The sequence below is a fragment of the Ailuropoda melanoleuca genome, chromosome 4, assembly GCF_002007445.2.
Source record: "Ailuropoda melanoleuca isolate Jingjing chromosome 4, ASM200744v2, whole genome shotgun sequence".
Classification (NCBI taxonomy): Eukaryota; Metazoa; Chordata; class Mammalia; order Carnivora; family Ursidae; genus Ailuropoda; species Ailuropoda melanoleuca.
In genome coordinates this window covers 49,671,044-49,808,303 of record NC_048221.1, presented here as the reverse complement: position 1 = coordinate 49,808,303, position 137,260 = coordinate 49,671,044, and the positions used below count along the sequence as shown (strand labels likewise).

General features: G+C 47.7%; 10 protein-coding genes, 1 long non-coding RNA gene and 1 pseudogene across 44 annotated transcripts in view; 5 read left to right on the top strand and 7 right to left on the bottom strand.

Moving 5' to 3' along the window:
• Window positions 1-1,668, top strand: part of PRRT3 (proline rich transmembrane protein 3) — a 7,233-nt gene extending 5,565 nt beyond the window's left edge. For both annotated transcript variants that reach the window (XM_034658737.1, XM_002925026.4), the window contains exon 4: window positions 1-1,668. This exon is cut by the window's left edge and continues 158 nt beyond it. In XM_034658737.1, the coding sequence (XP_034514628.1) occupies window positions 1-1,602 (1,602 nt within the window). In that variant the 3' untranslated portion in view covers window positions 1,603-1,668.
• On the bottom strand, window positions 1,557-10,762 carry CRELD1 (cysteine rich with EGF like domains 1). Its single transcript, XM_019805750.2, has 11 exons — window positions 10,639-10,762; window positions 9,923-10,115; window positions 9,603-9,685; window positions 7,016-7,126; window positions 6,600-6,691; window positions 5,715-5,891; window positions 5,535-5,630; window positions 4,531-4,614; window positions 4,245-4,340; window positions 3,886-4,020; window positions 1,557-3,109 (listed from the first exon to the last, which is right to left on the bottom strand). Exons 2-11 carry the CDS (start codon window positions 10,094-10,096, stop codon window positions 2,895-2,897), a joined length of 1,263 nt encoding a protein of 420 aa, XP_019661309.1. The 5' UTR covers window positions 10,097-10,115; window positions 10,639-10,762; the 3' UTR covers window positions 1,557-2,894.
• Window positions 10,763-10,897: 135 nt separating this feature from the next.
• Window positions 10,898-22,215, bottom strand: IL17RC (interleukin 17 receptor C). Of its 19 annotated transcripts, none has more exons than XM_019805713.2 (20): window positions 22,080-22,215; window positions 21,769-21,790; window positions 21,419-21,571; window positions 21,071-21,145; window positions 20,870-20,979; window positions 19,809-19,920; window positions 19,429-19,473; window positions 17,659-17,798; window positions 17,385-17,444; window positions 17,077-17,172; window positions 15,536-15,590; window positions 15,268-15,449; window positions 15,122-15,172; window positions 14,252-14,300; window positions 13,967-14,088; window positions 13,652-13,711; window positions 13,087-13,135; window positions 11,799-11,894; window positions 11,656-11,694; window positions 10,898-11,560 (listed from the first exon to the last, which is right to left on the bottom strand). In XM_019805713.2, exons 1-20 carry the CDS (start codon window positions 22,182-22,184, stop codon window positions 10,941-10,943), a joined length of 2,241 nt encoding a protein of 746 aa, XP_019661272.1. In that variant the 5' UTR covers window positions 22,185-22,215; the 3' UTR covers window positions 10,898-10,940. The 19 variants fall into 19 exon arrangements, with proteins under 19 accessions (XP_019661272.1, XP_019661274.1, XP_019661273.1 ...); XM_019805715.2 differs by having other exon boundaries at window positions 10,898-11,557; XM_019805714.2 differs by having other exon boundaries at window positions 14,252-14,297.
• A 1,430-nt stretch (window positions 22,216-23,645) lies between these two features.
• On the bottom strand, window positions 23,646-34,177 carry IL17RE (interleukin 17 receptor E). Of its 11 annotated transcripts, XM_034658754.1 has the most exons (15): window positions 33,625-34,149; window positions 33,263-33,274; window positions 32,557-32,676; window positions 31,432-31,591; window positions 31,197-31,336; window positions 30,490-30,558; window positions 29,542-29,608; window positions 28,438-28,613; window positions 28,305-28,352; window positions 28,177-28,222; window positions 27,857-28,005; window positions 25,504-25,572; window positions 24,951-25,002; window positions 24,768-24,866; window positions 23,646-24,272 (listed from the first exon to the last, which is right to left on the bottom strand). In XM_034658754.1, exons 1-15 carry the CDS (start codon window positions 33,754-33,756, stop codon window positions 23,677-23,679), a joined length of 1,935 nt encoding a protein of 644 aa, XP_034514645.1. In that variant the 5' UTR covers window positions 33,757-34,149; the 3' UTR covers window positions 23,646-23,676. The 11 variants fall into 11 exon arrangements, with proteins under 11 accessions (XP_034514645.1, XP_034514646.1, XP_034514640.1 ...); XM_034658755.1 differs by lacking the exon at window positions 24,951-25,002 and having other exon boundaries at window positions 27,857-27,934; window positions 33,625-34,161; XM_034658749.1 differs by having other exon boundaries at window positions 27,857-28,222; window positions 33,625-34,158.
• A 5,094-nt stretch (window positions 34,178-39,271) lies between these two features.
• Window positions 39,272-42,192, bottom strand: JAGN1 (jagunal homolog 1). Its single transcript, XM_011232048.3, has 2 exons — window positions 41,965-42,192; window positions 39,272-40,221 (listed from the first exon to the last, which is right to left on the bottom strand). Exons 1-2 carry the CDS (start codon window positions 42,051-42,053, stop codon window positions 39,759-39,761), a joined length of 552 nt encoding a protein of 183 aa, XP_011230350.1. The 5' UTR covers window positions 42,054-42,192; the 3' UTR covers window positions 39,272-39,758.
• A 3,046-nt stretch (window positions 42,193-45,238) lies between these two features.
• LOC100470885 lies at window positions 45,239-45,649 on the top strand (annotated as a pseudogene).
• A 6,899-nt stretch (window positions 45,650-52,548) lies between these two features.
• CIDEC (cell death inducing DFFA like effector c) lies at window positions 52,549-67,090 on the top strand. 3 transcript variants are annotated; one of them, XM_011232049.2, is made up of 6 exons: window positions 52,549-52,608; window positions 54,498-54,575; window positions 55,521-55,674; window positions 62,563-62,721; window positions 62,811-62,998; window positions 66,559-67,090. In XM_011232049.2, exons 2-6 carry the CDS (start codon window positions 54,523-54,525, stop codon window positions 66,719-66,721), a joined length of 717 nt encoding a protein of 238 aa, XP_011230351.2. In that variant the 5' UTR covers window positions 52,549-52,608; window positions 54,498-54,522; the 3' UTR covers window positions 66,722-67,090. The 3 variants fall into 3 exon arrangements, with proteins under 3 accessions (XP_011230351.2, XP_019661261.1, XP_019661263.1); XM_019805702.2 differs by lacking the exon at window positions 52,549-52,608 and adding an exon at window positions 54,179-54,244; XM_019805704.1 differs by lacking the exon at window positions 52,549-52,608 and having other exon boundaries at window positions 54,559-54,621.
• LOC117801925 lies at window positions 59,359-71,604 on the bottom strand. The gene is made up of 3 exons (XR_004624760.1): window positions 71,480-71,604; window positions 69,636-69,720; window positions 59,359-59,411 (listed from the first exon to the last, which is right to left on the bottom strand). It is a non-coding gene; the product is annotated as an uncharacterized LOC117801925 (long non-coding RNA).
• A 109-nt stretch (window positions 71,605-71,713) lies between these two features.
• On the top strand, window positions 71,714-78,408 carry RPUSD3 (RNA pseudouridine synthase D3). 2 transcript variants are annotated; one of them, XM_002925042.3, is made up of 9 exons: window positions 71,714-71,840; window positions 72,158-72,297; window positions 73,154-73,198; window positions 73,336-73,435; window positions 74,149-74,256; window positions 74,338-74,422; window positions 74,645-74,768; window positions 76,967-77,106; window positions 77,902-78,408. In XM_002925042.3, the coding sequence occupies exons 1-9, from the start codon at window positions 71,716-71,718 to the stop codon at window positions 78,091-78,093; spliced, it is 1,059 nt and encodes a 352-aa protein (XP_002925088.2). In that variant the 5' UTR covers window positions 71,714-71,715; the 3' UTR covers window positions 78,094-78,408. The 2 variants fall into 2 exon arrangements, with proteins under 2 accessions (XP_002925088.2, XP_034514627.1); XM_034658736.1 differs by lacking the exons at window positions 76,967-77,106; window positions 77,902-78,408 and adding an exon at window positions 75,321-75,448.
• Window positions 78,409-79,417: 1,009 nt separating this feature from the next.
• Window positions 79,418-104,899, bottom strand: TTLL3 (tubulin tyrosine ligase like 3). The gene is given in 14 exon segments (XM_034658734.1): window positions 79,418-80,730; window positions 80,733-80,844; window positions 81,042-81,282; window positions 82,243-82,387; window positions 89,089-89,524; window positions 90,722-90,965; window positions 92,684-92,832; window positions 96,261-96,456; window positions 97,727-97,825; window positions 98,566-98,680; window positions 100,674-100,771; window positions 100,913-101,081; window positions 103,320-103,411; window positions 103,547-104,899. Coding segments are annotated over 14 exon segments (2,898 nt in total). The 5' UTR covers window positions 104,130-104,899; the 3' UTR covers window positions 79,418-80,511.
• A 2,043-nt stretch (window positions 104,900-106,942) lies between these two features.
• On the bottom strand, window positions 106,943-117,178 carry ARPC4 (actin related protein 2/3 complex subunit 4). Its single transcript, XM_011232051.3, has 6 exons — window positions 117,024-117,178; window positions 113,802-113,920; window positions 112,499-112,610; window positions 111,238-111,333; window positions 110,136-110,306; window positions 106,943-107,892 (listed from the first exon to the last, which is right to left on the bottom strand). Exons 1-6 carry the CDS (start codon window positions 117,024-117,026, stop codon window positions 107,887-107,889), a joined length of 507 nt encoding a protein of 168 aa, XP_011230353.1. The 5' UTR covers window positions 117,027-117,178; the 3' UTR covers window positions 106,943-107,886.
• Window positions 117,179-117,407: 229 nt separating this feature from the next.
• TADA3 (transcriptional adaptor 3) lies at window positions 117,408-128,740 on the top strand. 2 transcript variants are annotated; one of them, XM_002925031.4, is made up of 9 exons: window positions 117,408-117,948; window positions 118,666-118,898; window positions 120,254-120,504; window positions 120,623-120,728; window positions 122,197-122,338; window positions 122,429-122,532; window positions 123,748-123,857; window positions 125,917-126,102; window positions 128,204-128,396. In XM_002925031.4, exons 2-9 carry the CDS (start codon window positions 118,692-118,694, stop codon window positions 128,394-128,396), a joined length of 1,299 nt encoding a protein of 432 aa, XP_002925077.1. In that variant the 5' UTR covers window positions 117,408-117,948; window positions 118,666-118,691. The 2 variants fall into 2 exon arrangements, with proteins under 2 accessions (XP_002925077.1, XP_034514624.1); XM_034658733.1 differs by lacking the exon at window positions 117,408-117,948 and having other exon boundaries at window positions 118,692-118,898; window positions 128,204-128,740.
• The last annotated feature ends 8,520 nt before the right edge of the window (window positions 128,741-137,260 follow it).

Sequence of the window (137,260 nt, the reverse complement as noted above, 5' to 3'; positions counted from 1 at the left end):
ACCCCAGCCACCAGCCCCCCGGCCAATGCCACCGCACCCCCTCTGCGCTGGGGTCCCCTGCGGAGGGTGCTGAGCTTTTCCTGGGAGCTGCACGTCTATGGGGTCGGGGTGCTCTTCCTGTTGCCCGCATTGTTGGCACTGGCCTCCCTGGCAGCTGCGCCTTCCGGGCCCCGGCTGGCTCTGGTGGCGGCCGTGCTGGTACTCGTAGCATCTGGGCTTAGATCTGCCTACATGCTCGCGGACCCGTATGGCTCCCAGGCACGGCTGGGCTTACGCGCCGGCCTGGTACTCTACAACCTGCCCTTCCCCTTGCTGCTCACTGCGCTGGCGGCCCTCACCCTGCTCGGGCTGGGCGCAGGGCTGCCCCAGCAACTGCAGAACCCACTCCTGCTGGGAGCGTTGGCATTGGTGCACGGCGTGGGGTTGCTGACTACTGACCTGCTGTCGGTGAGGCCTGCGCTCAACCTCCTGGCTCAGGGCTTGTCGTGCGCCTGGGGCGCGGCCGTGTCTCTGGGCACGCTCTGCCTTTGCCGTCGCCGCCTGCTGGACGGGCCTAGGGGCTGGGACGCCAGCCCCGGCCCGCGGCTGCTGGCCGTGGCGGGCGCGCTGGGGCTGCTGGCCAGTGGCTTGCAGCTGGCGGCCGCGCTCTGGCTATACCCGGGCCCAGGTCGCGTGGGTCGCTTTTCGTGGGCCTGGTGGGGCGTCCACTTCTGGCTGCGCCTGCTGGAGCTGACATGGGCCCTCGCCCTGGCGCTGGCCGCTGTGGCCGCCGCGCAGCCCCGGCCGCCCACGGAGCATGCTTGCTGGGCTAAGTTGCTACGCCTGGCGTGCCCCACGCCCTCGGGCAAGAGCGAGGTGCCTGAGCGACCCAACAACTGCTATGCGGGGCCCAGTGGCGTCGGCGCAGGCGGCTTGGACATCAACAAGAGCCTCATCCGCAACCCGGCGGAGGGGGTGCCGCCTGCTACGTCCAGTTCAGGCGCCTGGGGCTCGGCTGCGTCTTTGAGCCGCGGCCCCCAGGGTGGCCCGGGACTGTCTCGCAGCAGCGTGGGGCCGGCGCCGTCGATGAGCGAGCTGGACCTAAGGCCGCCATCACCCATCAACCTGAGCCGCAGCATCGACGCCGCGCTCTTCCGAGAGCACTTGGTGCGAGACAGCGTATTCCGGCGCTGTGGCCTGCGCGGCCTGGCCTCCCCGCCGCCTGGGAGCGCGCTGCGACCACGGCGGGGCAGCCACCCCGATGCCGAGCTCGACGGCGTGGGCTCTTCCCTCCTGCGAGGCCGATGCCGGTCTCTCAGCGACGTGCGCTTGCGCGGCCCGGTCCCACCACACGTCGCGGATGACCCTGAGGGGGTGGCTTCTCGCAGCTCCATGGACAGCTTTTCCCGGGGCTCGCTCAAGATCAGCTGGAACCCGTGGCGTCACGGGCTGTCATCGGTGGACAGTCTGCCCCTGGATGAGCTGCCCAGCACGGTGCAGCTACTGCCTGCCCCAGCCCCTGCCCCGCCCCCCGCCCGGCCCGGGGAACCTCAGAGCGAGGCCCAGCCTCGCTGCAAGCCCGGGGACTCCCGCAGCGCCTCCAGTGACACCATTGAGCTCTGAGGGGTCCAGGAATGCAGGACCAGGGCCCCACCCTCTATGGCCATATGGCCTGGCCCATTGGGACAGCTGAACATTTGAAAAACTGGCCACCCCTGGAAACAGCCGGGCATGAACCTACCCTGTTTGTTTTTTTAAAATACCTGTTTTTTCTCCCAGCAGGTATTTTGCACAGAGGCTGTGACTTACGCGGAATACAGGGTGGACATGCATGGATTTGGGTGTGGGATATGGGGTCCATGTACCCCCAGACACCCCTCCAGACTCCCCAGTGTGGAGAGATGAGGCTTGCTTGTCCAGACTGACTGTCCTCTATGTGCCAAAGAAATAAACCCTTAGCAGTTGGCTCATGCCTCCCTCTGGCCATGCCAGGATCCTGATCAGAGAAGTGTTAGCAGTCCCTGCCCCCCAGCAATTCCAAGTCCTGTGTATGGTGGGGAGGGGAGGACTTAAAAAGAAGAGGGCACTTGACCCTAGGAGGCTTTAGGACTAATGGCTACCAATATTTTATAGCACATCTGTCTGTCGTGCACTGTCCAGCTCTTCACGCCTATCATCTCATATTAAGCCTGAGTGGAAAGCATTATCATGCCCATTTTATAGAGAGGAAGTTCAGAGAAAAAGTCATTTGTCCAGGGTCCTTTGGCAAATGGTAGCTGGCACTGAACCCAGGAAGTTCCACCCCAAAGCCTGGTTCCTCCATCCCTCTTCTCCTAACACTGCTTTAGGACCAAGCCTCTCTGTCCTCCCTCTACTGCTCCTCCGTCAGGGTAACCCTTGATTTCCCAGGGTTTTAGAAAATGTCCCGAAGGGTGGCGCTCTCAGTAGCTCAGGCCAACCCATGGGGAGTAGGAGGCAGGTAGTAAGACTGAAGCTTCTCTATTTTCCAAGACCTTTATTTCCTGAGATGAATAAATAATCAGTGGCTGAGGGGCAGGGGCGAGAGTACGGAACAGGAGCTGGCAGCATGCAGCTGGCAAGAGGGGGCTGTGATGGGCCCACCCCTGGAAGGAACCCCCCTCGTCCTGGGCAGGGGCCAAAGCCCTTTAGCAGCCACCACAAGGAAAAATTCACACACGTGAAGCCTGCCCAGTTCCCCCAGGGCCAAGATCTCATGGCATCCCTATTTAGAGTTTCTTTTTCACCCCAAGGGCCTCACCTGCCCAGGCCTGGTGGGTAGGACGTGCTTACCCCACTCAAAAATAAAGCAAGCTGCCTCAAGTGTCCAGGCAGGAGAGAGGCCTGACCTCTGGGGACAGCCTGGATGGGAGGAGATCCTGCAGGTGTGGCAGAGATTATCTGCCCTTGATGAAGCCCTCCAGCACACGGTCACTGCGCTCTGACAACCAGTAGCCGGTCATGGCTGCCACAGCCCCAATGAAGATGGCGGTGAAGACCAAGTCACCCTTGGCGGCCAGCGTGGCCAGCGCACAGATGATGACCCCAAAGAACATCTGCTGCAGCACCACCAGCTCGTCCTCTGTCACCTCGGAGAAGAAGCCTGCTGACTCTGAAGAACAGGAGAAGCGCCTGTTACTCGTCCCCTATGCCTGGAGCCGCCCACATACCTGCGTGCCTGGCCCACGATGTCATATACTGCTGAGAACAACTCCGACGGGGGCACTCACTGGCCCTGTCTCACTAAGTGGGAAAGGGAGGCTCAGAGAGGTGAAGAGGTGTGCCCAAGGCCATGGGGCGGGCAAGTCGGACAGAGCATGTGTTCTAGCCCAGCTCCAGAGCCAGACTGCCTGGCTTTGACTCCCAGCTCTGTGACCTGCTTGTCACGTGGCCCTGGGCAAGTTATTTCATCTCTCTGCAACCTAGTTTCCACTATGTAAAATGGGGATGAGAATAATACCAACAGCACTGGATTTGTTTTAGAAGTGAAAGAAGTTAATCCATGCAACATGCTTGGAACAGCATCTGACACACAGGGAGAGCCGTGCAGGTGGTCCCTATTGTCATCACTGTGATTATCCTTCATCTCATCACACCTACGGCCTGCAACCTGCAACCGCTCTCAGCAGCCCAGGGCAAAGACTGGCCCCACTGGATAGATAAGAATGGAGGTAGGGTGATTTGACACCAAGAATGATTTTCTTTCTACCTTGGGAGGTGTGAGGTGGCTAAAAGTCAGCCTGGAGATAGGATGAAGGGTTTGGGTCTCAGTGCAGCCTCACGGGGGTGGGGGCGGGGTGGCCGTGGGGATGGGGCTGGGCCTGTGGTTGCCTGGAGTAGGGGCTTGTCTGCCCTCCTCAGGCTTCTGGGGACCGCTAGGGGGCTCACCTGGGATCTGCTCCTTCACACAGATGCCCTCAATCTGTTTGTAGCCCTCGGCACAGACACAGCGATAGCTGCCCTCCGTGTTCTCGCACTGCTGGTTCTCTCCTGGACACACCTCTGTCTCACACTCGTCTACATCTTGAGAGAGGGTAAGGCGGGGTCAGGCTGCCACTGCCAGGGTCCCACATATAGTGGCCCTGACTCCCATCTCGGTCACATCCAGACACTCCCCTCTGCCCTTGCCCAGACAACCTTCCACCCCCCCTTCCTTCCCCTGCCCTGTCCATATCCTCCCAACGGTTTTCAATTCATGGTGGGCAAGGCACTGCACGCTGTCTGTGCCCCGCTGGCAGGACACTCACCGAGACACTTGGAGCCCACCTGCTGGTAGCCAGGGCTACACTTCTTACAGCGGCCTGGCCCTGCCCCCATGCAGCCCAGGCAGGCCTTGGCACAGTCTGGAGAAGGGAGAGGAGAGACAAGGGTGAGAGCTGCCCTTAGCCCCAGGGCGGATTATGGAGGGGGAAGCCCGGCTCCAGAAGAGGTGGGGGGGTTCTGGTGCCAGAGAAGGCAGAAATTTGAGGCAAAAGGCATGGAGCAGCACTTCCTACCCTCCCCACCCCCCTCCCCTACAGGACTGGCACTTACCTCGGCACTCATAGGAGCCCTCTGTGTTCACACAGAACTGGTCGGCTCCACAGCTGGCTTGCTCTGTGCCACACTCGTCGATGTCTGCAGAGAGGCCGGCAGGGCGGGAATTTCAATTCCTATTGCACTAGCCGGGAAGCCGAGGCAGGGTTGTTGGGGAATGGACCTGCCCACACTCCGACATGGGCCAGAGACCACAGGCTGTGTGCCCACACGGACGAAGAGGTGCAGCTGGACTTTGGGCTGCCCGGCTAGAGACTACGCTTTCCAATCTGCCTTGCAGCTAAGTGTGGCCTGGAACTGAGTTCTGGCCAACAGGATGTAAACAGAAGTGATGTGCTCACTTTTAGCTTGGCCTTAAAACAACGGAATTGGACTCCTCCGTGCACGTTCTTCCCTTTCTAACTTCCTGAGTGTCAGGTCTTGGAACGTGGAGGTAGCTGTACCCCAACCTCAAACAACAGAAACATCCCAAGGGGACGGCCACATGGTGACAGGCAGTACTGGGTCCCTGAATGATTGTGACAAGCAGAAGTTCCTTGCCAGCCCGGACCACTTGTTTTGAGACTGTGATAGGAGGTAAAAATAAAGCTCTATATTCTTTAAGCCACAGTCTTTGGTGATCTTTTTGTTATGGCAGCTTAGCCTTTACCCTCGTGTATATAAATCGCAGGACAGAGACCAAACCAAGTCTTGAACCCAGGCTTCCTGACTCCAAGGTAAGTATTTTCATTTCCCTGGCTACCCTTCCTCAATTTTCAAGACTCGGCCTAAGTGATACCTCCTCCAAGAAGCCTTTCCTGATTCCCCACCACCGCAGAGCTGGCTCAGGAACATCCCTAACTGCACAACGATCAGTCTGTACTCTAACTGCCTGGTTACCCTTCCGCCTGTCCAACCTGGCTGAGCTCTCCATGAAGATGGGGACTGTGCTGGTCTCGGCCAGAGATGTGCGTGTGTTGATGGGGACCACCTCCCCACACCTATGGCAGGGCCTCACTCACCTACACACTTGAGGTGATGCAGGGCCCAGCCCTTCTTGCACTGTAAACAGTTCGATTCCTCAGGTCCCGAGCAGCGGGCACAGGGGCCAAAACAAGCTGGGTGGAACGGGGAAAGTGTGAGGATGGGCAGGCAGGCACCCCATCTGCTCCTGCCCAGCCCCACGCCTCTTGGCTACCTACCCGAACATACCAGATGGCTTGCGTTGCGCTCTGCCTCAAAGTAGCCGAGGCCACACTGGCCACAGGCCTCGCCCCTGTAGCCGGCTTGGCAGTCACAGTGCCCGCTGCCCCCTCGAGTCCCTTCCCCTTCACACTGCCCGTAGCCACCGCAAGGCTTCTCTGTGCCCCCAGGACAGGCTGTGGGCAGACACCAAACCAGGTAACATCACAAATACAATCGTGAATACAGAGAATATTCCCCCATATTATTAAACACTTTTGGAGACGAAACTTAATTTTAATGGCAACATTAACAGTTTGTGTGACATGTATTTAACCAATACCTCCTGTGCAACAGATTATTTACAAATCTTTCCTTTTATAAACACTGAATTAATCATCTTTGTCACTAACTCCCTTTTTCGTTTGTTTCAATTTGTTTATTTTTTATTCTTTGTGTCACTAAGTCTATATCTGAAGTTTCCAGAGAGATTTTCCTAAAAGGGGCTGGTAGTTGGTTCAGCTCCTCCCTCAGGACTATGTGTAGAAAAAGGTGACAATGGGGGCTTCAGGGCAGCACCTGCCTGTCCCTAGGAAGGTCACCTTAGTCCAGGGGATGGGCCTGATCTGATCCAGGCATGGGAAATGGGGGTGAGGCTGGGGGCATTTCTCACATGCATGATAAAAACCACAGTCCCAACTGACTGCCTAGCCCTGTTATGTTTTTCTCACAGCCACTTCCCACTGATCTGCTCATCTCAACAGCCCTGTGAGGCAGATAACTAAGGTCCAGAGAAATTATCTGAGCAACCTGAGCTCATGCCACCAGCTACAGGACAGAGCCAGGACTGGATCTCTGGCCTCGCCAGTCCCCTCTCATCCCCTGAGAGGAGCTTGAAAACTCACGAAGGCAGGAGGGCCCGAAGGTGCCTGCGGGGCAGCAGAGCTTCAGGGAATCTGAGCAGAGCCACTGGAAGAGATCTGGGGCTTCCTGCTGCCTGAAGGGGTTGGGGGGGTGACAGTAAGGGGGGCTGAGATAGTGCCAGAGGTGCTGCCCACCTCCCCAACCTCCCAAAGAATCTGTGACACAACCCACCTTGGGTATAAGACCCATAAGGCTACCTGACCAGCACCCTCTCCCCACTTGGCAGAGGAGTAAACTGAAGCTCCGAGTGAGAACGTGGGTCCCCCCACAAGTCCTTGGCAGATTTAGGTTTGGAAGAAGAAGCCAAACCAGGACACAGACCCAAGCATACAACCCCCTCCTTTACCACCAGGCCCTGCCTGTGGTGCCCTCCCTGGGAAGGCGCCCAGCAACTCACTTGTGAAACCACCAGCTCTCCACCAGTTCCTCGCTCAGCTCCAGCAGGCGGTGGCACTCGAAGTCCGACTTGCTGCACACGCTCTCGAGCACCTCTACCAGGCGGGTCTCACTGACCAGACAGGGCGGGGGGGGGTGGTAGGACTATATTCTACCCCATCCACCACCCTCCTTTAAGGTCTCCTCTCCCACCCCTCTCATGCCATGACATCAAAGGAAAGGCCACAGGGCATAACGGAAGGGGTACTGATTTGGGGAGCTTTCTGACTCCCAGTACCTGGGTTTGAATCTAGTTGAGTGACTCAGGCAAGTCACTTAACCTCTCCTGAACCTCTGTTTTGTCATCTGTAAAATGGAGACAGTATCTGCCCTGCAGATTTGTTGTAGGATACCTCAGTTCCTGCATTTGCATGATGGAATATAATATCCTTGCGGGGTATATGGGATTAAAAATACATCACATAACAAGTGTTGGCAAGGATGTGGAGAAATTAGAACCCTCCTATGTTGAAGATGGGAAAGAAAAATGGTGCAGCCACTGTGGAAAACGGTTTGGCAGTTCCTCAATGGGTTAAACACGGAATTACCATATGAATCAGTAATTCCACTCCTGGTTATATACCCCAAAGAATGGAAAACAGGTGTTCAAACAAAAACTTGTACACAAACGTTTGTAGCAATACTATATACAACAGCCAAAAGGTAGAAACAACCCAAATGTTCAACTGAAGAATGGATAAGCAAAATGTCGTAAATCCATACAATGAAATATTATTAAGTTTTAAAAAGGAACAAACTACTGATATATGTTGTATTATGGACGAACCTCGAAAACAATACACTAAATGAAAGAAACCAGACACATATAGGTTTCTATGGAATCAGCAAATCCACAGACACAGACAGCAGAATAATGGTTGCCAGGGGCTGGGGGAAGGGGAGAATGGGAGTCACTGCTTAATAGGTATGGAGTTCCTTTGTGGGGTGATAAAAATGGTCTGGAATGAGACAGTGGTAAAGGTTGCAAAACACTGTAAATGTACTAAATGTCTCTAGTGGTAAATTTTACGTTATATATATTTTACCATGATAAATTTTTTCTAAATACGTATACACACACACACATATTTTATGATTTTAAAGGGTCTAACACGTGCCTGGCATATGGGATGAGAGGACTTAAAAAACAAAAACCAAACAAACAAAAAACAGGAGCCATTATACAGCTAGAAGTGCCCTTCAGGTTATCTTGACCAATCTCTTCATTCTTAAATGAGGAAACTGAGGCCCATTAAGGGAAAGGAAAATGACCAATGTTACATAATAACAAAACCTTTCGTTTCTAGTGGGCATCATAGTTTAATCCTTACCACAATCCTATGAAATAGGCAAAGCAAGTATTAATATCTCCATTTCACTGATGAGGAAACTGAGGCTCAGAGAGGTTAGGTGACCTTCACAAGGGTACAGAGGGTCAGAACTGACAACCAGGTCTGTCTAACTCCAAGTCTTCCTGATTCGTTCTCCTTTACTTAACTTTGAAGAGTGGGAGGGCCTAGGACTCAGGCCCTTCGTCTCATGGTCTCATTTCATCCCACGGCTTTATAATACTGACTATATGCTGATGACTCCCAAATTCAGGTTTCCAGCTCCCACTCTTCCCCGAACCACAGCCGCCTAAATCTAACTCTACTTAGCTGTTTAATGGACATCCCAGCCCAGTATGTTCAAGGAGAACACCTAATCCCACCCCTCCCCTAAATCCTCTCCTGCCTCAGCTTTACCCATACCAGAAAACAGCTCCACTATTCACCCAGTTGCCCAGGCCCAAAACCGAATACTTTTTATTCTTTTTCTCTCCCACCCCCCTAATGATTCCTTCATCAAGCCCCATCAGTCCATGTGCAAAACATACCCACAATTTGACCCATTCTCACCATATTCACCACTAGAGACCACACTAGCTCATGCTGCTGTCATACTTGGACTAGCCTCCCAAATGGTCTCCCTCCTTCCTCCTTCCTGGCCCCTACAGTCCTTTTGCTACATTGCAGTGAGTGATCTTTAAAAGGTATAAATAAGACCACATCACTTCTCGCTCCAAGCCTTCCAATGGCTTCCCATTACACCCAGAAAGAAATCTAAACACCATTCTGTGACCTTCAAAGCACTCTGGCTTCATGTTCTACCACTATCGTCTGCTTACTCCCATCCAGCCTCTTCTCAAATACACCAAGCTCAGTCCCACTCTGTCCAAATCCGTTCCCTGTCACATAGCTTGCTTCTTCACTTCAAGTTTGTGTTCAAATGTCACACCTTGAACTCCACGCCTCCCACCATTCTGTAGTCTACCCTGCTTTCCTGTTCCTTGCTTGATATGACATTATTTATTTACTTATTCACGGTCTGTCTCCTCAACTAGAATGTAAGCTCCTTGAAGATGGGGTTTGGCTTGCCTTCTTTACTGCCGTACTATAGATGTTCAGTGATATTTGTTGAATAAGTACTCCCCAAGACTCTCTAGGCCCCCACCAGTTGAGCAGAGATTGGGAGGTGAGGTATGCAAACCCACCTCTCCAGCCCCTTACCTGTCTTTGTATTTGGACAATTTCTCTTCCTCCCAGGCAGTATTTCCACCTCCAAAGTTGTCCCGAATTGTTCTCTCCAGGCCCTGGAAATGGAGAACATTAGTAAGAGCTAAGTACAGTGCCTGGCACATTCCAGCACTTCGGTATTTCACTGACCAGGAGACTGGGGCACAGAGAGGCAACCTGCCCAAGGTCATACAACTAGTAAGCAACCAAGTTGGTACTTGACTCATGCAGACTTGCATCCCAGAACTCCTCTCAACCTCTGTGCTGTCATGGTTGGGCCATCTCCCATCCCACAAGGCTGCTGGCGCACCCACCTTGTTGAAGCTGTCGACCAGTCCCCGGCAGGTATGACATGGATGGAGCTCAGTGGGGGGAGAAGCCTGGGGAGGCGGGGAGGGCTGGAGCCAGACGGGGCCTGGGAGGCTAAGGAAGAGACTCAGGCCCCAGAGAAGAGGTGGGACCAGGCCCCTCCGGGGCAGTGAGGCCATCTTTTCCCAAGCTGGGAACCTGTAGATAGAGGAAATGGGAATGACTCACTGGAGGAGCCAGGTGAGAAAGAAAAGAGTTGGTCCTGAGATGCCGCGGGTCTGGGAGCCCAGATCTGTGCTATTGTAAGGAGGCTAGACTGCGGGGGACGGCCGGGGCGGGGGAAGTGGTGAGGAAGGAGCCTGTTCTGAAATTCCAAGACGGGAATAAGTTATCCTCGTCACCGTGGAAGAGATGGCCTGAATCCTTAACAAGGGAGAGGTCAACTCATTGTTTTAAGGTCTGAGTATGGGTTATTAGGGCCAGGATCAGCGGAATTAGGGAGAATGGGTCAGAGTCCAAGTATTAGGGGAGTAGAGGCCGGATGGGCGGTCTCGGGGGGAGGAGTCCGGAACGGAACCCAGGTCTGGGGGGAGGAGCCCGGATCCGGATATGAAGAGAAGGGGGTCAGGTTCGCCGCCGGCAGGCTGCAAAGGCGCAGCCACTTGCAGGCAGGGGAGGATCCAGACCCGCGTAAGCTGCGTGGGAGGAAGAGAGGACCCACCCAGCCCGCGGGCGCCGACCGCTCCGTGTCCCCAACGCCGCAGCAGCCGCTGCCTGCGTGAGACGTGCAGCCTCCGCCGGCTCCGCAGCCTGGGGGGCGGGGCCCACACCCAGCCAATGGCGGCACTCCATGTGCCATTGCGTCACCCTACGTCAGCCACCCGCAGGCGGTGCCGGGCTGCACCTGTCCGGGTGTTAAAGGGCCGCGGGCGTCCTGCTAGGCGAGCGACGCGGTCACGGACACGTGCGGGGAACACGGGTAGAAAAATAGCGTCTGCCTTTATTCGAGTCGTTTCCCCTGCCTCACGTGCCATCCCGCGTGCCGTCCCCGGGACCCCCGGGATCCCTGGGAGCCTTAAGCACCTGGTCCAGGGCGGGCTGCAGGGCCCGGGACACTTGCTTCGCCCTCTCCCCGAGCCGCCCCGGACGGGGGGCGGCAGGCCCCTGCAGGGTCCCCAGGAAGTCGGGCAACTGGGAGGGCAGGGAGAAGACCGGTACGCTGCGGAAAAGGGTGGGCACGGCCTCCGAGTGGAGCAGTCCGTCGAAGTAGGCCCCCACGTAGCGGCCGGGCGCCCGGCCCTGCAGAAAGTCGGGCAGCACGCAGCTGAGCGAGGCGGCAAAGGCGTCGTGCGGGCCGTGCGGGGCGGACGCTGACGCCCCGTCTTGCAGCCACTCATGGCACAGCGCCACGGCCCCCGGCGAGAAGAGCAGAACCACCACACCGCCCTCCTGGAGGGTCTGGCGCCGCTGCGCGTGGAACCAGGCCAGGGGTCCCTGCGCACTCAGTTCACGTCGGCTCCAAAGGTCCACGGCCACCCGCAGCGGCAGCTGACACAGCGCTGACGCCAAGGCGCCCACCAAGCGCTCGAAGCCAGAGTCCTCCGCTGAGTAGAGGAGCAGAGCCGCGCGGGCCCTGGCGGCTGCTGCCAGAGAGAATAGAGGGGGAAGGAAGACGTGAGAAGGGCCGAGGCCCGCCCGCTGGGGGCGGCCCCCCCGCCCGTCACTTGCTCACACTCACCCCCCGCGCGGAGGTCTTCCTTCAAGAGCCTCAGCCACCCTGTTGGGGGAGAGGGGCCGGGGCAGCCCATGAGCTCAGCTGCCACCTTCTCCAGGGGAACTCCCAGCCCTGCCCCTGGGCGTGGGGGGTCGGGAAATGCTCACCTTTCACGTGGTCCTTTTTGAAAAGGAAGAGAAGGAAAAGCACAGATGCCAAGAGTAGACAGGCCAGCCACACCAGGGCCCAGCGCTGGTGAACGTCTAGGAGACCCGGGGGAGAGGACAGGCTAATTAGATACCTTACACTTTCACCCCACTTCACGAAGGAGAAAAACTCATTTAAGACATCTCTGGGGCTGCCATGTGGTGACTGAACTGGCTCAGAGAAATGGAAAGATTTGCCCCAAATCCACGGCATATAGGGCCAGAGTCAATATATGGACATAGACCTACTTGGGTGACCTTGGGTACCTCCGTTCACCTTCTGCCTCAGTTTTCACCTCTGTAAAACTGGGTTCACAACAGTACCTACTGCATAGGGCTGTTGTGAGGACTACACATATTAATACACACAAAGAACTTACGCTGGGCATAGTGAGTGCTCGAATGTCAGCTAATATTGTCTCCTAAGCCTAGGGTTGCTGGGCCCTTGACCTCACTCTCTTGATGACTCCAACAGCCTTCAAACTGGTGTCCCTAACCTCTTTTTTGCCTCCAAGTCCTTCACTACATGGCAGCCCCAGAGATCTTTTTAACATACAAATTTGATTATAGCCTTTCAGGAAGCTCCTACTGCTTTTAACATAAAATCCAATTTCCTAGGGGGCTCAGTTAAGGGTCCAACTCTTGATTTTGGCTCAGGTCATGATCTCAGGGTTGTGAGATCATGGGTGTGGAGTTTGCTTAAGATTTTCTCTCTGCCCCCCCTCTCTTTCTCTTTAAAAAAAAAAAAATCCAATTTCTTATATCAGCTCCCAAGGTCCTAGATGGCCCTTGCATCCTTGTGATAGAGGTCCACCTTCCAAGACCCTCCAGCCACACTGGCCATCTTGGAGTTCCTCAAAAAAGCATCTCTCCCTCCTTCACCTAGCTTAGCCTTCAGAACAGCCGGAATCTTTTCCTGGCCTCACCCCATCTAAGTCAGGTCCCCAATATATGCATTTATGGATGTGGACACTTCATAGTGAATGCTTCAATAGCTCGCATTTATTAGATGTAAGTGATTGTTTAGCTAATGTCTTTCTAGCCTTCTATGGCTGCGATGGGAGCAGGGATTGTGTCTTTGGTGATGTCTGAATCCCTGTAAGCTCTCTTTTTGGTTTTTAAATGAAGGAAGAAATGTCCTCTGATCAATCCAAGCCAGGGAAGGACAGGGCCATTGCATGTGCCCCCTAGGAATGTCTAGATTCCAGCCCTTGGTACAGAAGGGAAGGGCCTTTCTTACAATACTCACACTTGTCCATGGGGCAGGCCCATAGTGCTCTCAGGTCATCTTCCCACAGCTGTAAGACACAAGCAAAACCAAGGCCACAGCCCCAGAACACCAAGTTCTGGCCAGCCTGATCTCCAAATTCCCAGCCTCAACTATGCATACTTCACACACACAGACACACACTTTAGGTCCCCGCAGACTGCTCTGCCTTTGATCACGCTGTGCCTGCTCCATGCCAGATCTGGCCCACATGAAATCACCCTTCCTTGAAGCTCTCCCTGGAACCAAATGCTTAGCACATACGAATCTGGTTATCTGTTTACTGTTTTCTAGCCAGTAGTGAGCAACTTGGGAACAGGAACTATGCTTCTTCAATTCTTGGCTTCCCCAGGGCTGGACACAAAATAAGCAGAAATAGATGGTGAGTGGGTACTAGAGGGACAGTGAGGAGGCCCCTGCCTAGGAAGAGTGAGAGTTTCCCTGGTATCCTCTGCTAGGCACAGGAAGAGATGGAAGAAGTTAAATACAGAGTTTTAGGCCTAGTGGCCTTGGGCATTGGGGCAGGGCCCTCCCGCCACCTACTCACCTGCAGACACTGGCCTGACTGCAGGTCTTGTAGTAAGCCCTCTCCAAGGCGAGCTGCCCTCTGCCAAGCCAAAGGGAGGCTGTTACCTAGGGCCGCCACACTTAGCTGCAGCTGAGCAGACTAGTGGGGGGTGGGGGGGCTGGAGACTTGTAAGAGGTCACTAAGAACAGGGCCTAGGTCTGAGTCACCCCCACATTCCCAAAGACCAGCACAAGGTCTGGCACAGACGAGGGGAAATTGAACGCAGTGAAAACTTGAGGCCAGGCTTGAGATGGAACTGGAAAGGTATATGGAGGAGGGTCCCCTCGTCCTCACCGTGGAGGCCCTGCTGAATAGTGGGGTGCAGCCACTAGGTTCCAAGGCACAGAGTGACCTGTTGTCCTGGGGGCCTCGTGTCTCCACCAGCAGCATATCATCCTTGAGGGCCCCAAGGGAGTCTGGAAGGGGTGAGAGCCCACTCTGAGTGAGACCCAGCTATGCTGGAGGCTGCTACTTGCTCCCACCCCTTCCCGTGCCTGACCTCACCCCCATGAGGTGGGACTTCCAGGGTTCACCTCTCGTGGGACAGCCCTGCCCCAGCCTTCCGCAGGCTTCACTCACCAGCCCACAAGCACTGCTGTAGCTGCAGCTTCTCCCAGCTGCTCACCTGCTTAGAAGGGGCCGTGGTTAGGCGCACAGGGAAAAGCAAGAGCAGGGCCACAAAGAACAGAAGAGAAGGACAGTAAGGGGGTCCCGTCTGGCTGGGGAAGGGGTTCTGCCTCCTGGCCCTAATGTTAGGCAGATCAGGCTTTGAGGCTGAGTGATTAAGAGATAATTTATTTTTCTCAGCCTCAGCCTTGTGAGGGCATCTGTGCTAAAGAGACTCATGGCCCTAAATTAGCTCTTTTCATGTCTGACAAAGCACTTTATACATTCCCTTCTCGTCTAACCACCCTCACCAAAAGGCCTCATCTGACCACTTCACTTGTATACTGTCTTAGTCACTCAGTCTGAGTCTTCCTCCATTATTTTTTTTTAAGATTTTATTTATTTGTCAGAGAGAGAGCACAAGCAGGAGGACTGGCAGGCAGAGGGAGAAGCAGGCTCCCCGCTGAGCAAGGAGCCCGATGTGGGACTCGATTCCAGAACCCTGGGATCATGACCTGAGCCGAAGACAGATGCTAAACCGACCGAGCCACCCAGGCGTCCCTTTCTCCATTAGCACATCAGCTCTATAGGGTGGGAGCATTTGCTGGTTTTATTCACTACTGCGAAGTAGTTACTATCATCCCCATTAAACAGATGAGGAGACTGATTTTCAGCGTAGTGAAGTGACTTGCTCAGAGTCCCACAATAAATAGTACAACTCCCAGAGGTAGCCCATAACAACTTTGCTCCAGCGACCCAGATAAATCGGGTCCAGAAGACAATTATCTGGGGGGTCCATGTGGGGTCCTGCCCCTAGCCCAGAGCTCTTGTACCCCTTCTTACCTGGACACAGAGGTTGGGGTGGGCATTGAGCAATGGCAACTCAAGGGTCTTCTGTGGAAAAAGGGTAATGGGCGAAGTCAGGAAATGTGCCCTCCTGAGCTCCCCTTCCTTTCCTGATCCCAGGATCCTCCCACCGCTTCACTTACATTTACAGTGACATTTGCCCAGGACAGCGGCGGGACCAGCGACTGGCAGGGGCCCCCGCCTGGTGCCTGCCAACACAGAGTGGCCTCAGCAAGCAGCGAGCAGGGTGCATTTAGCTGCCAGCCCTGGGGGGGCAGTAGCCGCAGCCGGGCTGCACGCCAGAGGTTCCGATGTGCCCGGGGGTCTGCAAGGAGAGGGCTGGGTCACTGGGCGCCCAGCATGCGTCTACTTGCACCATTCCCACCCTGGCCCCAGCCCTGGTCTTCTCACCCTCCCTAAAGGGGCAGATGCTCGTCCTGACAGAGTCGGGCTCTAGAGGCCACACCTGGAAAAGAAACAGGGTTCTATTAGTCCATTCAGCCAGCTGACCCTCCAAGAGCATGTGCCAGGCCCACTGCTAGGCACTGGGGATACATTCATTTAACTATTTCATCAACACTTGCCCAGTCTTTTTGCCCTTTGTAAAGCCCTAGAGTTGCACACATTTATTCTTCCGGCAAACCCTATACCAATATCTGACATCACCTTCATTCAACAGACTTTTAATGAGTACCTACTATGTGTCTTAGCACCATGGTAGGCACTGGGGACATTGATAATTAAATCCACAGTCACTTAGTGTGAGCCTACTATATGCCAGGTATTGTGCTAAGTGTTACTATGTATATATTATATATTTTAATATACATTAATATATATGTGTGTGTGTGTATATATATATATATATTTTGTTTGTTTGTTTGTTTGTTTTAAGTAAACTCTACCCACTGTGTGGGGCCTGAACTCGTGACCCTGAGATCAAGTCACATGCTCTATAAACTGAACCAGCCAGGCACTCCATTTCTTTCAATAAATTTCTAAAGCACATCTATTCCGTGCTTAGCCCTGTGGTAAGCAGTAGAGATAATACATTAATTTATTCAGCAAACTTTTAATTAAGACCACCTACTATGTAGCAGGCGCTGTGCTTGGCAGTAAGGATGTTTAGATCACAGCAAACATTTCATGAACATCTGTTGTGTGTTCTACCACAGTGCAAGTTAGTAGAGTTTCATTCATTCATTCATTCATTCATTCCTTTAACAAACTTAATTAGCACCCACTACATGCCAGGCATTGTGCAAGGCTCTGGGCGAGTTACTAAGTTTGAATTAGGTATTATTTCCTTGTCTTCAAGGAAATTACAAAGTCATAGTTTTAGTAAGGATAAAACATGTGTATAAATTAATAAATTGATCACTCATTTATTGAGCATCTGTTGTGTGAAAGAAGAAATGAGACAGGCGCCCAAATAAGAAAGGAAGTGATAAATGAACAAGAAAAGACAGAAGTGCAAGAAGACTGGAAGATAGAAGAGGCCAGACAGTTGAGGAAAAGCTTTGGGAAAGAGGTAACATTTGAGCTGGAAGGATGTGGTTGTATAGAAAAGAAGTGAGGGCATTTCAGGTAGTGGAAATAACAGGCATTAGTATCAGAGATAAAATAGATGGGACCTGTCACCATTTAAATGTGCAATCAGAAGAGAAAAGAGGGGTGCCTGGCTGGCTCAGTCGGTAGAACATGCGACTCTTGACATCAAGGTTGTTAAGTTCGAGCCCCACATTGGGTATAGAGATTATTTAAAAATAAAATCTTGAAAAAAATAGGAAAGAGCCAACATACAGAAGCTTGGATACTTCCTTTTGTAACAGTCCTATGAGGCTGGTATTGTTATTCCCATTTCACAGATAAGAAACAGGCTCAGAGAGGTGAAGTGACTTGCACAAGGTCACACAGCTAGCAAACAGCAAGAGTCAGGATTCAAACCTCACTTTCCAGAGGAGTATAAAGAGGCAATTGGAGGAGTAGGGGAGGGCTTCAAGGAGGAGGTGACATTTGAATGGGGCCATGAAGAATGAGTAGGAGTCCTGTGGATAGAGGATTAGGAAGAACATTCAGAGCCTGCAACAGGCAGAAGTCAGGACAGCAAAGGTCAAGAATGGGTTAGTCACCTTAGGGAGCAACAGTTCCCACCTCAAAGAGGAATATGGAGGATGGCAAGACAAGGAAGGAAAGGGCCACCCCCCTCATCAATTCCCCAATCCCCTTCCCCTGGCACCTAGCCAGACTCTTCTCTTACCTGAATACAAAGGCAGGGAAACAGGTCTGTGTGGTTCAAGGTAATGTTCTGTGGCCCGGTCTGTGGGAAAGGCAGAAGGCAAAAAGTTGGAAAAGATGAGGAGGAGGAAGGCTGGAAGCCAAAGTTAAGGAAACCAGGAAGGCAGCAGCTCCCCTGATGTTCCTTGCTTGGGGAGTGGGTGGCTGTATCCTCCTCAAGGGTCCCCTTTGATAATGCGCCCACACCCTTAGCGTGGACATCAGCCTAGAGTGGGAATGGACTTGGGAGGCCTCACCAGGTTTTTGTGCCACCAGGGTTTTGTAGGGCCCTGGATCTGGTTCCAGTACAGGGAGAGGCCAAAGTGCTGCTCCTCAGAGACGTCCAGCACGAGGTGCACATCATCGCCATCGGCAGACACACCGAGCCAGGGCAGGGCTGTGGGGCAGGCAGAGAGAGAGAGACTTCCTTCACCTCTTCTGCGTACCCTTACCCCTGGCCATACCCCTCTGGCTGACCTTTAGAGTTTCCTTCACATCCCTGAGATTGGAAGGCCCCTGGAGGGCAGAGTCTACGTCCTCACCCCTGATCAGACTTTGTCCCTAGCCGCCAGCCCAGTATCTTGACACAACTCTTCTCCCTCTGCAGCCAGAAGGATCCTGTAATCACTGTAAGATAAATCCTCCTTCTCTGCTCAGATGACCCCCCAGATTACCCCCAGAGTAAAAGCTAGAGTCCTTAGAATGGCTTGCAAGACCCTACCCACTCTAACCTCATTTCCTAGCACTCTTGTCCTTAATTAATCTGCTGCAGACATGCTGCCCTCTTCGCTAATACTTAAACACACCAGATACACTCCTGCTTCAGGCCCTTTGCACTGGCTGTTCCCTCTGCATATGGGACGCTTTTCCCTCAGATACCCATATGGCTCCTCCCGTACCTCCTTCCGGTATTTGCTCACCACAGTGAAGCCATCCCTGACTGCTGCAACTCCCAACTCCCTTATCCTCCCTCCCCAAATTTTCTCCATAGCACTAATCACGTCTTATTGCATAGTTCACATCTCCATGTGTTTACTGTGTCCTCCATCACCCCTATTCTGACCCTGACTCCCACCTACAATGTCAGCTATGTAAGGCAAGGATTTTTGTCAGTTTTGTTTTTTGACTTATCTCCAGTGCCTAGGACTATTTCTTGGGCAGAGTAATTACTCAGTAAATATCTATTGAATAAGTGGGTCAGTGTCTACTGAGTGAATAAAGACACGAAATGCATGACGTGTTTCTGTGTCTTTAAAGCTCTGGTGCTGGGTAGTCTCTAATGAATTACCAAAGAGGCAGGCCAAACTTAAGGAACCAAAAAGGAAATAAAATTGAAAAAATTTAAGAGTTCAGGGCGCCTGGGTGGCTCAGTTGGTTGGGTGTCTGCCTTCAGCTCAGGTCATGATCCCAGGGTCATGGGATCGAGTTAGGCTCCCTGCTCAGCGGGACAAATAAATAAAATCTTTTAAAAAAAGAAAAGAAAAAAATTTAAGAGTTCAAAAACATCACCACTTATATCTTGATCTGGGTGGTAGTTATGCAAGTGTATACATATGTAAAAATTAACTGAGCTGGACTTTAAAATTAGTGCACTTTACACACTTTTCTGTATGTGTGTTATACCACAGTAAAAAAGAAAATACAATATGAAAAATGAACAAAGCGAAAATAAAATTCAAATAGTGCCTGGGAAAAATCATCAGAGCCTTGACTTTCCTAGCCCTTATTTTATGGTTTAATATTATTTTTATTTTGCTATATGGTGGTAGTGGGGTGTACCATAATCTTGACAATGCTTTGGGCCTCTAGATGTCCCTGGTACTAATAAATAAATTTGTTATAAAGAGTGAGAGATTCACCTTCATATCCCTAATGCGTGGCACAGGGTAGGAGCCACGGCAGTTCCTGCGTGATGCTCAGTGAGCATCTGATTGTGGCAAGCCCAGACCTGAAGCCACCTCCAAGGTTCCCTCACACTCCAGACCCTGCCCCTCCCTCCTTCCAGCCCCGCTGGCCATTGCCCCTACCCCAGCAGCTCTGGATGCTGTCCCGGACTTCAAGCCCCTTGCAGTCTGGGGAGAGATCACAGAAAAGCCTCCAGTGGGGCTGGGGACCAAAGAAAGAAGTGGGGCAATCCAACCCATGGAGAGCACTGGGAAAGGCTCCTCATTCCTTAAATACCACCCCATCAATCCAGTGCCCAAAGCACCTTCCTCAGGCACTGGGAAGCAATATTTCCTGGGGAGAGGAGACAAGGGGGACAGACCTGGGGAGGATGGGAACTCAGACCCCTGCCTATGAGTGGATGGGACTAGGAAGGGGGTGAAAGCAGAATGGCAGTGGCCAGAGGGAAAAGAGACTTGAGGGGGGCAGGAGTTGGGACCCCTGAGGCTCTGGGGCCACTTACCAGGCAACTGCTGTGTGAGGTTGAGTTCCTTCTGGTACCTGGGCTGAGTGTAGGACCAGAGTCGCACCTCAGCCCCCAGAGCAGCCTCGAAGCAGTCAAATACTACCGAGCCCTGTGAGGAGAGGGGTGGCGGAAGGCTGGTGGTATAGGGCTCAGAATACAGGCCAAGGGCTCTGAGCTTCTCCATGGACCACTCCACTCACCCCCTCCTCCAACCAGTGACTCTATACTGTATGGCCCGAAATTCCCCCATTAATGTTTCCTTTAAAGGCCCCCAGGTCTAAAGCACACAGCCTCAGTAGGGGGTGTCAGCAGGGCAGGGATAAGGGCCCTAGCTATTTGAGTCCGTGCCCCGACCCTTGCTGTCCCACATCACGCGGCCAAAGCTAAGGTGACCAGATACCCCAACACAAACGTGGGATACCCCTTCCCACACCCAATGCCTCAGTGGTCCTCACAACTGTCCATTGAGGTAAGCCAGCAGATTTTCTCCCATTCTACAATTTTCCAGGCAAGAGGATATTGGCTGGGAGCTGGGGGCAGGAGCAGAAGTCAAAGGGTTTGGTGGTTTGGCCCAAGTGGCACAACATCTTCCAAACACACATGGCCTCCTGAAGTAGGGAGAAGCCCCAACACCCCGCACCACGGGCTACACACAGGGCAGACATGATGTAGCAGAAAGTCCAGAGAAGTGGATCCAGTCCACAGACTTCCCCTCTCCAACCTCAGTTTCTTTCTCTGGAAAATGAGAGTAATAATGCCTAGTTCATGTGAGCTTCTGAGAGTCACAAAAGAAAGGGAGAATTACATCTGAGACCCTTCAGTGCTGGGCATTACCCGAGGTGTTTTATACATATCAACTCATCTTTTTCTCACAACAGCCATAAGAGGCAGGCCTATTCTTATTCCCATTGTACAGACAGGAAAACAGAGGCATAAAGGGCTGAAAGGGCTTGCCCACAGCCCTGCTGTCATCAGCACACAGACATAACACACACAGGAGCACTTCAGAGACGTCACGTTCAGAAGATGGCTATTGCTACGATGATGATTTCGCATACCACAGACTGACCAGGCTGCACGAGGGCAGCGGGCACTTGCACCTCCAGCAGAACGCAGCGGGCAGTGGGGTAGGCCTGGAAGGAGAGCACCACTTGGGCCTGGAGAAAGGCTGTGAGCAACAGGGCAGGGCACTGGTCAGGCTCCGGGGCCTCGGGCAAGGCCCTGGCTAGGGGCAGCTGGGCCAGCTGGGTTCTCCTCACCGTTCGCAGGCTCCTCAAGCTCTGGATCAGCTGCTCTTCCAAACTCGTCCTCATCTTTAGGCTCTTTCCAGTGCCCTAGAAGGACCCGAGAACAAGGCCCAGGTCAGGCCTCAGCTCTGGGCTGGCTTTGCGCTTGGCTTCCTTCCTGAAAGCCAGTGCTGAGAAGCAGGGGCTGGGCCAGGGGCCTGGGGCGTGGGAGACAGGGAGACCAGGCTGACCTGGGGGTCCTTTGGCCGGTGCTCCCCAGGAGAACACTGAGGATGCACAGGACTGCCCGACAGACGCCGCAGTCCTTGTGCCCATCCCAGACGTGCTGACGTGTGCACACACAGGGGATGAAATGCTCACCGTGCACAGCCAAGTGGATGGCCACACGCACACAGAGGTCACAGTCGGTCTCCTGGTGGCACCTAAGCACCAGCTCTGTCTGCAGGCGTGTGGGCACCAGCACAGGGCCTGGGGCAGACACGATGCTCCCAGGCAGGCACAGCACGTCGCCATCTGCACATGAAGGGTGGGGTGGGAACTAAAGCTGTTCATAATCCAGAGGTTAGTTGCACCTGACAACCCCAGAGGGCCAAGGAGCTTTGGGCTCTTCCTGGGCTGAGGGTGGGTGGTAAGGGCATACAACTGGAACATCTCCCCTCCCTTCCACCAACCTGGGCAGTTCTTTTCTTTCTAAAAGTAGGGCTACTCACCCCAGAGGTGGCAGGAAAGGCCCTGGGAAGGAGGTAAAGACGAGTCAGAGTTTATGCCACCGAATCTAGCCATTTTTCCCTGCCTGCTATCCCTGCCTACCCTTCTGGGGCTCCCCATTCAAGCCCCTCCCAGGAGAAGACAAACCCAGCTCTTGCCCCCTCCCCATTCTTCTCTTATCCCATCAGCACCAGACAGACCAGCCAGGGCAGTTCTGGTGGTAGTGACAGTGACAGGAGCCAGGGTAGGGCCTCTGATAGGCGGCAGACTGAACCCTGAGCTTTCCCCAACTCTCCCAGGACCCCAGACTTACCGGAGAGCAGCGAGCTGTGTCCTGAGGCCCCATAAGCTTCTCCAAAGAGAGGACCATGGGGCTTCGGCCCAGTGCCAAGGACAACAGGAACCAAGGCACAGGCATCTTCCAGGTACCAGGAGGCACCAAGGCCCAAGGCCCTGTCCTGCCCCCCCCAAAGGGGGGGGCAGACACTGTACCTCTGCTCCCACTCAGCCCCAAGCCTGTGGGCACGAGGGGCCGGAATCCCTCTTCAGCCTGACGTCCCAGTGCTAGCTGGAGCACTCCCTCTCCTGGGAGTCCTGAATCCTGTCCCAGTCCAGCCCGAGTGCTTTCGTTTTGGCTCCCGGCAGGCAGCTGGCTGTTCCCGCCCCGCCCTGTCCCTCCCACCAACACCAGGCCTGGGAGTCAGCAGGCTTGGAGTGGGGTGGTGGCCTCATCTCCTTTCCCTCTCCTCCTCCTCTGCTGACACCTGGCTGGGAGGGGCCCCTGAAGAGGGTGGCAGCATCACAGCTGAGCGAGGGAGCTCTTACTCACCCTGGGAGTCCCTAGGGAAGAGGGCCTGGGCAATACTGGGGCATTTCCACTTCTCATATAAATCTGGGATTTTGGTGCCCATTAGGTCCCCTCGTACAGAGCACCCCCAGTCCCTTCACACATCTGCCCTGGAACTCAGTGACCCTTTGTGGGACAGGAGCTCTAAAGGCAGGGACAAAGGGCATCAGAAAGTGGGCTTTTCACCACTTCCTGGCCTCTGCTCAAGTGTGGTATGGAGGGAAGGAACTCAGGACTCAGAGCCAGGCAGACAGGGGCCCCATTTGTGCTGTTGCCATGGGCTGGCTGCATGACAAATGGACCTTTTCTGAATCTTTTCACAATGAGGATGGCAATTTCCAGGTCCTTCTTTGCCTTTTCAGAGACATTGCATGTGAGAAGTGAAGGATGTGGTTGTGGGTGTGGACATGGAAGATTTGGGCCCACAAATGGATGCATAACAGCCCCCAGGCAGGGCTGTGCTGACCCTTCCTCCAACTCAGGATTCTGGGCACACTAGAGAAGCACATTGTGTCTCTTAGCTTATCTATTATGTTCGTCTTTATTCATTTTTCTTGATCTTGTCCCGCCTTTGCCCTGTACACCCAAGGCCAAAACCTCTTTCCCTGGGTCAGGCTCCCTCCCTCCCTCCATCCTCTGGGCAGAGCTCCAGTCAGGGAAAAGCAGTATCCCTGTCTCAGAAAGGGGTTCCCCCGCTCCCCCACTGGAGTTACCCCTCACTCAGAATTGCCATCGCTCCAGCCTCCCCTACCTCTGTCCCACATCTCTCCAGCCTGGACTGGAGCATGTGCAGACTGCTCTTTCTGGAATTTTGAAGAAAAGAAGTGGGAAGATCCCCCTCCCCCGCAACAGGACTGGGGTCAGTGGAACCCTCAGTAAACAGCGACTCTCCCCGCTAGTTCTAGTTCGGAAAGGGTAAACATGAGGAAGAAGCCAGAAACATAAGGAAGGGGCTGGGACAGCGAGGGAGGTGCTCTACTCCCTCGCTAGCAGACAGAGCATAAGGATTTTTGGCCCATAGTCCTGGGGCGGCACCCCAAGGATTCTAGGGTAGAAGGCTCATTCAGGGGTTCCAGCCAGTACCCCTACGCCTGTCTCTGCTCAGACTCGGTGGGCAAAATTTGGCGGCCTCCCGTTCCAGCCGGTGGCACAGCTCCAGGCGACCCCGCAGGCACGGCCGATCCCCGAGGCGGCCTCGATTGGTGGCTTCGGTGGAAGGCTGTGCGTCTAGCGCCCGTAGCAGGCGTGGCAGGTCGCGCAGCAGGCGGTAGCGCGGCAGGGCACGCAGAGGCGGGGGAATGTCGCCCTTGGCACACAGGCGACTGAAGTAAGCGAGCAGCAGCAGTGGACGCGGGGCGGCACCGAGCAGGGCGCGCAGGGGCGCCGAGTGGGGATCCCGGCCGCGGACTGGACTGGGGCCCCCAATGCTCCACAGAAGCAGCACGGTGCCCCGCTCCTGCGCCACGCGCGTCCGCGCCGCCCACAGCCAGGGCAGCGGGCCCACGCGCGCCACGCGCGTCCCCTCCCACAGGTCCACGATCACGTCACGCCCTCCGCCCAGCGCTGCCCGCAGCAGTTCAGCCAGCGCTCCCACCAGGCGCCGCTGCGCCTCTGAGTCCGCCACGTGAAGGAGCAACACCGGCCGCTCTCGGCCCGGGCCTAGGGGCGGGAGCAGCAGATAAACAGGGTACGGGGCTAAGGGAGAGCCGCTATTCCACCCCCACTCTACCCCTCCCCGCCTTGGGGCTAACTCATCAGGTGTTCCACCTGGTTCCTTATCTCCACTGGGTGTGGGTACCCAAGGCAACTTTAGCTCATAGGGTGTCTTTGGGCTAATTAGATAAAAGCGCCCGGAAGGGGCCAGGTCTAGGGCGCGGGGTTTGGCAGGTGCAGCGCAGGCTGGATTTCCGCCCCACTGGTCTCTTCCCAGAGACCACTAACAGTGAACCATCTGCACAGAGGGACCTTTGCTCTGCCTTAACCATTCCTGACCACTAGGGGGTCTGAGGCTCATCGCCTTGGGTAGCAGAGAGCTTGGGGCAGCAGCAGGGGCCTGGCTCTTCGGAAGGGAGCCTAAGCAGGGGAAGGGTGGGGGGCCACTAGCTTAGGCACTGTGCAGATCTGAATCCTCAGGTTCCCCCAGAGTGAGCTTACCTGACAGCGGGCGTCTGCGGGTGAGGACCAGAACAATGCCCAATAGGGTGGTGAGGGCCAGCAGTGCCAGGATCCAGAGCCCCAGGTGTCTATGAGAGACTGAGTCAAGCAGGGTGAGGCCAAGTCAGGCTCCTCAGTGCCCAACCTCCTTTTTACCCCACCCCTCGTCTCCCAAGAACTTACCATCTGGACACAAGAGGTGCTTCCAGGAAAACTGAACATCTGATCTCCACACCTGAGGACACAGAGCCCCCCACCCCTCTGAGCCAGGGTAGCCCCTCCTCCCAGGGGCAGTTGAGTGGCGACAGAGAAGGGGAGTCCCCCCAGAGAGGGAATTTCTCCAGCACAGTGTTTGGTCTGGTCCAGCTCTGGCTGGGTACACAACAGGTTAAGAGTGGCAACCCAAAAAATAAACTTGAAGTTGCCCAGGGCATCCATGAGGCACAGTCAGGCACAGTCCCTGAATGAAGTAATCGGATGCCACTGAGCTCAAGCCCATCGTCACCATGCCTGAATGTGGACACAGAGTACCAGGTTTTCTGATTTTTTCCAGGAGAAGCCAGAAATCAGCTTTTTAAAATATGACCGCTCCAATATTTAAATGGTAGCAACTCATTCCAATTTCAAACACCATGCTGGCCAAACCAAACATTTTTGCAGACTGGATTTGTCTCATGTGCCACCTATAGGGTAGATGCTAGGGGAGTGTGTACAGAGTGACAGCAGGATTCCTTACCAGGAGACAGCTCCCTGGCTGCAGGAAGGGAATGATGAGATCTAGTGTCACTGGGCTTGAGCCCTGAGCCTGTGGGAACAAAGAGCAGAATGACTGTCCCCACAGAGTCAAATCTGGCTCTGTCTAGTCTGAGTCTTTGCCCACACTCTTTTCCTTTCTACCCTCCTGCTCCCACCCAAATCCTACCCAGGCTTAAGGTCAAGTACCACTATTGACAAGAAAGAAGTCTTCCGGGATGCCTGGGTGGCTCAGTTGGTTAAGTGTCTGCCTTCTGCTCAGGTCATGATCCTGGGGTCCTGGGATCGAGTCCTGCATCGGGCTCCTTGCTTAGAGGGGAACCTGTTTCTCCCTCTGCCTGCTGCTCCCCCTGCTTGTTCTCTCTCTCTCTCTGACAAAGACATTTTAAAAATCTTTAAAAAGAAAGAGAGAGAGAGAGAGAGAGAAAGGAAGGAAGGAAGGAAGGAAGGAAGGAAGGAAGGAAGGAAGGAAGGAAGGAAGGAAGGGAGGGGAAAAAAAGAAGTCTTCCCCCTGCTTCATTCTCAAGCCATCCCACTGATCATTCCCAGATGGGAACTGCGGAAGATAACACATGAATCAGGAGATCAGGCACTCATCAGCAAACATGCTCTGCGTGTGTACTTTGTGTCAAGCCCTGAGGAAAGAAGACACAGGTGTTGCCTCTGTCCTCCAGCAGCTCATAAACCAAGGAGCCTAACTATATAACCTGCCTCCCTTCTCTGTGCCGCATATCTGAAGGGATGGCTTGTCCACTGGAAAGAACCTAAGTCGTGAAGTCAGAGCACAGTCAAAAAAGTCAGGCTTAATGATTGCCCTTGTGGTTCCTAGCTGTGTGGTCTTTGCTTGGAGATAGGTTTCCTCCCTTCCTGACCCTCGGTTTCTTCATTTGTATATGAGGACTAACAATCTTTATTTTACTGGGTTCTTGAGAGCATCCCATGGGAATATGCAGGTTAACGCCCTCTATCATACACAGCGCAGGGTGTAGTCCTTCAGTTACAGTAGTTATTATTACACTGTGGACTCCTTAGGGGCAGAGACTGTGTGACATACTTTTCTTGTATTTCCCAGGGCCTAATGCAAGGTAGGCACAGAGTAGGGATTCAATAAATGCATGCTAAATTGGACAGAAGTGATCACCATCTGTATACAGGCAGGATATGGCTCCACCCTATGTTCTGGGTGTTGGTTAAGGAGTTGACCAGAATTTCCACCCTTCCGGAACTCCCTCCATTTCCAACCCCCATACCACCCCTGTCCCAGACCCCATTCTTCAGCCAGCTGTCAGCAGATGCTGACACAGTGACTCTCAAATCATGGCTAAACTCAGTGAAGGTGGTCTTCTCCCAGCTCACAAAAACAAGTGAGTCCATGGATTTAGCTCTCAATTTTAGGTTATCCCATGGGACTTTGTCTTAAACCTTAAGCATGGCTTGGTGTTAAATCTTAAACATTCTTAAACATTTGCTACCACTTATCTGCTTGGGAGCCCTCATAGAGTACAAGACAAATAAGCAAGCTACAAGTGAGCGTTTAAGAAAGAATTGGAAAGAGCTAGTCATGCTTAGTCAGATTGGTGCTGTGGTTTGATGGATATATTTGATTGTGCTTTTTATTTTTATTTATTTTTTTAAAGACTTTTTATTTATTTATTTGACAGAGATAGACACAGCCAGCAAGAGAGGGAACACAAGCAGGGGGAGTGGGAGAGGAAGAAGCAGGCTCATAGCAGAGGAGCCCGATGTGGGACTTGATCCTAGAACGGCAGGATCACACCCTGAGCTGAAGGCAGACGCCTAACGACTGCGCTACCCAGACGCCCCTGATTGTGCTTTTTATATCAGATACACAGAAGAGAGTCTGCTAGTCAAACTGTTCTTAGTTCACATAATAAAGTTAAATCTGTCAGTAGTTCACAGTATTCTGCAAAGAGCACCTCAGCTTCCAGGGGCTCTGCCTCCCAAGATAGGCAGGGAACGTCTGCCAGGGGCCTCGTGGAGACAGACAGGAACACAGGGGTAGAGGACAGCTGGGTTCAAGAGAGGGCATTGGTATAAAATATGGCAGCAGACTGAATGGGTCAGAGGACAGCTGGCGGTGGGATGGCCAGTCTCTTGCTTCTGTTTACCTCCCGTAAGCTCAGAAACTAAAAGGATTAGAAACTGCTCCATTGAAGACCCCACTGACAGGCAGAGGAACCAGCTGAACAAAGATTGATCAAGTAAATAAATAACCAGATGATATAAGTTAGAGATTTGCATGTCTCCACTTGCTGTGCTCTGAGCAACAGACTGGGGTGAGGGGGGGTAGGGGGGGATCCCTGGCTAGGCCATACCTGGCTGATGCTGTACACCGGAGGCACCAAGCTGTCCTGCCCCAAGCTTGGGTGGCTCCAGGCAGCACTGAAGGTGGCCTGCATCATTGAGGAGAAGTGAAGGACCAGCTGCTGGGCCTGGGTATCCACGCTCACATTCCAGGATGGGGCTGCCAGGGTGGGAAAGGGCATCATGGGAGACATTTTGTTTGTGGGCAGTGATAGGAGCTGGGCTGTGGTTGCCAGAGAAGTCAGAACAGGGATCGCATCTGGCTTGGTCACAGTTGGGTAAGGGTGAAGTGGTGGAAGGGGGTCCCAGCCAGGGTCACTTATCGGCTCACCAGTCCGGTGGGGGCATTCCACATGGCTGCTATTTCCAAACGAGAACTGAGAAATCCAAAAATGGCAAGTCAGCAAGCTCCAGGCACCACCCACACACCTCCCCATCCACTGTCACCCGTGCTTGTACCTTGAAGCAGAGCTGAGGGTGCAGGTCTACTCCCTCCAAAACATACCACTGTGGTAGGAGAAGGGAGTTAGTCAGGGAGCTGGGACTTGGGCCCCAGCCCTGCCCACTCAAGTCCTGGGGGGGCCTGTCTCACCCCCTCTGACTCCTGAGCCGTGGCATTGGGGACGTCTTCACAGTGGGTGTGCCAGCCCTGCCTCTGGCAGAGGGAGGCCTCCAGCTTCAGCGGGCAGCGAAGGGTCAGGGCCATGACCATCTGACTGTGCTGGCTGTAGTCAGTGAAGTGCACTGACTTCCAGAAGTCGGAGCCATCTGGGCAGGCGGCAGGCAAGGGCAGAGAGTGAGGCCTGGGAGGCCTGGGCCCTGCTTTGGCCTCAGCCTCGCTTTGCATCCCCATTCCCAGGGAAACTAGGGGATGACTTCGCTGGCATGTCTAGGTATCCAATAATTGAGCATGCCTTGTCCAGACCTTTTATGGCCTTTTCTACTTGGCTGTCTCATCTCCTTCCTGTGCCTCCATTCTGGCCAGTTCTCTGCTGCTCCCCAAACTCAAAATCTGCAGATCTTTGCTTAAGTTCCTCCCAGAACCAGGAGTGTGCCCCTCGCTACTCTCCTTTTGAAATACTGCCCCTTTTCTGAGCCCACCCCAGGTGTCGCCTCCTGTAAGAGACCTCTGATCAGACAGCCTTCACGGGCTTCTCCCTTTCCTGAGTTCATGGCCTACAGCCTAGTCCTCAACTCTAATGGTTCCCTGGACTGTAGGCTGCTTTGCACTATGCATTTGCTGTGTTTCAGGGTCCTGTCTCTTTAATTTGGGGATGACAACATGCGTCCAGCACTTTAGACATCACCAGCCACTTTCACATATAATATTGAACGCCAGCCTCATCAACAGTTGGAAAGTAAGGCAGGGCAAGTATCACTACTTTACTGATGAAGAAACTGAGGTTCAGAGAAGAATAAGTGGGATGTGACCCCAGGACTTGGGGCCCATCCTGTTAGGACACTACCTCCTGGGGCTCATATTTCTGAACCTCTCACAGCACCTAGTACAATGTTCAATACTCTGATTTACTGGCACATGATTGGTAGATACTGTAGCCCTTTCTCCTCAGCAACTGCAGGGAAAATGCCTGCATGCCTTCTGGGGGCTTCTTCCACAACACAGGTGTGAAATGCGTGCGTGTGCGTGTGTAAGAGAGACTGAGAGAGGCTGCGAATGCCCATGTCCAGCACTTACAGGCTTCAGGCCAGTTCTGGAAGGGACATTTTTTGCGCCTCACTGTGTCCTCTTGCAGGTAGGATGCCTGGGGGGACAGGGAAACAGTCAGGGAGGGTCGCAGGAACGGCTTCTCTCCTCTATCACTCAGACCTGAAACTCCTCTGGCTTGACCTTGCCCTGATGCAAGCTGCCGGAGCCAGCGGGGCGTGGAGCAGGGGAAGCAGTGCAGGGTTATGGGCCAGGGCAGGGGGGCGTGACCAGAGTCTGGAAGCAAGATCAGTAAACGGGAGGCTCAGTCCTCTTCTCCCTGGAGAGGAGAACCTATCCTCCCCCAGAAAGAGGGGAGGTCCACATTCCTCCGCTTTTAGCTTTCCCAAGGAATGCCCTGTAAGGAGCCACCCTCTGGACCGCCCAAACACCTGGGGTTGTCCACCCCGGCAGCTGCTCCCTGCCCCACGTGTCTGCTTGTACTTCCCTTTTGCCTCCTCCTGGTTGACAAGGTCCCCTGCCTTTTCTGTCTAGTCCAAAGAAGTCTTACCACTAGACACCTCAGCTTCGTAAGGAGCGGAAGACTGCCAGGGAGGGCTCACGGGGACAAGACTTTTGGAGCCAATATGGAACCTGGCAGTGGCCACACGTGCGCCCACCGTGACTCCTCGGAACACACGGTGAAGGCAACTGTGTATTCTGTCTCTGGGGGCTGAGGCCAGTCTGAACCCAGGAAAGCTGGTTTTGGGTGGGACTGAGGTTGGAATCAGCCCCCCCAAATATCTCATATTCAGCAGGACACTTCCATTTCTGACCCAGTGTGTGACTCACAGTCCAGCTGGCAGCCATCTTCCCAAGCATTGACTCAACACCCAGTCTTTTTAAGACCTGACTTACTGGAGATAGGCTTGACCAACTGTGCCTCTGCGAGACCTAGGAGTGGAGCCATGGACAACCCAGACCTTTTCCTCTGCTCACCTCTATGCACAGACAGGGCAGAAGGAATTCATAAGGCAGGTCTACAGCATGGCCCCCAGACACAATTTTCTGTTGACGAAGCAGCAAAAGGAGAAAAGAAGTGCCTGAGAAAGAGCTTAGGCACCCTGGACAAGGGCAGTAGGAAGTTGGGACCTTGGCCAACACACCCTGTTTTTTTAAGAAATGAAGAGAGCTGAGGGCCAAAGAGGTACAGCTCCACTCCCTGCAAGTGGTACCAACTGCATACCAGGGCATCCACAGCAACTGGAGCTTGAAGGGGGCTATGAGGCCTGCGCTGAGTGGATGGGGAACATCCCATTCTTTGAGGGGCAGCAGCAAAAGGAGGGAGATGGAAGGGAACCAAGAAAGATGTGACTGCTTCTTGGGGGAACTGAAAAGCCTTCTTAATGCAACCTGAATCTAGCTCAGGGTCTTCTCCCTGGGGATATATGCCATACTCATTTCTCTGCTAGGCATTCATGGTTGCTCCAAGTCTCTGTTTGCCCTTTCCCTTCCTCTCCTCCTAGATGACAAGGACACCTGCATTTTCTGTCTAATCCAAAGAAGTCTTAATGCTAGGCGCGTCAGACACGTAGGGAGGTCTTAGACAATGACTGTCACTCTCTGGGCCTCAGTATACAACGGGGAGGTCCTTTTGCTCCAGAGCTGTGTGACCTGGCTTTTTAAAGGGAGACGACACTCCATACCTGGGCGTCGAAGGGACTGCTCAGCTCCTCACATTCTAGTACCCACTGGTGACAGAGACGCACGGTGACCTCAGGTCCCGGAGGAACGGTCACTTGAATAGCCCGTGCCTCAGGCAGCAAATCAAAGGAGAACTCGGGCCCTGGGAACAAGGGGGACCTGGTAGCCTTGTGTCTTGGCCTGGACACAGGCACCACTACTTGGCTGTACCCATCTCTGGTCACACCCCATGCCTACCTTCATGCCTTTGTGAGCTGGATCTGGGGAGACCTTCCAATGCCTTTGGGTCTGAAGGTTGGGTCCTTTTAGAGCGCAACCCCTTGTGAGAGATGTGTGGGGAGGGGACAGCGATGTGATGACCCTTCTCAGACAGGCAACAGCTACTCAGCAGCTTCCTCTGTAGGCAGAGAACGTGGTTGGCCTTAGGCCAGGAATCAGGCTTTTATTCCTGCTTCTGGAACCTGGGGCACCACAGACAAGTCGCTCAGTCTTTAAGCCTTGGTTTCCCTAACTGTGTAATGGACAGAATAGTCTACTTCATTGCCACGCTTTCTATCTTTCGCATGGCTAGACAGCAAAACGAGAGGCCAGAAACAAAAGGTCTGTGGGGCGTAGGGCAGGGCTGGAACTGGTGGACAGAGTACCTGAGCAGATGCTGGCATCTTGTGTCTCCTACAGAACCGGAACTTATGTGACTTTTTGTATTTCTGCACCAGGAGGTGGAACCAGCCCCCCTGGAGGCCTGTGCAGGAAAGGACATATTGACTATCCAGCCCTTCTCTGCCCCTCTCCTACCTGGAAATGTGGCCTGATGTTAGATAGTAAGTCATTTCAGATCATGGAGTGTAATGGTATCAAGCTTCTTTAGTCCTGAAAGTTATGATACAGTCAAAAAAGAATTAATTCCTTAAGTAGAGAAAAAGCTGTACATATATGCAAAAGTGTCCATTGTAGCATTATTTACAACAGTGAAAAATTAGAAACTGTGAATTCTTAAGCAGTGTTTGGGCATTTAGTATGTGCCAGGCACTGAAGTAGGCCATGAAAATAGAGAGTTGAATAAGAAAGATCTTACTTTGCAAATAGAAGGTAATACTAGTAAACTCACAGAACTAAAACAGTTTAATCTCAAGCATTGGTGCCAGTGGAAAGGAGAAACACCTTCACAAAATGATACAACTGAACCCATGAATATCAGTCATGGCATGCTATTTTAGGATGACCTGTCTCTGTTGAGGTTGACAGCAGGAGAGACATCTGTTCTGGTATGATAAGTCCCACTTTCCTCAGCCTGGGCCACCCTCCCAAACACCTCTAATTCACATCTCCACTGAGAAGAGCCCAAAGGGCTGTTTCTCATACCTGAAGGATCTGACACCAGATGCAGGCACAAATAGGGGCAGAGCCAGAGCTGAGCACAGCAAGGCTTTGGGGACGCAGGAAACGCCAACTGGGCATGGCAAGGGACATGGGCAGACCTTCCTGGGAAAGATGAAAGTAAATCAAATGGTAGGGTCCAAGGAGGTCCCTCCTGCCTCAGACAAGTGGACTCGAGGCTGAGATGTGTAGTTTTGGGCAAGTTACGGACGTCTCTAAGCCTCAGCTTCCTCGTTCATAAAGTAGGACTGTTGTCAAGATCAAGTGAGATAACGTGTGGGGAAAATGATTTGTAAACTAGAATGTACCATTAGATATGAAAGATCGTTGTTGCAGCACTGACAGTAGGGAGGGAACAGTTAAGGGTAAGTGCTTAGAGGTTATTCTGTGTCTCCTTTCATCCTCCCCACAGGTTAGGGGCAGCAGCTTTCATGGTAAAATCATTTCTATGACCTTGATCATCCCCTCAGAAACGGAGAGTCAGAGGGGCTAAGTGCACTGCTTGCAGCCACATTTGGAGTATGTGGTGGAATTGCAATGCAAATCCAGGCTTGTCCTGATTCTAAACCCTGTGTTTTCTCCTTCATATGCTACTTCCCAAGTTGGGAGCCAAAAATTTGAATGGAAAGCTTGCTAGGGATCTGGAACAAAAGGGACCCAGAAAAGAAGCAGGGCAGGGAATGAGACTCACCAGTGAGAGTGTCTTCCTGAGGCACAGGGCCCAGTAGGGGCAAGAAAGGAGAGAAGAATTATTAATAGGGATTCCTATGTGGGGGGGCATTCTCCCTGGGGTCTTTGCCTCAAATCACCTAATTCTAACGCCCATAACCTAATAGCCCATCCACTCTGGCTCTTGTCTTGCCAGCTCGACCCTGCACAGGCCTTAGCACACCAGAACCTTGGCTACCCTTCAAGACCATACAGAGGACACACTGGGGCTGCTACCAGGGCACAGGGACTTGGGAGCCATGAGAGGATAGGCAGAAGAGTGGGGAGCTTTACCAGCCTGTGGCCGGGAAATGTCCCTACTGGGCAGCGGCAGCATTACCTTACCATTTGGGAGGCCAGCAGACAGTGGGTGCTCCAGTGGGGCAGGTAGGGGCAGCCAATCCCAGCGGAAGCAGCGAGGCCAATGAACAGCAGGAGGAGAAGCAGGAACGGAGCTGCCGATCTGGGGCTCCCCATGGGCTTCCGTGGGGTCAGAGCGCCCAGAACATGGCTGCACAGCCTGAGGGTGGGCAGCGGGCCCTTGCTGTGCAGCAGCTGGAGCGCAGGGAGCAGGAGTCTTCGCCTCTGCCTGCCCCTGCCCCGCCCTGCCCCAAAGCTCCTCCTCGATCCTAGATCCTAACCAGCCAGCCAAGCCACATTCCTTCTTCCCCTAGCGGAGGGACAGAAGGATGATTGCCCCCCAGAAAACCCTACTGCTCCCACCTGGAGGGCAAGGGGCTCCTGCTCTGGCAGAGAAATAACAGGAAACAGGCCAGTACAGGGTTAGGGGGATGGAGGGCTGTCCCCACTTCTTAACCCCTCCTACTCCTGCAACACCCGGCAGATTGGACCCGCCCATTAATGCTCTTGGACTTGGAGCTTCCTTGGAGATGTGCTTCATCCTCTCAGAGAATTAACGGAACTACTAAGCACCATTCTGCAATGGAGTCTGGAGACAGAGGTGACTGAGGCCCCAGAGTTGAGCAGAACAACAAAAAAGTCCATGTAGGATGCACATAAACCTCACAGGCCCCCATTCGCAACCTGCTCCCCATCTGGCTGACCCTCCAGACTGTAGCCCAGCTTTCTCTCTGCACCCAGCTCTTCTGGGCAAAGGGCTCCATACCAAAGGGGTCTCCAGCTTCAAGGATCCTCTAATCAGTACAGTCTGCTCAGGAAGCCCCAGAGCACATAGCTGAGCCAGGAGCTGAGGGAGCAGGCCCCACGCACTGACCCGGTTTCCTGTGGTTTCTGATGCTGACGAGGCTCCAGGCTTTGTGGGGACCCTCCCCATCATCCCACAGCTTCCTCCTGCTCATGGAGCATTTGAACTGCTTCAGTCCTTACCTTGGTGACACACATAGAAAGCAAGTTTGGGGCACACCTATGGGGTTAAGTCGTCTTGATATTGTTATTGTTCCTCTGCACCTTTCAGTAGCCTGACTCTAGCCTCCTTGAAGCCAGTTCTAGGTCCTGAGTCTTCAGGTCTACTGTCTGAAGACCCATCCCACTCATTAACCTAAAAATACCCTCTGCTTTTGAGTTCATTAGAAGATAAGGACCCTTTCCTATTCTTACATTCTCTAATGCCTAGCAGATGTCAAGAAATAGGTGGTTTTGTAGTCGAATAACCGTAAATAATGCTACATTTCATTTAAGCAGCAGTTTATTTGCTTCACATTTTACAAGCACTTTCAAATTTGATCCACCTAATCATCTTATGAGACAGGTAAGTGCGAATTATTCTTTTCATTTCGAAAGAGAGAAATAAGGGAAGAAGAGTGCTTTCATCAAGGTCAAGTTCTCTAGCCCTGGGAGCTCCAATTTTGCCACCTCTCACGGTTCATTCCTTTTTTTTTTTTTTAAGATTTTATTTATTTATTTGACAGAGACAGCCAGAGAGAGAGGGAACACAAGCAGGGGGAGTGGGAGAGGAAGAAGCAGGCTCCCAGCGGAGAAGCCCCTAGCGGAGAAGACTGATATGGGCTCGATCCAAGAACGCTGGGATCACGCCCTGAGCCAAAGGCAGACGCTTAACGACTGTGCCACCCAGGCGCCCCTCATTCCTCTTTCTATCAGACTATGGTTTCTCTTCCCACTGCCTCATCTCCTTCAGCTCCTGGGATCGCAAAAGGGTTTGCCTGGCACAGTTCCGTTTTTTGGCCTTGGAGCCCATCACTGTGAAAACAGATCAGTAAGATACGAAAGAAAAAAAGGGTGGTCTGGCCATACTAAGGATAGGTTAGGGAGCCTTCCCCCTCAATTTTTACCTAAACCACAGTGGTTTAGATTTACATAAATAATGCATTTTCCAATGCTGAGGGTATGAAGTGAGAAACTTGGTTCCATTCTAGAATACTTTTTTTTTTTTTAAGATTTCATCCATCTATTTTGAGAGAGAGAGAGGAGAGAGCAGAGTGAGAGCACGAGTGGGGGTGGAGGGGCAGAGGGAGAGGGAGAAGCAGGTTCCCCACTGATCAGGGAGCCCCACTGATCAGGGAGCCAGGACCCTGGGATCATGACCCAAGCTGAAGGCAGACACTTAACCAAATGAGTCACCCAGGTACCCCTAGAATATTTCTCTTTTTTGACCTCTTGTATTTTCTGATCTGTCACAGTGAAAATATTTCCTTAGTTGCTCCTTGACCCTGGCTAAGGTATGGTAGGAGAAGCAGAAAAGAAAGAAAAAGACTCACATTCACACATACAAAAGAATAGAAAGGGAAGAAAATGAGAGCATAGAAAAGGAAAAGGAATTAAGGTGAGGAAGAAAGGGGGAAAGAAGAAAGAAAAGAAGGTCTGTGTTTTTTATTTATTGTCTTGCTGGTTTGCCTATTGATTTGGAACCTAAAAAAAGGTGTAGGGTAAAAAGCACTGCAGGCGAATTCAGGCACATCTGGGAAAGAGTAGGGAATCAGTTCAATATTTGCTGAACTCTATCAGACTCGAGGCCATATGTTTTGCCCACATTATCTCATTTTATTAGTACTACAACCCTTGAGGTCAGTCTTTTAAAATCATTCTACAGGCTGGAAAATACTAGGAAGATTAAGTAACTTGTTCAAAAACAAAAATGGAGATCTGGGACTCACCACTGTGTCTTTCTGGCTCTTTCTGCCAGAACATACTGCTTGGGGAATTCTGTGAGAAGTCAGAGGGTTTGTGGGCCCTAGAATCCACAGAATTATTAGATTTAGCAATGCAATGTAGTTGGTAGGGTGTTATGTGAAGGAAGAATTTCGAATAGTTGGAAAGAACAAAGGGAAAGTAGGTCTCATGATAGTGAGTGGTTCAGACTTCCAGCCTAGTAGGTATCATTTGGCAGGAGTCAACAAGGGAGGAGTAACTGTGGCTGGAATTTGAGGTAGCCAACTGGAGTAAAAGCCAACTGCAGCACAGAGGCCCTGTCTTCTCGGAAGATGGCTGAAGCCTGTCTTACCTGTGGTTTTTGTCTGAATGAGCTAACCCAAACTTCATGCTCTAATAACCTTTACTTGGGGACCAAGCCAGGAGCTCAGAAGTCTTGGCAGGCCCCTGCACATGCTCAAACAGAGAGCACACTGTGGGGCCTTGGACAGCTGTTTTTCTTGAGACTTACCCTTACATGGACTCTGGTCAGATCATGCAGCAGCATCTCCAGGCTCTTTCTGTAATAGCTGATTCCTAAAGTCTCTTGGGGCAACTGGGCCTACTGTTAGGGCATGTTAGGCAGGAAGGGCCAACACATTAGACCAATGTAAACCAAGAGTGGACAAGTGTTCCTTCCTTACTTCTGCTCTTCCAGAAGGGATCAACCTCCAGAATTCCAAGGCAAGAGACTATGCCTAAGAGAAGAGATAGGGACTCCCAGTCTGAAAGGGGAAAGTTAACAATGCTCATCAAGGGACGGGATTTTGGTATTTACTAAGCTCCTGCTATGTACTTGACTATTCATATACATTATTTTATTGAATCCTCACAATCTCAGTAGCTACTATAATCCCCATGTGTCAGATCAAAATCAGAGACTCAAGTATCTTAAGGCAAAAGGCAGAATTCCAACCTAAGTCAGTCTAATATCAGAAGCTCTATTCATTCCACTACACCGCACTGCCTTTCTCATGGACTTGATGCTCTCTGAGGGTTCCTCCAATGCCTGCAGTCTAGATCTGCAAACACAAGGGAATAACCATTCCTCATATTTATATAGTATTACATAGTTCACAAAGCACCTTCATAATACTTCACCTTATTTGACCTTCAAAACAATGCTGTGAAATAGGCAGTGTTAACTTTAGCCATATGATTAGGTGTGCTGGTATTCGAAGCCATCTTCCACCGTCCAAATACAGTGCTCTTTCTGCTAAATCAGGATCTCTTTCAAAGGGAATCTTGTCTGCTTCAGGGAATACTACAACCATGAGGCAGGAAAAAAATGACTGGAAAAGCAGAATCCCAATAACCCAACAAGTAGAAAACTAAAATAAACCAAATGGCTTTTTTTTTTTTTTTGCATTGACAGTAATTTCCATAATGGGTCTTCGAAAGCACTCTAAGACTGTAAAGTATCATTCCAATAATCAAAGAAAAGTTTAACTTAAAAAAAATTATTTGCATCCCAATTCTTTGAAAATTAGCAATCTGTGCCTGATACACGTAATTCCTTTACCCACACATTTCCATCTGCTTTCCTTTGCTCTCCAAATTCTACCCGTTTCAGTCTAATTGTTTTCTCTGTGCAATACATCCTGTCTTCAGTCTACAGTAGGACAAGTTAATTCATTCAGTAGGTGCACTCTGTGTATCAGGTACTGAGCAGGAGGTGAGGAAAAGACATGTCAACAAGTAATTCTGTCAATAAGAGGCAAAATAAAAATGCCATGTAGATTCAAAGAGAGAACTCTTACTCCTTGAATTGAAGCAAAGAGAAGGCTCCCAAATTACCATATAAACTGAATCTTGAAGGATAAGTAATAAAGGCATATAAAGGTCTAAAAGGGGAATTTTTAAACAAACCGGGAAAACATGAAAGCAATATGAGGCTTCATGAGGTTCTACTGACCGAGAGTGAGAGTACTGAGATAACGAGAGACTGGTGCACTGAAATCACACCTTCGAAACATCTGAGAGATTAAGGTATTTTGGTTGTTCAAAACACAATAGCGCATAGTAGATGCTTGATGATCCAGAACTGTACTTTTGGTATACTCACTTGCACACGGGGATGCAGGAAGAGGTGTGGGTATGAGGTATGAGGTATGAGGTATAAGACAAGGAGTTAAGTTTGGGACACACAGAGTTTGAGATGATAGTCAGGACATGCAGAGGAACAGGTTTTGCAGTATAAGTACTGTCAGTATCTAAGAGTGACCGAGGATATACCCAATGTTTATAGAATAAAAGGATTAAGCAAAAATGACTAGAACTCTGGAGAGGGCAGAGGTCTGCAATTAGAGATCCGGACAACATCCAGAGACCATAAAGTCAAGCAGACACGAACAAAGGGACACACGTATGTCCTGCAGTAATGTTTACTGTCAGACTTTTAGGTGTAATAAGGGCCTTTAGTTCACAGATCTCTTTCCCACTTCCATTTTTAACTTATCTGCTCCACACCATTAGATGCTGTGTTTATTAGTTTCACATGTATGTCATGTTTCACCCAGATTACATGCAGGGATACTTTAAAATTCTTCTGGATACCACATTAGACACATAAATGACAATTTGTTAACATTGAATGATAAACATGAATATCCTACCAAAATAAGAGCCCATAACCCAAGCAGGATAAATGAGAATGGACCATTTTACGGGTGGAGAGATTAAATGTATGGCCCATGGCAGTTTCTGTCAATCAGCTGCAGGGCTGCTACTATGACTTAGGTTCCCTACGCCCAGTTCACTTCTCTACTGCTACTTCCAGCTTTCTTGGGAAACTTCTACCTACCTCGTGTCCATGGCCACTCGAGCAACATACCTTTCACAATTTATCAAATTTCAACACAAGGCGCAGGGTGGACAAGGCGGTTGTAACTTTATTGAGGTTCTTTTAAATTAAAATGCTTTGTAGTAGAGACCACAGCCTGCAGGGGGAGCCTCCCAAATGTTTCCTGCCCCACCACCTACAGATTGAAGTAGAATTTGATTTATTCCCTCTTTCAGTATTGATGGCTACGGGGTAATGGATGGAAGCGGAGAGATGACCAAGAAGAGGCAAGGATGAGGCTCTGTCTTAAAGAAAAACCCTGAAGGGCCTCAACTTCAACCAGCTGAAGTTTGCTTTATAGTTGTTGATCACCCAGTTCCAGCCAACCAGGAATAAATTAAATATAGTTTTGCCACCTCAGCTGATGGCAACAGGAGGAGCTTTTCAGAACGTGGGCTAGTTTGCACTAGCCGCCAAAATCACCAACGATTTCAGAACAGCTCCTCTACCTTCTCACTTGGCTCAATGGGAGGCCCAGGCTTCACCCACAGAACAGTCCATCAGGCAGGCTTCATTTACGTTTCTTCTCCTGTGTGCTGGTGAACCAAGAGTCTAGGAGCTTCTTGCTGTAGTATAACTGCCAGGCATGCACTTGAACCGCCAGCACCAACACCAGGTACATGACAGAGACGGCAGAAAAACCAAAGAGGAAACGGTAAGCCTTTCCATGGCGGTAGAGCTGCTGTGCAGCAGGGAACATCTCCATGCTGCCATAAATGAGGGGAGCTATGGAAAAGAGCCCCATGCTGATCATGGAGAGCACCAGGTAGCTAATGTTGTTGCGAGGGAAGGAGAGGAGGCCCAAGAGAGAGGGCACAATGCTCAGCAAATATGGGTATTCCCACTGATAGGGCATGGCCACCTGATCATGTGACAATAGCCTCAGGTGTCCCACGCTCATCTTGGCAACCAGCAGCAGCCATATGACCAGATGCACGTAGATCAGCTTCTTGATTTCATACTTGAGGGTCACACTGTGGGGCAGAGCAGAGGAAGAAGTACCTTTCATTCAAAATTTTCTGATCACCAACTATATGCCAGGCAACTATACTGGACACTGGGATACAAACATGAGTAAGATATAGTCCCTGCCTGGACACTTGGGGACAAGGAACAAAAGAAAAAATAAGGGGTGTCTGGGTGGGTCAGTCAGTTAAGTGTCCGACTCTTGATCTCAGCTCAGGTCTTGATCTCAGGGTCGTGAATTTAAGCCCCATGTTGGGCTCCACACTAGATGTGGAGTCTACTTTAAAAAACAGAAAGGAAAAATAATGAGAAAATGAACTGGAAGAGCTCTAGTAAATATATGTTGTCAGATATATGAGATCACAGGAAGGAGTAATCAGTTCAACTTAGGACGGGATGTCTGAGAAGGCTATCTAGAGAACAGTGATATCTGAGATAGGCTCTTAAGGGTGTGTGGAGGTGGGATTCCAATCAGACGTAACAGCACACAGGCAAAAAGACATAAGCATTGTGTTCCAGGAAAGCAGGTGGTGTGGCAGGAATACTTTGTAGTGGGAAGGGGAAGAGCAGGATATGAAGTTGCAAAGAGTGAGTCAGATTAGAGGCAAAAGAGTAACTCAGAGCTGTGTTTATAGAGATGACTTTGCATCATAAGAATATAGCCTAGAGGAAGGAGATACTGGCAGCAAGGAAATCAACTCAGGCTGCCCATATTTCCCCAGCTAGAGTAGATTTTATAGCCAAAGCAAGCACACATATTTCTCTTATTATTCTAATTCTCTCAGGTCCTAAATGTAATCCCTTCACACCCCTGAGGGCAGTTTCTGCTCTGGACAGTCATCAAAACTCTTGCTTGGGTTGTGATATTCTCTTAGGCAGGGGTCTAAGGATATGAATGAAATGGCAGTCCAAAGAGCTTGTCATTCTTTGAAACTCTGGAAAGATGTGAAAAACATTCTGGGAGAGCTTGGTGTATTTAAGGAAAGAAAATCTTTTTTTTTTCAAAATTTTTATTTTAAAAATATTCATTATAGAAAATGTGGAAAGGTAAGGGGAAAAGTCAGTCACCTGTAGAGTTCATGATCCATGAAGGCAGGGACCAGTTTTGTCTTTTATAAAGGAACTTTTCTCATTGAAGGTATAACATGCATACAAAGACCAGATCTGTTTTTGCTTACTATTATATCCTCAGTGCCTAGCACAATGCCTGACCGGTAGAAACTCAATAAATATTTGTTGAACGAATAAACGAATGTGGAAACACCCCTTGCATGGGAGTTCCTAAAACTCATTTTAGGCGAAGAAAGGCTGGACTTTATGGTCCACATTCCCCAAAATGGCCTGAAATACAACAGCTACCATGTATTGGGCAGACTCTTTACACGAATTACTAGCTCACTAATTCTTCACCAAAACCTAAATGATGGGTTGCTTTTCCCTTCACAGAAGAGGAAAGTGGGTTTCAATAAAAAAAACTGGGTTTCCGAGGTCACAGCGAGGCCAGCATCGCTCAAGACCCCGGAGCCTAGGAGGCAGAGGACCCTCCCAAGGCACAGGGCGGATCACCGGGTGGCGCTTATGGGAGCGAAGAGGCTCCCCGAAATTGGGGACAGGCCCTGGGCCGACACGGGAGGAGGTGCCCGAGGGCCGGCTGGGCGGGTAAGACCCTGAGGCCGGGCCGGTGTCGCTTTCCAGGCCCTCCGGGCTCTGGCTGGGGAGAAGGCCTCCGTGCTCCTCGCCTCACTTCATACCTCATCTGGTAGTGCATGGCGACGCGCTCCCGGTGCTGAAAGTCGCTGCCGTCGGTACCGGCCGCTCGCGGGCCTGCCCGAGATGCCATTATCCCCGCCCAGAACCCCAGAGCCTCTCACGCCGACCCACCACCGGGACTACCGGGCCGAGCTGCCCGCACAACCCGTTAACGTCGCCTCAGCTTGCCACCCTAACAGCCGCGCGGTTCTGTGAGGACAACTTCCGGCCTCTCTATCTCCGGAGGACCGACTCTGTGGTCACGCCCCCGCGCACGCGCACGTGCACGCTCTCGCGGCCCCGCCCGGGCCTGCGTCTGCCGCTTTGGAGTGCCCGGAAGTTAATCGCCGCGGGTGTCATCTTTTTGTCCTCTTGCCTGGACCGTATCACTTAGACTGTTGATCACTGTCACCTTCTTAAACTGTAATATGAGTTCAAGACACCCTTGTCCCCACTTCACAGATGGGGCCGTGATACTTGAAAAGGGTCCTGTAACTCCCAATAGGACACGTGATTGACACAGTCTGAAAATATCTCCCCATGGATTACTTAATCATTGCAAAGAGAAAATGGTCACTTTACATTGGAGAAAACTGGGGTACGCCCTCTTAACGAAGTAAGCAAAGTTAACTTGATCAGTAATGAGACATCTCCCGTCTCCTGTTATGCTGAGGACACAGCATCACTTCTGTGATATTTCTGCCAAAAACACTTAACCTGAATCTAATCATGAAGCAATGATAGATAAATTGAAGGACATTCTATAAGATAATTAGACTATTATTAAAAATGTTAAGGCTATGGGGGTGCCTGGGTGGCTCAGTCGGATGAGTGTCCAACTCTTATTATCTGCTGAGATCTTGATCCCAGGGTGGTGAGTTCAAGCCTCATGGTGGGCTCCACGCTGGGTGTGGAGCCTATTTAAAAAAATAAAAATGTCAGGGCGGCTGTATGGCTCAGTCAGTTAAGCCTTTGCCTTCAGCTCAGGTCATGATCCCAGAGTCCTGGAATCAAGCCCTTTAACCAGTTCCCTGCTCAGCTGGGAGTCTGCTTGTCTCTCTCCTTCTGCCCTGCTCATGCTCTCTCTCTCTCTCTCTCAAATAAACAAATAAAATCTTTAAAGAAATAAATAAAAATGTCAAGGCTATGAAAGAAAAAAAAATATGGGGTGCCTGCATGGCTCAGTCAGTTAAGCATCTGCCTTCAGCTCAGGTCATGATACCAGGGGTCTTGGGATCAAGCCCCACCTTCTGCTCCCTGCTCAGCGGGGAATCTGCTTCTTACTCTGCCCCTCCCCCCCCACTTGTGCACACACACTCTCTCTCTCTTACTCTCAAATAAATAAATAAATAAAATCTTTTTTAAAAAGAAAAGAAAATTGTATTTCTTAAATAATAACATTTAAAAGTTGAAATGACTGATCCAAGGGCTGCAGAATGGATGTTGTGTTGGCAGGCATGAAAACAACATTAATCTCATTATACATCTCTAGCAGGCTCTTGGGTGACCGGGTGCATTCTCAATGAGCAGTAACATTTGGAAAGGAATCTTTTTTTCTAAGCAGTAGGTCTCAACAATGGGCTTAAAATACTCAGTAAACCACATTATAAACAGACATGCTATCAACCAGGATTTACTATTCCACGTAAAGAATACAGTCAGAGTAGATTTAGTATACCTTTTAAGGGCCCTGGGACTTTTGGAATGGCAAATGAGCATTGGCTTCAACTTCAAGTCACCAGCTACATCAGTCCCTAACAAGAGCATCAGCTTGTCCTTTGAAGCTTTGAAGTCAGGCATTGAATTCTCTCTAGCTCTGAAAGTCCTAGATGGTATCTTCTTCCAGTAGAAGGCTGTTTCATCTACACTGAAAATCTGTTGTTTAGTGTAGCCACCTTCATTAATGATCTCAGCTGGATCTGGATAACTTGCTGCAGCTTCTACTTGCTGCTTTATCTTGCACTTTGATGTTACGGAGATTCCTTAAGCCTCATGAACCACCTCTGCCAGCTTCAGACAGCTTGCTCACCTCCCTCAGCCTTCACAGAACTGAAGAAAGTTAGGGCCTTGCTCTCCATTAGGCTTTGGCTTAAGGAAAAGTTGTGGCTGCTCTGATCTTTTATCCAGACTACTAGAACTTTCCCTGTATCAGCAATAAGACTGCTTCACTTTCTTATCATTCGTGTATTCACTGAAATAGCACTTTTACTTTCCTCCAAGAACTTTCCTTTGCACCCACAATTTGGCCTAGCTTTTGCCTGTCTCAACTTTTTTTTTATGTGTATATGGTTTATTTTTTAAGATTTTATTTATTTGTTTGAGAGAGAGAGAGAGAGGGAGAATGAGAGCACACAAGCAGTGGAGAAGGAGAACCAGGCTGCACATGGAGCAGGGAGCCTGATGTGAGGCTCGATCCCAGGACCCTGGGACCAGGACCTGAGCCTAAGGCAGCCGCTTAACCGACTGAGCCACCAGGCACCCCCTGTCTCAACTTTCAACACACGTTCCTCACTAAGCTGAATCATTTTTAGCTTTTAATTTAAAGTGGGAGACTTGTGATTCTTCCTTTCACTTCGACACTTATAGGCCATTGTAGGATTATTAATTGGCCTAATTTCAATACTGTTGTGTCTTAGGAAATACGGAGGCCTGAGGAGAAGGATGGAGATGGGGAGAGAAATGGCCATTTTGTGGGCAGTCACAACACACACGTTTGTCAATGAAATTCTCTGTCTTATATAGGTATGGTTCATGGTGCCACCAAGCAATTACAATAGCAACGTCAAAGATCACTGATCACAGATCACCAATGAAGTGAACAAATGCTGCTGGAAAAATGGCGCCGATAGACTTGCTCAGTGTAGAGTTGCCACAAGCCTTCAATGCATGAAAAATGCAATATCTGTAGAGCTCAACAAAGTGAAGCACGGTGAAGGAAAGTAAGCCTGTATCTGTCTCCTCTCCTACACTCTCTAGAACACCTTTTCTTGCCCTCTGGAAATTCTGCTGACCCTTTGGAATCCTTCTTATTACTCCAGCAAAATTCACCTGCTCAGTAAGTTGCAGTGTTTGTTAAGCCTGGTTTAAGACCATCTGTGATAGAATTGTCCAAGGTTGTTTTTTTTTTTTTAATCACCCAGGATTCTTATTAAAGGTGTATATTTCAGTGGCAGCACCTGAGGCCAGCGGGTGAGGTAAGATGCGGCTGACCCCGTCAAGAAGCTGCTGCCTTAATCAACCCCTGTGGCAGCGCACTGCCACAGGGGATTGGCAGCTATGGCCACGGACATCCTGGGTGAAGCAGGGCTGCACTTTGATGAGCTGGAGTAGCTGCAGGTGTTGGACCCGGAGACTGCAGAGCTCAAGGAAGAGTGCAAGGACTCTGTGGACAAAATTGGCCAGTTTCAGAAAATAGTTGGTGGTTTAACTGAGCTGTTGACCAACTTGCAAAAGAAGCAAAAAAATGAGAAGATGAAGGCCACTGGTGCTCAGAACTTGCTCATATCTATAGCAAAACAGAGAGAAGGCCAATGGCAGCAACTGCACGCTCTGATAGCAGAAAAGAAGATGCAGCTGGAAAGGTATCGGGTTGAAGAGGAAGCTTTGTGTAAAGGAGAAGCAGAATGAAATGGATTTATTGAACAATTTATTTTTCAGAAATGAACTGAAAATTTCATTTTATAGCAGGAGGGCAAAAAACCAAAACCAAACCCAAAAAACCTCTGTACCATTCCAGTGACTTGACTAATGACCCACGTATGTCCTGAGAGATGGTGTGTAAGGAAAGCAGCATCTCTGAAGGCACTAAACAAATGTGGGGAGCTTGTTACAGATGTCCATGCACATCTGCTGGTGAACACCCAGTGGTCACGGTGCTCCAGGCTCTCACCTCTCGGCATTCTTAGCCTGAACTGAGCAGTCTGTAAACTCTGATCCTTTTTTTTCTTTGTAAATTCACAAAGCTTTGGAAAGGAAGAGCAATAAATTATTGTTTAAAAAATAACTAAAAATAAAAGCATATATTTCTGGGGTTACCTCGGTGACTCAGTCAGTTAAGCGGCCAGCTCTTGATTTTGGCTCAGGTCATGATCTCAGGGTCCTGGGATGGAGCCCTCGTGTGGGAGTCTGCTGGAGGATTCTCTCTCCCTCTCCCTCTGACCCTCCCCCACTTGTGCGTGCACTCTCTCTCTCTAAAATAAATAAATAAATCTTTTTAAAAAAAACCCATATGGGGCGCCTGGGTGGCTCAGTCGGTTGAGCATCTGCCTTCTGCTCAGGTCGTGATCAGGTCCTGGGATCCAGCCCCGAGTTGGGCTCCCTGCTCGGTGGAAAGTCTGCTCCTCTCTCTCCTTCTGACTGCTGCTCCCCCTGCTTGTGGTCTCTCTCTCTTTGTCAAATAAATAAATAAATAAAAATCTGTAAAAAAAATTTTTTTAAACCCCATATATTTCTGGGCCTTACCCTTATCCAAATAAATCATTCTTTAGAGTTGGGCCTGAGACTCTTTATTTTTAATCCAAAATGTTGACTAGGTAATGCATTTATGTGGTTTAGAAATCAAACAGTATAATAAATCTATGTACAATGAACACATGAAAAGACGTTTGGCACCGCTAGTCATTAGGGAAATGCATTTCAAAATCTCTACGAGATACCACTTCACACCCACTAGGAGGGCTAAAATAAAAAAGACGGACAATAACAAGTGTTGCCATGGATATGGAGGAAATGGAACCCTCAAATATTGCTGGTAGGAATGTAAAATGGTACAGCTACTTTGGAAAAATAATTTGGCAGTACCTCAAAAAATCAGAGTTACTAATATGGCCCAGCAATTCCGTTCCTATATATATACACCCAAGGGAAGTGACAATATATATCCACACAAAAATTTGTACACAGGTCAAGTGTCTGCCTTCGGCTTCAGGTCATGATCCCAGAGTCCTGCATCAGGCGCCCTGATCAGTGGGGAGTCTGCTTCTCCCTCTGCCTGCCACTCCCCCTGCTTGTGCTCTCTCCCTCTCTGACAAATAAATAAATAAAATCTTTTTTTTAAAAGATTTTTTATTTATTTATGTGACAGAGAGACAGCCAGTGAGAGAGGGAACACAGTAGGGGAGTGGGAGAGGATGAAGCAGGCTCCCAGCAGAGGAGCCCGATGTGGGACTCGATCCTGGAACGCCGGGATCACACCCTGAGCTGAAGGCAGATGCCCAACGACTGTGCTACCCAGGCACCCCCAGTAAAATCTTTTTAAAAATTTGTACATAAATGTTCATAGCAGCATTACTTATAATAGTCAAAAAGTGGAAACAACCCTATATTCATCAACTGATGAATGGATCAAAAATGTGGCATCTCCATAAATGGAATATTATTTGGCAATGAAGAAGGATACATACTACTGCATGGGTGATATTATGCTACGTGAAAAGCTAGTCATAAAGGACTCCATATTGTATGATTCCTTTATATGAAATATCCAGAATGGACAGAGCCACAAAGACCAAAAGTAGAGTAGTGGTTGACAGGAGGAAATAGGGAGTAATTGTAATAGGTATGCAGTTTCTTTTTGAGGGTGATAAAAATATTCTATAATTATATAGTAATGATCATTGGACAACTTTGTGAATATACTAAAAACCATCGAACTGTACATCTTAAAAGGGTGAATTTAATAGTATGGGAATTATAGCTCAACAAAGCTGTTATTTTATTTTTTCAAGATTTTATTTTTTTGAGAGAAAGAGAGAGAGAGAGAGCAAGCATGAGCTGGGAAAGGGGCAGAGGGAGAAGCAGGCTCCCCACTGAGCAGGGAGCCTGATGCGGGGCTTGATCCCGGAGCTCCGGGGTCATGACCTGAGCTGAAGGCAGACGCTTAACCACCTAATCTCCAGAGCCACCCAGGTGCCCCAAAGCTGTTATTTTAAAATGCAAATGGTCACAAGGGAAGGGCAATAACGGAAAGGTGTGATCGTTTACAGCAGCAATTTGTTTTTGTTTGTTTCATTTTTTTAAGTAGGCTCCATGTCCAACATGGGGCTTGGACTCACAACCCCAAGATCCAGAGTCACATACTGTCCTGATTGAGCCGGCCAGGCACCCCCAGAGCAGTGATTTGTAACTGCTTTTGTGCCATGGACATCCTTGGCAGCCTGGGGAACCCTTCTCAGAATGAAGTGTTTGAATGTACAAAATAAAATATGTATAAAATAAAAGATTACAATGAAGCAAATTGTATCAAAATAAAGTTCTCCAATTTAAAAAAAATATATGCAGTGAAAATTCCTCCTCTCAACTCCACTCCCCATCTTCCCAGGTCTCAACCCAGTCCACCTGACTCCACCCAACCAAGGAAACACTTTGTGGGTTTTTTAGTGTAATTGCATGTATTTCCAGAGTTTCTTTAAGCACATACAAGCACATGTAAACTTATATTCGTATTTTATCCTTTCTTTTTTTTATTTTAATGTTTTTTATTGTATTATGTTAGTCACCATACAGTACATCCCTGGTTTCTGATGTAAAGTTCGATGATTCATTAGTTGCGTATTAACACCCAGTGCACCATGCAACACATGCCCTCCTTACTACCCATCACCGGTCTATCCCATTCCCCCACCCCCTTCCCCTCTGAAGCCCTCATTTTATCCTTTCTTAAATACAGAGGGTACTGTATTATACACACTACTAAAGACCTTGCTTTTTGTTTCCACGTAACAAAATATCTTGGAGATTTTCCCCAGGTCCGTACATAAAGAACATCCTCAAATTTTTTTTTGGCTTCCTAAGGTTATTCCATTATATGAATATAAGATAATTTATTTAATGCTCTCTCTTGTAGGACATTTGGATAATTTCCAGTATTTTGCTATTACAAACGTAGCTTCAGTTAATAACCTTGTATATATACCATTTCATTCATGGGCAAGATCTATAGTCTGGAATCCCAGAAATGGTATTGCTGGGTCAAAGAATATATGGTGTCTGTAATTTTGATAGATCTTGGACACATTGCCTTCCACAGAGGTTAGATCAATTACATTCTCACCAACAATATGTGGGTGTGTCTGACTCCTTGCTTTCCCACAGCTTTACTAACAACATTTGCTAGTCTGATGGGTAAAGAATCACATCTCTGCGTAGTTTTATGTTGTATTTCTTTTTTTTATTTCTATAAGTGGGATTAAATGTCTTTTCATATGTTTAAGGATTACTTGTATTTCATTTCCCTGAACTATGTTCATATACTTTGCCCATTTTTCTACTGTGTTTTTGGTCTTAGTTTATATGTAGAGGAGAGAGAAGAGAATGAGAATGAGGGAGAAAAAGACAGAGATAGAGACCCACACAGAGAGAGATAGAGACACAGAAAAAAAGGAAGGGAGGGAAAGTGGAGGAGAAAGAGAGGGAGGAGATCGGCATCTTGCCTTTTTTAGTTGCAATATACCTTTCTTTTTGTATGTCATTTGACTCTGCTCAGGTATGACAAGGCGAACATGGAGAATTTTTTTTTTTTAAGATTTTTTTAATGTATTTATTTGACAGAGATAGAGACAGCCAGCGAGAGAGGGAACACAAGCAGGGGGAGTGGGAGGAAGAAGCAGGCTCCTAGCAGAGGAGCCTGATGTGGGGCTCGAACCCATAACGCTGGGATCACGCCCTGAGCCGAAGGCAGACGCCCAACCGCTGTGCCGCCCAGGCGCCCCTGGGAGAATTTTTTTTTTAAACTAGGCTCCATGCCCAGTGTGGAGCCCAATGTGGGGCTTGAACTCACAACCCTGAGATCAAGACCTGAGCTGAGATCAAGAGTCAGATGCTTACAACTGAGCCACCCAGGTGCCCCCAGAATACTTTTCAAATGTAGTTGAATGCATAATATTTTCTTTATGGCTTCTCAATTTTGAGTCATAGCTAGAGTCCTCCACTCCAAGGTATCTCAAATGATTTCTAGGCACTTCAGAGTTTGAGAACCATGCCCAGACATCTGCCTCTCCCACTAGGATGTAAGGTCCCCAGTCAGGGACAAGAACCGAGTCATCCATGTCCCCCACAGCCCATAGTGCCTGGCATAAATGCTCAAGAAAATGCTTGTTGAATAAGTAAATCCCAACTGGTTCACAATCATCCTCTTCTCCTAAGTACTGTGAAGAATCCTCAGGTTCACGGAGCCATCCTCCACCCCAAGGCAGATATCTTCGGCTTTAGCTTGCAGTTATCTTTTTTTAATCTGTGTCTGCTTCCCATGCTGCCCTGGGAGTTCATCAGGGCCAGACTGCTTCTGAGTCACACACTGACGCACAATCACATGTTACACGTTCAATAAATATTTGAGGGATGAATGGTCAAGGGAGGGGCCCCACATGTTCCCCATAACTTCTTCTCTGAAGCATTTGTTTGTATTTCTCTTCTCGCTCTTGGACTGCCTTCAAGTTTAATGACTTGTGTTCCTGTCTCCTAACCTTGCTCATTCCTATCCCAGATCCTTTGCACTGATGTTTCCTTTGCCTTGAATGTTCCCCCAGGACTTCAAAAGATTGGCTTCTCAGCAGTAGGATTTAGCTCAAAGCTCACCTCCTTTGAGGCCTTGCCTAAACCCATAAGCCAATGTAGCTCTCTAGCCATTTATTATCATACCACTGTTTGGTTTTCTTCCTACAACATCATTATCTGAAATTTTTTTGTTTATTTGCATATTTGTACAAGATCTGAGTTCCCCTCTACCCTAGGAATGTCAGCTCCTTGAAGTGTGGGACAAGGCTGTCTTCTTTACTGCTCTATTCTCAGCCCCTGGGAGGGCTGGCACATAATAAGTGCCTAATAAATATTTGTTGAATGAATGAATGAATGATGGCTGTCTGGGACCTTCTCCAGGGAGGGATTTAGATATTAATAATAGGGGCAACTGGGTGGCTTGGTTAGGTGTCCGACTCTTGATTTCAGTTCAGGTCGTGGTCTCTGGTTCCTGGGATGGGGCTCTGCACTCAGCGGGGAGTCTCCCTCTCTCCTCCTCCCTTTGCCTTTCCCCTCACTCTCTTGCTCACATGGGTGCTCTCTCTCTCTCTCTCAAATAAATAAAGAAGTAAACCTTTAAAATAATAATAATAATAATAACAATAACAATAGTGATTTATTGAGCCCCAAGGATGCACTAAATTCTGCAGCAGTTACATTTTATGATTATCTCATTCAACCTTCATGACAATCCAAAGGGCTAGGAGCTAATTTTAATCCCTATTTGTCAGATCTAACTGAAGCTTAGAAGAGTTACATCACTCAGCCATGAGTGACTCCTGAGCAGTCACACCTTCAAGATCAAGTAGGAACCCGTCAGAAATGGTTTCTTAGGCTCTGTCATACTGAGTCATACTGAGTCGGAAACTCTGGGATGGGGCCCAGCAATCTGAATTTTAACAAGCTCTCCAGGTGATGATACACAGTGTGAAACACCTTGAGCTGAAAAAGGATGAGCTTGAACTCTTTTTTTTTTTAACAGCTTTATGGATCACTTGTAAAAGTAGAAATAAACAAATTACAGCTTTATGGAGATATAATTCATATACCACTAGTGATCGAGTCAATGGTTTTTAGTATATTTTCAGAGTTGTACAACCATCGCCAAAATGGACTGTGATTAAGTGATTAGAACATTTTTGTCTCTCCTAAAAGAAACCCCATCACCCCCATTAGAATCATTCCCCAACCCCTCTCCCTCCCCAACTCTAAGCAACCACTAATTTATTTTATGTCTTTATTATAGTTTTGCCTGTTCTGGACATTTCATATAACTGGAATCATACAAATATGTATGTGATCTTTTGTGACTGGCTTCTTTCACTTTGCATGCTTTCAAAGCTTATCCATGTAATCCTTTTCATGTAATCCTTTTCATTGACAAATAATATTCCATTTATGGATATGTCACATTTTAAAAATCCATTCACCAATTGATGAACATTTGTGTTGTTTCTGTCTTTTAGCTATTGTGAATAACATTACGAACACTTGTGTGTAAGTTTTGGTGCGGACATATGTTTTCATTTCTCTTGGATAATATATACAGGAGTAGGATTGCTGGGTCAAGGGTAAGACCTTACACTATTAACCACTACACATTTCAGCTAGGCTTAGTCTCTACTACTATTAAATAATTATATTATAACACCCATATTCACTTCCATCTATGAATTGTCTTTGTTGCAAAGTCCTTTACTTTTATTATCACAAATCCCCACCTCAATCCCCTAACACAGGAATCATTATCGCTGTTATAAGGGTGAGAAAAACTGGGGCTCACAGAAGTGAGGCAGCTTGTCTACACTCAGTGAACTCGAGTGGAGCTGGGACCACAACCCACATGTGCCTATTTTCTGTGCCCTCTGTGCCTGATATCACGTCCCGAGTCATACCCTGTCCCAAAGCTTTCAAAACATGCCTCTTCCCCTCCTTTCAGGCCTTTTCTGGAAGTTAGGCTGGCCTGAAGTCCCAAGGGTGAGAGCTACACACTCCCCATGCTCTTTTCCCCAGCTGGGGCTGAAGGCCAGGGGAGGGGCTTCCCTGGGAGCTGGAAATAAAATGGAGGGAGGGCTGTGCTGTGCTGGGCAGTATCTTACTGGAGTTACCACACCGGAGGCTGGAAGGGGGAGGTAAGTGTTTTTTGGGGGGGGGATTTGGGGGGGGTGCTACTGGAGAGCAGGTGAGGTGGGCTTGGCATGGAGAGTGAGGAATGAGGCTGAGACAGGTGGACTTGGGTAGTGCTAAGTGGGAGAGTTCACAGGCTGGCAGAGGAAATCCCCCAAGTTGTTAGAAGGAAAGAGTGATTTTACCTGACTGGTAAGGGGGTTCCTTGTTTCATGACCACTCTCTGAGCCCCCTACCCTGTTCCAGGCCCTTTCTGCACCGGGAATAGAGAGACTATCTCAGGGTAAGGCACCCAAGGATTGGTGGGGCCAAGGCATAAACAGGAACTGAGGCACACTTGGCTTGGAAGTAGGAAGGGCAGGATGAAGGGGGAACTGTGTGAGCCATCTAAAAAGGCTTTCCGGGGCGCCTGGGTGGCACAGCAGTTAAGCGTCTGCCTTCGGCTCAGGGCGTGATCCTGGCGTTATGGGATCGAGCCCCACATCAGTCTCCTCCGCTATAAGCCTGCTTCTTCCTCTCCCACTCCCCCTGCTTGTGTTCCCTCTCTCGCTGGCTGTCTCTATCTCTGTCAAAGAAATAAACAAAATCTTAATAAATAAATAAATAAATAAATAAATAAATAAATAAATAAATAAAAATAAAAAGGCTTTCCAGGGGTGCCTGGGTGGCTCAGTTGTTGGGGGTGGCTCAGTTGTTGGGCGTCTGCCTTTGGCTCAGGTCATGATCCCAGCATCCTGGGATTGAGCCCCATGTGGGGCTCCCAGCTCAGTGGGGAGGCTGCTTCTCCCTCTCCAGCTCCCCCCTGCTTGTGTTCCCTCTCTTGCTCTCTCTGTTGAATAAATAAATAAAATCTTATAAACAAACAAACAAGCAAACAAATAAATAAATAAAAAGGTTTTCCAGAACCTCAACTTCCCACATTTATAGTGTTCTTGTCCAGTCTGTGTTGTCTATATAAAACTTTTCTCATAAGTAAATAAATAAATAGGCCTTCTAAAGAGCGGAAACTAGTGAAATTGGGGCTTCAGGGCTGCATATGTTTAGCCCTGAGCTGGAGGAGGATACCACAGGTGGTGGGCAAAGGTTTGGAGCACGCAAGAGCTGATGCAGAGAGTTTAAGGAGAGAAAGCGCCAGGTGAGCCCAGGGCTACCAGCTAGATTTCTGCGTTCAGGATGGTGGCCAGTAGCCATAAGCTACTGTGGATGTTTCAATTTAAATTAGTTAACATGAAACAAAGTTAAAAATCCAATTGTACTAGCCACATTTCAAGTGCTCAGTAGCCCCATGAAGCTAGCAGTTCTGGTACTCGGGAGAAAGGATATAGAACATCTCCAATATCCGTCACCACTGAAAGTCCCTTTGGCCAGTGGGAAGCCTCAGAAGGGGTCTGGATTGTGCGAAGATGCAGGAGAGAGCCTGCGTGGACTGAGCTGCCTGACCCATGTGAGCCTGGCCTGTAAGGTCTCTGGGCTATAGGTGAAGAAACACTCTCCAGAAGAGGGGGGGTGGTGTGACTCACCTCCTGCCAGCATAAAGTGGACTCTGTCCCCGGGGACAGGACCCAACCAGGCAGGGCCTCTTAAGTCCCAACTGGGGATCCCTAATCAGTGTGACCAGAGCCAGAGTCAGAGAAACATGGAGTGAGTAGTCCTGGGGAGGGAAGAGCAGCTGCTGAGTGGGATTGAGCCTGGGCCCTGAGGGGGTTGCCAGCTTGGTCCCAGTTGGCATGTGTGGGATTGGACAGGAGAAGGGCTGGAAAAGTGTGTGTGGGAGTTGAGAGCAGAGACCAGAGTGGAGGTTAGCTGGATGGGGGTGGGGTTGCACTGTGCCAAATTATGAGTAAGAGGGAGCCTTCTATTCCTACCCTAACTAGATTTTCTGCTTCCTTCCCAGGTCCAACACTATCCAGGTGACAAGGATGGAATATGCCATGAAGTCCCTCAGCCTTCTCTACCCCAAGTCCTTGTCCAGGTGAGAAGAGCCAAGGGTAGAAGCAAAGAAGAGCTACTTGTGAGCTGTAAGGCAGACCTTTTCAAACTTCAGTGGGCTCATAAGTCATCCAGACATCTTGTTAAATGCAGATGTTGATTTAGTAGGTCTGGAGTGGGACCCAAGATTTTGCACTTTTTTTTTTTTTTTTTTTTTTAGTTAGAGAGAGAGAGAGAGCAGAGTGCTTGAGCGGGGGGCAGGGGCAGAGAGAGGGAGAGAGATCTTAAGCAGGCACCACACTCAGTGCAGAGCCCAAAGCAGGGCTCAATCTCACAACCCTGAGATCATGACCTGAACTGAAATCAAGAGTCGGACACTTTATCAACTGCACCACCCAGGCACCGCCATTCTTGATCTCATTTAAACCTGATCACAACTTTGGGAGGTGGGGATTATTATACCAAATTAATAGATGGGGGCACTGAGGCACAAAGTGGGTGCTCTCAATCACCTAGCAAATGGGTAGTGGAGCCAGGATTCAGGTTTGGGTCTGACTCAAAAACCCAGGGCCCTTCGCCACTTCATTTCACTTTACAGGTGGGAAGAGAGAGGCCAAGAGAGGAAAGTGGTATTGGGGGGATGTGGGATGGATCCCCTATCACCTTGCTTCTTATCATGGTCAGCGTCAACGAGCAGCGTTAATGCCACTTCGAAATTTATTAGACATATAGAATCCCAGATTCCACCCAGACCTCCTGAATCAGATTCAGATCCCCAGAGGACATATATGTTCACTAATGTTTGAGATGTACTGATCTAGCAGGCCTTTGAGTAAGACTAGTAAGACTTAGAGCAGGCCTGGTGGGTGGTAGAGGAGGAGAAATATGATAGGCTCAACCTACAGGGGTAAGGGAGTTAGTTCCCTGCAGTGGAGTAAGGGCTGGGAGGCAGCAGACAGCTCATTCCAACGCTCCAAATTGTTCCTAGGCATGTGGCAGTGAGCACTTCGGTGGTGACCCAGCAGCTCTTGTCCGAGACCAGCCCAGAGGCCCCCAAGGCCCGGCCCTGGAGAGTAACCACTGCTGACCGGAGTGTGCGGAAGGGCATCATGGCACACAGTCTCAAGGACCTCCTGAACAAGGTGAGGGACAGGACTGCCCTCAGCACAGCCCAACCACCAGGACCATGGCTAAGAGCTGGCCCTGCTAGCTGCCTCTGTCCTCCAGGTCATGAGCGGGCAGTTCAGCCGGGATGGAGTTCATGAGTTAGATGGTGAAAACATTTCCTTTCTGATGCCAGCTCTAATGAGTTGGTAGTGCCTGCCTGGAGTGCTGTCCAATGGATTAGTGAAAGGAGGAAGGCAGTATATTGCCATCCTATACTAACAGTAGGCCAGTGGCATTTTCAGAGTATATTTTTCTTATTGGAAGGACCCTTAGGTTCCCTTTTCCATCGCACACACACATGGAAGTTGGGGAAATAGGCAAGATTTTAGAGATTCTCTTCCCCATCTCCTCCCTTCAGTCAGGGCAGGTCTTCAATCCATCTCCTACACTGGCTTTCCGTGGAAGGCTTTGTTAATCGCTGTAGAAGACTTTCTTCAAATTATTGATCAGGTAAGCTTCCAGAGCAGGAAACCAAAGGCTCTCGTGGATAGCAGTTAACGGCACGCAAGAATGACACCCTTCCCCATTTCCATGCTCCCTCTCTCCCACTGCCTCTCCTATAGCCTCATCTAATCTGGCTCTGTATTAATCTTGTGCTTCACTGCCCCATTATGTTACCAGCTCCAGGCGAGGGGACCCCTGCTCCTATGCAAGCCCGCCTGGCACAGATAATACATTTGGATTAAGCTTCTGATTACTAGATTCTAGAGTTTAACATATAGAAATCATAGCTGACCTAAGCCTCTATTCCAGAGTCCCTCCCCTGCTTCTGTGAATTAGGTCTGTTCTTCTTCGTGGGAGTCCATTTCCCCTCTCTTGTGAGGCTTGTGGCTGGGACACACCAATTTCGCATGCCCTGAATCAAAAGGTCTCTCTCCCACTTGAGTCTAGACTTACTAGTGTTTTTCACTTAAGGTCTGAGGACCACCTCCTGTACCAAAATGGACTTGCTGCACGTGACTTCCGAGACTGCACTCCCTGGGACTGATTAGATCATGAGTGAGGCTCAGGAACTGTCATTTTTAGCAGGTTCTTCAGGAGACTCTAATCACTGAGTTTGGGGACCCCAAGTAGAGTCCTAACTCCAAAGGATGCAGAGAGGAACAACAGTGAGGGTCCATCTTTCCAGCATGGAACCCAGGTTAGAAGTTAAGTCTTACTGATCAAACAGGGAGGACATCAACCTATGTAGACTGCTTTTCCAAGTTTGGCAATATAAAGAAAGGAGCAAAGAGAGTGAGGGGAGAAGGGCAAGGTGATATAGTTGGCATTGACCAGATTTTTAGTCCCTTATTGGCCATGGCAAAGAACAGAGGGGTTTCATTTTAAAAGACCACAGTAAGTCTTTGGAGGATTTTTTTAAAAATTAATTTTGAAAGAATCTCAAACTAACAAAAGTTGCAGGAACAATACAAGACTTCCTAAATCACTTGAGAGTAAGTTGCCAACCTGACGCTTCTTGTTCTTCAATATTTCAGCGTGTCTTTTCTACAAACAAGAATATTCTCCTATATAATTGAAATACAACCATCATTGGGAAACATACAATGTCACATGACTACAGTTTAGTCCTGAGACTCCATTCAGGTGTTACTAATCATCCCAATAATGTCCTTAATAGCAAACAGAATCAGATCAGGATTGAGTATTTTATTTAATTGTGTGTCTCTTTAGTCTCCTCCAATCTGAAACAGTTCATCAATTTTCCTTAACTTTCATGGCCTTGACTGTTTTGAATATTATAAGCCTGTTGTTTTGTTTACTGTTCTTCAGTTTGGGATTGCTTATTTCCCCATTTCAGCCTATATATCTGGCAGGAATATGATAAAAATGGGTTGTCACTGCAAAATTGCATATAATTTTGATTTGTCACATTACTGTTTAACTTTGATTATCTGAATAAGGAGGTATATTTAGGCTTCCTTATGTAAAGTTACTATTCTTCCCTTTGTATTAATTACTTTCTAGAGCAGTACTTTGTATTAAATATACATCTCATCTGCATCCAACTTTCAATTTCTTCATTTACTCATATCAGAAGGGATTCAAATATTCCTATTTTAATGGGATATGAGGATGGTAACAGATTATTTATTGATGGTCAAATGGTCCAAGATTTAGCCAGTGGGACTCCCTTCAGCCCAATTTCTGTCCTTTTCCCATGTGCCTATCATTCTTCAATGCTTTCTGACTTTCGGTCACAACGAGGTATGGCAAGCTCATCTTGTACTTTACCTGCCCTAGCCCTTGAATTGGCTATTTTTCCTAAGGAGATCTGCTTCATTTTAGGGGAGAATGGTATTCAGAAGCCAAGATCTGGGAGTTAGTTGTGTTCATTGCTATCGGTGTGTTGCTGATCCCAGAACTCTATTGAAGGATTTTAAGCAGAAACACATGTTCTCTACTGAATCCAAGCAAGAAAAGTAAAGTGAGAATTCTACTATCCCAAGATAGCTAATGATGTGGTTGTGAATGTCCTAAATAGTTTATCCTTATATACGACTTACTTATATGGGGTTATGTAGTATACTGCCTGACTTTTCACTCTCTAGCATGAATGCGTCATGGATCTCCTTCCATTTTAATCAGTATAGTGTAAATTTAGTAAATGCATATTATGGATGATATACTCTCCCAGGTAACTTATAGCATTTCTTGTAATCATAATCTTGAGGTAGTTACTACTATTTTCATTTTCTAGAAGCAGAGGCCAAGTTCATTCACTGGGATTTAAACCCAGGCTGTCATCTCATACACTTTTGCATTTAGCCATTGTGAGGACTCTAAGGCTATACTTGCCTCAACTTTTTGGATGACGAAACAAGTTCATATAAATGAGATAACTTTCCTAAATTCAGAATAATAATGTAAGGGAGCTAAACTTCAAACCCAGGTCTCTTTAACTCTAGAGTTACACTATCCAGTGCAGTAGTTACTAGTTACATGTGGTTACTGAACTCTTGAAATGAGGCTAGTTGAAACTGAGATATGCTGAAGTATAAATTACATACAGGACTTTGAAGACTTAGTACGAAAAAAATGTAAAATCATAAATTTTTATCCTGATTTTTTGTTGAAATCATATTTTAGATGGAATTAAATATATTACAAGTATCATGTGGCTATTAGAAAATTTTAAATTATACATGTGTGATATATATGTGTGATATATATATGTGATATATGTGTGATACAGAGCATCTATGAAAAACTCACAGCTAACAACATACTTATTGGGAAATTCTGAAAACTTTCCCCTTAAGATCAAGAATGAGATAAGAATATCTGTTCTTGCCACTTCTATACAACATGGTGCTGGAGGTTCTAGCCACACTAATTACGCAAGAAAATAAAATAAAAGGCACCCTGATTGGAAAGGAAGAGGTAAAACTATTCCTATTTGCAGAAAGAAAGCCCTATAGAACACACACACACACACACACACACAAACACACACACACAATTAGAGCTAATAAATGGGTTCAGCCAGGTTGCATGACATAAGGTTGCAAGATATAAGATCAATATACAAAAATCAATTGTATTTCTATACACTGACAATAAATAATCTGAAAATAAAATTAAGAAAATGAGGGGGCACCTGAGTGGCTCAATTGGTTAAGTGTCTGATTCTTGATCTCAGCTCAGGTCTTGATCTCAGGATCATGAATTCAGGCCCCATGTTGGGTTCCATGCTGGATGTGGAGCCTACCTAAGGGGGAAAAAAACCTAATAAGTCCATTCATAATAGCATCAGTAAGAATAGAATGTTTAAGAATAACTTTAACAAAAGTATATGACTTGTGGGGCGCCTGGGTAGTGCAGTCGTTAAGCGTCTGCCTTCGGCTCAGGGCGTGATCCCGGCGTTCCGGGATTGAGTCCCACATCGGGCTCCTCCGCTGGGAGCCTGCTTCTTCCTCTCCCACTCCCCTGCTGTGTTCCCTCTCTTGCTGGCTGTCTCTCTGTCACATAAATAAATAAAATCTTAAAAAAAAAGTATATGACTTGTAGATTGAAAATTGACATTGGTGAAATAAATTAGATTGAAGACTTAAAGACCTAAATAATAGACAAATGTGCTCAAGGATGGGAACACTTAATGTTGTTAAGATGGCGATACTCCCCAACTTGATCTGTAGATTCAATGCAATCCCCATCAAAATTCAAGCTACAATTTTTATAGATATTGACAAGCCGATGCTAAAATTTATATAGAAATACAATGGACCAAAAATAGCTAAAAGAATCTTGGAAAAAGACAAAGTTGGAAGACTTACAATTCCTGATTCCAAAGCTTACTACAAAGCTATAGTAATCAACTCTATGATATTGACATAAGGATAGACACGCTCTATTAATTTACTAGGGCTTCCATAACAAAGTACCACAGACTGATACTTTAATAACAGAAATTTATGTTCTCTCAAATCTGGAGGATGGAAGTCTGAGATCAAGGTGCTGTCAGGGTTGGTTTCTTCCGAGACCTCTCCCTTGGACTTGTAGGTGGCTGTCTTCTTGTTTACATGGTCTTCCCTCTGGGTATGTTTCTTGGTCCTAATCTCTCCTTCTTATAAGGACACTAGTAATATTGGATTAGGGCCCATCTTAATGACATCATTTTAATTTAATTACCTTTTTAAAGACCCTATCTCCAAATATAGTCAGATTCTGAGATCCTGGGGCTTAGGACTTCAATATGTGAATTTGGGAGATATTAAAAATCAATAGAATAGAACTGAAAGTCCAGAAGTAAGCCCATGTATCTATGGTCAACTGATTTTTGACAGGAGAAAGAACAGTCTTTTCGATAATTGGTGCTGGGACAATGGAATATCCATATGCAAAATAACGAAGTTTCATCCCTACCTCACACCATGAACAAAATCAAGTCAAAATGGATCAAAGAGCTAAATGTAGAGCTAAAACTATAAAATTTTTAGTCTTCATGACTTTGGTTTCTTTGATATGGCATCAAAACACAAGCAATCAGAGGGGGGAAAATCAGACTTCATCAACATTAAACACTTCTGTATGTGTTATCAAAAAAATTAAATGACAACCTATAGAATGGGAGAAATTATTTGCAGATCTCATATATGAGAAGGATCTAGTATCAAGAATACATACAGATGGGGTGCCTGGGTGGCTCAGTGGTTAAACGTCTGCCTTTGGCTCAGGGCGTGATCCCAGGGTCTTGGGATTGAGCCCCGCATCAGGCTCCCTGCTCTGCTGGGAGCCTGCTTCTTCCTCTCCCACTCCCCCTGCTTGTGCTCCCTGTCGCTCGCTGGCTATCTCTCTCCCTGTCAAATAAATGAATAAAATCTAAAAAAAGAAAAAAGAAAGCATACAGAACTCCTATAACTCAACAATAAAAAGACAACCCAATTAAATATGGGTAAAGAAGGATGCCTAGGTAGCTCAGTCGGTTGAGCATCTGTCTTTGGCTCAGGTCGTGATCCCAGAGTCCTGGGATCGAGTCTTGCATTAGGCTCCTTGCTTGGCAAAGAGCCTACTTCTGCCTACCTCTCCCCCTGCTTGTGCTCTCTCTCTGACCAATAAATAAATAAAATCTTTTAAAAAATAAAATTAAATAAATAAAAATGGGTAAAGAGTTGGAATAAACATTTCTCTAAAGAAAATATATAAATGGCTAGTAACATATGAAAAGATGTTCAACATCATTAGTCATTAGGGAAATTCAAATCAAAACTAGTTCATAGCCACTAGAATGACTAAAATAAAAGGCAGACAGTAACAAGTGCTGATAAGGATGTAAAGAAATTGGAATCTTAATTCATTGCTAATGGGCACATAAAATGATGCAGCTGCTTTGGAAAACAGTTTTATAGTTCCTCAAAAAGTTAAACATACAGTTAATTGTGTGACTCAGTATTTTCACTCCTAGGTATATACCCAGGAAAACTGAAAACATATGTTTACTCACAAACTTGTACATGAATACTCATAACAGCAGTATTCATGATATATCACCTTATAATGGAAACAACCCAAATGTCTATGCCAACTGATGAATGGATTAAAAAAGTGACATATTGGGGTGCCTTGGTGGCTTAGTCAGTTAAGCATCTTCCTTCCGCTCAGGTCATGATCCCAGGGTCCTGGGATTGAGCCCCATGTTGGGCTCCCAGCTCAGCGGGGAGCCTGCTTCTCCCTCTGCCTGCCACTCCCCCTGCTTGTGCTTGCTCTTTCTCTCTCTCCCATGAATAAATGAAATCTTTAAAAAATGTGATGAATCTATATAGTAGAATATTATTCAGCCATAAAAAGAAATGAATCATGTTACAACATAGATGAAATTTGAAAACATACTGAGGAAAAGAAGTCAGTCTAAAAAGACCACATATTGTATGATTCCATTTATATGAAATGTCCATAATAGGCAAATCCATAGAGACAAACAGTAGAGGTTGCCATGGGGTGGGGGATGGGAAATGAGAGCTAATGGGTAATGGGTTTCTTTTGGGATGATGAAAATGTTCTGAAATCAGATAGTTGTGATGGTTGCATATGTAGTAAAAAACACTGAATTGTATACTTTAGAAGGGTGAATTTTATGGCATGTGAATTATATCTCAATAAAAAATTACATATGTGAGTCCCATTATATTTTTTTTGGACAGCACTGTTCCAGAACATAACCATGAATCCAAGTACCAAGAGGGACCATAACATAGAATGTTTGAATGGTGATCCCACAGCAAGAGCCTGGGTTCCAGTCCCATTTCCCATAGATCCTTATCCACTTGCTCTTTCCCTGGCAGCTGAGATGATGTAATATGGGTCTTCCTCATGCCCTGTGGCTGCATGGGGATGGCAGAAGCATCACTGACCTTATTCTTCAGGTCCGGGACACCCTGATACCGGCAGACAAGCCCTTCTTTCTGGTGCTGGAGGAAGATGGTACAACTGTAGAGACTGAGGAGTATTTCCAAGCCCTGGCAGATGACTCAGTGTTCATGGTCCTCCAGAAGGGGCAGAAATGGCAGCCCCCATCAGAACAGGTGAGTTCCCACCTGGGTGGTGGGGAGAATATTGGGAGCCCGGGAGAAGTCCTTGGGTGGATGCCAACCACAGGCTTGTCTTGATACAGGGTACTAGGTGCCAACTTTCCCTCTCCCGTAAGCCTGCCAAGAAGATTGATGTGGCTCGCGTAACTTTTGACCTATACAAGATGAACCCACAGGACTTCATTGGTTGCCTGAATGTGAAGGCCACTCTGTATGGCACATATTCCCTTTCCTATGACCTGCACTGCTACCGGGCCAAGCGCATCATGAAGTGAGTGAAATGGGATTAGCTGGGGATAGGGTGGGTATTCAACAAGGGGGGAGTCCCTTTCTGCTCATGGACCTCCGTTTTCTTGGGCCTGGGACTAGTGTTGATTCTGACAAAGCATGACAGTGAGCACTTGTCTAGAACTTTATGGCTGAATTAGTGCTTTAGCATATGCCAAAGGGATATACGTACTCCTCCAGTTGGAACTGGGATACATTATTTTTCTAATTACCTTCCACTACCACAACTACTTTTTTTCACCTTAAATAGGAAGTTTTCCTAAGTAGTCTTCTAATCAACTTTTAAAAAGTGAATGTGTGTCAAAGATTTTATTGAACTCATTAATTAAGGAGAGAACCAGAAAGAAGTTACAATCAGTTCAGAGAATTCCAAACCCCACCAATACCTATAGGTCCATCGAGAATGCTGAGATAAGGGCGCCTGGGTGGCTCAGTCCGTTGAATGGCCAACTCTTGGTTTCATCTCAGGTCATGATCTCAGGGTGATGGGATCAAGCCCCATGTCAGGCTTTTCCCTCTGCCCAGGAGTCTGCTTGGGATTTTCTCTCTCCCTCTACTTCTGCCCCTCTCCCCTCCCTCATAAATAAATAAATCTTAAAAGAAAAAAGAATGAGATAAATTCATAGATACTAAATTGGATTTCTCCATGGGGTGCGAAGGATGAAATAACTGTCCTTCCACAGACGGAATTAATTTGCATGTCTATGGACAATAGTCATTTGTATTATCTAATGAACTTCTTTTAAACTTTTTACTTTACTTTTGAAAGTTTAATCCAGTAACACAGGAAGCATGAGAATATGTTAAATCATAAGACAAGTACCGTTATGGGGATGTTTCTCAATTTCAGCTGCTCCACTGGTGTTCTAGTGAATTCTTACCCTATCAGGTGGATGCAGTCACGGAGGCAGAGGCATCCAGCTACTCCAAAGCCACAAAGCTAGGGAGTAGCGGAGCACGGCCTCTTGCCAGTTTCATCTGACAGATTCTACTCCTCCCCAGTTGCTTTATTTAGTGTCTACTGAGCACCCAATGTGTGCCTGGTCCTAGGATGTAAGCTAAAGATCCAGAGATATACAAGATGTCAGAACAAGCTCCACAATGGCAAGACTTTCTGTTGCCTCCAGTAACTTGATGAATGCTGGCACACAGCAGTAATTCAAATCATTGTAGAATGAATGAAGATGCATTTGATCCTTGTTCTTTTTTTTTTTTTTAAAGATTTTATTTATTTATTCGACAGAGATAGAGACAGCCAGCGAGAGAGGGCACAAGCAGGGGGAGTGGGAGAGGAAGAAGCAGGCTCATAGCAGAGGAGCCTGATGTGGGGCTCGATCCCATAACGCCGGGATCACGCCCTGAGCCGAAGGCAGACGCTCAACCGCTGTGCCACCCAGGCGCCCCTTGATCCTTGTTCTTAGAGGTCTTTTGAGAAATCCTGCTCAGGGTCCCGAGTTCTGCCAGAACATATGTGCCTACAGTATACCAAAACTTCTTGGCTTTTTTTTTTAAATCGGTTGTGTGGGTTTTTTTTTTTTTAAGATTTTATTTGTTTATTTGGGAGAGAGAGAGCACAAGCAGGGGGAGCAGCAGGCAGGGCAGGCAGAGGGAGAAGCAGGCTCCGTGCTGAGCAAGGAGCCTGATGCAGGACCCGATCCCAGGATGCTGGGATCATGACCTGAGCTGAAGGCTGATGAGCGACCCGAGGTGTGTGGTTCTGCTTGCCAGAGATGACTCCCAGTCACAGGCTTGAGTCTAGTTCTGTAGTTAGATGTCCCATATTCCTCCTATACTCTATCTTGCCCCATTCTTGATCTGGGCTTGCTGCCGGTAGTTTACAAATTTCAAAATCTAGAGCAAGAAGCTTCAGCCTTTAAACTCGGTGCATTTAGGGGTAGTACGACTCTCAGACCTAAACACAGTAGACATGTTGGTATCAAACACACAGCAAGCTGGAGTAGGTGTGGTGACTTAGTGGTGTCAGCTAATTTTATTATTCCTGTTGCTGCTGTTGTAGTAAAACATACATAAAATTTACCATTTCAACATTTTAAAGTGTACAGTTCAGTGCCTTAAATACATTCACAATATTGTGCAAGAGTTACCACTCTCAATTTCCAGAACTTTTTCACCATCTCGAACTGAAACTCTGTCCCAATTAAACACTAACTTTCCACTCCCCCATCTTCCAGCCCCTGGTAAACTGTGTGCTACTTTCTCTGTTAATTTGCCTATTCTAGATATCTAATGCAGTACTTGTCCTTTTGTGACTTATTTATGTCACTGAGCATAATGTTTTCAAGTTTCATCCATGTTGTAGCATACATCAGAATTTCATTCCTATTTATGGCCAGACTGCTGGTTTTAAGTCTCTGTTTTGTAATTTCAGAAATGGGTATACTTCTCAGATAGAGCCTTTAAATTTCTAAAGAAGGGGCACCTGGGTGGCTCAGTCAGTTAAGCATCCGACTCTTGGTTTCGGTTCGGGTCATGATCCCAGGGCTGTGAGATCAGCAGGGAGTCTGCTGGAGATTCTCTCTCTCCCTCTCCCTCTGCCCTTTCTGCCACTCATGCTCTCTCTCTCTCTCCCCCTGCCTTTCTCTCTCTAAAATAAAGAAATAAATCTTTAAAAAAACAAGTAAAATTTTAAAGAATTTTCATGTGTAGATGTTTATAATTCTAATTATCTTTCTGCCTCCCTGTACCTCAACCATAAGTTCATGTATCGAATAAAGGTTAATAGTTTGACAGTTTTAATACCAGCCAGAAAGTCTTTATTTTTCCTTTTGTATTTCCCTCCTCGATCCCCTGCTAGGACTAGACAGCCCCAGTGAACTTCATTAATCTCCTTGAAACAGATTTGGATGAGAACTTGGTTAAAGTAGTCAAGCATTCCATCAGCTACACTTGGCCCCATGTTTTGCCCTACTCATCTACCTATTGGGCTCCAAATGAAGCGATCTTATGTTGTTTCAACCTCATAACCCTGTGAGGCATCAAAATGGTATGATCGTATTTGATGGATGGGAAAGCAAAAGCTCAGAACTCTAGTAGTTGGCCAAGCTTCACACAGCTGAGAAGACCCGATTAGCACTCTGGCCTGTCTGACCCAAGTCCTGTTCCCAGTACGTTGCAACACTGGGCATGGGGATCCTCAAGTCCAGTGCCCTGAAAATTAGCTCGACCACACATGACTTGGAAAGGCCTCAGCATCTAGAACAGAGGTCATGAAGGAGAGCGCCATGGCATGGAGATTAATGTGGCTGGACCACAGTAGTATTACAAAAATTAAAGGTCTTATTAAATGAGCTTGAACTTTGCATGAGAAACTAGCGAGGTTATGGACATCTCAATTAAAGTACGATGGCAGCCAATGCCTGTAGACCCTTTCCCACTTGCTGAGGGAGGGCAGCATCCAGTCCTGTTGACACGCCACTTCATGGTTTATGAAATTATGGCGGTAGCATGGAGGGGACACATTTAGAGGATGCAGGGAGGGGTTTTCTTTGTGTTTTGACTCTAGCACCTTTTTCTTCCACCCAGGGAAGTTCTTCGTTGGGCCCTCTTCAGCATGCAGACCACAGGCCACGTGCTGCTTGGCACCTCCTGTTATATGCAGCAGCTCCTGGATGCCACAGAGGGAGGGCAGCCCCCTGAGGCCACCGCCCGCTCGCTCATCCCGACCTGTCTGAAGATACTGCAGTGAAGGCTCCAGTCCTCGGAGGCATTCCTCAGACAAAGACTAGACTGTGGCCCCCAAGCTCAGCTAGTAGCACCCACAAGCTGGCAGCTAGACAGCATCTTACCTCGCCACACCTCCTCACCCACGCAGGACCATGAGGGAAGAAGCCTTCCCGGGGGAAAGGCTGGAAACCTGAGGGTCCCTAGCCTGGCCTAGCTCCTTCCTGTCCAGGGTAGCTTAGCTGACCATGAAAGGTCACCAGCAGGTTAGGCACGAAGTCTGCCCCTCAGCGACCTGTCTTCACACACTCCCCACCTCCTGGCCTCCCAGCTCTAATACTCCTGAGGAAACCTCCAAGCCCACTAGTGTATGATATTACATTATTTATGCGGATACATCTTTGCCTGTGTTCTTTGGGGGTGAGGGTGGGGTTCTGTCTGGAAGGTTGGAAAAGTCTAAGCAAAGAGAGGAATCTATTGTCAAACCATTTTTCAAAATGTGGGGTTACAGGAAACAGGACTTTTTCTACCAATGGAAAAAAATTTGATTCTTTAACTATAATGTCTGCTGAATCAGAGACTTGAGCAGACCGTGTAATCAATACGATAAAGGACAATTTCCAAAATAAATCTGCCTATCAGAAGGGCTTTGAATGGCACGGTGGGACTAAGGCACTCTTCCAGTTTCTCAGCGTTACATTTTATTACAACCTTTTAAGTGTTTAGGTGGGAAAGGACTCATCAGGCCATTAACACAGCTCTCCGTCAATGAGTTCCCTCCTTCGCCAGAAGCTTATCTTTCATGTTCAGCACTATCAACTTCAGGATTTCAAAATGAGCTGTTACTTAGCCACAAAGAATATTAGTTCCTCATCAGTGAGAGCTAGCATTTTTCTATCTAGAGCAACTAAAACGAGATAAGCATGAAAGGCTGAATTTGTAGGTGACTGTGCTTTAGTGTGTGACTCTCAGATTCAAAACCATGTCATTTCTGCCCCTGAATATAAAGCCTTTTTGGGTTTATTAGTTACCAAGTCCTGTGTTACCAAAGCCAGAGTCTGGAAAGTTGCTGGCAGCTGATCTAAACCAGCAGCCATGTGTGGGAGGAGCTGCAGAGCTAGCAAAAACATACTTTCTATTCTTGGCCTTCTCCTGCTCTTGCATTTAAGGCCTGGCTCAGGGCTACCCTGGCTCCATGGGGGAGGCCTTCCGGCATGGAGGTACCATGTTTACATCAGCACAGAAGCTATTCCTGGTCAACACATGCAGAGGCTGCAGCTTACCTGCCCCCCCCTTTTAAAAACATTTTATTATTATTTTTTTAAAGTAAACGCTACACCCAACGCCCAGCGTGGGGCTTGAGTTCACAACCCCAAGATCAAGATTCGCATGCTCTACCAATTGAGTCAGCCAGGAGCCCCCTTCTTTTTTTTTAATTTCTTTTTAAATTTTTGAAAAATGATTTTATTTATTTGTAGAGAGAGAGAAAGAGAGAATGTACAAGCAGGAGGAGCGGCAGGCAGAGAGAGAAAAAGTCTCCCCGCTGAGCAAGGAGCCCGTTGTGGGACTTCATCCCAGAACCCTGGGGATCATGACCCGAGCCGAAGGCAGATGCTTAACTGACTGAGGCACCCAGGCGTCCCTTTTTAAATTTATTTAAGTAAGCTATCTGCCGCTCTTGTGAAGTTAGGCATAAGCTGAGTTGGGCTGGGGGGTCCAGAAGTTTGGAATTTGTCTAAACATCCCTCCTCCTAAGATTCAGAGTTTCACAAGTGAGTCTTGAGTGGCTAACCATGGTCTTTTGGCACCGAGACCTCTCAGCCCAGGGAAAATCAGGTTCTTTTCTTTCAGGAACTTGGAGACTGACCAGCTGTCAGCAGTGAACAGGAGAGGGCAGGCTCTGACGAGGCTGGGCTATGTGAAAGGAAAATTCCAGAGAGCACAGGACCTCAGGAGAGCCAGAAGCCAGTCCAAGTGGGGGAATGGTCCCTCCTGTGGCCAAGTGCCACAGTGGAGGAGAGGTCTGTTGCAGTTAAGGCACATTGTGTTCGAGCCCCTGGGCTTTAGTCTTTCCACTTTTGCTCAAGCTGGTACTTACGAAAGCACAGGAGGCCTTTCAGAAGAGGGGTTCTAAAACGCCGTGGGACTTTATGACAAAGCACAGTACTGCCTGAGCCCAAAACAAGATAAAAACCACTTGTATTCTTGCCAAATGTCCTGCCAGTTCTGTCCCTATTTGTGTACAATCTATTAAAAATTGATTGTTTAAATCTTTGAATTAAAAAAATAAGTTTCTTGAGGTCTAATTTACATACAATAAAATTTTCTCTTTTAAGATATAGACAATTAAGTTTGGGCAATGTTTGTTTTTAGTTTTTGGCAATTTTTTAAAAGATTTTCTCTCTTTAGAGAGAGGGAGAGAGAGCACGCACTTGCATGTACGCGCACACACGCACGCACACAATTTGGAGGAGGAGCAGAGGGAGAGGGAGAAAGAATCGCAAGCAGACTCTGCATTGAGTACAAGCCTGAATAGGGGCTAGATCCCAAGACCCCAAGATTTTCCTGAGCGGAAATCAAGAGTCAGACGCCCAACTGACTCAGGTGCTGCAGTTCTGGCAAATTTATACAGTTATGTAACCATCATTTCTAGCATACAGAAAACTTTCCTTATGCCCTTTCTAATCTCCATCCCCACTCACCCCAAGCCCCTGGCAATCCCTGACTCTTTTCTGCCAATATAGTTTGCCTTTTCTAAAATGTAGAATCGTATAGCCTTTTTTAAAAAAATTATTTTTACTTATTTTTATTAAAAAATTTTTTATTATTTAAAATATTTGATGAATCATACAGTCTTTCATATTTGGCTTCGATTTTAAACCAGGTTTGCATATATGTATGTAGATGAAATATATCAATGAGATAAAAAAAAAACTTACACAATTCCAAAGGGTAAAAATCATTGTTCATCTTTTGACCTCTGATTCCTTCTCCAAAGCGAACATCATCTTGTCTCTGTGTGTCCTTTCAGAAATGCAGAGACATAAAATGTAATAAATACATGTAAATCACACACATACACACATATATGCATCTTCTAGTCACACTATACTTTTCTTTCCTTTTTTGCTTTAATATATATTTGGAGACTGATTCATATCAGCACGTAGAGATATACACATTCCTTAATGGCTGCATGGTATGGATATGCTACAGCTGACTTAGCCACTCCTTTGTTGATGAATTTAGGTTAATTTGCAGTCTTTCCCTAATGCAAACAGTGAATTGAAAGTTATAGTGCTCTTAGTAAATAAATAAAATAATATACAGGTTGCATGTAACTTTTATGTAGTTAGAATTATAGGATAGAACCCATTTTGTTCCTTGCTTTCTCTTTACATAACATCTCATTTCTCCTGTCGTTCCCTGCCTCTGGCTCTCCTCCTCCCAATACCTTTTCCTTCTGGTGCATTTCTTTTTTTTTTTTAATTTTTTTTTATTATATTATGTTAGTCACCATACAGTATATCCCTGGTCTCTGATGTATAAAGTTCGATGATTCATTAGTTGCATATAACACCCAGTGCACCATGCAATACGTGCCCTCCTTACCACCCATCACCAGTCTAACCCATTCCCCCACCCCACTCCCTTCTGAAGCCCTCAGTTTGTTTCTCAGAGTCCATAGTCTCTCATGCTTCATTCCCACTTCTGATTACCCCCCTTTCTTTATCCCTTTCTTCCCCTACCGATCATCCTAGTTCTTATGTTCCATAGATGAGAGAAATCATATGATAATTGTCTTTCTCTGCTTGACTTATTTCACTTAGCATTATCTCCTCCAGTGCCGTCCATGTTGCAGCAAATGTTGAGAATTCGTTCTTTCTGATAGCTGAGTAATATTCCATTGTATATATGGACCACAGCTTCTTAATCCAGTCATCTGTTGAAGGGCATCTCGGCTCCTTCCATGATTTGGCTATTGTGGACAATGCAGCTATGAACATTGGGGTGCATATGGCCCTTCTCTTTACTACGTCTGTATCTTTGGGGTAAACACCCAGTAGTGCAATGGCTGGGTCATAGGGTAGTTCAATTTTTAACTTTTTAAGGGACCTCCACACTGTTTTCCAGAGTGGCTGTACCAACTTGCATTCCCACCAACAATGTAGGAGGGATCCCCTTTCTCCACATCCTCTCCAGCAATTGTTGTTTCTTTGCCTTGTCAATTTTTGCCATTCTAACTGGTGTAAGGTGGTATCTTAGTGTGGTTTTGATTTGAATTTCCCTGATGGCTAGTGCATTTCTATTCGTTTTTCACAACCCTCCCATCACAACGCAGGCTGGGACTAGCTCTTCTCCCTTCACCCTCTCAGCATCTGCACAACGTTTAGCAAGGTGGGCTGTGATGCTGCGATCTGTGTGCACTGGGTGATCTTCTTGTGGGCAGGGCCTGTCTTGTTGATCTGTGTTTCCAGCTCAAAGATGCCAGGACCTGACATAGCGTTAGCATTTAAAAAATGCTGAATCGGTGATGTGTTAGATCTATTTCCCCTATAGAGCTAACCTAGATCAATATGTTTCCAGTTTTGAGATTTGTTTTGGTTTTGTTTTGTAGCGAATTCTCTTTCACCCTCTGGCCTTCTCCTTTTGGGTTGCTTATGCACCTGTCTTGGGTTTTGTTTGGTTTTCTCTTTCTTCTCAATTTGCCTTACAAAATTGGGCACAACGGTGGTTTTTTGAAGTCAGAGGCTCCTACGAATTGGAATGGTAATCAGAGTACCTTTCGTTTCCGTTTTATCTTAAGACAGGTCCTCTGATCCCGAGTAAATTCCTTCTCAGCTCCGTGCCTCAATTTCCCCAAAAGCACAGACGTGAGTGAGGTAAAGCATTCTCTTCCTGGGCGAAGGCAAAGCTCCGCCTTCTCAGGGCTCCGAGCCAGTCGGCTCGCTATTCCGATTGACAGGCAATCTGACCAACCAGCGCGCTGTAACCGAGCGGGTTGGCCCTTCTGGACACATGCGCACTGTCCCCGCTCGGGAGATGGGTGGCTTTCGTATTCTGGGCCACGTCTGGGGTGGCTGGCGGCGGGGGCCAGGGGTCCTCGCAGCGTCCACGGCCGCAGGCTTTGGCACCGAAGCCCGGTGATTACGCCTCCCTCCGCCCCTTCGTGTGGGTGGGAGGGTGGGGCGGGGGTAAGGTGTGTGTGGGATCTGGAGTTAGGGAGGCACGCGTTCTAATCCCGCCGCTACTGTGTGATCCTGAACTACTCGCTTGGTTTCTCTGAGCTTCAATTCCCATCTCTGCTAAATGGGGCCAGTTGTATCTGAATTTTCGGGAAGCTCATCCAGGCATCTTGAGGGCTTTGTAGGAGGTTGCAGGCTTTAAGGTGTGTGGAGATAAGAATGGACACACCTGAGGAAACCGTGATCTCCCTGTTGCTTACCCCCACCTTTTCCAGACATCAGCTGCGACGTCGAGGATCCAGCGAACGGTCGGGGCCCCTGGGGGACCAGCCATTCCCGGGGCTGCTACAGCTAGAGAACCTCAGTCGAGAGGGGCTGGTTGATGTGCTGAGGGCAGCTGTAGTGGACCAGAAAGGTGAGGCTGGGAGGGGCAGCTGCACAGAGACCTGGGAGGGTAGCCTGCCGCTCAGAGCCTTCTGGGGGCTGACTGGACTCCCTACCAAAGCCCTTGGGGCTCATATCCTGGTTCTGCCTCCCACTAGTGGTATGACCTGGAACCAGCCACTTAATCTGAGCCTCAGCATCATGGGGATAGGGGTGTGAGTGTGCAAATAACTAGAGAGCTGTAAACATAGTAGGCATTTGGTAATAGGAATTGCTATAATAAATTATTTATGGACAAAACACAGGCTTTGGAGTCAGATCTAGGCTCTGTAATCAGCTTACTGTGTGACTTACTGTGAGCCCCAGTCTCCATTCAGTGATTTATTAATTTTCTCAATGATTTATTGAGCATAGGTTCTATTCCAGACACTGTTCCAGGCACAGTTATACAGTGCTGAACTAGATAAATGTGGTTCCTGCTCTCAGGGAGCCAGTGTTTTAGTGGGAGAAATGGATTAGCCAGGAAATAAATGAACAAGGTACCTATGGCTGATGAGCGCTATGAATAAAACAGGGTGTTATAACCGCGTGGCAGGCATTAGATTGGGCATTCGGGCCTCTCTGTGGTAGTGACATTTGAGCCAAGATGATATGAAAGAGCCAGACAGGTGAAAATCTGGGACTGAGGAAACAGCAAGTATAAAAGCCTAAGGTGGCAACAAGCTTAGCCTGTGCCAGGGACAGAAGGAGGTTCAGTTTAGGGTGTGGTTGATAACTCATGTCTGAGAGTTGTAGTGGGGCCACAGGATAAGTTGAATTGAGAAAGTACTTTAGAAACTCTAACTGCTGCTTTTGTGTCACTGATGCTCACATACTGTGTGTTCTAGGACCTCTTGTGACGCTGAATAAGCCACCGGGTCTACCAGTGACAGGTATGGGCAGGGAGAGGGGATGCAGTGGAACAGGGTTTGATGGCTCTGAGGGACAGGATAATGAAAAGAAGGGGATGGTGGCATGAAGTCAAAGGCCTCGGAAAGAACGTGTACTTTTCCTTCTTTTCTTCCCCCAGGAAAACCAGGGGAGCTGACGTTGTGCTCGGTGCTGCCAGAGCTGAGCCAGTCCCTGGGCCTGAGGGATCGGGAGCTCCAGATTGTCCAAGCATCTGGGAAGTAAGTGGTGGGAGGGTGATGGGAAGGTAGCAAGACAGGCCTCCATCTTGGGTGAGGGAACAGTTGCTTGGGAATTGGCTGAGACATTTTCTATAGGCTGGTTTGGGATCACAGAGGAAGAATGCAAGGAAAAGGAGGGAACGGACAGATCTGGGTTCAAATCCATGTGCACAAACAGTGATCTTAAGCAAAGCATGAATCTCAGTTCCCTTAATCATAAAATAGAGCAAATCATATCTGTGCTCAGTGTGCAGTCACTTCTCCAATCCCATAATCATGGCAGGCATTGCTGGTTGATCCGTGATATTCTTTCCTCTAACTGCCATCAATTAGAGCTGGTACTTGAGATGAAGTATTTCTGAAATTCCACAAGCTCATAGGCTTGTGGGAAATTTAATTATTTACGAGCCAGTATACACAAAATTCCTACTATAGTGCCTGGCGCATAGTAGGCATTCAGCAGTGGGTGGTAATTTTTACAACATTTGGCTTTAGCTCCTTGGGGACCAGGGGAGAATGAGAAACTCTTTAAATTATGTAGTCTTATTATCAAACATGAGGAAGTCTTACTTGTTTCTCAGGAGGAAATCTGGGTTATAGTTCTGGTGTGACCACTTGGCCTTAAGCAGGTCTGTGTTCCTTCTGAGTGGTCTCCCTTTTTTGTGGGTGAGCCCAAGAGACTTTAACTTTTGTGATTTATTCTCTTTCTCCAGAGAGACCTCTGGGCTTGTACTCCTCTCCAGCTGCCCTCAGACAGCAAGCCGCCTCCAGAAGTTCTTCATCCACTCACGGAGAGCCCAGAGACCCATAGCCACCTACTGGTGAGAGGTGCTGGGAGGCTTCCGGGGCAGTAAGGAGGTCCTGGCAAGCTGTCCTGTGACCTCCTCCTGCCTCTTTCTCAGTGCTGTCACTGATGGGATCCCAGCTACTTCTGAGGGGAATATCCAAGCAGCTCTGAAACTGGAACACGTTGATGGCGTTGATTTAGTGAGTCATGGTCTGGGAGGGAACAGGAGGGGACTCTCCAAATATATTTTCCCTACAGAGGAGTCAAGGGTATAGACTTTGGGTGGCTGGCTCTCCTGTCCCCTACAACAGGCAAGTGACCACTGCTTATGCTCTGGCTCCATCTGTTGGGAGCAGAGAGAGTCTGGGCATAGCTGCCAGATGTGTGTGAAGCTTGTTCATTCTTGGGGGCTGACACCACAGGTAATTCCAGTGAAGTCCCCATCCCGAAAGGACTTCCAAGAAGGTGTCAAGAAGACCTTCAGCCACTTCCACGTGGTGGCCATGGGCTCTGGCTGTGCCCTGGTCCAGCTGCAGCCACTGACAGGTGGGTCTGGAACCCTCGCCGGCCTTCACAACTGTATTTGGCTGGGGGAGGCAAGGGGGGGCAGGAAGAAGGTGGTGGCGTTAATGGCAGCTTGGGGAGCATTTGATGGACTCCAAGGGTATAGGTAGTCGGGCCCAGCTGCAGGAGACGGCGCTTCTGCTGCCAGTCTGATGGTCATTCCTTTGTAGCCCATCTGTTTTGATTTGTTTTTGGTTTTTTTTTTTGTCTTAGTTGTTGGTATCAGGATCTTCTCTTTGTCTTTGGTGTTCTGTGGTTTCACTGTGCTGAATCTAGGTGTGTGAGCTTAGTTTTATTTATCTTGCTTGGAATTCATTTTGCTTCCTGAATCTAAAATTAATATGCTTCATCAATCCCAGAAAGTTCTTTCTCTTCATATGTTGCACCTCTGCATTTCCTCTGTTCTCTTCCTTTTGAATGCCTAAGAGATGTGTCTGACCTTCTCATTCTACTTATTAGGTCTCTTTTCTTCCATATTTGTCATTTCTTCATCCCTGATGCATTATGGGTAATTTCTTTTAATCTATTTTCCAGGTGATTAATTTTCTGTTCAGGTGGATCTAATCTGCCAGTTCAGCCCATCCATTGACTGTATTTTTCTTCACTTCTAAAGTTCTGTTTGATTGTTTTACAAATAAAAATGGCCTTTAAAAATATATGGCATCTTTTTTTCTCCTATTATTTGTTCTTTTTTGTCTTAGGTTAAACATACTGATATTGTATTTTTATATTTTCATTGTCTGAAATTCTGGAGGGCCTCATCCTATGTTGTTTCATGCTGACTGACTCTCACATTTGGTAGATTGTTTCATTGCTCTGTGATTCAGGATTGTGAGTTCAGGGTCAGCTGGGCCTTTATCTGTGGAAATTTTTTGTTGCCTCACTGTAGGAAGGGCCCTCGGGAGAGGTTCTGCCTTTGCTTCTGCCAAATGCTCCAGAGCTGTCACTGCTTCAGGATCTCTTTAAATATTAATGTCTTAGTTGGAAGTTCACAGATCACTCTGGTATTGAGTCCCAAACTTGTGTGAGAGCAGGCTCACGGTTGTGAATTCTCAGGGGAAAACTTCTTCATTCCCCTCATCTATACCTAAGATGATCATCTGCCTTCATCAGTGGCTGGCTTTCTCTCCTGGTTCACCCCTTCACTGAAGATGTAGCCCCTCTAGGATTTCATTTGGTTACCGAGGCCTCAGCCCTGGCCCCTAGGTAGCTACTTAAACCTAATACCCCTGGATACCAAGATTTGCAGCATCCCTAGAATAGGTGAAACATTGGCTCTTGTGTGCCATGGATTTGTTTTCCATTGGTTTTGGTCTTGGGGACCTTACTTTCCTGTGCCCAGCTGCATATTTAAAAGGATGATTATTATATTTTTCTGGTGTTTCTAGGTGGTTTATAGCAAGAGAGTTTTTAGATTATCCAGTCCACCATATTGCCAGACATGGAAGCAGAGTACAGCTCCTGGGTTTGGATCCCAGCTTATGGTGGTGGGCAAGTCACTTCTTCTTGAGCTTCGGTGTTCCCATGTGTAAGATGGGAATGATGATAGGACCTGCTTATCGGGCTACAATGAGGATTAAATAAATTTACATACGGGAAGCACTTTGTACCATGCCTAGCACATAGCCACCCATTTCTGTCTTTGTCAAGTTTCCCAAAAACCCGTTCAAATTGGGGTAAGCCAAAAACAGGGAATGTATTGGCTCCCATCATTTAAAAGTCAGGCGTGACTAGATCTACAGGCTGAGGATATCCTCTGGAAGCTTTTTTCCATTTCTTCTTGCCTCCTGCATGCTGGCTTCTCCCTCCCACAGGCTGTCCTCTGGGGAAGGTAGAGATGACCAGGGGCTCGAGCAGCTCCAGGCCTGCACCCCACCAGTTTAGTACTCCAGCAGGAAAAAGCATTCCTTATTTCCAGTAGCTTCAGTGGTAAATTCAGAGTTGTATCTCTTCGTGAGAGAGACGCACAGGCCAGGTGGGTGGATGGTTATGACTGTGCTGACCTGGTCTTGCACCCTGCTCTGGAGGCAGGGGCAGTAGCATTGACCTCACTGAAACCACATGATCTGGGAACGGGAGTGGAGTGGTGGTGTTTCCCCAGAAGAAAGGGGGAAAGATGATCTTGGGTGGGACAGAAAGAGCAGCTGCCCACCATCTGTCCTCTGTCTCCTGTCCCCCAGTGTTCCCCAGTCAGCTCCAGGTACACATGGTACTACAGCTCTGCCCTGTGCTTGGAGATCACACATACTCTGCCCGTGTGGGCACTGTCCTGGGCCAGCGCTTTCTACTGCCAGCGGAGAGCACCAAGCCCCAAAGACAGGTACCCAAGCCCACCTACCTGCTGTTTCGGGGGGTGGGCTGTGGGGTGAGGGTGGGCAGCACCTACAGACATTAGCCTTAAGTCTGGGACTGAGTGGCAGCCCTCTTGGCTTCCAAGGCTATCTGTAGCCCTATCTTACTGTGTGACCTAGAGCAAGTAACATCCCCTTTCCTGGGCCACATTCTGCCCATCTGTTCAATAAGGGACTTGAACTGGCTGATTTCTCAAGGCCCTTTTAAGTCTGCTGTTCTTTAGGTCCCTGGTATAAGGGCTAAACGTAATTGTGTGTGAGTGTGTTAGGGTAACTCTATCTGCTCTAACAGAGTAACCCCAAAGTCCCAGAGTTTAACACAATAATTTCCCTCCACATTAAATCTAATAAACGGGGGTGGGCTTTACTCAAAGCAGTCACTCAGGGACCCGGGCCATTGCTATCCAGCCAGCAGCTAAACGGAGACAGTGCAGTGCAGGTCTGTGTGGGGTTTTCACCAGCTGGGTCTGGAAGTGGCATATACTTGCACTGCTGTTCCATTGGCTAAAACTATCACATGGCCTCACCAAACTGCAAGAGGGACTCAGAAATGTTTAGCTGTGTGCCAGGTGGGAACAGATTTGGTGAACTCTGCCAGTCCCTGCCATTGTGTGACGGTATGTGTGTGTGTATGTGTAAAGAAACTAGAAACTATGGACATGGAGGGAGGGAGGGAAGGAGGAAGTACCTGCCTTACTTCCATTTTGGTTTGAGCTGGTTGGAACGCAACCTTGCTGAATGCTGACATGCTTCTCCCGCCCCAGGTTCTGGACGGAGCCCTCATCAGACGCCTCCGCCTGAGCCCCGCCCAGTCTGCCCAGCTGCCCCTGCATCTCCACCTGCACTGTCTCCATCTTCCAGGCCTGAGGCCCAGGGAGGCCCCCATGAAGCTTCTGGCACCCCTGCCCCCTTATTTCTCCAGGACCCTACAGTGCCTGGGGCTCCGCCAACAATAGTCCTCCTTCTGTTCCTTCTGTTTCCACTGGGAAGCAGTGGGGATGGGGGAGGGGGAAGGATGAACCTAGGATCAGGCCTGAGGAGAATGAGGTCGGTGCTCAGCGTGAACTAAGGCCATGCTTTAAGATCCTGGGCTCTGCATTCGGACAAACTTAAGATCAGAGCCTGGCTAGGCCACTCGCTGGACGGTTTTAGGCAAATGACTTCACCTCTCTGGATATGAGTTAATAAAAGTACCTACCTCACAGTACGGTTTTGAGGATTTGCTGAGAAAGTAAACATTTATCATGGATCATGCTTTCTGCTGAGTTCAATATGTGGTCATTTTATTTGGCTGTTTCTGTCCCAATTCTAGCTGAGAGGAAATGTCTGATTTCTTGTTGTCGTTTAATTGTGGTAAAATACACATAGCAAAATTTACCATCTTAACCATTTTTTTTTTTAAAGATTTTATTTATTTATTTGACAGAGATAGAGACAGCCAGCGATAGAGGGAACACAAGCAGGGGGAGGGAGAGGAAGAAGCAGGCTCATAGCAGAGGAGCCTGATGTGGGGCTTCGATCCCATAACGCCGGGATCACGCCCTGAGCCGAAGGCAGACGCCCAACCGCTGTGCCACCCAGGCGCCCCTACCATCTTAACCATTTTTAAGCGAACAATTCAGTGGCATTAAGTACATTCACACTGTGATGCAACTGTCACATCCCATCATCTTGCAGAACTGAAACTGCCCCATTAAACACTGACGCCCCTTCCCCTCCTCTCAGTCCCCAGTAGCTGCCAATCTCCTCTGTCTCTATGGATCTGACTACTCCGGGGACTTCATAGAAGTGAAGATCTGAGACCTTTTACCTGAAACGATTGGGAAATATATCAAACATACAAAGAGTACATAAATAGTTCTGTGATTTAAAGAATAATTACAAGGTGACACCCATATAACCATCACTCAGGGGACGAAATAGAAACATGCCTCTCCTTCCTTGTTAGGGAAGCAGTTCTCAACCCTGACCCCACAGCAGAACCCCCTCAGTGAAGCTTTAATAAAGCCCCTTCCTTCCATGGGATTCTGCGCCCCAAAGATACCAATTTAAGCAGTCTGGGCTGGAGATCTGGCATCAATCTTTTTCAAAGCTCCCAAAGGGGTTCTATTGTTCAGTCTAGGTTGGAACCCCCTCCCCTGACATGGGAGCTTTCCTTGCTTAAGTTTTTCCACGTACATATACATCCCTAAACAATGTATTTTGTTTTGCCCAATTCTGAAGTTTCCATAAATGGAGTCATGATGTGTGTGTGTGGGTGTGTGTACGTGTATATATATGTGTGTGTATGTGTGTATATATATATTTGTGACTTGTTCTTATTCCACACTGTGAAATGCATCTGTGATGTATGGTGTGGGTTTGAATTCCAGTGCAGGACCATACCAGTTTACCCATTCTGTTAATATCATCATTCAGCTGTTACAACACTGGGGTGAACCTGCTTGTAGCATTTCCTGGTTCAGTAATGCAAGAGATGCTGGAGTATACATTATCTTCACTTGACTAGTGTATTCATTTCCTAGGACTGCTGTAACAAAATTAGCACAACCTGAGTGACTTAAAATAACAGAAACAGGTTTTCTCAGACATCTGTCTGGAGGCCAGAAGTCTGAGATGAAGGTGTCAACAGGGCTGTGCTCTCTGAAGTCTCTAGGGATGAATCCTTGCCTCTTCCAGCTCCTGGTGGTCATAAGCCTTGACTCATGGCTGCATCACACCAGTCTGCCTTCATCCTCACGTGGTCTTCTTGTGTCTGTGTCTTCTCCACAAGGACGCTTGTCATTGGATTTAGGGCCCACCTGGACAATCCAGAGTACTCTCATCTCAAGATCTTTAACTTAATCACATCTTTGACGACTGTTTTTCCAAATAAAGTTATTCATAGGTTCCAGGCATATGTATCTTTTGGGGGAGAGGAGGCTACCATTCAACTCACTACAAAGAATCACCAAAGTTTTTTCAGATGGGTGCGGCTGGCTGGATATTTCTTTTCTGGGTGACCGTGACCAACTCCCTCTAGAGAAGGGCTGGTGTTGAGACATGCCTGTTAGATGTCACTCTGCTGCTAGGCTCTCCCCTGGGCTCAGGGACTGAGGATCTCCCAGTGCTGAGCAGTCTGGCAATATGTTACCTACGCTTCTCACTGCCACATGATCTCGGGCAAGCCATGTCTCCTGCTCAGACTCCATTTCCTCATCTACAAAGTGAGGCTTATCCCCCAATCCAAGATAGAGATGCCAGAGAGTCTCTGTGTAGGAGACCCATGTCTGCTAAGGGGTGGAATTCTGGCCCTTTGCTTTGTGGAAGGGTTGCTGATGGCCTCTAGCTCTCATTCTGGACCTTGGGGTATAGGGCCCCAGCCTACCCTCTCTTCACCCTCCAATAGAAATGGAGCCAAGCCCAGGATACTTCACTTGCTCCTTTTTATTTGGCGCTGCATCCAGGATAGGGGCAGTGAGGACCGAGGCAAGGGCTTCTCTAGCCTTATGTTCCCCCATACCCCCTAGCCCCTGGTATGCACTGATAAAAGGCAGGGGTCCTGGAAGGCTCAGTGTCTTCATGAGGTATGCCTCAGCCTTGGGTTTGTCACAGAGTCTGGCCTTGAACTTGCCTTTGGCCTTGATCTTCCCGTGGGTGCTAGGAAGATTTCCAACTTCGAAGGGTAGAGGCCACAAGGCACTTCCAGGATGGGGACCATGAAGGCACTGGGGAGCAACAGCCTCGGTGTGAAAGGGGGGAAGAGGGGGAAGAGATGATCAGGAAATTTGTTCCGGAAGAGGGTTCTGAGGGAAAAAGCCCTTCCACTGGGGCTCCAGCCAGCCTGGGACCCGCCCTTGCCTGTGCCCTCCAGCCCTGACCCGAGAGCCCAGCATTCAGCACTGCCTGCCAGGGTGCGAGTCACAGCTCAAGGCCCACCTTTCTTGGTTTCAGGACGCTGGATGCCAACTTGAGCTCAGGGTTTGGTGGGAAGGAAATCAAAACCTTGGCAGTAGGTAGAGTCATCAAGGCCTTGCCTGTGGTCGACAGGGCCTTAGAGCCCACCAACTTGCTGTGCTGCAGTCTGAGGACCCCCCCCTGGGATCGGAGCACATGGGGAGAAGGCAGCCGGGCCTTGGTGTGGAGGCTGGGGAAGTGGTAAGGGGCTGTGGGAGCGAAAGGGGCCATGAGGGCCTGGGGAGGGTCCAAAGCCAACCAGCTGCCCCTCAAGGAGAGCGTGAAGGGTGGGGAGGTGGGGGAAGATGAGGGCTGGGGTGTGAGATGGCAGATGAAGCCCTCCCAGTTCCTCCTCCAGAGGCCGTGGGAAGGACACAGGATTTGGAGTCCAACAGACCTGGGTCTGCATCCCAGCTCTGCCCCTTCTGAGATGTGCAACCTCGGGCAACTTCCTTAAACTTCCTGATACCTCGGCTGGAAAATGGGGATAATAGCACCTACCTTGCTAGGTTGTGAGGACTAAAGGAGCTGTTAAGTGCTGTACAAATGTTAGCTCCTTTCCCCCAGAGGCAACTTTGCGTGGAGGCAAAGGCAGAATACTGCAGCAGGAAGAGCGTGGGCTCTGGAGAGAGATTCAGATGTCCTGGCATCTGAAAGAAGTCCAACTGCCTTGCAGGGTGGCTACTTTGGAGGGAACTGTACTCATTTGGTTGCGCATTCTTAAAAAATACTTTGTAATTGGTGGCTTTTACTTGCTACTGGTGTCTTTTTGGTGGGGCTATGGTGGGGGTGCAAATCCAGGTGATTAGGAGGGGGGGCTTGGACAGCAGGAAGAAATTGCTTTGGGACCCTGGGGTGTTTTGGGGGAATGGTCTTACCCAGGGCCTGGGGGTTCTTCAGTCTCAATGGCAATCTGTTCAAGGGGTGGGGCTGCCTGTCCCCACTAGCAAAGGTCATGGTGAAAATGCAGCCCATCCTGGTGCTAGGGGGCTCCCACTTCCGGAGACTGGGGTAGACCAGGGCTGTGGCACTTTTCGCCTTGCCTTTCTTCCCCTTTCCAGGGGCCGAGGTGGTGGCAGTGGAGGCTGGCTTCTCAGTGTGCCCCACGCTCCTGGCCCCAGCAACTTTCCTAGGAGCGGACCTGTGGGTAAGGGTCCCCGAGTCCTTGCCTTCCCCAGAGCCTCTCTGGGTCAGCAGGTGAGGGAGTGCTGGGCGGACCCCCATTCGCCGGTGACACATTGCCAGGGGCTTCTTGATGGTGGAGCCCTCTACTAGGAGCCGGATACCCACATACTGGGGTATCTCCACGGCAGGCTGTGGGAAAGAAGAGGAGATGAGGCCTGTTCAGACAGTGATGCTGGAATCCTAGTCCCAGAAGGAATCAGGGCAGATATGGATGAAATTAATTTCTGGGCTAAGAAACAGGAAGCCCATCTCTGTCCTCTAAGGAGTCTGGCTCCGGAGGCCTGAATCAATACCTGGAAAGTCACAGAGCCCCTGGGATTAGTAAGCCAGTAGAATCAGGGAGTCTTAGCCATGCTACCACCAGCACTCCCTACCCTTTGCCCTCCTAAGCTCCCACAGCCCCAGCTGGAATGTGTATGGATGCCTCTGCTCCGCAAGCCAACGCTGATGGACAGCTTCCTGAGTTAAGCCAGATTCTCTGCAGACAGAATTTGAGTTATGTCACCCAGATAGCTAAGAGGCTTGGAGCCTGCCTGGAGCCCTGCATGAACCCATTATGGGGAAGCAGAAATTAAGAGCCTTAATGAAGGCATTTTACTAAGATAATGAAGTAGCAAATTTGCAGGAGGAGGCAGATAAAAAGGTCCAAGAGAGAAGCTTCTGTACAATTTTCAGTTCCTATTAAGCCAGCCGTACATCCTGTAGCTAGGCTCCTGGAGAGCCCTCTGTGTCTTCCTAACGACCCCCTTTTAGGGTATTTTCTGTGTCAACAAAGAATCCTGATTAGAATCTGTCTAAATATCAGAGTCACTTGGAGCTTGTTAAAAATAGAAATACCAGAGCTCCCACAAAGCCCAACAGATAAAAGAGGCAAGAACCAAAACTGGGTATCAAAACAAGTTTGTGAAAAGGATGACAGGAAAATGTGTCATGTGGACATAGCCTAGGCATCACTTTACAAAGAAAGTGATCATTGCAAGACGGAGGATACAACTTACAATGGAGAGATCTGGTAGCCACTGCCCTAACCCTGTGGCCAGACTGAGCATCACTAATCAGGAGACACTCCAACACTGCGTGCCTTGTGATACCATATGAGGCACCCAGCATCACCTCTCAAGTGTTCTTGCCAAAAATGTTTAACCTGAACCTCATCAAGCTGTTTGGCCTAACTTCTAGTTTATAGGACATTGAGATAACAGAAGAACAAGCTAAACAGCACCACGAAGAAAGAATCAGATAAATCCAGAATGTGGGACATTCTACAAAACAACCAGCCTGGTCCCTTCAAAAGATCCAAACAAACTATGGGGGGGGGGAGCAGTGTCGGTGCTCTAGATTAAAGAAGATTAAAAAGCACCCAAAGGAATAAAACCTGTAATAAATGTAATCAAGGAAGTGAAAGACCTGCACATTGAAAACAAGACACTGATGAAAAAAACTGAAGACACAAATAAATGGAAAGATATTCAGTGCTCATGGTTTGGAACAATTAATGTTAACTAAAATATCCACACAACCCAAAGCAATCTACAGATAGAATGCAATCTCTATCAAAATTCCAATGGCATTTTTCACAAAAATAGAAAAAACAACCCTAAATCTCACATGGAACCACAAAAGACCCTGCACAGTCCAAACAATTTCTTTTAAGATTTTTATTTTTAAGTCATCTCTACGCCCAGTGTGGGTGACCCCAAGATCATGAGTCACACACTCCACCAACTGAGCCAGCCAGGAGCCCCCAAAACAATTTTGAGAAAGAAGAACAAAGCTGGAAGCATCACTCTTACTGACTTCAAACTATATTACAGCGCTGTAGTAATCAAACAGTAGGTACTGGCATAAAAGCAGACCCCTGGATCAACTGAACGGAATACAGAGCTGCCCAGAAATAAACCCACGCATACAAGGTGAATTAATTTATGACAAAGGAGGTACAAGACTATTCAATGGGGAAAGGACAGTCTCTTCAATAAATTGTGCTGGGAAAACTAGAAGCCACATACAAAAGAATGAATGCAGACCACTTTCTATAACACACATAAAGACCAACTCAAAATGGATTAAAGTGAATTTAAGACCTGAAACCATAAAACTCCTAAAAGAAAACATAGGCAGTACTAAGCTCCTTGACATCAGTCTTGGCAATGATTTTTTGGATTTGATACCAAAAGCAAAGGCAACAAAAGCAAAAATAAACACATGGGACTACATCCAACTAAAAAGCTTCTGCACAAAAAAGGAAACCACCAACAAAGTGAAAAGGCAACCTGACAAATGGTAGAAAATATTTGCAAATCATATATCTGATAAGAGGCTAATATCTAAAATATATAAAGAACTCCTGTAACTCAATGGCAAAAACACAAACAATCTGATATAAAAATGGGCAGAGGATCTGAAGAGGCATTTTTCCAAAGATGACAGACAGATGGCCAACAGGCATATGAAAAGGTACTCAACATCACTAATCTTGGGGGAAATCCAATTCAAAACCATACTGGGATATCACCTCATATGTGTTAGAATGGCTATTTTCAAAAAAGTAAGAAACAACAAGTGTTGATAAGGGTGTGAAGAAAAGGGAACCCTTGTGAGTTGTTAGTAAGAACATAAATTGGTGAAGCCGCTGTGGAAAATAGTATGGACGGTCCTCAAAAAATTAAAAACAAACCTACCATATGATCCAGAAATTCCACTTCTGAGTATTTATCTGAAGGGAAAAAAAATGTAACTAACTTGAATAAATATCTGCACCCCCATGTTCACGGCAGCATTATTTACAACAGCCAAGACATGGAAGCAACATAAGCATCCATCAATGGAGGAATGAATCAAGAAAATGTGACTGTCTGTCACATATCACTCAGACACAAAAAAGAAGGAAATCTTGCCATTTGTGACAAAATGGTTGGGCTTTGAGAGCATTATGCTAAGTGAAATAAGTCAGAGAGAAAAAAAAATATCTCATGATGTAAATTAAATGTGGAATCTAAAATAAAAATAAAAACAAAAATGAAACCCAAAACTCTGAACTCATAGATGGAGAACAGATTAGTAGTTGCCAGAGGCAGTGGGCGAAATGGATGAAGGGGGTCAAAAGATACAAACCATCCAGTTATAAAATAAGTAAATCGTGGAGGCACCTGGGTGGTCAGTTAAGCAGCTGACTCTTGATTTCAGCTCAGGTCATGACCTCAGGATTGTGAGATCAAGCCCCTTGTCAGGCTCCGTGCTGGGCATGGAGCCTGCTTAAGAGTCTATCTCTCCCTCTCCCTCTGGCCCTCTCTCCCTCTCTTAAAAAAAAAAAAAAAAAGTAAATCATGGATGTAATAATGTACAGCATGGTAACTATAGTTAATACTGTACTGCATATTTGAAAGTTGCTAAGAGAGTAGATCTTAAAAGTTTTCATCAGAAGAAAAAATTATAACTATGTGTGGTAATGGATGTTAACTAGACTTATTGTGGTGATCATTTCACAACAGATACAAATATTGAATGTATCCATATACAAATATTGTATACTTTAAGTGAATATAATACTGCATGTCAATTACATCTCAATAAGAAAAAAACTTCAGAAATATCAAAGTCCTTTCAAGCAGCTACAGATCTTTTAAGCATCCCAAGGCATACCTATAGGTCCTATGTTTAAATCTTTAAAACATTTTAAGTTAACAGAAAGGGTTATGGGCACTCTCTGTTAACCGTAGGGCTTCTATAATTGTGAGGGCTATTGTCCTACAGCAGCCTCACAGGGAGAAGAGTTCTCTCGAAGATTTGTGGATACGGCTTTTGTGTAATAGAATAGATTATAAATTGATACATAAGAAATCCACAATGTTTTTAAAAATATCCACTTGGACTGAAAGGGACAGATACAATATGAAATGAAAGAGGCTTCTGTACCCCTAAACTTCTATGAGCAGGTAACAGACTACGAACTATCGAGGATGTTCATTGAAAAGGAAGGAATGATTCAGGGCTGAACTGAGATCCCAATGGATGGAAGCAAGAGCCACGAAGAACTCCTAGGAAGTAACAATGGGTCCTTAATAGCAAAACTGGAAATACATGCCAGGCCTGATTTCAGAGCTGCTATGGACCAATGCTCCCTGCGTACCTCCTACCCTGCCTCTCCCTCCTGAGTGGGAGTGTCTATAAAAGAAAAAAAGTAAGACAAAAACAACCAATGCCAAGTGACTATCTTGATTATATGTTAGTATAAAAAGCAAAAATGGGGCGCCTGGAGGGTTCTGTCCGTTGAGCATCTGACTCTTGATTTGGGCTTGGGTTGTGGTCTTGGAGTCGTGGGATCGAGCTCTGCACTGGGCTCCACACTTGGTGCAGGGTCTCCTTGAGAATCTCTCTCTCTCCCTCTGCCCTTCCTCCGCTCATGCTCTTTCTAAAATAATTAAATAAAATCTTTAAAAGATAAATAAAAAAACAAAAACAAATAAGCTATAAAAGACTTTCGGTGGGAGGGGCGCCTGGGTGGCACAGCGGTTAAGCGTCTGCCTTCGGCTCAGGACGTGATCCCGGCGTTCTGGGATCGAGCCCCACATCAGGCTCCTCTGCTATGAGCCTGCTTCTTCCTCTCCCACTCCCCCTGCTTGTGTTCCCTCTCTCACTGGCTGTCTCTATCTCTGTCAAATAAATAAATAAAATCTTAAAAAAAAAAAAACCCAGACTTTCGGGACAACTAGGACATCTGAAAAATGCAGATGTGTAGTCCCTAAACCAGACATTTCAGATCAATCTCTGGGGGTGTGGTTTCAGACACCTATATCTTTGGAAAGCTTGCCAGGTGATTCTGGTCTGTGAACCAGCATTTGGGAACCACTGTGCTAGAATGTTCCCTTCCCCCTTGGTTTTGTCTTATTTTCCTGCCCTTATATTTCTTCATTTACCTCTTTTTTTTTTTTAAGATTTATTTATTTATTTGAGAGAGAGAGAGAGGGAGCAAGCGCACACAGAAGCAGACAGAGCAGCAGGCAGAGGGAGAGGGGGAAGCAGGTTCCCTGCTGAGCAGAGAGTTGGACACGGGGCTTGATCCCCTGGGATCAAGACCAGAGCTGAAGGCAGACACTTAACTGAGTGAGCCACCCAGGAGCCCCACATTTTTGTTTTTTAAGATTTTATTTATCTATCAGACAGAGAGAGAGAGAGCACGCACAAGCAGGGGAAGCAGCAGGTAGAGGGAGAAGCAGACTCCCCGCCAAGCAGGGAGCCCGATGTGGAACTCTATCCCAGGACCCTGGGATCATGACCTGAGCCAGAGGCAGACACTTAATTGACTGAGCCACGCATCCCTTCACTTACGTTTTTTGAAACCAAAGTGCCAATATTAATTTATGATCAGTAATGGTGACAAAGACCAGGACACTTGGGTCATGTGATCAGCATTACCTGTGGCCAAACTTTGGTCGACGCTGCATCCTAGTCAGAGTAACACTTAGGGTTAGGATACTTAATTTAACTGCCACGAGAGAGAACTTACAGAGCTCAGAAACCCTTGAAATTGGTTTTCTGACTGATTTTTAAAAATCTTATTCTATTCCAATAAGTAGACTCAAATCTCTTTCTGGAACAAGGGGAGTAAAATTATTATAAAAACAGTAAAATAATAATAATAATAACAACAGCAGCTTCCACTGACTCTTACTGTACGTCCAGGCATTACATGTGATGTCAATGTGAAACACCCGACAACCTTATTAGGTAGTAACAATAGCTAAAACCTGCAGCACTATGTTCGAGCATGTTTTGAAGGGCTTTACCTATGTCAGCTCATGTAATTATCACAACCTTATGAGGTCGGGACTACTTGCAGTCCTGCTTACAGATGAGGAAACTGAGAGCCTGAGGGGTCAGGAAATTGTTCAAAGGCACACAGCTCATAGTTACTGAGCAGGAATTTGAACCCAGGGAGGTTTTGCTTTGAACACTGCTATATGCCTCTCCAGAAATATGAGCCACATGTATATTTTTATTGTTGTTAGTGTTACAATTGATTTTTTAAATTCCACTGTAGTTGACATACAGTGTTATGTCAGTTTCAGTATATGGTAGAGCAATACAGCGATTCGATACTTCCATGCATCACCCCGTGCTCATCACAGCAAGTGCCCTCCTTAATCCCAATCCCCTATTTCACCCATCCACCACCCCTCCTCCCCTCTGAAACCATCAGTTTTTTTCTCTATAGCTAAGAGACTGGTTTGGGGTTTATCTTTTATTTTTCCCTTTGTTCGTTTTTGTTTCGCTTCTTAAATTCCACATGTGAGCGACATCATATGGTATTTGTCTTTCTCTTACAGGCTTATTTCACTTAGCATTATACTCTCTAGCTCCATCCACGTTGTTGGAAATGGCAAGATTTCATTTTTATGGCCTAATAACATTTCACTGTATATACCACATTTTCTTTATCTATTCATCTATCAATGGACACTTAGACTATTTCCATAATCTGTCCATTGTAAATAATGCTGCAGTAAACACAGGATGCACATATCCCTTCAAATTAGTGTTTTTGTATTCTGTGGGTAAATACCCAGTAGTGCAATGACTGGATTGTAGGGATCATCCACACACACTAACTCACCTTCACCCTCCCAAACCCTGTGAGAAAGATGGTAACGGCATCTCCATTTTACAGATGAGGAAAGGGAGGCTCAAGGTTAGAAGTGGCTGTACTGAGTCATTGTGGCCAGACCAGAACTTGAACCAGGTCTGTCTGACTGCAGTGCCCTGTGCTTCACTATAGGGACGCCTGGAAGAGGGGGCAGACTCCCCGGGATCTTGCCTGGGTGCCACCTCACCTGCTTGTAGATGAGCTCGAAGGCTCCTGTGTCACAGTTGCGGTCCAGCCGCCGGTCAATAACGACACGCAGGGTATCGGCTTGCACGCCTGCACAGAGCCGGGCGGTGACAGCAGTGGAGGGGGCCATGGTGGGGCTGGCATTGATCTCAATCAGCCAGGGCTGGAAGTCCTCACCAAACACAAAGTCAGCACCGTAGAGCTCAAAGCTGGCCTTCCGACACTGCACAGTGTCCTGGGAGGTCTGCAGGGCATGGATCACAGCAGCCTTCATTCCAGGCACGATGACGGTGGACCAGGCGTCTGGGGCCCCCATCTCCTGCAGGTGGGCCTGGAACTTCTGGCTCGACCACATGTTGTCTGAGGGCAGCAGCGGGTGTCGGTGACATGAATTCTCCAGATGCTTCTGAATGGAGTTGTTGCACAGGTGCACTGAGCTGGGGCAGAGAGCAGAAAGCTGGGGTCTGGCTCCCTGTGCCTCACCCACCCAAATGTGGGGAAGGCAGGCAGACCCTGGAACCAGCCCTGGGCCACCCTGCACCATTCACCTTGAGATGGGGCTCTGCAGGGAAGGACAAGGACAAAGGCCTGGGCCCTGCTACATTATTCTAGGGCCAGAACCAGTCTCATCCCTCTCAGGACACTCCCTACGGGGCCACAGTATCATGTGCTTTAGTCTCAGTTAGCCCTCCCTGGGCCTGGAAGGTACGAAGGTGGGTAGGAGTGTGGGCCCTGTAGTGAGCAAGACTGCTCAAAACAAAAACAAAAACTAAAACAAAAAACAAGACTGCTCAAGGCCTACCTTTACCACCAACTAGTTGTGAGATCTTTTCACCCAAGTGCTCCTTCACATCTGTAAAATGGGGGTAGTACTAGGACCCACTTCACCGGGTTTCATGAATGACTGAGAAAATATGCATGAAGTGCTTAGCACCTTTCACGTACAAAGCATTCAGTAACTGATAGCTATGAGTTTCTTAATACTGCCTCCATTCTTCAGATGTGAGAAATGAAGCTTAAATAGGTTTCATGTGACCTAAGTGTCACAGCTTAGCAGCTGCAGGGATGGAGCTTGAACCCAGGGCTCAACAAGGCTTTTGTCTCACCCCCTGAGTTAATGCTGCAACGTGCCTCTCTCCTTTCGCATTTCTCCTGAACACCCTTACCCTGCTCTATGTTCTTTTTTTTTTTTAAATAACATGTATCATCTTTTAACCTATTAGATAATGTTATTTATTACGTTCATTGCTTATTTATGAGTAACAGCATTAAAATGATGCCTTATGAGCATAAGATACTTAACATCACTCATTATAAAAGAGATAAAATTAAAATACGATAACCACTTTCTACTTAGAATGGCAAACATTGTTGGGTAGGACGTGGGCAGACACATTTCATATACGTCCGGGTTATGTGCGGGAATGTGAACTCTTGAGAACTGGGCTCTTATTTTGGTCACTGCTGTATCCCAAGTACTTAGAACACCCTTGGTAGGTATCTGTTGGATAGATGGAGGACCTGACTGCCTGCAGAGTCTGTGTTTGGAGCCCAACGCAGCACTGGGGAACCACCTGTCCCTTGTCAGCTCCCCAGCTAGACGGGAACTCAGAAGAGGTAAGGGAAGGGCTCACTTGTCAAGGTTCTTCAAAGAGAAGGGCTGTGTGGAGAAGCGGATGTAGCTGTCACGGTAGAACCACACGGTAAGGGGGTTCCAGTCAGTCACCAGGAACCACTGTCTCAGGTCAAATTTGGTACCAAAGATGAGCAGAGGCCGTTCAATATACTTCTGTACCACCCACTTGCCGTCCTTCATCATCATGGGGTTGCCATTGACCAGCTTCAGCATCTCCTCCAGGTGGTCCATACACATGATGCCTAAGGGGGAAAGAGTGGTCAGGGATCAAGTCAAGCTCCGGCGAGGAGAAGGGCCAGGGGGACCACGGACAGCTCATCTTAAGCCCTCATCACCACAGAACTGACAGGGCCAAGTATGTAAGGCTGCTTCCCTCAGAACCCTCTTCCGTTTGGGAAAGCTGAGAATCGGCTGAAGATGAAAACTTTTTTTTTAATTAACCACTTGTGTTTGATTGAAAAGTAATATATGCACAGATAAAAATTCAAACCATACTGGGCTTTTTAAAAAGCCATGTGTATATATGACTCTGATTAGTTTTTTTCCCAGTAATTAAGAATATAAAATAACAAAAACAGAAAGTAGGCAGTACAAAAGGATATACAATAAAAATATGTCTTTCCCAGAGGCAGCCAACTGTTGCTTCCAGGTCCGACGTATATCCTTCCAAGTTATGAGAGATTCTACGTGCCTCAGTTGGATAAATTCTATACATCTAAACACATTAAAGATTTAGAATAGTTCTTGGCCCATGGTGAGCATTCAGTAAATGTTAATTCCTAACATCATTATTAGTTATCTGCAGGATAAATTTCTACTGTGGATTTGCTGGCTCCAGGGAAAGGTACATGCACAAGCAGGGGTAGTGACAGGCAGAGGCAGAGAGAGAAACAGAGTCTCCACTGAGCAAGAAGCCCTTTGCAGGGCTCAATTCCAGGACCCTGGGATCACAACCCAAGCCAAAGGCAGATGCTCAACCGACTGAGCCACCCAGGTGTCCCTCTTTCTTTGTTTTTAATAATACATATTTTCATAATTGGAAGAAAACCACACAAGCATTTTCAAAGTAGGAAAAGACCAACATTATGGTTTTGAAGTGACACCCCTGAGAGGAGTGTCCCACAGTGTCTGGACCATTCACTTGGACATGCACAAACTCATCCAAGGACAGTATTTGGAAGAATCCAGAACTCTGTTTTCCATATCTCTTGAGTCCGTAACCAGATTTTTTAGGCTAGGCTAATGCAGCACCCCCACTTGCTGGCTCTCCTGTTGTAATTCCTCCCACTGGGCTGAGCAGCCAGAATAATAGCTAAAAATAATAGCACGTGCATAGCAGTTACTATGTAGAAGCACATATTATACTTACTTAATCTTCTCCAGGAGGGAATTTTGGTTCTATTTACCAAATGATGAAATGAGGTAGAGAAGAGATTAACTATCCTGCCCAAAGTCTTACAGATAGTGGGAGGCAAGGTTTGGGCTTGACCTGACGTGTCTGGCTCTCAGCACCCATACCCTTAACACTATGCCACTTCACAAGGATGCACTGGTCAAATCAGAGAGCCCTTAGATGACAGGCTAGTGCGCATGAGTATCACCAGACACACCTAATGCTTTAACCCAGGGCAGGAGGGCAGGAGAGAAGAGGACATTGCCATCACAGCAACCAACGTTCATGGAGTGATTACTCTGTGTCAGGCACCATGCTGAGCTTTAGACACACCACCTCGTTCAATCCTCACCTCATAAGGGGTTATGATCGTCCTTCACAGATGAGGGAACTGAGATTCAGAGGTGATGTAATTTGCTCAAGGTCACACAGCATGTTAGTAGCAAAGCTGGGATTCAAATCCAGGCAGTTTGGCCCCAATACAGCCTGCACTATTAATCTCCCTGGCTTCTAGCTAGAGAGGCAGGCTGTAGGGTGCCGGTGTAGGAAGCAGGGGCTGACTCCCACCTCGTCCTCGGGACTTGGCTCCCGGCTTCACGATCCAGATGTTGCGATCTCCTTCCATGTCCATCTGGGGCACCACGGCCCGCAGCTGCTGCAGGATGTCCTCACAGCGCTGGACCTGAGCGTCGAGGTGCCTGAGTTCTGCCCCCTCACTGTGGGGAGATGATGGGACATGGGCAGGGCTGGGTCTGGGGGCAGCCTGGTGGACAAGGCAAGAGGAGACACGAGCCTCCCCCCTCCCCCAGCCATGGTCCAACCAGCCGGGGTCACACCTTTCCCCATGAGACTTAGAGAGGTCTCCTCCAAACCTCCACCCCATTCTCAAGCTGTCCCCCAAATTCTAACGAGCCCAGGGTGCCGTCTGAGAATGCTGCAATAGGAGAGGAGGAGAAAATTCCGCATTTTACATGCCATCCCACTCTAACACTCCACCTCTGTCACCTCCCTTTTATTACAATAAACTGCCTTTGGCAGAATTTAATCACACCAGCATCTGATGATGAGGCACCACTACGTGCCAGGCACAGTGCCAGGGGCTTCACAGATGCTATCACTAATCCTCTCTATAGCCCTGCCAAGGAAGTACTACTGGTCCCATTTTGGAGAAGTGTCAACTGACGCTGGGAGGGTTCAGAGACTCGCCCAAGGCCACATATTGAGTTCAGTGGCTGAGCCAGGATGCAAACTCTGTCCTGCCTGATCCCTCTACCCACAGGTGCTTTTTGGGGTTCATTCCCCTCCAAACGTGGACCTACAACTGGTTGATAGATGGGTCCCTTCCTGGTCTAATTCTTTCCAAGCACATCTGTATCACACAGCCCTTTGGCTTGTCTCTCTTTCTCATCACTTACCAAACCCCACACCAAAGCTTATTTGGCTACTGTCTGTCTCCCTTCACTGGAGTCCAAGCTCTGTAGGAGCAGGAACACTGATTAGCGTTTCCACTCCCCCAGCAGGATACTTGGCACTGTTAGGTGCTCCCGACAAAGTCCGTTGACTGGATGATGAATGGTTGCCTGCCTCAGCACTGGGCTGTACAGATAGGGTTAATGGACAAAGAGGGACTCTGTTCCCTACAGGACACAAGTGTCCTGACCTAAACCAAGTCATGGAATATCCTAGATGGCAGCCTCATCCACACCCTCCCATTCCTCTCCCTCTGACTGAACAGGCAGAAAGCTTCCATCAGATGCTAATCCCCCTTTACATCTTAGCCTTACGAGTGTTCCAGCCACGAAGAACTTCTAGTTCTTATACAGGAGGCAGCAGCACCCAGTGGGGAAGCACCAGAAGCAGAGACAGCAGCCAGATGGAGAGGGCTTGGCAAGGCCTCTTAGGAATATTCCCACCTGCGCCCTGACCCTTCTATTTCCAGAGGGTTTGCTGGAAACTTTTCTGTGGGCCATGGCATAAAAAATCTACTCAGTAAACCTGTGATTTGGCCTAGGAAAGTGTCATATGAGGAAGGCAGGCGCACATGTTCGAAAAAGTATGTTAGGTATGACAATGTGATTTTTGTATTTAACAAAAAAGAAAAAAGCAATCAGTGTTTTGCAGGAAGTCAATCTTGATAAAAGCCTGGCTGGCGAGTTATGGATTTGTTTCAAAAAGTTGAAAACACAGCAGTAAATATTGGATGAATTTACAAAAGCTAATGATCTATACCTTCTGCGAGTGAACCACTTTAACACTATATATGTCATATGATGTAATTTAAAAAAAAATTTTTTTTTAATCAGCTGACCATCTGCCTTTAGCTCAGGTCATGATCCCAGGGTCCTGGGATGGAGCCCCATGTCGGGCTCCCTGCTCAGCGGGGAGTCTGCTTCTCCCTCTGCCTCTCCCCTCCACTTGTGTTCTCTCTCTCTCTCACACAAAAATAAATAAATAAAATCTTTTAAAGAATTAAAAAATTAAAAAAAAATTTTTTTAAAGATTTTATTTATTTATTTGATAGAACAAGAGAGCACAAGCAGGAGGAGCAACCTCCCTGATGAGCAAGGAGCCTGATGAGGGGCTCGATCCCAGGACCCTAGGATTATGACCCCAGCCAAAGGCAGATCCTTAACTGACTCAGCCACCCAGGCGCCCCTCAAAAATATTTTTGACAAATGTTACCAAGGCACTTTTTTTTTAAGTAAGCTCTGTGCCCAACGTGGGGCTTGAACTCACAGCCCCAAGACCAAGAGTCACATGTTCTACCGACTGAGTCAGCCAGGTGTCCTTATATGATGTAATATTTTCTGTAATCCTGACTTTTGAGAAGTGCCTATGGCCCTCTAGAACTTGCCCCACATCTAGAAATACAAAGGACTCACGTTCTTTACATCTAACGTTCTAAATCAGTCTTGATAATTCTTAGTTTAAGAAAGGTAGCTTTTTCCAGTACTTTTCTGGTAGTTAAGTGGAAAGTATAGGGTCATCTAGTTTTTAATTTCTAACATTTAAAAAAGATACAAATGAATTATTTATCAATCATGCAGGTTTGCTCAGCATGTCATTCATTCAAAGTTCACTTATTAGTTCTTTAGTCTCCCCTATCAAAATCATTAAGTCTGCCCATTCCTTTCTATTACCACCCCGGCTGAGGCCCTTAGCACCCCACCAGGCTTGCTACAAGCCTCCCCACTAGAGCTGTGTGCCCCTTGAGGGAAGGGACCACACTTCATTTCTGGAGCCTGGCACCATGCTGGGCACACAGGAAGTGCTCAACAAATGTTGGGTGTTCTCCTGCCTTTGGGGCGCTTCTCCCTTTCTCTCTCCTGCACACCCCTGCTGAATTGAATTCCGGTCTCAACTCAACTCCCTTCCTCTGATCAAGAACCTTTCCCAAAGTGTGTTCTGAAAATACAGCCCCTCAGGATGCCTGCAGCGGGGCGGGGGCAGGGGTCATGTAACTACAGGATAGACTGCACACAGTATCTCTCTTAGAGGTTAACACCACCCACAGGTTCTGAAAAGTCCTGCATCAAGGAATTAATTAACTTTGCTTAACCCAGTGTTTTCCAAATACAGCTCATCACAAAAGACTTTCTTTCATAAAATCGATTTCTATCCTGCAGAACTAAGCATCCTAGGTAACACACTTTAGGAGACATTGGCCTCCAGGATAAAAGCTAAACAACTGAACAGATTCTCATTTGTGAGTGAATACCATGAGTCTGTGCCATGCACGGAACACAAATTATCCTGTCTAACCCTACCTTTGAGGCAGACATTATTTTAAAATCTATTTTCCATGTGAAAAGTAAAGCTTGGAAAGACTAGTGATGTTGCCAAGGTCAGAGAGCTTGGAAACAGAGAAGTCAGGACTATCTGATGGCGCAGGCCATGAGCTTAGTCGTTATGCTATGGCAAGATGCAGGACGAATGGGTTGGAACCTATCATGAAGGCAGTGGGAGTCCCTGAGGGCTCTGGAGCAGCAGCAGCAGGGCAAACAAAAGGGGGAGGCCTGGGGAGGAGAGTGGGGCTGCACTACATGTCGAGGGTCTGTCCCTGAGCATCAGCTCAGAACAGAAGCCCCCTGAGAGCAAGGGGAACCTGCGCCCACCCCACGGCCCCGGCGGCAGCGGTACTCACTGGACCACCTGGTAGTAGCGCTGGAGGAAGACGGACCAGCCCTCAGGGCTGAGGTATAGTGGCGCCTCCAGGTCCTTGTCGATGTCCATGTGAGCCAGGCTGCTAAGGTGCTCCTCACAGGCGCACAGAGCCTCATCCACAAACTCTGGGGACACCATCACTGGCTTTTTCTCGTGTTTCTTGGGCTGCTTGTCTCCTGAAGATAGGAAGGGGCCTGTCACTAACCGACATGCAAGGTATATAACACGCCACATGCCACGGCCCCCACCACCCCAAGGCCTGCCATTTACCCGAGGCCTTACCTTGAATACACCTGAGGCTCAGCACCCACCTGTATCCCCTACTGTCCTGGGACCTGTCACTTACCTGAGGGTTTGTTCTGAATTCCCTGGTGACCCTAGTACTCGCCCTTGGCCCCCACTGTCCCAGGCCCTGTCATTCACTTGAGGTTCCACCCTAAATGCCCCAGAGCTTCTCAGCACCCGTAGTTCCAGCACACACCTGCAGCCTCTCTGTTCCTGGGGCCTCAGACACACCTGAGGCCCTTTTGTCCCTGATTCTGGCACACAACAGTCTTCTTTGCACCTGACACACCCAGGAGACAGCAATGGAGAGGTCTCTCTCTGGAAGAGGCAGAGATTTTCCTCCATCCAGTAGAGCTGCCCCTGACTTCCCTGAATCCATGGCTGAGAGGCCCTTGGATTAGAGGATGGGCACTTTGAGGTAGGAACTAAGCTCCGAGACAGAAAGGAAGGGCAACCAATGGGTTGGGCCAACATGCAGTAGGGGATTCTCTGTGTCCCCCTCCACAAGTCACAAGGGGTCCTCAGACCACGTGAAACTACGTGGTTCCACTGCTTCTTCCTCATCAGAGATGTGAGTTCCCCACAGGCAGGGACAGACCATGTCTTCTTAGCCTATCCTCTCTATAGTGCTTGGCCACAGAGAGCTGAACGATGCAGTGCATTGATTAACAAATAGAAGAGAAGACAGGTGCCTGGGTGGTTGGGACAGAAGAACAGATGAGTGGGTGGGCTGGAGGATACATGGGTGGATAGGAGAACCCCTAAAAGCAGGGGGATAGATGGGTAGGTGGGTTTGTGGGAGGGTAGGTAGGAAGGTGGGGGAGTGGACAGATGGAAAAGGAGTGTGGAGTGTGGAGCTGAGAGAAGGTAGATGAATGAGTAGAACAACAGTTGGGGGGATGGGTGAATGAATGAATAGATGGATGGGCAGGTGAATGTGAGCCCAGTGGGTAGGAGTAGGTGAGTAGGAAGGTGGTTGGATGAGTAGATGGATGGATGGATGAACAAGGGGGTGGGTAGATGTAGGGATGGATGGGTGGGAAGGGGTGGTGGAGGGGCAGATAGATGTGGCTAATACAGACAGAGATGTGTAAATAAACGGATGGGTGGGTGAGAAGATAAATATAATAGGAGGGGAGTGGAGGTAACCACAGGACTTACCTGGAGCCTCTTCCTCTTCTGCCTGGATAGAGTATGACTTCCATTCGGACTTTACCACCAGCTTGAGAACGTTGCGGGCAGCTGTCAGCCAGAAGTCCTCTGCTCCCGGGGCAGGGGATACCCTGCTCAGCCCCTAGGCTCGAAGCCTGTTCTGGTTCCGGAACCTGATCATAACCTGCCCCATTTTGGATCCGGAACCTAACCACCTTCTGACTCTACACTCCGTGGTTAGAACCTGGCTCCTGTTCAGTTGTAGAACTAGGCCTAAGAATCTGACATGGCTCATATTCTGCCTTCAGAATCTTGCCTAAACCTGTCATCTCATTTTCCCCTTTTGTTCCTGATCCACTTTTGATACTTATTCTAGCCTGAGAACCAGACCTGAGCACAAAACCTATGTCAGGTTTAGAGATGAGTTTAAACCTAACATCTAATCTGAACACAAATTCCGGCCATGAATTTAGAACATGTTCTGAAGTTGGAAACTATTCTGCCTTAGGAGCCTAAAGTCTAGAGCATTTTCTAGATTTGGAACCCAATCTAGCCCATGGAATTTGACATAGGCTGGGAACATACTGTGGACTCCAAACTCAACCCCTTGACCAACTTTTAGAACCTGCTTTAGAATGCAGTCTAAGCTATCTAAGCTCTTCTGGAGGTCTGGATTGACCAAGCTAGAAAGTTCATTAAGGGAGACACATTAGAGAAAGGTAGGATAGGGGATGGAGGAGGAAGTGGATGAAGACATGAAGAGAGGCTTTTGCTCTCTAACATGAACAAGGGTTTTAGCCCTCATGCTACGGCCTGGGAGTCCAGGCATGGGGCTGGCATCTCCTTACCTATGAAGGCCTTTTTGTCATCCTCAGCCCCCAGGCGGTAGCAGCGCGGAAAGAAGGAGTCAGCATCAGCCTCATCAAACCATGGCAAATTCCGGAGATTGAGACATAGACCCACCTACGGAGTTAGCTGCTGAGAGGGCACAGTGGGACTTGCCCAAACACCTTCAAGGGACTCCCCACATTCGGCACACACCCAGACAGCTCAGGGAGACCCTGCTTGAGTGTTCTCAGAGCCTCTGCCACACTTGCTAGGCCTGACTCCCTCATATCCATCGCCAGGTGTATGCCCATGCAGTCTGCTCTGCCAAGAATGCCCCACATCCCTCCTACCCACCCTTTCACATTCTTAAAGACCTGCCTCCCCTGGGAAGCCTTCCCAGCCCACACCAATAACATAACAGCATGTTCCAATAACAAAGCCCTTCATTCTCACCACAACCCTACAAGATAGGTCCTACTGGTGTTCTCATTTAAAGATAAGGAAACTGAGGCTCAGAGAGGTGAAGTCACTTGTTAATAAACCTAATAAACCCAGGTGAGACAGAATGGATCCAGCAGCCGGATAGCCTTTGCCTAGTTGGTAAGGGATCTCTTGTTTATGGTCATTGGACTTGGGTGTTTTTCTGGCTCCAGATCCTTTTTGGATCCTGGAGTCTATTTTAGTCATTATGTTTATATGTGCCAGACATGCTGCAGGAGTTGGATTCGAACCCAGGCCTGCCTGACTCCAAATCCCACTGAATTATATACCTGTCCACCTCCTGAGAACTCTCTCTTCCTGGTAAGGAAAGCAGGGAGTGGAGTTGCTGGCCCAAGGGCTAGTGGGTGAGAAGCTGCCATGCCCGCTCCCCTGGGGAACCCACCTTTGTGGTAAAGGAGCCAGCCCGGGCATAATGGTTTATCATTTGATCCTTGGAGAGGAAGCGACAGTCCAGCACATCCCGCCGAGTGGTCCAGATGAAATAGGGGACCTCGTTCCGAACCATGCGGGACTGGGGAGAGCCGAGGAGATAGGGGAGGCTGGTGTGGGCAGCACAAGGCCTGAGGAACCTTCTCCCCGGCCTGCTGAGCAGGGTGGGTGAATGGAAGGAGAAGATGCTTCTGAGGTAGCCTCCAGCCCACACCCCAACTTTGTGTATGGTAAGAAAAGACATCTCTTCCTCCAGGGCACACACTTGTGAGCAGAGAACAGGCTGGCTTGCAGAACTCCTTTGGCCAGATGCCCCTACGCAGTGACTAAGCCACACAACTGAATGTCACACCTTTGTTTCAGCCCATGGCTATCGGTGACTTGCTCAGTGGCAGGACAGTAGCTCCAAGCTGACAGGCACAGAACGTGTGACAAAGGCTCTCTCAGGGCTCTTCCCCCTCTATCCTTCCCACAGCTCTGGGAGGTAGGGTTACTAATAAGCAATGACATCACATGCCAGGCCCTGTTCTAAGTGCTTTTCTTTCTTCCTTTCTTTCTTTTTAAGTGCTTTTGATATCAACTCATTTAATCCTCACCACAACCCTATGAAGCAGGTGCTACTGCTATCCCCCTTTCACAGATGAGGGAATTGAGGCACAGAGAGGGCAAGTGACTTGTCCAAGAGCTCACACGTTTGAGCCATATGAAATTGCCAGTGTTCAACCTTTCCTGACATATTAAATGGCAATTTGGTACAGTTCAGCTTATAAAGTGGTGGTGCCAAGATCAAAAGCCAAGTGTCCTCACTTCAATACAGAGGTGTCCTCACCTCCACATCATCATATCAGCCTCTTTCAGAGCTTTTTAAGCCCTTCCTTCCAGCCTTCACTTGCCAAGGGCAGAGGAAGGATGTGAAATCTAGGGTTTTTATTTGGATGGAGGAATTACCAGGTGTGGAGATTATGTTGGCTTCTGATATAACCTAGCAGGGTTCTGATCTCAGGCCAGCCTTGTCTGAGCCCCACTGTGTCCCTCACCACTCTGCTGGTCCATCCAGGCTTTAATAGAAGCAATCAATTTTTAATACAGATAGGGAAACTGAGGCCCAGAGAAGGAAAGGACTTCTCTGAGGTCACGCAACTGGATTCTAGTGCTCTCCCTCTCAACCCCTCCCTGCCAGCCCCCCGGGGGCCCTCACCATCAGAGCATGTGTCCCATCTAGGTCATCAAATTCCAGTAAATCATCAAAGTCAAACAGCTGTGGTGGCTGAAATGCCTCATCCTCATCTTCATCCTCTGTGAATGTAGAGCCCAGGTCTGGTGAGGGCCCTGTCCCTGCCCCATAGACCCATACCAAAGTCTCAACCCTGGGATAGCAGGAACCAAAGGAAAGGGACTCAGGAGGGGCAGCCTCTGGAAAGGGAGGGAACTGCTTACCATCCTCAGTGGTGTCACTATCACCCATTACTGAGCTATTGAGATCCTTCTGGGGTGGTGACAGGGTGGTGCCGGAGTGATGGACCATCTTCTTCTCCACCCAGCCTCTCCGGCGCAAAAGGCACCGTATCACTGGATAGCGGCCTTGGATCATAAAGATCTTTTTCTGCTGTAAGGTGAGAGAAGGATACTTGGTCAGTAAGTATCATCCAAGTGCCAGACATATGGGATATAGTGGTGAACCAGACAGTTCTGATTTCTGCCTTCAGGAAATTTTTATGTTCCAGCAGGGGAAATAGATTATAAACAAGTAGAGAAATAAATATGTAGAGTAATAACTATAATGGTAATAGCTAACAACTACTGAGCACCTACTATGCACTGCTTAGTTTATATATATTACTAACAATAATACCTATTTTTTAAAAGATTTATCTATTTTAGAGAGAGAGACAGAGACAGAGAGAACATGAGCAGAAGGGGCAGAGGGAAAGCGAGAGAATCTCAAGCAGACTCCGCACTGAGTGCGAAGCACCATGTGGGGCTCAATCTCGCAACCCTGAGATCAAGACCTGAGCTGAAACCAAGAGTCAGACACTTAACTGACTATGCCACCCAAGTGCCCCAATAATATGTGTTTTTAATAGATGCTGTTTATCCCCATTTAACTTGTTATGAAACAGAGGCAAAAAAGAGGTTGAATAGTTTGGCTACACAGTGATTAAATGAAAGAGCAAAGATTTGGGTTGGCTGGCTCCCAAAACTGGGTATTTAAGGGGGACTCAGAGAGACCAAAAATACATACATGGGAAGGGTAAGAAGGAGGCATGAACGTACAGAGCTAGGCAAATGGCAGTTCAGGCAGAGGGAAAAGCATGTGCAAAGGTCTTGAGGTTGGAGAGAGGTCAGAAGAAACTGGAAGGAAGCCAGGGAGAATGGAGTGTGAAAAATGAGGGGAGAGCTCCTGAGGAAGCTGGTAGCGACTAGACTGTGGAAGGCCCTGCAGGCCTTGAACATACTTGGATTTTATATTAAGAGTAGCATGAAGCAATAAAGACAAAGTGAGGGCTTGATATGACTGGATGCTTTATAAGTTTTGCTTGCTGCTATACAGACAACAGATGAAGGGGCCGGGGAGGGAAGCAGGGAGACCAGTTAGAAAGCTGTTATAAAAATAAAATAAAACGCCGTTGTGGTCTGTGCAGGAGAAAAATCACAATAGTTAAAATGAGGGTGAAAATGTGGAGAATGTGACAGAGTAGAGACCTGTTTTGGAAACAGAGGTGACTGGTTTTGCTGATGGGATTAGATGTGTGGTGAACCCTGTACCTAGCTGGCTCAGTCAATACAGTATGCAACTCTTGATCTTGGGATTATGAGTTCAAGCCCCATATTGGGCACAGAGCTTACTTTAAAAAAAAAAAAAAATCATGGCTATCTAGATGTGTGGGTGAATGAACAGAAAGATCATATTTCTGGCTTGAGTAACTGGTCGATGAGGAAGACGGGAGATTAGGGAGAACGACACGTTTAGGCAGAAAAATCAAAAGTATAGTTTGGGGCACGGGTTTGAAATGCTTCTAAGTTCTCTCTAGGTGGAGATGTCAAATAGGGGGCTGGATCTAAGAAGTGTGGAGTCAGAGGAGAGGCTGGGCTGAAAAGGGCACCTAGAGGGCGCAGCACATTTACTGGACTCACAGCTGAAGAGATAGGTGTGGGGAGGGATCCAAGGAACCAGGAAAGCTCCAAAGAGCCTTCAAAGGCAACTGTAAAGCAGCAGCCAGGGAGGGAGGAAGAAAAACTAGTGGTGTGCAGATAGCCAAGGGGGCAGGGTATGTGGGGCAGTAGTGTAGAATAACAGGAGGTACCAGACCAAGATTAGGACAGAAAAGAGGCTGCTAGGTTTGCCTCCTTGGAGGTCATGAGTGACCTTGACTAGAGTGGTTCCTGATGGGAATGCTGAAAGGCTAGGAACCAGCGTGGTAAGAGCTGAGGGGGTGAATGCCAGGTAAAGAAATTAGACAATTCCGGGGCCTCTGGGTGGCACAGCGGTTGGGCGTCTGCCTTCGGCTCAGGGTGTGATCCCGGCGTTCCGGGATCGAACCCCACATCAGGCTCCTCCGCTATGAGCCTGCTTCTTCCTCTCCCACTCCCCCTGCTTGTGTTCCCTCTCGCTGGCTGTCTCTATCTCTGTCGAATAAATAAATAAAATATTAAAAAAAAAAAAAAGAAGTTAGACAATTCCGCCACAAAAGGGCACTGAAAAATTGGGAATATTTTAAGGTGGGTGTGGGATCACAGTTTTTGGTTTTGTTCGTTTGTTTTTAAAGGATATAAGAAGACAGTTTAGGGAGGCAGGCTAAGCCACTCTGAGGGCCCTTTCAAGACACTCCCAGGCCCCTCCGACCTTGACAGCTCTCTCCACGTGGATCCTGGCGTTTCTGAGCCGGCCCATGTGGTGAGATGGCTTGGAGAATCCTCGCCAGAGGACAAGCGAACCTGCAGAAAGATGCAGAGTAGGGATGGGGTAGGCTGGAGGCTCAGCCTAGCGTCTCTCCCGGCCTCCGACGCCCACACTCCTTTCAACACCCTTCATCCGATGCCCACACTCTCCCGAACCCTCATTCACTCCACCCCAAGTCTTCTCGTCCTTGCAACCACCTCCGGCCACGATGGGCGGGCCGCAACGGGCCTCACCGTCCGGCGACTGGGGATCATCTGGAGCCGGAGTGTGCGACTGGGGATCATCTGGAGCCGGAGTGTGCGGTGACCCGAGGGGGCGGAGATCCGCGGCGCTCTGGGCGTGGGTGCCTTGGGCCAGCGACTCGAAGGCGTGGCCTAGGCGGCACGCGGAGGCGAGACTGCAGGCCCAGCGTTTGCCGCCTGCGCGAACCCCCTCGGGACAGGCGGGGGCGGGCCCGGGCCAAGGCTGCATCTCGGGAGGCCGGAACTCGGAGTGGCACGCCCAAGGCCATGGGGCGGGGGAACTGGTGCAGCCGCCCTCTTGGCAGTACCAGGCGGCGGAGCCCAGGTGCGTGACCCCCAGCTCCCCCGCGCTCAGGAGCAGCGCCGCTCCAGGGCCCTGCATGAGCCCCTCGCCGCGCGCGCCCTCCCAGCGCGTGAGAGCCCGCCTCCCCTCTGCGCGCCGCCACCTCTCAGAGGAGCAGGGCTCTCCGTTCCGAGGCCCCACCCCGTTTGCTGTCGCCCTAGAAACCATTCCCCTGGCACAATCAGGACTCGGATAGTGGGTTCGGGCACTCCCTCCTGCGGGCTGAAATGCGGACCGCTAAGCGTGGGGGGACCGAAGGTGGTAGCGCAGAACACCGCGCTGCCAGTTATTTTCAGTGTCGTGGTTCCTGTGGCTTGAGTCATTCCACAGTACTTAGGAGAGCAACCATGCTAGGCAGTGGGCTAGGTGCTGGAGACTGGAAGCAGCAGCTAGAGATGATCCCTGACCTCATGTAGTTTACAGTCCAGTGGAGGGGAAACAAAAAAACAAGCAACAAAGGAACAAAACAGCTGTAGGTATGGTAAGGACAGTGAACAAGCTGCAAACCGACATACTTTAGACAAGAAAAGGATGTCCTTTCTGAAGAGGTGACATTTAAGCTGAAGCCTATGCAAGGAGGTCAGGAGTTAGGGGAAAGGGGTAGGAATAGCATTCCAGACAGGAAAGTCTCAGCAACACCAGAGAAGGGTAAGAACCTTTCCCTGGAACTAAAAGGTAGCCAGTGTGGCTGGAGCCTGCTGAGGTTGGACCTGCTGCAGGGTGTGGTGGATGGGCCTAGGGTAAGGTCCTTGGGGATTGATCTGAAAACCAGGGCAGTATATGGGGGAAACAATGAGAAAGTAGAGTGCTGTGCACCCTCCACAACATGGAAATAGAAAAACATATCGTTTGGGGCGCCTGGGTGGCACAGCGGTTAAGCGTATGCCTTCAGCTCAGGGCGTGATCCCGGCGTTATGGGATCGAGCCCCACATCAGGCTCCTCTGCTATGAGCCTGCTTCTTCCTCTCCCACTCCCCCTGCTTGTGTTCCCTCTTTCGCTGGCTGTCTCTCTCTCTGTCAAATAAATAAATAAATAAAATCTTTTAAAAAAAAAAAAAAGAAAGAAAAAAAAAAGAAAAACATATCGTTTGAGTCAACTGCAGAAAAAATGTAATAGAACAGTTAGGTGCAGCCCTCAAGACTGTAAAGACTAAGTAACCTTTTTGGAGATAGTGGGAAAGTATGATCCTCCAAAGTCATAAGCGACATAATTAAGTCTCTAAAATGTTAATTCACCTAAAATCACACAGCAGAGCCAGCACCGGAACTCAGGTCTGACTGCAAAATCCCATTCTTCAACATAAGCATTATTTAACATACGTACACATTATCACTCAGATGAATGACCTATTTACTTATAGAAGTAACAAAGGAGCAATCTGAGGTGCCAATTCCAGCAGTGCTCATTCAAGCAGAGTGCAGGTAAGAGAGTACTCTGGTCCAAGAACCCAGCATTGTTACCAGGTAGAACTGCCGGTACAGTGAAGGCGGGCCCTCAGCCTCACTGTCCAGCCAATCTCAACCTGAGATCACTCTTCTCAACCCCCCTTAGCTGGAGACTGGGTTTCCCAAAAGGCATGCCCCCAGAAGAGGGCAGGCTGATTGGCAACCATCCAGTCTGTTCTTTCTCATCAGCCTGCAAATCTGGTTTTAGGGGCTCTGGATCCTGGGAGATGGATCTGTGACAAACAGCTGGCTCACCTAGACAATGCTGTCCTGTGAGGGTTGAGCGAGCAGCTGCCATACTCTTTTGAACCCCTGGCTTCATTGTGAGCACCCTAACATTCACTGCAAAGCTAAAACATAGCCATGTGCCCCAGAGGGCACACCTAATTCTGTAAGGAAGGAGGAGGTCACAGAGGTACTGTCATAAAGGGGATGCTAGCTGTCCAAGTTGCCCCCACCCCCAACCTCTCTTCCCTTTAATATTACCTTGTCCTCCACCTCAAGAAACTTCTTTGGTGATCTGGAAGAACCTTTTGAAAGCTCAGCTCAAAGGCTGAAACTTTTCCTGACACCTACTTCCATAAATATACCTCCCCCCCCGGGGGGGGCAAAGGCAGACTACAACAGAAACAGTTCGTAAACATGAAACACTTCAGTTGCACCTAGTTACACACCAAGCTTTCACTACCCACCCCCCAAGTCTCTCCAAGACAGGAATAAGGTCACTCCCCCACCCCCCCAAGCCTAGCGCAATGAAAATTACCAGTTTTAGATACTGGGCTGGTAAAAAGATCAGCTGTTTATTCAGTACCTATACCACAGGTACTGTGTTGGCCTGTTTACATTATCTCCACTTTATAGATTAAGAAACTGAAGCACAGAATATAAGGAACTCATGCAAACACAGCCTCGAGACTCAGGACTAGAGCACAAGTGTTTGGTTCATTCTTTTAACTTCAAGGAGTCACCAAGGTGTAGTCTTGTCCGACAGAACTTTCTCCAATGATGGAAATGTTCTATGTATGTACTAACATGGTAGGAATTAGTCATTTGTAGTTATTGACCATCTGAAATGTCTCTGGGTGGGAATGAGGTGAATTTTAAGCTTTATTTAACTTTAATAATTTAAATAGCCACATGTGGCTAGGGATTACAGAGGCAGAAGCCTTAGATTTGAAGTCTACCTTCTTGCTCACTACCTGGGAGTTGTGGGGCAAGCTGCCTACATCTCAAGGAAACGCACTTTCCTTAGCCATGATATGGGATCATTACTTCTCTGAGGTTACCTTTTAGCCCAAATAAGCTCATTATGTGAAAAGAAACAAAGCCCTGTAAATGGCACAGAGCAGTTTCAGAAATGAAAGGTGCTTGGACTGTAATGGGGGCCTCTGGGTCAGGGCCCTTGGCACAGATAACATCAGAAACCAACCAGGAGACTACCTCTGATGGGGACCCCCAGGCCCAAGTACCAGCTACATGGTTTTGGGAAGAAAAAGCCCCACCACTCCCCTCCTTTCATATACACAGCGCACAGACCTCATGCAGCCCCAAAAGGGCAAGAAGAGACTTTAATCAGGGGAGGAGATGGGATCCACCAGAATAAGAAAACGTACAGCGAGCGTGGGAGCAGAGGAGCCAGAGCAGGCAGAAGAGCCCCAGCTCAGGAAGCTCTGGAGGACTCACCCCTCCACCTCTAGCACAGGCACTGCACTGACAGACAAGGCAAAACAGTGGCCCCTCTCAGCTGGGAGGGCACAAAGTGGCCCCTGTAGTCAGAGGTGCCTGGCTTTCAGCACCCAGCTCCGAGGCATGGCTGATGGCCACCAATTCAGACCTTGTCCCCAACCAGTGCTGGGTGGCTATCTTCAGACAGAGTTTAAAGAAGCTGGCAGAGAATTCCAACAACTCCTACTGGGCCCAAGGAGGCTCAGGAGTAAGACGGCAAGGGAAAGGAACTAGAGTCTGACACGTTCCTCCTTCCCTCCCTCTCTCCCCACCTGGGGCTTCTTGGAGGGGGGGGGACACACACACACACAATAGTCGCCTTCTGGCTCCAGGCCCGCCCAGACCCACAGCGACCAATATGGTACAATCACTGGGACCAGTCATAGCCACTAGAGGTGGAGGTGGTTTTGTGTAAAAAAAAAAAAAAAGACAAAAACGTTAGAGTCTCCTACAAGCACAGAATTTAAGTTTCAAGACGTTAAAAAAAATCTGTCCCAGCCCAGGGGACTGAACATCAGAAGCCAGCCTGACCAGGCACGTGTGGCCTTGGGGCAGGTCCACTGCTGCTTTGTTGCCCAGCTAGCAAGCATACCACCCACCTCCCGCATCTAATGCCCACCCCTACCCAGGTCCCCCTCTGCCGTTGCTGCCGCTGCTGCCACCACCGCTGCCGCTCTTGGGAGTAACTCCAGGACGCCTTCGCAGAGACACAGGGGAGTCTGAGGGGGAAGGCCTTGAGATCCAGCCAGATGGTTTAAAACTGTCAAAAGAACCAAGAGGCAGTGAATGGTAGTTATTACTGTATCCTGGCAGGCCTGCTCTGGGGAAGTGAGCTATCTGAGAGCTGCCACAGATTTCTGAGGGATAGGTTGGGTCCCAGCACACCTTGTGGGCACCCTCTTTCTAATTCAGCCTGCATTCAGCAGTGAGCTTCAGGGCACTAGCCTTAAACCTAGCACTCTAGATAAGACAGAAAAATTAAGGGTGAAGTGGGCTTTTCCACAGCTCCCCTTAAGCGTGGAATGCTATAAAGCTGTCGCAGTACCTTGCTTGAACAGAGGTCACCTTCTTTAGAGATGGGGGTTCACGCGCAAGGGCCTGGGGACTAGGGGGCCAAGAGCAGAAGGATCCAGGATATGGTACCTTGTGTCAGGCTCTGGGTGGTTCTCCAACCGTAACAAGCCCTTGGAAATATTTTCTGCCCTCAAGGATCCGTCATGGTGCCCAGAACAGCCCCACACACTTTACAGATCAGAGATTGTGGACCAATGGCCCACACACTGAACCCAGCCCAATAATGAGCGCTGTGTGGTCCACAAAGTATTTTAAAAAATACGAATCCATTGCCAACTCTGAAAATGTAAGAGATGTCTCATACAAATCCAGATTTGGGGACTCTTTGGAAGATGAAACTGTAACGGGCGGGAGCTCTGTGGTAGTGATCCTCTTCAGATGAGCCATGTGCTTACCAGGTCCCCAAAAGCCCACTTCACTCACACGCATTACCTGCCTGAGCTGTGCATGCACCTGAGTATGTGACTCTTGCCAAATGCTATGGTACTACCTTGATCTTTGAATCTGAAAACCAAGCTCTAAGTCCCAGTTCCTCCTCTTACTGGGTGAGGGCCCTTGGATAGGTGACTTGACTTCCAGGGCCCAGTTCACTCACCCATAAAATAGCAATAACACATCACTCAGAGATTGTTTCAGGGATTGAATGAGATATATAAATGTGCTTAGCTGTGTAATTTTAGAAATGCACTTACCATCTGAAACTAATAGTGTACTACATGTTGGATAATTGAATTTAAATAAAAAAAAGAAAGAAATGCAGTTACCATAATTAAATGACTGCTGAATGAGCCAATATTAAATGAGGACAAGAACTATTTTTATTTTCTTTTGCAGTTGAATGTAGAGGCCTCCTAGTGCCTTGGCCATAAAGCTTTGGTGCTACAATACCTGGAAAGCTTACTACGTACCAGGTGATCTGCTCTGTATACATCTCCTCATTTAATGCTCACCTGTACTAAAAGGTAACATTAATTAATAGACTCTTCACAGCTGAGGAAACTAAGGCTTCATCGAGAGATTCAGTAACATGCCCAAGTAGGCAGTGAAGCTGGATGCACACACAGGTGGTGACCCCATGGCCGGTGTGATCTGAACAAGCACGCTACCCTGCGTGCACAGTAAAGCTACTTTGTACACTGATGGCCCTCAGTATAATTAAAGCCCAGGGGAAGAAGGCGTAATTTCCATTTTTAGGAATTAAGTTCCTTCTGGGCTGGATCTGTATGCACTAGTAGGAGTAAACACTAAGTCTACCATCTAGGGATTATAGTTAACTCCAAGCAGAACATGTCAACAAACCAAAGACTGTTTGGAAGAAGAAGAAAAAAAAAGAAAGCATGTCCTGAATATCTAAACAAGAACAACTGTGTCATCAGCTCATCAGTGTAAACAATCCCTCCTCTTCAGAGGGCTGCAGTCCTTTCAGTTGGGAACACAAACAACCAAAGAGGGATCTGGAGGACTGAAGCCATCAAAGAAATGGAAAATGGATTGAAAGTATCATGACTTTAAGCCTGAGAAACAGACGCTGAGAACATTCAAATCTGTTTGAGAAGCAGAATTATACTAACTGTCCTATATTCTTGGAAAATTCCCATGTAGATTTAACTTGCCTCACTTGGGGTTTGAGCTAGATACAGGGAAGGACTGTATACATTTTGAGATGTAGAAAGGAGCATTTAAGTCCCCATGAGAGACTAAGGGAGGTGTCCTCGAGGCCCACAAATACAGAAAATGCCCTGCAGGTCCCAAAGATGACCCCTAGGTCCTCCAGCCCCAAGGCCCCTGGCTATTATGCCACCCACCAGAAAGGGCCTATAGGCCTCAGGAAATATTCACACTGCTGGCACCACTTTACCACCAGATGCTAAGTTCTCAACCCATGGCTCCTCCTACCCTTGGAGGGACAAAAGGAAGGCCCCCACTTACATTCTTGAGGAATTCCTCGGCCACGATGCGTGCACGAGCATTGACAGACAGCTTCATCTCACTGATCTCCTTGTCAATCTCCTCCATAAAGTGGATCACAAAGTCCACCAACTTGTGTTTGTACATCTGCTCTGTGTGGAAGTTGGTGATCAGAAAACTGATGTCATATCCCTGGAGAAGGAAGACAGCAGAGAGGAGAAAAAGAAACCTGAGAGAATTAGCATCCCAAGGCACTTAGTTGGCCATGTCCTCTAGGGTCACTCAGCTACATGCTTCCTGCTAGTCATGATCTACTCCCAAGTCTCATGACCTTCAGGCAGCAGCCTGCCTGCTCTGCTATGGTGTCTATGCTGGGTCCAAGTAACTGACGCAGGTTGAGAATTTTGTGTCTGTCAGGCATCTCTGGAAAACTATCTGTGATAAAACAGTTGCATTCAGAATGAGTCATGGGAGAGCAAAGGAACCTGAAATCTTGTTACAGAAGAATCTAATGAAACAGGGAGAAGAGATGCTATGGGAGAAGGATGGGATTGGGTTGTGTGTGGAAGAGTAATATTTGTTCTCAGTGGCCCCAGAGGCTAGATCTAGGACCAGGAAGAATGATTTTAGCTCAGGATGAGGACAACCTGGTCAACACCATCTGATGGTGCATGCTGCCCTGCATGGTAGTTGCTCGGTCACTGGGAATATTTTAAATTGATTTGGCAGGGAGTGTGTGGAGAGGACTCAAGTACAAAGTCAGGCAACAACTGGCCAATGTCAACTGTGGCCCTGAGAGACAATGATTTAGTTGGTGATGGAGCGTAGAAAGGATTTGATTCATTGTGCCCTTTCTGCCACTAGGCTCTAGGCTCTGGAAGATGAGCAACACAACTCATATTTTTTGCCTTTTCCACAGTTGAGGCAGATCCAACTTTCCTAAGCTTCTGATCCCCCTTATTCTCACTCCAGCTGAAATGAAGGCCAACTCTCAACTCAGACAGTGGGTGTCCTACAGCTGGAGCAGCAGCAATCCTGGTTCTACAAACAATCCCAAGCCAATGGGAGTGGACTCGGTGGAAGAATCTTGGGTATTATGAACATGTGGATCACATGGTCTCACCTCCACTGGTTTCCTTCGAAGGATAAAAAAGTTCTCTGCTCGCATCATCATGAAGCGCATGAACTTGTGGCATAAAATCTTCTCAATCTCATCAGCCTAGTAAGAAAGATAAACAGGGCTCCCTAAATCTGACATCATAGGCCAACAAAAACCTGTAGCCTGGTCTTCTGACCTCAATTCCCCCCAGACTTGCTGCAGGTAGTGGGGTTTTGCATTGGGAGCAATCGCTGCCTGAATCATGGGACATCTGGTTGCCAACTGAATGTCTACAACATTAGAGCCTCTTCAACTCAATAGGGCATTATCATGATCTCATTTTCACCCATTCCAGAGGGTAATTCTGGCAAACCCAAGTTTTTTATCCGCTCCTTCCAGAGTCCATACCTACATTCAAGGCTGTCTTTTCCTTTCCCATTTCACTAGTGCTGTGTTTCGCAGTCTATAATATATATATACCATCTGAAGTTATCAGAGATAAACTTAGGTGGTCTCTGCTTTAATAACAATGAACGATCCCCAAAGTTTTTCCCTGCTGAATTCTCATTATCTCTAAGGAAAGAACTTTGCAGCTAGGTGGTGGTGTGTATGCCCTTAACACCTCCCAACACTTGTCAATTTCCCTTTTTAACAAAGCAGTCCCCAAGGATAGAGCTTTCTGTAGGAAACAGGGCCTAGTCTAAATAACAGCTTTGTTTTCTTTCACTGCAATTACTTTTTTAGAGTTCTCCCTATCTGACAAGTGATAGTGTTTTTCCACTATGGCATAAGGTTTCTTTTTCAAACAAATTTAAGAAAAAGAAAATAAGTCAATTTAAGGGAATCCATTAAACAAGTAACTGTCCAGGTGGTACATAAATATGGCAAAGTTATATGAGTGGTGGGAGTATCAACGTCACCTAAGAAATTACACTTTTTTACCGTAAATCTCTTTTTCAAAGTTTATTGTTATCAAATTGGTACTGGTACAATTTATTTTTCCGAACTGGACTTACTCTCCCTTCCTTATAAGTGATTCTTTGACCTGACACCAAAATGGCCACAGCCCTGGCTGCTACTTTTCCCGACTTCTAATCTAGAGCAAGGCCCACAAGATAGAGTAGCTCTCTCTACTCTACTGACCTGCTGAATCTGGCAAATCATTCCCTAGGTACAGTCAAGGAAATAGAGCCTGGGTTTCCTTGCACCTCGAATCTGGCATGACGATCTCTTGGACGAGGATCCCTGGCCTCCTGAGGAGGCAGGGGCTCAGTGGTGAGCTCACCTGTTTCACAGCAATGCTGACCCGGACAGAGTTGATGGAGCCCTCAATCAGAACCTTTTCCTTCTCATTCCTGCTGATGGTCACAGGTTGTAACAGGAGCTCTTTGCTACTCCTGAAAACACAATGTCACAGAGGCCTCTGTACTACAGAGGAACAGAATGGTCAGGGAGGCCCCACAGCAGGCCCTGGAATCTCTATCTGAGACCATAGAGTCCAAGGAATAGGAGACTCACAAGTAGGGTGCTCCAAGATGGGGGCCAGCGAGCGTGTTCTCCAACAGAAGGAGCAAGGCTCTGGAGTCAGGGCGATAAGGTTTTGAAATCCAGCCTCCTCTGTTACTTTCCTTGGACAAGTTACCCTGTTGGAATCTCAATTTCCTCATCTGTAAAATGACTCATTCCTATTTCACTGGCAAGGATTGAGAGAGATCAAAAAGGGTCAATTGTCTAATAGAGTGCCTGGCACATGGTAGGAGCTTTACAAATGACAGCTCTTATTTTAATAACTACAGGCAAACCCATATACCATTTAGAGAATGAGAAGAGAGAGGCTGCCTTAGGGATTAAGGACAAGCTAAAATCAAACAGAGTTTGCCCTCCTTTAATTATCAATCCAGAATGATTCACTTATTCAGTATTAAGACCCATCTCAGCTTAGTTCCCATTCTGATGCCTCTGAATCTAGATATTTGTAATGGTAATTAAAACACCCAGTGGAAATCATGTATGTTAAGTAGAGCAACAAGAAACATGCTAACATCTTGTATTTTTAAATTCAAATCATTTCAACATGGTGTGGTAATACTGTTTATCTCAGTTATGTGTGTCTCAGATTAAACTTTAAAGGAGAACAGAATAATTTAACAAAACATAAGCTAGATAAGAGAAAATAACCCAGAGTATGGAAAATTTGGAGTAAGGAATGAGAGTCCGGGTTGGCAGGGAAAAAACATTCTTTGATCTTTAAATTACAAGAGGACAGAGACGGCATCTAACAAAATTCTCTACTCTCTCCTTAAACTGGGTTCAATAATGACACAGGAGATACTTAATGAACAGCCTTATTCTGAGAAATCACACCTTGTGTCAAGCAATCTTGGCTCCAGAGTTTAGCTTCTCCCCTGGGTTTTGTCCTGCCAACCCACTGACCCTATTTTCGGAACTGCAAATTGGGAACCATTGCTCATCGGAAAATAAGACAAAATACGTGAACTACAGTTGTCTTGACAACTCCAGGATGGAAATTTGTGGCAGCCTCCAGGGGCTGAACCCATCACCCCCACCCTGACCTTTCTCTTCCCTACCTGACTTCTACTTCCGGCTTGTTGTGTCGTTCCACAACCTGGGAAGAGAAATTCTCCAGGCAGAGGGCAGCCTGCAGTGTGGCCCGCACGGCACTCAGGTAGGGGCGGAGAGTGGCAGTCTGTAGGAAAAAACCCAAGGGAGAATCAGAATCTGTCTTAGCAAACCCACTGGCCCCCTACTCCAGCTACACAGAAGCCAGGCAGTACTGAGAGTACCTGGCTCTGATACCACAGTGAACAAAACAGACTAGGCATTCAAGGTGCCTTTTATTCTAAGTCTAGGGCAGTGGTTCTCAACAGGGGACCATTTTTCCTGCCAGGGGATATTCAGCAATGCAGGGACATTTTTCACTGACAGGACCTGGGATGGGGTGGGAGTGCTACTGGCAGTGAGTAGAGGCCCAGCATACTGCTAAACATCCTACAATGTGCCGAAAAGAATTATTCAGGGGCGCCTGGGTGGCTCAGTCACTTAAGTGTCTGACTCTTATTTTGGATTGGGTCATGATCTCAGAGTCGTGGGAACTAGCCCCGCATCAGGCTGCATGCTCAGCGCGGAGTCTGCTTTATTCTCTCCCTATTTGTGTGTGCTCGCTCTCTGTAAAATAAATCCAGTAAGAAAGAAAAGAAAAGAAGTTATTCAACCCCAAATAGTGGTGAGGTTGAAAAATTCTGGTCTAAAGACCTACAGGTGACGACTGTTCTCAAATCTGTCTTTGGAGCCAACAATGGATATAAGTCTATTCTGTGCTAGGCACTGATCTAAATGCTAAGATTTTAAAGACCATCTCTACCTTTAAATAGCTCAACTGGGTAGAGAACACAAAAAAATAACTATGATATAAAGGAAAATGAAATGGGACAGAATTTGGTTTACAAATTATTATCTCCCGAAGAAATTGGTTTGGAGGCAAAGAAGAAAATAGGATTAGGAGGACTTTACAGTAAGAAAAGGTAAACTAAGGACATTCCCAGCAGAGGGATCAGCTTCTACCTACACTGATTTATCTTCAGCTCTTTGTATTAACTAAGTTCTTTCTCACCTCAGGGTTTTACACATGCTGATCCATGTATCTACAGGCTTTTCTTCCCTCTCTTGACCCAAGTCATCCCTCAGACCTTGACTTATTCAGGGAAGGCCCCTTCCTTCCTCAGAGAGGCCATTCTTGACTTCCCCCTTCATAGCGTTTATTATAATTTACAATGACACATCCTTCGTATTTCTTTAGTAAAGTGATTTCTTCTTCACTAGACTGTAAGCTTCATGGGCAATAGACCATGTCTCTTTATTCAAATATACATAACCTGCACCTAGCTCAGTACCTAACATATGCCATAAGGAAGGTTAGAACAAGGCAAAAAAGCGTTAAGAGTTCCAGAAGTAGTGATAAGAAGTGTTGCTGTATACAGAAAACATTTTAGATTCAGTAGATGAGGCTGCAATGGTAGCCTAGCTATTCATGGGTAATCTTAAATGCCAGGCTGTTAACTTTAGCTTTTCTTTTAAGGTAGTAAGGAAATGTTGGGACTTTCTGAGGAGGAAGTTATATGACTTCACCAGTTGCATGGTGGCTCTGTAGAGAATGGACTGGAGAGGGAAGTGAGACCAAGGCCAAGAGGGTTATTCAAGGAACGATGATGAGAGCCTGGGGCAGCAGAGAGGACAAGCAGAGGGTATCACAGGAGTTGGACTGTTGGAAGTTATAGAGAATGGAATCAAAAAACACCTCCCAACAAGCTGTGGTTCACCCATAGTATGAAATACTATTCAGCAATAAAAAGGAATAACTAGTGATACACTCAACATGGATGAATCTCAAACGCATTATGGTTAAGAAGCCACACTGGGGTGCCTGGCTGGTTCAGTCTGAAGAGCCTGTGACTCTTGATCTCAAGATCGTGGGTTTGAGCCCCATGATGGGTGTAGAAAATACAAAAATATATAAGGAAATAAACAACTTTTTAAGAAGCCACATCAAAAGGCCTACTCTGAAGAATTCCATTTATATGACAATATAGAAAAGACAAAACTACAGGAGAAAAAAAAATCAGTGGTTGCCTGGAATGGGGAGAAGACAGGACTGATAACAGAGGGACTTGAGGGAACTTTTTGAAGAAACATTCTGTTATCTTGGTTGTGGTAGTGGTTACGTTATTTTGTCAAAATCCATAGATGATAAACCTAAAATGGGTGATTTTTAGGTGACAAGCCCCATGACACCTGCCCTTTCACAAATAAAATGCATTCTCCTATAATACCGCGATGAAGTTGACTTTTAAAATCTCCAAGAGGCACAGTCTCAATTAGAAAAAAGAGAAAATCCAGGCTTCTAGCTGAGGTAAGAAGACACAAAGCCAGGATAAGCAACATAAAAAGTAAAGCAAGTTTAAGAGAGAAAATGGATTTTTGATCTGGAGGTCTAATCTGAAGGTGTCTTCAAGATATCCAGGCAAACCTTAAGAGAGCTAGGAAGACAGATTCTACAGCCCCCAAAACACAAGATTCAAAGCCGGGACTAGACAGGTACCACTAGGAAAAATGTAAAGAGGAAGGTGGTGAGCCCAAGCCTCGACTCCCAGGAACACCCACACTTATCAAATGGGAGGATTTCCAGGAAGGGAGGGATCAGTAGTATCAGAGCTCACGTACTATGGTTAAGGTTAACGCGGTTGAATTCTGACCAGGAAGAGGTCTGGGTGGTGGCAGCATAAAAGAGATCCTTCTGTGGGGTAGAAGCAAGGCAGGGAGTAAAGAGAAGAGCGGGATAATAAAGTGTAAATGCTTCCTCTGGGAAACGGGTCAAGCGGGCAGGAGAGGACAAGTCTGTACTCGTATAGGGAAGTTCTGCTCTGGGTGAGGTGATCTTACTACGTTCCTCAGCGGCCCTACTACGGGCAATGAGGCCTACTAAGTGCCTTCAAGCAGCTACCACCAGCCTAGGAGGTCCCACTTCCGGAGTAATCTATGCCTCACAACTCCCCACCTGGATCGAAAGCCAAACCATGAAGCTGCAAGGCTTCCTTCTTAAGAGGGCGTCCCCCGCTCGCCCCTTCCTCACTTCGGCTCTCGCCCCGCCCTCTCTCTCCCAGCCTCCTCCTGCCCCCGCATCCCGCAGCAGCCCTCAGCCCCGGGCCTCTCCGCTACAAAGCTGCATGTCCCCCAGACCCACAGCTTTGAGGCAAAACAGCGGGGGTCCTTGGCCCGGGGCCCGGCTCTCTTACCATCGCGGGCGCTGGCTGTGCCGGAAAGCGGAAGTGCGGAAGTGGCCAGCTCCGCGACGCCTGCCCTTTCGCGAGAAGCTCAGCCTCAGTCTCCGCCCGGACTTCCGGACGGTACCATCTATGATCCGAGCGGAGAAGGGGGAGCCTAGGAACACTTGGTCCTTTGGAAATTTCCCCGCTAGCACTGTCTTGACATTTTTAGACTCCTGAAGTTTCAAATCGATACTCAGGCTTATCCCGTTATCCACGCAGCTCTCTCCTGTGACTTTGGCCTTCTTGTCGTCTTTGCCGCGGTCTTTCCCCATAGTCAGGCAATGGTGCAGCCCGACCTCAGGTTGGGCACCATATTAGGACAAGGAGAGGCGGAGGAGCCCTTCGTTTCTTCCGGTTCTGCGCCCCTATCCTTTCTCTCTGGGCCCCTCCTACTTGCAGCCCCTGGGGCTCGGCGGGACTAACCGCCGGGCTGAGAACTCGGTTGTCGAGCCCCGCCCCCAGCCTCGGGCTGTTCCCCAGAGTAGGTCTGAGGCATATCCCCCCACGCCCGCCGCCACCTGCAGTGGGCTCGCTCGGGGCCTGTAAACTCTTCCCCGCAAGCAATATTGGGCTCTCCCTCGCGTCTCCCACCCCCGCGTCCTCTGCAGGGGGCCCGCCTCTAGCCAGTTCCGGGGCGGTTGCTCCCACCAACCGGAACTCCCCGCCCCCTCCCGTGGCCTGGGGGCCGTAGAAGGCAGCAGGAGGCTGCTGTGAGGAGGTAGAGGGGGCGGGGGCCGCGTTAGGGGGTCCCTAGAGGACGGGGACCCTGAAGGCAAGTCACTGGGGCGACCCACGGGAAGGGCCAGCCATTACACAGGCGCACTTCTATGCCAGGCACTGAACTGGGCTCTTGACGAGCATCCTCTCTTAATCCTCAGAACATCCCGGGGAGGTAGGTACTATTGTGATCCCCATTTTACAGATTCAGACTTCTTATGGGGAAACAGACTCAAGATTTCTTTTGTCCCCATTTTGTAGATGGAAAAACAGAGACTCAGGAAGGTTAAATAATATGTTCAGAGCTACATAAATAGAGAATGGTAAAGGCTGGGCTTGAACCCAGGTATGTCTGGCTTACCAGCCCACATTCTTAACTACTGTCTGGGGCAAAGAGAAGCGACAGAGATGGGGGGGAGTGAGACAAGGAGAAGCTGGGAGGCACAGAGAACATTAACACTGTGAGAATGGGATGTTCGGAGCTCAGGGGCTTTGCAGAACCCAGGAGTAGAACGGAAAAGCATCAGGAAGATAGGGTATAGTATATCACGGAAATTAGTGCCACAGACTCACAGCTACCTGGATTCAGATTGCATCTTGATAACCTTGGGCAGGTACCCACCCTTACATAGTCCGAGTTTCCTTATCTGAAAAGTGTAGATCACCATGGTTTCTTCTCACGGGGTTGGGTGAGGAATTCAGTGAGAAGCCAGTAAAATGTCTGTACCTAGCCTGATACACAGTAAGTGCTCTGTGAGTAGGAGCAGTGCCATCAACCTGCCAATAAGGTACTGAAGCCAGGCTTTCTCCTTGAGTCTGTCCCTGGATGGAGGGAGCTCTTGGACTTTTCTTCTGCCAATTTATCTCCTGTCAATGGCTCTCTCCTCTCCAGTTCCACAGGGTCCCGCATCCTGGGCCATGAGTGAACTGAAGGACTGCCCCTTGCAGTTCCATGACTTCAAGTCTGTGGACCACCTGAAGGTCTGTCCACGCTACACGGCCGTGCTAGCCCGCTCTGAGGATGATGGCATCGGCATCGAGGAGCTGGACACTCTGCAGCTGGAGCTTGAGACCCTGCTTTCCTCTGCCAGCCGGCGCCTGCGGGTTCTTGAGGCTGAAACCCAGGTGATACCCTATAGAGAGGCTATCACCAGGGGTGGACTATAACGAGTTATGGGATGGGTCATTGAGTTAGCCCCACCCGCTAAGCGCTACAGGAGCTTAGAGGGTTAAGGAGAGACCCAAGCTGGGCTCGTGTGACACATAGAATATACAAGAATGTGCATGATCCTTATAAATTGCAAGATTTCGAATTTACTAAGCATTGATTGACCCCAACCCCATTATGTTCTGGGTCCTGTACTAGTCATGAGAGAGAGGTAATTAGAACACTTCTGGCCTTCAGGGAGTTTGCCAACTAAAGGGTGGGGGATGTCAGACAAATACCAGGTGATGTTGTATTATGGTTAGAAGTACTAGGGGATCTGGATTGAGAAGAATTGGATTTAAATCCTGGCCTAAGCACTTGCTTAGTGTTGCTGTTGTCCTAACTATGTGACTTTGGGAAAGTTGCGTCCTGTCACTGAACACCAGTTCCCTATCTGCAAACTGGGATGAATATTAGGAGCTACCTTTGAGCTTTTATGAGGTTTAAGAGAGGTTTTTTCGCAAAGCCTCAGCCTGATATCTGACACTAAGTATTTCAGATGTTAATTACTGGTACTACTCTTGATTATTTCTGTTCACTACGTAAACATCCCCTGAGCCCTGTTGTCAGATGCTATGCCAAATCCTCGGGAACAGAGATAGTTAAGGTGAATTTCCTGATCTCCATTAGCTTATAGTCTAATTGAAAAGACAAGGTATGCCGTCCATTCCAATATGATCAAACAACATTTAGGCCTGCAGTGGAGGTACAAATTGTCAAAAGACCCAGAGAGGACCAAGATGCCATTTTAATTGGACCTCAAAGGTTGATTAGTTAACTTGTGGTCCCTTGGAGTGCACTGAAGCTTTTTGAGCAGGGCTGTGGCATATTCATTTGCATTTTGGCATGTAAAAAGCAGGGTAACTGATGTGTAGAAGGCTTCCCAGTTGTGCTGACATTTGAAGTGAAGGTTTGCTGGGAGGTTTGTTTGCATTCATCAAAAAGTTACCAGCAGCATATTCCAGGGCTAACATACACTGGGGCATGATCATTTGTTTGACCTAAACACTGTGCGACTGGCTTGAATGATACAGAGGTAAATCAGTACAGACAAATGGAATGATGAGAAGTATATGAATAAAGTCCTGTGAGATAGGCACAGAAAAGAACTGAGTTTTGAAGGATGAGTAGGAGTTTACTAAATAAAAAGGGGATGGATAAATAAAAAGACTTTGGAGCCTTCTCAAGTTCTAGATCCTAATTCTTCACTAGGAGAAAAACTTGTCCTATGACTTCCTTTCTCCCCCTCAATGATAGTCTCTGTAAATTTCAGATCCTCACTGACTGGCAGGATAAGAAAGGTGATCGACGATTCCTGAAGCTGGGTCGAGACCATGAGCTTGGAGCTCCCCCAAAACATGGAAAGCCGAAGAAGCAGAAACTGGAAGGGAAGGCGGGACATGGGCCGGGCCCTGGCCCCGGCCGGCCCAAATCCAAGAACCTTCAGCCCAAGATCCAGGAATATGAATTCACTGATGACCCAATTGACGTGCCACGGATCCCCAAGAATGATGCCCCCAACAGGTCTGGGCCGGAGAATATAGAGGGGCCTTGGATTTCAGGCAGTAGAGGCTTTGGAGGGGCCTGGAGCTGAGGATGGTGGGACAGGAGGTGCCCATTCAGGATCTGCTTCTCCCTGCAGGTTCTGGGCTTCTGTAGAGCCCTACTGTGCTGATATCACCAGTGAAGAGGTACGCACACTAGAGGAGCTACTGAAACCCCCAGAAGACGAGGCTGAACATTACAAGGTAGAAACCCTGGGCCTTGGTAGACAGGGTGGTGAACAAGAGGGCTCAGAGGTGCCTCCTAAACAGAGATCCCAAAGTCATGTATCATCTTCCTTCCCCTACTCTGCCCTACTCTGCCCTGCTCTGCCCCTTCTCTGCTCAACCCACCCAGATACCCAGGCTCTAATTCTCAGCTGTCTTCTTGCATTGCCTCCTCTCTACCCCATCCAAATGATCATATACATCCTAAGGCATCTACTTCAGTGATGCCGTCCTTTGTCCCACTATCTCTGTCACCTCTGCTTTGATTCAAGCCTTCATTAGCTTTCACCCAAATGGTCTCTTAATACTTCCCTGCCTCCAGACGGACTTTTTGTTTTCTTTTTTTGATATTATAAAAGTTTTCTTATGATGTAAATAAAACTGGTTCGATTAAAATGCAGAAAAGGGTTGGGAACACTCTCCTATAGGTCAGCTGTTTTTGGGTTTTTTTTTTTTTTTAAGATTTATTTGATAGACAGCGAGAGAGGGAACACAAGCAGGGGGAGTGGTAGATGGAGAAGCAGGCTCCTCGCTGTGCAAGGGCTTGATGGCAGGACTCTAGGACCATGACCGGAGCCTAAGGCAGATGCTCACCAACTGAGCCACCCAGGCGCCCTGTGGGTCAGCTGTTGTGATCGGATGTGACACGGCCCTGCTCCTAGGCCTCCCCTTGCTCCCGCACAAGATGGAGTCCAAGCATCTCGGTCCTTGGTGACACAGCCCTACTGCCCCTCTCCAGTTTCCTCAGCCATGCCCCCTTGTCACTGCTGCATTTACTAGCCCTGCCAAGCACCTTGCTCTCACCCCAGGCCCACCCAGGCTCCTTGCTGGTCTCTGGGACTCTGCACATGCTCTTTTTCCCTTAGCAAACTGACTCATCCTTCAAAGCACCGATCCCTTGTTATCTCCATCAAAACACCTTTGCAGCCTCTCTGCAGAAAGTTGTGCCACAACACCTTGACCTACTGCTAGCATTTCAGTTCTTCGAATTTTTAATTAATTTATTTGAAAAAACATCATTTGAAAAGGTAATCCATAGAGGCAGTAGTAAATTCAGGTAATACAAATGAGAATTTTCTCTCCTGGCACTGAGGCGCCTAGGTCTCTTTAGGGACAACAGCTATTACCTCAGATGGTCCAGGTACATACACCATTCTGTACCCATATCTTGGAAATTGTTCCATACTGGCTCCCATATGTGTCTTAGTTGGTTATGTACCTGTCTCCCTTACTAGACTGTGAGCATAGAGATATTTATCTCCTTTGTTTCTTCCCACCTACTCAAGGCACGGGCCTTAGCCCTGGGGTCAGTACTTGGGAGACAGATAAGTGAAGGAATGAATGATGAGCCTACTGGCAGTGCCCAAGTTTACAGAGAGCCCCTACTCACCCTGGGCATGGCCTCCCAGTGTTTACCCCTTTTGGGCCGGATGGCATCTCCCCACAGATCCCACCCCTGGGGAAGCACTACTCCCAGCGGTGGGCACAAGAGGACCTGCTGGAAGAACAGAAGGACGGGGCCCGGGCAGCAGCCGTGGCTGACAAGAAGAAAGGCCTCATGGGGCCACTGACCGAACTGGACACTAAAGGTAGGCCCCTCACCTCCCTGCCCACCCCAGGCCAAGACTTGAGTTCCCAGTTCTCAACCCACCTGTCTACCATTTCTCTGCCCATGTTAGATGTGGATGCCCTGCTGAAGAAGTCTGAGGCCCAACATGAGCAGCCAGAAGATGGGTGCCCCTTTGGTGCTCTGACGCAGCGCCTTCTCCAGGCCCTGGTGGAGGTGAGCACCCTAACTCTAAACAGGAATTATGCTTACTTTCTGTTTTAATGTTTTATTTTGCGTTGAAGTGTATCATACATTTAGAAAGGTACATAGATCTTAAATGTATAGATTGATATATTTTCACACACGAGCACACTTGTATATCTGGCCTCATGATCACAAAATAAGGCATTGCCAGTGTGCTAGAGCCCCTCTTCTGCTCTTCCCAGATTCTATCCTCCCCCAAAAGTAGCCACTACACCACAGTTACTTTTGTTGAGTGTTAGCTGAGGGCTGAGCCCTGTGCAAGGGGGCTTTCCACACATCCTCTTGTTGGAGGCAAGGACAGTTGTTAGCCCTGTATTGCATACTAGAAGATTGAAGCTCAGAAAAGGGAACCGTTTGCTTGAGGTCATACAGCTAATAAAGAGAAGCAGGGCTCAAACCCCAGGTCCAGAGCGCCTTTCTTTATGCCGACTGTCTGGCCTTAGGCACATCCCCTAACCTTATTGAGCCTTATTTTCTCCCTAACTCAAAACACATAGTGTTTTTCTCTCATGTAACAGTCTGGGGCACATGTTCCGGGTTGCCTGAGGTGGGAGTGAGGGGAGATCTCAGCCCCACACCATTAGACAAGGGCCCTAGCTGTGGTGGCTTTGCCACCCTAAACGTGCACTCTGCACAAGGTCTTTCTGGGTATGCTTACTACTCCAAGCACACAGAAAAAGAGCAAGGAGGAATGTGTGAAGGACGGTTTATGGGCCATGACTGGCTGTGGCTCTTATCTCTTCTGATCACTTTCCACTGGAGAGAATTTGTCACATGACCACATCTGACTTCAAGGGAAGCTGGGAAGTATAGGGTAGCTGGGCAGCCATAAGCTGAGCTGCAGAGAGGTGAGAATGGCTTTTGGACAGCCAGCAGGCCCTGCCACGATGTGCTTAGCACAGTGCCCAGTACAATGCAACTGCTTAACTCTTTTCTTTATTGTTGTTGAGTATTATCATTGCTCTTCTGTGCTCCCTTCTTTTGGTGTCGGTACAAAAAAGGGATTTCTAAAATGATCAAAGCTTTCTGGAATCAGTTTGGGAAGGTGTCCCAGAGGTATGGGAACAATAAAAGAGTATTTCTGGTCTGTAAAGACTGAAGACTCTGACTGCAGTTTAGAGAGGAGCAAAAAAATGGAAATACTATGGCTCTTACTCCCTCCATCCCATTTCTGTGGTCTTTTAGGAAAATATCATTTCCCCTATGGAGGACTCTCCTATTCCCGACATGTCTGGGAAAGAATCGGGGGCCGACGGGGCAAGCACCTCTCCCCGCAATCAGAACAAGCCCTTCAGGTGAGTGACAACTCTGTCATATCCTGCTGTCTGGCCCATCCCTCTGTTGACTTCTTTCCATCCCTGCATGGGAAGGTCTTTGTTAAAAGAGAGGTGGAGGGCATTTTGATGAAGCCCAGTGAAAGTTTCAAACATGCATGCTGGCCCAGCATTTCTGCATGCACAGACTTAAGTACGGGGTTGTTCCTCATAGCCCTGTTCGTACTGTAAATGATCTAAATGGGGATTGGTTGGCTAAATAGTTGTAATTCCATATGATGAAATAACTTGTAACTATTAATTGTCTTAGAGAAACCTACTTAATTGACGTGAAAAGATGTAAACAATAGAGTGTTAAATGGAGAAAATGTCACTCGAGCACAATACAGGTTGATTCTGTTTTTACTCAGCATATATTTACATGTGTGCACATAGGGAAGAAAACCTAAAATGTGTAGTAAAAGATTGGAAATAACATGTAAAAAAATCTGTAATATATATAGTATATAAGTAATATATAATAAAATATATTTTTGTATGTGTAATGTTAATAATGAAAATAATAGTAATATTTTCAATAGTGACATAAAATAATAGTGTTTCTCTCTGAGTTGTTGGCATTACAGGTTTTTCTGTATTTTTTGACGGTGGATATGTGTTGGCTTGTGTTTGAAATAAGACCAGATGTGTCTGTCTCTATATTTTTTCCCAGCATTTTGAGCAATAATTGATACATATCCCTGTATGAGTTTAAAGTGTACATGTACAAAACGTGTATATGGTCTGATTCACGTATGTTGTGAAATGATTACCACAATAGGTTCAGCTAACATCCATCCTCTCACGTAGATACAATAAAAAGAAAAGAAGAAAAGGAAAAATATTTCTCCTTGTGATGAGAACTCTTAGGATTTACACTCTGTATCATACAGTAGTGTTAGCTACAGTCGTCGTGTTGTATAGAACATCCTGGGACTTATTTATTTTACAATTGGAAGTTTGTACCTTTTGATCACCTTCCTCCAGTTCTCCCCCCCTCCCCCGACTCTGGTAATGGGAAGTCTGATCTTTTTTTCTATGAATTTGTGGGGTTTTTTAGATTCCACATATAAGTGAGATGATGTATTTGTTTTTCTCTCTCTGACTTACTTTGCTTAGCATAATGCATTCAGGGTCCATCCATGTTGTCACAAATGGTAGGATTTCCTTGGTTTTTTAAGGCTGAATTATAATCTGTTGTATTTATATCACAGTTTCTTTATCCATTCATCCATTGATGGACTCCAAGGTTGCTTCCATATCTTGACTATTGTAAAGAATGCTGCTGTGAACGTGGGGGTGCAGATATGTTCTCCAGTTCGTATTTACATTTCCTTTGTACATACTCCCAGAATTAGAGTAGTTAGATCATGTGGTAGCTCTGTTTTTAATTCTTTGAGGATCTTTGAAGATCACACTGTGTTCCACAGTGACTGCACCAATTAACGTTCCCACCAACATTGCAGGAGGGTTCCCTTTTCTCCAGATCCTCGCCAACATTTGTTACCTCTTGTCTTTGTGATGATGGCCAGAGATGGTAACTCATGGTAGTTTTAATTTGCATTTCTCTAGTAACTAGGGATGTTGAGCATCTTTTCATGTACCTGTTGGCCTTTTATATATCTTCTTTGGAGAAACATCTACTCAGGAACTTTGCCCATTTTTTAATTGGGTGGGTTTATTGCTTTTGAGTTATATGAGTTCTTTTTATATGGTAGATATTAACTTCTCATCAGATATATTGTTTGCCAATATTTTTTCCCGTTCCATAAGTTATCTTTGTGCTTTGTTGATGATTTCTTTTGCTGTGCAGAAGTAACTTTTGTTTTTGTTTTGTTGCTTGTGCTATAGGTGTCACAGCCAAAAAGTCATTGCCAAGACCCATGTCAAGGAGCTTAGCTCTTAACATTTTCTCTGTATTTTTATACCTAGATAGAGAGGGGTGCCCAAAGAGAAAATAATGTGTTCGCTAACCTTGGGAAGCTCTCAGGGGTCCCCCCTCTAATCTGGCCCTTGAGCTAAGGACTCCCTTCCTCTGTAGTGTACCCCATACCAAGTCCCTGGAGAGCCGCATCAAGGAGGAGCTGATCGCCCAGGGCCTGCTGGAGTCTGAGGACCGCCCCGCAGAGGACTCAGAGGATGAGGTCCTCGCCGAGCTGCGCAAACGGCAGGCCGAGCTGAAGGCGCTCAGCGCCCACAACCGCACCAAGAAGCACGACCTGCTGAGGTGAGTGTGGGTGGGTGGCGTGGGCTGAGGAGGCCTAGGCCACTGCTGGTTGCCTTCTGGGGGCTTTACAGCAGGGTTCCCAAACCCAGCAGGGCCTCTAAGTCACCTGGAGAGCCTTGCAGAAAGTACCATTGCTGGGCACCAGACTCCAGGGCTAAGGCATCTGTGAGTTATTTATTTACCTATGGAATTGTGGTGAAAAAAAATGTAGTATAAAATGGATTCTTTAAGCCATTTGTAAGTGTACAGTTCAGTGGTATTACCTATATTCACATTGTTGTGTGATTTATTTTTTTAGTTTTTTCATGCTTATTTTCTTTTTTTCTTTTTTTTTTTTTTTTTTTTTTTTTTAAAGATTTTATTTATTTATTTGACAGAGATAGAGACAGCCAGCGAGAGAGGGAACACAAGCAGGGGGAGTGGGAGAGGAAGAAGCAGGCTCATAACAGAGGAGCCTGATGTGGGGCTCGATCCCATAACGCCGGGATCACGCCCTGAGCCGAAGGCAGACGCTTAACCGCTGTGCCACCCAGGCGCCCCTTTCATGCTTATTTTCTTTTTCCCCCAACATATTTTTAATGATAAATTTCATAAACACAGAACATCTGAAGGAGTAGTAGGATAAACACCAATATACTGCCTACCCGGCTGTATCAACTGTTTATGATTTCGCTAGACATCTGTGACTATTATTGGCCCTTCACTGGAAATTGCCCGGTATTTTAGTATCAGTTCTTTAAGGAATTGGTCACAGTATCTTTCATTTTATATTGACTCCCATCCATCTTGCCCTGCGTTGGTCATGACAAAAGTATAGGTGACGTCTGGAGGGAGATTATGTTAGTTGTTGCCCTTGGGGGGAGGTAGAGAAGCAGACTCACTGACAGGTGTGTCTTCCCCTCACAGAGCTCCAACAGGGCAGGGCACACTCATTCATTTGACCAGCTCTGCCTGTCTCTTACACATGGTGCTGGGGGCTAGGAAGAGAGGCAGAGCAAAGGCTTGTGGTCTGCAAGTGGGTCATTGGTAAAGAGGTGCACCATTAAGGGGAGAGGGAACTGCTGACAAGCTGCTAAGGGGGTACTTAAGGATAAGCGTGCACTGAGTGCCGGTGGTGTACCAGGGGCTTTATATATACCCTCGTGTTTAATCTTGACTACAGTCTGGGGGATAGGTGGTATTTTCCCTGTTTACTAGATGAGGAAGTAAAGGGCCAATGAAGTGAGTGCTCTCCTGAAGTTTATACAGCCAGTAAATAACCAAGCTGCAACTTGAGCCCAAGGCTAAATGCGAAGCCTCTTTCTAGTTCCCTTTCATGCAAGAGCAAGAAGAGAAAAATAATAGATGAAAGAGGTACCGAGTTGAGTGGAGAAGAGGGAGAGTGAGAGGGAGAAGCAAGGATGTGCAGATACAGAGGTAGTGGACCATGAACGAACTAGCTTGGGTTGTCAGAAGGCCAGAGTCCAGCCCTCAGTCCTGCTATGGACCAGCAGCTTGGCTTTGAGCAAGGTACCTTGTTCCTGAGCAGCGGCTTCCCCTTCTGGAAAATTAACAGGTTGGACTAGGTCAGATCTCTAAGCCACCTTCCAGCTCCACCAGTGGAATTGATAGGTCGGATTTCATTTCCAGGGGTTGGTTTGGCATCTTGTGTGCTTCATGTAGACTGCAGGCTGCCTAGACCCTTAGGTTGCTCAGGAACTTGGATACGGAAGTAAGCAGGTCTTCTGCTGACACTAGAACACCTTTTAAAGAAGATTGTTTGGAGCCAGCCTGCCTTAATTCAGATCTCCTACTCACTAGTTGTGGGATCTTGGGGTGTTTTTTACTCTCCTTGACTTCCTTTTTATCACTGGTAACATCAGGAAAATAGTACCTACCTCACAAGGTTATTACAAGGATTAATTCTGCTGACATATTTGAAGGGCTTGTGATTGTGACTAGCACGTAATACCATGTCAGTGTGGTTCAGTAACTTTGCATTTTGGTATGAAACGGTCCACAGGAGTGCCAGCCTGGGGTGGTGCGTGGGTTCAGGCTGGGGAGGGGGGCCCCTACTGTAGAGGTGGGCTTCCCATGGCAACTGGCTGGCTGGCCCCCACAGGCTGGCAAAGGAGGAGGTAAGCCGGCAAGAGCTAAGGCAGCGGGTCCGCATGGCAGACAACGAGGTCATGGATGCCTTCCGGAAGATCATGGCTGCCCGGCAGAAGAAGCGGACCCCCACCAAGAAGGAGAAGGACCAGGCCTGGAAGACTCTGAAGGAGCGTGAGAGCATCCTAAAGCTGCTGGATGGGTAGCCCTCACCCCTGCCTCAAGCTGCCTTCCCCTGGCCCGGGGGAAGGAGGGGTGGGAAGCCCACTTCCCTCTTTGGGCTGCCCGAACCATAAGCCTGTGGCTGCCTGTTAAATGTCAAATCGCAACAGTCTCTAGAGGACTGTGGCCTTTCCCTGAGGTCTTTTGGCCTAGCTCTGTACAGCCAGGACATGGGAGGCCCTGCTGGGCTGGCCTGCGGCCCAGTCTGTGCTTCCCCCTCTTTACTATTCCCCACTCCCACACCTCTGTCCCTCAAAGACTTCTCTCTTGTGGTTTTGTAAAGTGCAAACCTAAAAGTAAAGTGACTGCTGTGGTTTTTTAAAAAGTATCCAGAATCTTTGAATGTCTCTTATTGTGGGGTGGAAAAGAACTGGTGTGGTGGCAAAGGAGGGCATGCCTGGGGGCTCTCAGCCTTTGGCCATTCACCCATGTCATTCATTCAGGAAGAACTCCCTGGGGATACTTGTGGCTGCAGGTCACAGGATACCCTCAGCTGAAAGTGGATTCACAACAAAGAAATGTGTTGATTGGGGCCTTGGTGGTCCTGGGGTAGGGTGGCCTCCAGGGTTGCCAAGCCAGCAACTCAACAGGGCCATCAAGGGCCCAGCTTTCTCTGTAGTGCCCTCCACCATGTCAGTTTTTGCCTAAAATAGGTTTTCCTCCAGCTCTGCAGCCAGTAGCAGCTAACAGAGGCCAAATTGATGTCTGACACAGGAGAGGGCAGGAAGGAGCCAGCTGGCTTTCCTGGCCTACCCAAAAGACCACAGTGCCTTTCCCAAATACCCTTATGCCTCACTGGCCCACGCTAAGTCCCGCACATCCGTTCCTGAACCAGTCGCTGTGGCAATGGATGACTCTACTGGGTTGTAACTAGTGAGAGTGGAGTCTGCTTCCCCACCAAGCCCAAGGCAGTGGGGAGAAATGGGGGAAACCCCACAAAAATCTGAGTAGGAAGGGGAAATGGATGGTGGATAGGCCACCAATAATGTCCCTTCCACAACCTGGACCAGAAACTAAGCCTAGGCAATACAGATGAGCAAATATGCTCTCGTCCCTGCCTCAGGTTGTTCCCAGACTAGACAGGGAGTCGGAAAATAATTTGTAATTTACTGTGGGAAGGTTGAAGTCCACACGGGAAAAGGGAGGGGAAGGTCCCCTGAGGAAGTGACCTGTGAACTGAGCCATAAAGAAAGACGGCAAGGACAGCCAGCACTCTTGTATACCCAGTACTTCTGTTAAGAGAACTGCCCCTTCCCCATTCCATGTGGCTCTTGTGGGATTGTCAAACCAGGATGGATACATGACCCCAGCTTGGCCAGTCACAGCACCCCAAAAAATGGACATGTGACTTGAAGCTGGGCAATCAGAGGCCTTCCATAAGCTATTGATGCTGAGAGAGGAGGGTTTCTCTTTCGGATCAAAAGCCTTAGAATGTCATCTTAGACTACCTGCTGACCCACTCGTGCCATGTGGAAGAACCTGCCTGAGAATAAAGCCAACTCAGGCAGAGACAGGAGATGGAGAAGGAGACAAAGCCTCCGTGATGTAGCTGGAGCCGCAGGTCCTCCACTGGACCTTCCAGTTACATCAGCCCCCAGTGCTGCTTTTGGCTTAAGCTAGTTCCCTTTGGAGTTTCATCATTTGTCAGCTAAAAAAGGCCTGACTGATGAAGGTGGACTTCAGCGAAAAGAAGGCTGGAGGGGAGTTCTGAGACAAGACACAGAGGCCCTGCCTCCCACTAGGTGCAGAACCTAGCCGCTGCAGTTCTTCAGTAGCTCATGCCTTCTCAGAAGACACCTAGGCTTCATTTCATTAATTCATTAATCAAATTCATTAATGAAATTAAGTGCTCAGTAAATGTTAGCTCTGTACCAGGCGCTGTTCTAAACTCCTCAGTTCACCGAATCTCCTCAGCCTACCCTGTGGTAGGTACTAATATCCCATTCACAGATGAGGAAACTGAGTCTCAGGTGATTACATACCTCGCTTGGTCAAACAATGGATAAGTGGTTGAGGCAAGATTCAAACTTAGCCCATTTGACTTGCAGACAGAGCCCCTTCATTATGCAACTCATTGGGGCTTCACTCCCTTAGAGCCAATATGAATGGTACTCCTAGGTTTGGGCACTGCACAACCTGTGCAGCCATACATGGCAGCACTGCTTGCAGACCCCTTGCTTTTGACTAACCATTCATTTCCACGTTCCTTATTAAGTCAGACCACAGGTAAGGTAGGTATCATTTGTAGTTCCAGGAGCAGAGACAGTTTTGTGGAGGAGATAGGATGAGAGTTGCAATCCCCAAATTAGGTAGAATTGTGAGAGGGGAAGACAGGTATTATAAACAGAAGGAAGCACCCTAGAGGCACCTGGGTGGCTCAGTCGGTTAAGTGTTCAACACTTGATCTCAACTAAGTTCTTGATCACAGGGTTGTAAGTTCGAGCCCTATGTTGGGCTCTGCACTGAGCTCAGAGTCTACTTTAAAATGGGGACGGCGGGGAGAATGAACCCTAGAAGTCTGAGTGGGCCTGATTCATTAGGGAAAAGACCTTCAAGGATCAGTTGTCAGAACACTAGTTCTTCTCTATTGCACACCGACTATCTGCCCAGTACTGTGCTGGGCCCTCTACTCCCATGTTTTATTTGATGCTCACCACACGCCTACAAGGGGAATAGGAACATCCCCGCCCTGCAGAAGAGGACGCCGAAGTTCAGAAGTGCAATGGCTTCTGAGACTACACAACGGTGGTGCAGGAACAGCTCAGATAGCACCATGGCTGAGTTGACAACCACAGTAGCCCAGGGAGTCCCTTCTTATGGCCACATCCGTGTCTGCTGGAGCCAAAATGAGGCCTCCTTTAGGGGATTTAGAGGAAGCTGGGTTCCCCATGAGGAGGGGGAGAGTAGTTTCAGCCACTCAAGCTTAAATTTTAATTTGAAACAACCCTGACACCTTATCGCTAGTTGGGTGAAAAAGCCTTTTGTGTCTTGGCCCTGAGAGGCATCCACCATCATTGTTTCTCCAGTGTCCCAAGTGTCTTACAACTGACTTCCGGAAACACCAGGGTGCATGAGAACAGGGAGGATTGAGTGGAGGTTAAGCTCTGATGTCAGAAATGTGACCCAGCATAGGTCCCCAGCCCCTGCCAGCTCCTGAGCGCTCTGGGGGTGGGGGGTTGATTTGATGGATGCTGGGTCCCAGTTAACTCCTGCTAAGAAGGAGATGATGGCTGGAACTTTGTGACAACATGGTCAGAGAGTAAATTCCCTTCCTGCTATGGGGATCAAGACTTAATAGAACCAAACACAAATGGACCATAACTCAGTCGTTCATGTACTAATTCATCATTTTTTCACTCACCTCATTTGTTTATTCATTCCATCTACTTGCCTCCCTTCCTCATTCATACTTTTGTTTCCTCACTCAGTGACCCTGTTGCCATGGCTGAGAGCTCTGTACATGACTAAGTCTCCAGAGACAGGGAGACAGCTGGGAAAGACAAAAAACAAGGCGATAAGAGCAATAATAGAAGAATGTACAAAGTCTGCAGGGACCTGGGGCACAGAATGATTTAACAACAGTTTAAAGGGTCAGGGAAAGCTTCAGGGAGGTCGTGGAAAGGAAGTTGCCAGGCAGAAGACATTGCAGACAAAAGGAACAGTGAAGCACAGAGGTGTGAACAGCTGGCCTGCTTAGAGAGAGGTGAGAACATCACTGGGACTGGAGCCCTAGGTGTGTGGAGGGGGAGGGGAAGGATAAGAGATGATGCTGGAAAGTAGGTTGAGACCAGGCTGGCTGTGAATGGCAGGTTAAGGAGCACGGGCTTTACTCTCAAGGTCAGTGGTTTCTCAAAGAGCAGTCCTTCAGGGGTGGGGGTGCCTGGCTGGCTCAGATGATGGAACATGTGACTCTTGACCTCAGGGTTGTGAGTTTGAGCCCCACGTTGGGTGTAGAGATTACTTATAAATAAAATCTTTTTTTTTTTTTAAAGTGTGGTCCTTGGGCCAGCAGCAACAGCATCACCTGGCAACTTACTAAAGATGCTAATTCTTGCGTCCTAGACCTACTGTATCAGAAACTCTGCTGGGGGGGCACCTGGGTGGCACAACGGTTAAGCGTCTGCCTTCGGCTCAGGGCGTGATCCCGGCGTTGTGGGATCGAGCCCCACGTCAGGCTCCTCCACTATGAGCCTGCTTCTTCCNAATGCATATTAAAGTTTGAGAATCACTTTTCTCCGTAGTAGGGATTCAGGGGTGGTGTGTGAGCAGGGGAGTGCCATAATAACACTCTGAATTGGAAAGCACTCTGATAGCAGCATGGAAGCCAGACGGATTAGAGGAGGTGAGCGTGAAACAGGGCAGACTGGAGTGTAATCATGTGCAAAGAAATACATCTGAGACAGTGGATGCTGCAGAAACTGGTAGGTGTCCTCCAAAATTTTTTCTCCCTCGATAGCTAACAGAACCCCTGATTTTTAATGGGACATATGCCTCAAAGATGAAATATCCCAGCTGCTCTTGCAGTTAGGTGTGGTCATGTGATGAAGTTTTGGCCAATAGGAAGTGAGTGGAAGAGATGTGTGTTAACTATGAGGTCACGAGTCTCAAAGGGTATGCCTTCCATGTTCCCATTTCCCCTGGCTGGGATGACGCATGGTGGCAAGCCATCTTGAAACATGTGGTCAGAGATAACCCCAGGGGAACCATGAGCAACAAGGTAAGAAGAAGCCAAGATCCCTCCTACCTTATAGTCATCATGCCAACCTCAGAGTACTTATGATGGCCAGATTGGTATACACTTCCATTTTATTTAAATCACAACACAATTTTGAATGTCTATTAGGGAAACCAAACCTATATTTTAGCTGCTACAGTGGACCAAGTACTCTTTTCAAAGTATATCAGATTCCTTCCCTTCTTTCCTCCCTCCCTCTCTTTTTCTCCCTTTCTTTCTTTCTTTCTTTCTTTCTTTCTTTCTTTCTTTCTTTCTTTTTCTTTCTTTCTTTCTTTCTTTTCTTTCTTTCTTTTCTTTCTTTCTTTCTTTCCTTTCTCCCTCCCTCAAAAGAATTTGAGAAAGCTTATAATTAAGGATGTGTACAATAAGTTTCATGAAATACAAATATAAAATTAAGCCCAACAGGTTTAATGGAGCTGCTGTCATTAAACATCAGATTCAGCTCTAAACTTCCTGGAAGCCAAGACGAAAATGGAGATAAGATGAATCAGTCTCAGAACACTGGATATCAGAGGACAGGGCATTTCCCAGTTTTCCTGACAAAAATTCCAGTAATTTCTCATCCTGGAGAAATTTCTCCACTGGAGTCATATATTGATAATATTCTCCACAAATTTGACAGCAAGTGGAAATTGAGTTTCACATTGTGATTTCTTATCACAACCTTTGATGAAACCTCAGGCGATATTGTTACAAGACAACTCTGGGAATTTACATGAATTCTCTCATCTGTTCCTCTCAACAACTCTGTATCAGAGCAGGCAAGATCATTACCCTGTTTACAGATGAGGAAACTAGGATACAGAAAGGGGAAGAGCCCAATCAGATAGCTAGTGGGGAACCAGTTTTGTAAGCCAGTTTCGTAGACTCTAGAGGCCCTATTCTAAGGGTGCCTCTCTGGGTCTGCCAGCACCACCACATACAAAATTATAGATGGATTATCAGAGAAAAGTACAAGAATCATCGCCTCAGAATATGCCTGTCAGCCAAGAGAAATCAGTGAGATCTGGTAAATATTGGAGGGACCTCTGAGCCTCCTGAGATGGGTTGCTCCTGACTGAATGAGAAGTAGGGGTAGGTACCATGAGCGCAGAAAGGAAACCCCAAATTTGGAGCTTGACTAGAACATGTGGGGCTTCAAGAATGGAAGGAAAAATAATAGTAAAAGAAGCTGTCCCAGGGCAGCTGATGTCTATAAAAGGAGAAGAAACCTCATCTCTTCTGTCTCATTTCCTACTGAGCATATATTATGCACCAGATACATGCTGAAAACCCAAGTGACAATGGCTGAAAGTCACTTTCTGTCTCATTCTCAAAATAACCCTGCAAAGTAGGTATGCTCATTAGTATGATTATACCATGTTATAGATGAAGAAACTGAGGCTCAGAACAGTGAAATTGTTCAAATTCCCATAGCTGGTAAGGGTTAGAGACGGAGTTTGAATCCCGGTCTGTCTGACCCCAAAACTTCTTTTAATGTGCCATCACTGTTTCAATAGTAGGAGAGAAAAGAGTTGATGGATATGACATTTAAATCCTTTCTAGGGACGCCTGGGTGGCTCAAGTCAGTTAAGCGTCTGCCTTCGGCTCAGGTCATGATTCCAGGGTCCTGGGATGGAGTCCCTCATTGGGCTCCTTGCTCAGCAGGGAGCCTGGTTCTTCCTCTGCCTGCTGCTCCCCGTTTGTGCTCTTTCTCTCCAATAAATAAATAAATAAAATCTTTTAAAAAATAAATCCATTCTATTTGTTGTTTTAAAAATAAAATTAAAAATTGAACACCACAGGGCGCCTGGGTAGTGCAGTCGTTAGGCGTCTGCCTTTGGCTCAGGGCGTGATCCCAGCATTCTGGGATTGAGCCCCACATCAGGCTTCTTCGCTGGGAGCCTGCTTCTTCCTCTCCCACTCCCCCTGCTTGTGTTCCCTTTCTCGCTGGCTGTCTATCTCTGTCAAATAAATAAATAAATAATCTTTAAAAAAAATTGAACACCAAGTTGGTACACATCCACCATCTTTTGGCATAATTTTTTTAAAGTAACTTTTTGACCATAAAGTTTGAACATATTCAACAAAGTTTGGAGAATACAGACCCATAGAGAGAAGTAAAAGAAACAAAACAAAATCAGATAATTTTTGGACCATTATTAGCATTTGTAGTGTTCCTCTCCACTCTTTGCTATGAATAATGTATGGTTCACATTTTACACTGAAGTTATCAAACTGCATACCTGCTTTACATTATGAACATTTTTATCCTTTTATTAAGTAGGTTGCATTACCATCAGTTTATGAACTGTGAAGTCTTACATCTCATAGGCATACCTTATGTTTTTAAACCATTCCCTTCTTGGTGATTTCTTCTAAATTTTGCTGTTAGAAAAATATTTCTTCAAATATCTTGGAGCATATAGCTTTGTCTTAATTTGGGACTATTTCCCTGAAATTAATTCCCAGAAGAGGAATGCCTGGGTCAAAAGGCCTGGACATTCCATTAAGCATCTGCCTTCAGCTCAGATCATGATCCCAGGGTCCCGCATCGGGCTCCCTGCTTAGTGGGGAGTCTGCTTCTCCCTCTATCCCCAGCCCCTGCTTGTGATCTCTCTCTCTCACTCTCTCAAATAAATAAAATCTTAAAAAAAAAAAAAGGCCTGGCCATTATTTAAGCCTTTGATGCATATTGCCAAATAGCTTTCCAAAAGATTTTAGCAATTCATTTTCCATCAGAAATGTACAAATATCTGCTGCTCACACTGACAACAGTCTTCAGTGTCACCAGTTTTTTAAACTTCAAAATTGAGAGGCTATGAATGGCCCTTTTGCACTGCTTTGATGACTTACGCGAGGTAGAAAGTGTTCCGTGTTTATTGTGTTTTATCTATCTCCACTGACCAGTTATTGGGTTCTTAGTCTGTTTGTTATCAATGCTAGGTGTTCTTCACATAATAGAAATATTAACCCATTGTCTGTAAGACATTTCCCCAGTCTGAAGTTTGCCTTTTATTTATTTTTTATTTTTTTTAAAGATTTTATTTATTTATTTGACAGAGATAGAGACAGCCAGCGAGAGAGGGAACACAAGCAAGGGGAGTGGGAGAGGAAGAAGCAGGCTCATAGTGGAAGAGTCTGATGTGGGGCTCGATCCCATAACGCCGGGATCACGCCCTGAGCCAAAGGCAGACGCCCAACCGCTGTGCCACCCAGGCGCCCCTGAAGTTTGCCTTTTAATACTGGATATGATTTTGGAGTAGGGTAGGTTTTTTTGGTTTGTTTCCAGCAATAAAAGTTAAAGAATGTTTGTTTTGTAAATAACTCTGTCCATCTATTCCATAAGAATTCTTCCATTTTTGGGTGCCTGGGTGGCTGTGTGGTTAAGTGGCTGCCTTCAGCTCAGGTCATGATCCCAGGGTCCTGGGATCGAGGCCCCACCCCCACCCCCGCCAGGCTCCCCACTCCATGGGGAGTGTGCTTGTCTCTCTCCCTCTCCCTCTCCCTCTAGCCCTCCGCCTGCTCCTGCGCTCTCTCTCAAATAAATAAAAATCTTTTTTTTAAAAGATTTTATTTATTTACTCGACAGAGATAGAGACAGACAGCGAGAGAGGGAACACAAGCAGGGCGAGTGGGAGAGGAAGAAGCAGGCTCATAGTGGAAGAGCCTGATGTGGGGCTCGATCCCATAACGCCAGGATCATGCCCTGAGCCGAAGGCAGACGCCCAACCGCTGTGCCACCCGGGCGCCCCCTCAAATAAATAAAAATCTTAAAAAAAAAAAAGAATTCTTCCATTTTCTCTAATCTTAGAAAACCATTCAGTCCTCCAGTGTCAGGTTCGAGAATTGATGGAGTTGTCTGAGCTGTTTTGTCATCTTTTTAATAACAAAGGGGAGAAGAGGTTTATTTCCTTTTTTCCTTCATATATTTGACTTTCCTTGACTTTCTGTTTTAGTACCTTGAAATATGCTCATTGGGAGTGGGAACTGTAGGAGGAAATGTGAATATGTATATGCACCCAAAAAGGCTGGAGGAGCATGTACCAAAAATACTAATATTGGCTATTTATGAATGATGGGAGTGGGGCTGGGATGGATTTGTTATTCAAAGGGTGCCCAAGACCCTTATTT

Bases quoted from the DNA above. Each gene is read 5' to 3' on its own strand.
- CRELD1 (XM_019805750.2), bottom strand. From the start codon at position 10,096: ATGGCCTCACTGCCCCGGAGGGGCCTGGTCCCACCTCTTCTCTGGGGC. The intron at 5,892-6,599 runs GTGAGTTTTCAA...GTCTGCCCACAG, and splicing joins CTTCGGGCCCTCCTGCCTTC to CCTGTCCTGGGGGCACAGAG. The intron at 4,021-4,244 runs GTGAGTGTCCTG...CCCTCTCTCAAG, and splicing joins GGTGGGCTCCAAGTGTCTCG to ATGTAGACGAGTGTGAGACA.
- JAGN1 (XM_011232048.3), bottom strand. From the start codon at position 42,053: ATGGCATCTCGGGCAGGCCCGCGAGCGGCCGGTACCGACGGCAGCGAC. The intron at 40,222-41,964 runs GTATGAAGTGAG...TCTGCCCCACAG, and splicing joins GCCATGCACTACCAGATGAG to TGTGACCCTCAAGTATGAAA.
- IL17RC (XM_019805713.2), bottom strand. From the start codon at position 22,184: ATGCCTGTGCCTTGGTTCCTGTTGTCCTTGGCACTGGGCCGAAGCCCC. The intron at 17,799-19,428 runs GTAGGGGCAATG...CCTGCCCCACAG, and splicing joins CAGCATCCAGAGCTGCTGGG to CCCTGCCCTGGCTCGGTGTG. The intron at 17,445-17,658 runs GTGAGGCCTCCC...CCTTTCCCACAG, and splicing joins CCTGGTGGCACAAAAACCTG to ACCGGGCCACAGAACATTAC.
- RPUSD3 (XM_002925042.3), top strand. From the start codon at position 71,716: ATGCGCACTGTCCCCGCTCGGGAGATGGGTGGCTTTCGTATTCTGGGC. The intron at 73,436-74,148 runs GTAAGTGGTGGG...CTCTTTCTCCAG, and splicing joins ATTGTCCAAGCATCTGGGAA to AGAGACCTCTGGGCTTGTAC. The intron at 74,257-74,337 runs GTGAGAGGTGCT...CCTCTTTCTCAG, and splicing joins AGACCCATAGCCACCTACTG to TGCTGTCACTGATGGGATCC.
- IL17RE (XM_034658749.1), bottom strand. From the start codon at position 33,756: ATGGGGAGCCCCAGATCGGCAGCTCCGTTCCTGCTTCTCCTCCTGCTG. The intron at 25,573-27,856 runs GTATGGCCTAGC...TTGTTCCCACAG, and splicing joins CGGTGTACAGCATCAGCCAG to GCTCAGGGCTCAAGCCCAGT. The intron at 24,273-24,767 runs GTAAGCTCACTC...TCCCGCCCCTAG, and splicing joins CCGCAGACGCCCGCTGTCAG to GCCCGGGCCGAGAGCGGCCG.
- ARPC4 (XM_011232051.3), bottom strand. The intron at 112,611-113,801 runs GTAGGGAAGAGA...TTGTGTTTTCAG, and splicing joins AAGCCGGAAGTAGAAGTCAG to GAGTAGCAAAGAGCTCCTGT. The intron at 111,334-112,498 runs GTGAGCTCACCA...CTTTCTTACTAG, and splicing joins TCAGCATTGCTGTGAAACAG to GCTGATGAGATTGAGAAGAT.
- CIDEC (XM_019805702.2), top strand. The intron at 62,722-62,810 runs GTGAGTTCCCAC...GTCTTGATACAG, and splicing joins GGCAGCCCCCATCAGAACAG to GGTACTAGGTGCCAACTTTC. The intron at 62,999-66,558 runs GTGAGTGAAATG...TCTTCCACCCAG, and splicing joins CGGGCCAAGCGCATCATGAA to GGAAGTTCTTCGTTGGGCCC.
- TADA3 (XM_034658733.1), top strand. From the start codon at position 118,692: ATGAGTGAACTGAAGGACTGCCCCTTGCAGTTCCATGACTTCAAGTCT. The intron at 122,339-122,428 runs GTAGGCCCCTCA...TGCCCATGTTAG, and splicing joins GACCGAACTGGACACTAAAG to ATGTGGATGCCCTGCTGAAG. The intron at 126,103-128,203 runs GTGAGTGTGGGT...TGGCCCCCACAG, and splicing joins AAGAAGCACGACCTGCTGAG to GCTGGCAAAGGAGGAGGTAA.